The following is a 144,179-nucleotide window of genomic DNA, read 5'->3' on the forward strand; positions in this document are numbered from 1 at the left end:
TTTGTTTCTTGGCTCTTTTACTATTGTTACTAAGAGATTTCCTAAAATGATTGAGATTGCAAATTTGTACATGTTAAAAGATTTCTGTTTTATTTTTAAACTTTAATATTAATGTTAGGTCCAATTGGCTTAGAATTATTGTGAAATTGGATATTTTCGATGCTCTTAGAGACAGATTTATGGTTTTAACTGCTTCACTGCAATTTTCCCGAAAATTTTCCATGAACATTTTTTTTTATTTCGCCGGTATTTCTTTTTTTTTTGTAGTGGTATGACCGATACTGGATAATAACAGGACTCAATTGCTTTCTATGAAAATATATGTGAACAATATAGCGTTTTCAGTAATTATTTAATCATATTAATCACTTTGAAATCATGTTTTCAAAAATAGAAACGTAATTTTGAACTTCGCACTTTTTTGCATTTTTGTCTACCTGTTACCCAGTCGCATTGAGGACAGGTCAAAAATCTTTTCTAATGAAGTATAGCTTATTTTGTTTCGTTTAGATTTTATCTGATGCGAGTTCTTATTTTTCTAATCACATTAACGATCCTCCTTGTTGTTTCTAAAACAAAATTGAGCATAAAGGTTAAAACTTTGATAGATGCATTGTAATGTTTTGGAAAAGACTAGATGCTTTCCAGTGAATGATGTGAGAGATATTTTCTCCATATTTGACAGCTATGATTACAAATGTTTATCGCTTAGCACCGTTTCCAACAATTGCTACAAAATAGGAAGAAATGCCTAGAATGCAATGAATATTTTGATTTATTTAATGAAAACTTTGTTAACCGCGAACTTGGTTTCTGCGAAGTTTGCAGTGATTTGCCAGAACGAGTTTCAAGTGTTGATCAGTAACTCTCCAGTGTAGTACACGTCTTGAATTGCCAAATCAGAACTGATACGTCTTAAGACTTGTGAAGACTTGCTCAAGACTGTTCATGTCTAAATCAAGTCTTGGCCAAGACTTGACAAGTCTTGATTACAGCACATTTTAAGACTTGATGTTCAGTCCGGGTTGCGGCAATCTATTCATTTTCACACCTAGTCACATACTGCAACCATCGCCCTACCTCTGATCACGCAACTGAAGCTAAGCTGTCTATGAAGGATGCTATAGGATTCAAAACAGGGTTAAGGCGGTGTCCAGTTGTTAGAGGGACTTTGAAGTGATTTGCAGTAAAAAAACGATTCTTACCATAATTCTGGGTTAAACTGTGTGCACCCATTAAAAAATTCGCAACCAAGATTGTCCTATTTGTCCAATCAATAATAAAAGCTGTTTAAAGATTTATCATTTATAGATGGAATTCGAGATCTGGAGCGGACTTCCTTTATGTAAACAACTTTTTTTTAATTAACTACACTATAATATTACAATAAAGTTATAATATAAAATACCATTAAGTTCATTTATAATCAATCAATCTAGAGTGACTTAAGGACTGAGCTGTGGTGGTGAAGAAAGTGTTGATGGCTGTGACTGTGACTGTGGGAGGGCAGTGCATTGTGGTGTGCCACCTGGTTCAAGTGGTGATTCAGATGTGACTCATAGAAATCTGCTGTCTGAAATAATACAAAACAATATAACCTTATCAAAAAGCAACTTTAGAGAACATTTGCCTCTCGAAAATGATAATCAAAACAACTAAATGTTTTACAGTTCTCAATGACGGTACATTTCAAACATTTCCTGGATGAGGTTTCAAAATTTTGAAAAAAAAATTATAAGTCCGTGTAGTATTGTGGAGGGGGCTTTAATAGAACATTTTTAAATGATGCAGCTGAAATCAAATTTTTTGGGAGAAAAACCCGCAGATGTGAAACTAAACACCCATTTATAAGCGTCCTACTGTGCATATTTTTGCGCTTCAATTAGAATTCAAAACTTTGCGCAATCCCAGTAATTATTTGATTTTGCTGACACTATTTAATTTTCCATTTGTCAGCATACTTCAGTTCCTCATTTCCAATTATTGTTTCAGCTGATTATAAGACAGTCCAGTTCAAAAATATCATGATTCATTGCGGATTTACTATGAAATTTCAACCCGGGCAATCAGCAAACACGATGACATAAGGTCATGGTAGAGATTATCACACATTTGAGGGTAGGTTATGGAGAAGGAAGGAATGACATGATTGCACAATGTTAGCAATGTATACATACTCAGTGTGCTGGGCGAGGGGGGCGGCTGAGCCAAGAGCACCTTGGGACCCAGTGCCACCCCCGAACATATCAAGGTTGTCACGAGAACTACTCTCGTCCATTGTGAAACCCTACACGCATATTTCAGTAAATTATATTGAAAGTATAAACCCTGATTCCGGGGTCGAGTCGATATGATTAAATATAGCTAATTGAGTTTCTTTTAAACTCTTAAAAAGCTATGCATCGCCTTAAATTCTTCAGCCAAAGACTTGCAAATTCTTAACGCTACCATTCAACCAATAAATTGTTACAAATTGAACATGCAACTTGAAAGTTCTTTGAAGTTAACCACCATTCTCGTCCCGAGGCGTGAAATAATTTTCCACTGCCTGACTCTATAAAAATTATAAAAATCACTTTACGAATGTGTTAAAAAATTGTGAACATTTCTGTTAGCAACGTTCAATTTCTGTTAGCATTAATAGTTGAATTAATGTAAGAATTGAGCTCTTATGTGCGCTTTCAAAAGTTAATAAACACTTAATCCCATTCGACAAATGTTTCACAACAGTTAGATGGTCATTTTACAAAAACTATGGTTTATGCATCCGACTTTTGACCGCAGAAGATGAATCATTGCTCAAATCAGATCTATTAACTAGTTACAATGTTAATTCAATAACAAAAAGTGACGCCAGGTTTCCGATTATACCAAAAGAGGAAAGTAGCAAAACTATAGGTCACTTTAAGATGAAACCCAAAAACATAAGAGTGTGCAGATATTTAAATACCTTACAAGAAAACCAATAAATGAGCAAAGTATTGTTCAAGTTTTAAGCGTACCTTCCATTTAACTCCTTCTAGAAGCGTGAAAGAAACACTGGAACCAAACTGGTTTCCAACCGGTTTCTGCTTTGGCATCTCAAACAAGATCTGGAACTCCTCCGCAGTTTCCTCACTCGAGTTGCCAGATTCCAAAATATCTATCCCGACATCTCCCATTTTATCAATCAAACCTCTGTCTTGAGTTTGACCGGCTCGTTTTTGACTTTTGACCTCTTGTCTTTTCTTCCAAAATGCACTCCAAAATTGCAACAACTGTTCTTTAATCACATCGGCCGCTTGGACGAATTCAGACACTTCGTCTAAACTGTGACCTTTTGGTTGGGTTTTACAGCTCGGAGGCGGGCCACGAATAAAACTATGCGATTGTCTGACAATTTTAGCAGCTTGTTCAGTCGAAGTTTCGATTTGAACTCTGGCGTCCGAAGTTTGAGAGTCGACGTAAATGTTGACGATGCCGTCAAGTTTTCGGCTAAGAAGGACATCGTCGTGTTGGTCTTGATGGATGAATTGTGTGAGTTTGTATACTTCTATGTAAAATTTGAGACTGTTTGCAATGTAGGGGAGCTCTTGATCTGCACCGTGCTGATTTAAGTATTCACTGAAAAAAAAAGAAGAAAACTAAGGTATAAAATCATTAAAAGCGTTCAGCCAGAATTACTTACATTTCTTACTTCTTGGTCATTTTTCCCCCGGAAAATTAGTTCTTTTGTTTCGACCCCCCCCCCCCCCCCCCGCCCCCTTATTTTTACACCGACTTACAATTAAGTTATTTGCTCTCATCGCAAGTTACTATGTTTCTTTCGTTCTACCCACATTGTGCGTTATGAGCCCAGCTGAACCACGATGCTTTAGATTTTCTCATGCACACTGTAAATTTAGTGATAGCTGTGCGTTGAACCAGACAGAGAAAAAAAATCAGTTTTTTGTTAATTACTAAAAATGTTTCTCGCGCCGTCAAGTATCAGGCGTTTAAAATACAAATTGCATTTGAAATTTAAATCGCAAATTATTAATATTGGCAAAAAAAATATCTGAACTCACTGAAACTGAGCAATAATATCTCTGCACTCTTTCAGAGTTGTCTCTTTGGAAAGCACCCTTGAAAATGTCTCTCTGTCTTTTTCCGTAGGAATTGACCGGATACCCGCTTGGGCTGCAGACTTCGAAGGCAACCCATTCTCCACTCTTCTCCGAACCCACATTGGAGGAATCCCAACGTCTGCAGTTTGGACTCCTGACGTCAACTTTCCAGGAATCAATGACGTCTTCTTTGCCTTTGTCTGGCTTTCGGTCCACTTTTGACCTTCGTTAAAAATCTTGACAGCTGTTCGGAGAGTTTTCTCGATGTAGTCTTCAAGTGACTTCATTCGCTCGGCTGTAAGTTTCTCTTTGACGAGATACTTTTTGGGTAAGTTAACCCTCAAAGGGGCGTAGGCATCAAGGTAAGTTGTATAAATTAGCTGTGATTGGACATCTTTAACTTTAGCTGATTGGTGAATTAGCTTATTGTATTTTTGAATCTCAAGAAATAATCTGAATAGTAGAAGAGTGTTGAATTCTTCGTAAGATTCGCAATATTTCACAAAATTCCGGCTCAAGCCCTGCCATTCAGGATTGAGGAAATCTTTCACACTAGAAAGAACTTTGACCTCGGCGGGTTTGTCAGATTTTCGTTTCTTTTCCTTTGTTTCCTCATTTTTCGCTTTCTCATTTGCTAATGTGTCTGTGTGTATGCTTTTTTCGACCACGACAGTCTTTTTCTGCTGTTTGTTTTGCTTCTTCCGGCGATGAGCTTGATTGCGATAGTTCTTCTGTTTCTTTCTGCCAAGATTAAAAAGAATGTTGATCTTTCAAAAAACTACAGCTTTTAGTTTTTTCTAAAGCTAAACAACACAGATTTACGGAAGAAATTTTTGTCTCAGCTGCATTCCTAACTGAACAGATTCTACTCAAAAGCAACTTGGTATTCAATCAAGTCGTTGCCCCTAAATAAACTACTTTTTTACTTTTTGCTTTCGGAAAGTGATCACTAAGACCAAATTTTTCAAGTTTCATAATTTGTTCAAGTTGTTCACTATAATTTGTTCACTATAATTTTTCCTTGAAGTTTCCTTGCATATGTATAGCTTACTTATTTTTTGAGTTTAAATTTGCAACAAAATACTCGAAAACAGCCTTTGGTTATCAGAGGGAGGAAAAAACTGCAATAATTTTAAAAGAAAGCGTCGATATCGTCTATTTTTAAAGACAGAAGTGATGGTACTGAAACTTAGACAGAGAAACCCGACAAAATTAATGTCAAAAACGAAATTATTTTTGCTTAGAAAAACCAACAGCACCGATAAAAAAAGAATTTATTTATCTGGTGTGAGCTTATGTTAAACAATAATATTGAATTAAGTAAAAATAAACTCAGCACCAGAAGGGACAGGCAACGAGGCCGTCAGGCCAGCAAAAAAACCTGCCCTAAGAGAATTTTGAATAATATTGATCATTTAAAGACATTTAAATTAAATACAACAAATTACTGCAGATGAAAAAAAAATCCTAACGTTGCATATAAACAAATTAAGTTTATGACAATTTAATCTTGCATCAAAAAAATAATAATATCTTACGGCAAAAAGACACTTGGCAAACATACTCTAAGACTTGTTTCAAGTACATTTAAACATAAAAAAAATCAGTCAAAAAAAATTAAAATATATCTGCAAATGCGACATCAACTAAGAGGAAAAAAATACAAGTATTCATACACACTTTTATTTTCACTAAAATAAGACCCGGTAACCACGACTTTCTCATCGCATATCTGGACCATAAACGGCATTTAAAATTCTTCTAAATAACCAGAAACAGAAAAATTTGAATAATTCCATTTTTGCTGAAAAATTTTCTAAGTATTTATCCAAAAAATCGACAAAAAAAATGCCATGTTCTCGGATTCCAGAGGTCGTACGAGGCTCATATCTGGGCATAAAAAAGCGATGTTAAAAAAAATTGGTGCCAGCCCCACCCCCTCAGGGGCAGGAAGCTGGCACCAAAAATTGTTTTCCAAGAAAAACCCAAAAATCACAAAGTTGCACCCCAGCATCGTACACTTTTTGAAAATATAACTGATTTTATAATTTCCAAAGCAAGCTAAGTGTCAAACCAGCAACACAGAGCTAGAGAAAAGGTATTATTATTATTTCAAGAATGCTGAAAACAACAAAGAAGCAACAAAATTAGAAACTAAAAACATGTCTAACAAGTTCTGGGTTTTGCAGAATATAGCACGTTTTTATACTATGGTAAAACTTTGTTACTTTGGAAAAAGTCCACTCCATCATATCATCTGGAAGAATTTGATTAATTCGCAGAAGATTATACAATTTAGTGGCACGATACTTAATTGAGTATCTTTCAATTTGAAGCTTACATAAAGGTTCATGCAGAAGTTGTATTTTTGAAGATCTTGTGACTTTTTGTGATGAAAAAACAAAAAATTTATTGAGCGAATCAATTGAGTGAATTTTGAAGATGGATCTTAACACAAACTTCAAGAGCTCATATATATGAAGTTCATAAACTGTTAAACACTCATTTTTCAAGAAGATGTCATCGCAACTATCACTTTTCTTTCTGAAGTATATCTATTTTAAAATTTTCTTCTGCATTAAAAATATGGGTTCCTGGGCTTTATAACTGCAACAACCGAAAACAAGAATTCCATATTGAATTATCGGAACTACATTGGTCTTATAGTAATTCATTAGTTCAAATTGAGGCACGAAGCCTGAGCTTAGATATTATACCTGATTGTTTACCGAGTCTCGTTTTAACATATTCTATATGCGAGCGAAAAGAAAGCTTATTATCAACATACACACCAAGGTACTTACAAACAGGCTTGACTAAAATAGGGCACGAGTTAAATAGGAAGAAATCATTGGAAGCACTAGGTTTCAAATTCATTTGAATTGTTTTGGATAAATTTAACGCGAGTTTGTTTGCATTCAGACATTTACCAAGCATTAAGAGGTTACTATCGAAGTGATCTATTTGTTCATCTACAGCCATTAAGCTAGTGTCATCGGCGAAGAGCAAAACCTTTATATCTGGGCATGCAGCTGGCAGATCATTAATATAGATCAGAAACAGAAGAGGGCCTAGTATTGAACCCTGCGGGACTCTGTGCTCAATTTTTCGCCACTGAGATGAAACTCCATTGACTTCAACTCGCTGATATCTATCACTTATGTGGGAAATTAGCCACGCTAAGCAGTTACCTCTGAAGCCTAATCTTTCTAGTTTAGATAGTAGAATGGAGTGATCAACAGTATCAAAGGCTTTCTTTAGATCTAAGAAGAAGCCGATTACTTTTTTACATGAACGGGAACTGATATTTTCAGTTAAATCAACTAGGGCATCAATTGTGCTATGTTTTGCTTCATAGTCAAATTGTTTGTTATATAAAAGAGAAAAACGTTCCATAAAATGATACATTCGATTATATATTACTCTCTCAAATATTTTACTCCAAATTGTTAGCAGACTAATTGGCCGATAATTATTTACATCAGTTTTAGATCTTTCTATGAACAGGGGTATTACCTTCGCTTTTTTCAACTTATCGGGAAAAACACCTTGATTCATGGACTTGTTTATTATGTAAGTTAAATATGGTGCAATAATTGTACTCGCTGTTTTAATTATTAGATTGCTTATATAATCATCATCCGAAGAGGATTTGTTTTCTAGATTTTGTATGAATTCTAGGATCTCTTGTTCAGTTGCAGGAACGAGATACATTGATTTCTCTACTCTTGAAATTTTAATTTCTTCCGATGGTGGCAGATTTCGGATAATATCTTTTGCTGTACTAGTGAAATGATCGTTGAAGGCCTCAGCTATATCAATTTGGGATGGCTCATTATCATCTGCTTGTAGCACATCTAAATAGGGAACAATGTTTGCATTTTTTTGTTCACCTTTGATCTCATTTAATAACTTATATGTCTGTCTTCAGTCTCCAACACACGATTTAAATTTATTGAGGTAAAATTGTTTCTTAGTAGTCTCCTCTGCTTTTTGAAAAGTGTTGCGCTTGTCCTTAAAAACTTTAAGATAGTCGCTATTATGGGGATTCATTTTCCAGTTTTTGTGTGCCTTATTTCGTTTATTGCGGAGGGATTTCAACTTATTATTATACCATGTCGGGGTTTCCTTGTTCTTATTTGTGCATGTTTTCAATGGCGCAAAAATATATAGAACCTCCTCAAAGATATCTGTAAAAGAGATAAAGCAAGAGTTGACTGAATTACTTGATCTAATCTGCTCAACGCTGTTTTCTAATTTTTCATGCATTGTTTCTTGAAAATTCTGGACTTGCGAAGGATTCTTAAGGAATGATGTATTACGATAGGCAACTTTTTTTGATTTTAAAGCTGTTCGAATTGACCAATGTAACATAGTTGGATAGTGGTTGGCAATTTCCTCGTTTTTTAGAACACATATTTCACTTTTGGATACATTTTGAAATATAAAATGATCAAGGCATGTTGATGAGTTCATTGTTACACGTGTTGGTTCCATTGGTCCAATTTCAAAGCCATTTGAATCAACAACACTTGAGTAATTTTTTTCTAGCAGGTTTTCTTCCAAAATATTTATATTGAAGTCGCCACAAATTATGAGAGGAGTTTTGTTTGAGCTTTTAAAGCTTAGAAAATTATCAAGAGCATCAACAAACTCAAGCTTCTTCGCTTTTGGTTTATTATATACAGCGGCAATAAAAAACTTGTAATTATTGCACGCAATTTCGCCCATTACGGCTTCATCAAAATCAACTTGATGCTTATTCAATAGGTTACATGAATTTTTCACTTGAATCATAACACCGCCGCCTAATGTTGTCCTATTTTTTGCAATATATTGGGTGTATCCATCTACAAGAAATATTTTCGGATCATCGTTATCAGTCAACCAAGTTTCAGTTAGACACAAAATATCTGGTGGAGACTCAAGACTTAAAACTAGTGCTTCCAATTTTTCAAGGTGCGATTTCAAAGAGCGAACGTTAACATTAAGCACAGATAAAGATTTTAGTTTAAGTTCCACTTTCAGATGTTCCCCATGTAAAATATCCGGACTTAGGGAAGCATTGTAGTACATCATTTATGTTATATCCCAAGTCTAGACCAGAATGATAGAGATCATTAACTTTATACAACTTCTGGTTATCTCTGCGAATACCGTGAATTGTCCCTTCTCTGGTCCATACTCTTTCAAAGCGGGCGTCTTTCTGCATGATCTTAACAAAATTCAGTCTAGGCTTCGTAAGGTCTTCATACACTTTGACATCTTTGAACACTTGAGAATTAACCGTCGCCTTCTTGTTTGGCATTATTGATACTTTGGCAACTCTTCTGGCAAAGCGTGCAATAATTGGCTTAGGTCCTCTATTTGACGGCAAGCGGTGAGCGATGGAAATATCTGACTCATTAATTGGAGCTCCAATGGTATTCGCTAGTGACACTACATGTTTCATCGTCACTTCCAATTTTTCAGATAATGGTTTACCTTGCGCATTTCTTTCGATGACCTCTTCGATGCCTACAATTCGAACGTTCTCGCGTCTATTGTACATCTCGAGGGCTTCGGCCTCCGACAGGGACCTTAACAGAGATCTCTGTTCAGCATTGCCAACTTCATGGTAGACTTCTTCCATAATACTCGTCTTCAGATCTTCCATCTCTGTCTTTAGCAGTGTCTTCATAGAGCTCATTACTTCCGTCTTGACTTGATCAACGATAGTTGGAATCATTTCCGCAATTGCTTCTTTGACTGTTGCTTTTATAAGGTTAACCAGTTCTCCTTGCTCTTCTGTAGGACTTAGCTCACAGTGCTTTCTTTTCGGATCTTGTTTCCCGATAGGCGTTTGATCCATGTAACGTAAGGCTGGTGGTTGCAGATTTGTATCAATGTTCAAAGAATCACTCGTAACTGTCGCAGATTCACTCATTTGCCCTCTCTGAAACTATTTAATAAGTTTATCACAACAATTAGGCTAATACAAGTATTCATACACACCTTATTTAGAACTAAACTTTATTTAGAACTAAACTTATCACAACTGGTTAGGATATTGAGTTGAGTCTTTACCTGGCTGTCCAGCTTTGTTTGCATAAATAATTTAGGGATTAATATTCAAAAGTTGAAATTCGCGTCTTTGGGAAAGATTTTCTGGTGAAAAGTTTGAGGTGGAACATATAGGTGTCAAAAGATATGAAGTTAAATTATGGGGGTGGGGGGGGGGGGGGTAAATGATTCAGGGTGAAAAAAAGTCGAGCCCTATACCTGTAGTGTTCAATGTCTTGGGCAATTTGAAATGCTTTCTGCAATCTCAGTTGTTTCTCATGCAATGACGCTTCTTCACCTACGATTCCTGCCGCGCCTTTGTTAAGTGAGGTCATTGATGACTTTTGGTTCGATATTGACACGCCACGTGATCGGAACCTAAACATATAAGAACAGCTACTCCAAGAAAATGTAACCCCTAGTCCGAACCCAACCCCCTTTGTTTTCCCAACGAAAATAACCATTATCATTTTTTTTGTGTAAACAAACAAACAGTCGCACGCTTTTCCACAGATGATAATGGGTATTCCTCACATTTTGATATGCATCATAATGCAAATTGGTTATGAGTTGTAAAAATTAAAGAGAGGTGATCAAACTTAGCCATTATAACTTACTTTTATAATGGTGTTAAAATATTAATAATAATAACTGGTCTTCAATGAAACAGTTCCAACAATCCTATATCTGAGCTAACCAAGGTTACAAAACCATATAGTCGGAAAACATACTGTACCTCTCATCCCTTTGACTGTCCATATCTGACATAGCAGTCTTGGATGCGCCCTTTCCTGCAACGCCACCTGTATCTTCTGAGTTGGAGAGAAACAGTTCAAAGTCGAGAGAGGACTCGAGTGTCTCAGAGTCCTTCACTGCGTAGTTGATCCATTCTAAATCAACAGTGCGATCAACTTAATATTAAATAGCATAACTGTGCATACCTAAGTTTGTAACGACAGAGGTTGACAAAGCTAACATAACTTAAGAATAAAGACGAATAGATCGCGCAAAGTGCAATGTCAAAGACGGGGCACTCACCGAAGGGAACAGTGAACAATTTTTGAAAGTTAAACATTCAAAGTTTCAGAGGATTTTTAATAAAAATTCAAAAAAATGGCATTTTTTACCTCTGGAGTAATCATAATCATTGATATATAATTGAGCAAAATTTTACATAATCAAAACTTGTTTGGATTGAAAAGAGTAACGAGAATAATACTTTAATCTTTTAACTCTGAAAAAGCAGAAAAACAATGGTTGACCCGGAGCGCATCGTCAGATAGATTCAGTACTGGACCAGAAAACAAATCATAATGATTTTTAGGCGGGCCATTACTATGTTCAGGTCCGAGATTTCACTGTTTAGTATGATTTTAGTAAGACAAGATGAGTCATCAACTGACTTTTGTCTGAACATGAATTTTGTTAATTCGGTTTGCGGTATGGGCATAAACAAATTCTGTCTGCCCTGGTTATGGGCATATTAAAATGCCGCCTGGTTTTGATATGCGCATAGCGTACATAATTACCCGCGCTTTCGCGCTTCTATTTGCTCAAGAGCCAATTATCCCGCGTCTCCTCTCTCTCTCTCTCTCTCTCTCTCTCTCTCTCTCTCTCTCTCTCTCGCTATCTGTTTTGATCGTAATTAAAAATACATGCGTTTTCAATATACATGAATTTATGTCAAGTTGCAGAAATTGTTCTGCGTAACAATTCAATTTATAGGCTCTGAAACTATGATTATAACTATATGATTATAACTATGATTTTGAGTTATAGTTTTTGAGTTTGTCGCATGCATCTAATTTGAGTTGCGGCCATTTGAATTGAGCAGACTGGGATGTTTCTTAATCGACTCTGGGCAGACTGGCAAACGTATTTATACTCTTATTTGTCTGGTACAGTACTGGTTACAATTGAAAGTCGATGGTACAGCGCTGAAACTCACTGTGAGCAAGGTCCGGGGACCAGTGTGCATACTAGCTTCACTATCACAGACAAAAATAGAAAATATAGCTTATCTTCAGGTTGCTAACCTGTAATGAGAACTCTAGTTAATCTTTGGGTAAAAAATTTCAATTTTCATTATTATCCTCCGAGCCAAGTACACTACCATCAAATTCAATTTTAAAAAAGTGTTCTAGAGTAGGGGCCAGAAAATTTTCGTATAGAGACAGTCAACGAGATAAAAGAAAAATACAAAAAACATCATATACAGGCATTAATCACAAAGCTGAAAAAATTAGCGAGAAAAGAGTCGGAGCCATCAAAACCGTCAGCAAATCAATGAAAATGTTTTATATGTTCAACAGGATCTCTTTTCAACAGCAACGAAACCTACAGTTCATCTGACATTGTGACAAAAGACTAAAACACACAGCACAGTAAAATGGGGTGTGGTTGAAAAAATTCACTAATAAGGCTTCAAATGACGTCCTTAGAGGTTACTACACACATTATAACCACTAACAAAAATTCAAAAGAAAAAGTTACACCGATATTGGCCGGCTTGAGTTATGCCAGCACCTAAGCTCAACTGTTGACACTTGCGAATGAGAGAAATTTAGATAACGCAAAACAAAATGAAGGGCGTAAAAGACAAAAGTGCAGTTCATCAGACCTGACATAATTGGGATGAAAAACACAAAAAATGAAGGGGTACAGCGTCCCAATACGATCAGAATCATTTTTCAATGACACAATCCACAAGGAAGCCAAACTGGCCTCGCTATCTTTACGCAGCTGTTAAAAAACTTAATTGTTCCAAATATTTGCGTATTAGATAATTTGTCAATAAAACCTTAATGAAAAATAAATGCTGCATTTTCGATAATCATTGATTTAAATTAGCAAAAGGCCGGCAAATGATGTTAATAAGAAGTTATTTAATATGAATGGATGGTATTGCTTAAACTAAAACAAGCAAAGCGGCTCGGTAATGTGCAATACCACATAAGGTTCCGACCCCGCTTATTCACAATTTTGGCATAATTGTCTACCAAATGAGGAACAGTTAGAAAAACCCCAAAATATTTTTCAAAAAGCACAAGCATTTTTCAAAAAACTGCGTATGAACGATAAGATAACCACCAAAGCAAATAACTTAGTGGAGTAAAAATTGAAGCATTAGATTGCTGTGATATGTCAATTTTAAGAAAGCGAGTCAAGACAAACAGCAAAAACAAAACAACAGCAAAAACAAACATTAATTCCATCACAAAGTTTATGTCCGTTTTAAAAGAACAAATTTTAATAACAAATTCAGCATACCTGAAAAGAAACAAACTAACTTATAAATCACCAGAAAAGATATGGACCAGTCCATAAGAAGGCTTGATAACAATAAGACAAAAAAGAACAAAAACAGTAAAGTTAAAAAATTCGCTTATTTTTCAAAACAATTAACTTCAAAGTAAGGAAAACAATTAGAAATCAAGTAAAATATCCCAAAGGTTTACGACTGCCATTTCTTCTATAGAAGGGCATCAGAACTTTTCCTTATTCATTTTTTTAAGCGGCTAAAAAGAACAACAAGAAAACAACAAACGAAAAAACAATTGAAATTTGCCAGAAAACGCTGTCCAAACCGTCAAGCCTTTTTTGGCCCTCGAAATATATTCGATTGCGCCCTCCTCAAACACCGATAACGTAGAATGAGGCCATTTATTAGTGAGACTAGGTAACAAGTAGACAAAAAAGAGAAAAAGGCAAAATTATGTAATAATTTTGATTTTTATTTTCGAAACAAAATTATATCCCAAGTCATGGAAGACATTATTTACGAATTCAAATATTTGACCTGTAATTAACGAGATTAGGTAACAAGAAGAAAAATAAAAAGAAACTTGTGAAGTTAAAAAGCTTTTATTTTTAGTTTTGGAAAACGATTGTTTTCAAAGTCATGAAAGCCATCAGCTATTTACTAATATCAGAATATCAGCTGATCTATTCGTCCATGAAAATCCTGTGAAGCCTATCACTATACAGCAAATTTCATACGAACGAAATGACAAAGTAAAAATGACAGTTAAAGACGAAATTAAAAAGTTCAATTAATTTCTTCAAGAAAGAAGTTTCGAGGCCGTTAAAACTATAATCTATGTCTTTCAGGATTTTAATATGTCCAATTGTGTTTTATTTTGAACGCTAATAACGTGATATGAGAACTGTGAATAATGTGATAATGCGACTAGAAAACGTGAAAAAATGGCAAATATCTGAAAACAAAAAAGTCTGAAATCTAGTAGTATCTAAGCCGGAAAACAAAAACTTCGGGCTTAAAATCGCAATCGAGACTAAATTTTAAATCAGTAGAATGAAGAAGCATTCTTTCTTTGCTTACCCTAAGCTACAAGTTGACCAAATTAAGAAAAAAAATAGAGGAAAAGTTCATTAAGCCACTATTTATTTAAAAATCAATCATTTTTAAAGTCGAAACGATCATAAACTTTAAAGTAAAGAACTAAATGCATTAGCTTGGAGCCGTTTAAGAAGCCAATTGGACCTATCACTCCTGAGTTTTGATTTGATATGTTCTGCTCCTTTTTATTAAAAAAAGGTCTTTTTTCAAATAAAAACCGACTGATTACAATCCGAATACTTTTTGGATCGTAACAGTCCAAGATTGGCCCAAAACTAGACCTGCTAAAGCCTATTGTCCGTTAGGAACAATTGATTTTTCAAATGTTGTAGATATAGATAGTTTGTTAGTTGAAAACTCAAAATTAAATTCTTCATTTTTGATAATCAACGAGTAAAGTTAGAAAAAAACGGCAAAGTGTTAATAACAGAGCACTCTCAGCGGAAGTGGAAGTAGGAATAACCACATTCTGAATCTATCAAGATTGTATTAGTGTTGTTTTGGGGTGCACTGCCGGCAGAGTTAATCAAAGTGGACTAAAGTAGCTTATTTTGTGCTGTTTTTGATGAAAAAGTCTCAATTTTGAAATATTTAATCCAGAGTTTTTGACCAAAAAAATTAAATCAGAATAGTCAACATTGCTTGTTTGTCTTTGGGAAAAAATTCGGAAAATGTGAACAAAAACAACGTGAATTCACTCTACTTTTCTCAGAAGTTTAAACCTTGATAACTCCCTGTAGAAAACGAAAATTAAAAAAATCTTTTTAATTCCATTTTCTACGCTGGACGAGCTTTCTAATGATACCAGTCTCAACTCTCTACGATGAATATATCCATCGGCGAAAATTGACTGAACAAAAAAAACCCATTTGAGCATATAGTTCCTCCCCCCTCAAGAGGGGTCGGAACAAATATTTGACCCAGAAAACGATTGGTAAAAGTGATTAGAATAATTCAACATATATTAAGTATACATTTAAGTTAAGCTTACATATAAAATAAACGGACTAACCGGAACAGTTCATGAAAATACGAATTCATCCCCTGCAACAAATAAATATTTGCAGAAAAGTTTATGAAGTTTACGTGACGTTTTGACTTTAAAAAAGTAAATGTATAAAAATTGTTCCGACATTGCAAACAGCCACGACTATCATATTGATCAATTCATAGTAGTGTTTAAACTGAAGCACTCGCACAATAGAAAATCACATAGGTCCAAAAAGCAAATTGATTGAGCATGGCTTAGAAATTGAAAACAAAACATTCATGAAAAGAATGCGCAAATATTCTGTCTTCTGTAATTATTTACAGAAATCATTAGCATGTAAAATGTTTGCAAGTTACCTGGAGGCTTAACACCGAAGTACTGCAAGTCAAAGTATTGGTCATTAATGTAAATTCCACCCATTAAATATTAATTAACTCTAATCACGTTTAACTTTAATTAGAAAGCAACTAACTAGCCGCACATTTTCTGAAAGTCTTGAAAAGGTCATTTGAATGTGAGTGTTTTCGCACTTCGCGCTGAAGATATTGTATATTTTATTTGCAATCAACGATCAAGAAAACAAAAAGAATGGCCAAAGCTGATCGTTCAAAATTTCAAATCTGGCCCAAATGTGAGCACAGATTCAGCTGAGATTATTATCTTTCAAAGTGGTGAAAGCTTTTGACAAGCTGACAAACGAAACAAAGCGAAAGCTGTTGCCAAATTACTCGTTTTTTGATACCGTTAGTGTGGTAATTTTAATAACTGTTATTCAGAAAACCTATAGCTAAACCTATGTATTGCAAAAGATTATCTCCATTGATGTCACTATAATCAAACCCCGAGTGGGTTGTTATTACAAAAAGAGAGTAACAACAAGAGATGTGGGTCTAAATAGCTGTTTGAATTATTCTAACTTAATCGTAAAACTATCATAATTTTGAAATTCAGCTCTGCTGAAAAAGTATTCAGAATGTACGCTTCGGTTTGCAATAAAAAATTGATCAATATTTATTTTTGCAAACCAGGGCGTAAACTCTGAATTGAAGTTTATGATAATTTTACGATAAAGTTAGAATAATTCAAACAGCTATTTAGACTCACATCTTTTGTTGTTACTCTTTAGGTCAAAAACCGGAAAATGGAACTGTTAAGTTTTAATGACAGCCCATTTGGCTATGGACTAACGTGACTTGAGCTGGGTGAGTATGTGTTGGGTGATAGTTTTGAAGACATGTGAACACTTTCCATTCACATCTCTGCTGTTGGCACACTGCTCTAAGCTCCCTCTCAGCTGCTCTATCTGGCCAATGTCCCTCAAACAATCCCAATAATTTCAAAATTTTATTTGTTTCGACCCCTCTTGAGGGGGAGGGGGAACTATATACTCAAATGGGGTTTTTTGTTCACTTATGTGCGTTCATATTCAGACTTTTGTGCGTTCATGTTAAGACTTTCGTGAGCTTTTCGATGATTCCAGACTATCTAATTATTAACGCACGACACCCTCAGACGCATGTGTCATATTTTTGCAATGCTTTCGTATGTAATGGCTCGCACTCTAAAGCTGGCAGGTGCATAACGTACTGGGTGGGAGGTGGGACAATGTGGCTCAAACGAGAATAGCAACAGATTGTACCCCCAAAGGGACCATCTGCCATATGCTGTACCAATGTTTGTTTGATTATGCCTATTATTTGATATTGCAGTTTTTAGCATTTGATATGACATAACCAAACATAGCCAGCAGACTGCCGGAAAACAGCCGCGATAGATGCTTGTGGCCTTCCATGAATTGAAACAACTAACGAAATGAGATAAACAGATCGACCACCAGTCCTTTAATAGACCACTAGACTTATTGGGTTAGATTCGGACCGTCAATTTTATGACACATACGGTCCATAAGGACAAAAACCTAAGAGATCGTTTTCAAAATTGATATATGAAATCAAAAAACACAAGACTAATACTCAAGAATTAGGGCATATACGTTTAAGTAAAGCTCCATAAGTGAATTCAGAAGCCATTTTTTGAGTGAGGCATTTCACGCAAAGGACCTAAAAGCAAAAATGATGTCACGCACATAAACTTTTACTGCACAGCAGTAGAAGTCACTGAAGTCATTGAAAAGTCAATTCCAAGAAATCAAGTCGTAAGAATTATCGATGGAGACGACGGAACAAAAAAAAAACACGATGTCCACAATAATAGCCGCTATCGCTTCGCGGCGACCAAATTTTTTTCTTGAATTTTGTTTTCTAGAGCGAGTTATCGTGGTTTAAAGTTTTGTGAATACTAGACCGATTTGCGTTAATTTTATTCATATTTTCAAACTTTTGCCAAAAAATTTGACAATTTTGCTAAAATAAGTAAAGTTATCATCAACAGTACTATTGATTTTTTTTTGAAGACAACAACATTTTTTGGTTATTTTGATTCAATTTTTTGGCTAAAACTTTGGCTAAATATTCAAAATTCGGCTTTTTTCATTAAAAATTGACCAAAATAAGCTGCTTTAGTCCACTTTGATTAATATTGACGGAAACACATATCCAAAAAAATCGCACAACCTTTGTAAACTACAAAGGGATCCATTCCTACTTCCATTACCATTAAGATTAGTTTGGAAATAAAATTTTGCCATTTTTCGCTAACTTTACTCTATGATTATCAAAAAAGAGGAGATTTTTTTTATCTTTTAACTTTCAAAACAAGATCTATAACATTTGAATCAACTGTGTGTTCTCCATGGACAAACAGCATTAGCAAGGTGGATATTGGTCCAATCTTGGACTGTTACCATCCAAAATTATTTCCGATCGTAATCAGTCGGTATATTTTCATAAAAAAATATTTCTTATGTTTATTAAAGAACAGAACTATTAAAATCAAAGCTCACTGTTGATAGTTCCAATTGGTTTCCCAAGCCGTTCCAAAATAATGTATCTAGTTTCTTTTCTCGAAAGATTATGATAGTTTTGACTTTTAAAAATGTTTGATTTTTAATTAAATAATGGTTTTTTTGAAATTTGCCACTTTTCTCTTAGAAAGAAAGAAAGAATATTTTCTCTTGTTCATCTTTCTATTGAATAATAATTTAATCTGTTGTGCAGTTTTACTCGTTAAGTTATTGTTTTCTGGCTTTGATATTACTTGATAATTTTTTGATTTTAGACATGGGCCCATTCCTCACGCTTTTTCTCGTTTTTTCACTTTCACATTCCTGACAGTTCACATATTACTTTATTGGCCTATAAAATAAAGCATAATCGAACACATTAAGGTCTTCTTCAAAGGCTTAGTATATGGTATTTACGGCATCGACACCTCTTTCTCGAATAATTTATTTTTAAACTTTTTACATTTGTCTTCAACTGTCGTTTATACTTTGTCTTTTTAGTTGTTTGAAAATTCCCGGACATTAACAGGTTTCATTGGTTTTCTTTTGAGGAAGAAATGAGCCTATATTCTGATTTGAGTAGATAGGTCATGGCTTTCATGTCTTTGAAAACAATTGTTTTCAAAAATAAAATAAAATATTTTAACTTCGCATTTTTGTTCTTTTTTGTCTATTTGTTACGTTGTCTCGTTAATTACAAGTCACATATAGCAATTTTGTTGTCATGGTACGGTGCAATTGTACAAAACCTTATAATTTTCAAGAATTCGTTATGAATTTTTCTGGCTTCGACACAGGTTTTTCGCAAAAAGTATACTAAATTTTGATTTTGTCTATATTTGAAGTTTTGTAGAAGTAAGACATTTTCCTAATGAGAAAAATTTTCTTGAAACTAAATACCTTCGAATTTTTACAGTAAATTATACCATAGTATGGGCCCATAACTGGTTGTCTGCAGTGGTGTTCTGAATGAAAGAAAATTTCTGAAAAATCCGAACAATATAAATATTGGTGTCTGTCATTAGAAAATCTATAATGATTGACCAATTAAGTAAAATTTCTTGGTAGATACAGTAGATTTGGTATTAGCAAGGGATACAGATATTCTGGTAGCAACACATAAAAGTTTGACAGAGTAGAAGCGTCGGACTAATTTCTATCAATCGACTGACAAGGAGTTGGCTTTGATAGTACCCAGCTCAAGTTTAAGGAGAGTAACCTCCCTTGGTGCAATTAAGAGCGGAGGGAGTGGGCGTAAAAGTTTTGTGAGTAAGAGTAAGAGCAAAAAATTTTTTCGTACTCAGTTGTTTTGGCAACTCATTCACTTTAACACTAGTGCAGAATTTCAGATTATAAAAATGTGCATGGCTCATGAACGGACCTTGTAACAAGTATTTTTGTCTTGCTAGCCTATTTTTTAGTTTTATTCAAGATACCTCTGAAAGAACTCTGCAGGGACCTTGTATCCTTAAATTTAGCCAGTTTACCCAATTTTTATTTATGAAAACTCTAATCAAGAGGCTTAAACTGATCAAACAAAAACTATTATAAAAAGGCAAACAGAGCTCGATTAGTTGTTAAAAAAACAATTTGCGACCTATCAGAACAGTTGTTGGTCCCATTCAAAAACATTTTTTGCGTCGAATGCAAACGTTCTAATGAAAAACATGAAAAAAGATCAAATGTAAATTTCAGCTCCTTCGTACATAACTACTACCACAAATACTTCTTTTATAGCTGAAAACCGAAATTTACTTGAAAGAAAAAAACTAAAAATTCTTAAAGATTGACATCGCACAACCCAGCAGTTAACTCCGTTTCCTAGTCATTCAACGTTGAGTTAGATTCCGATTTCACTGCGTAGGTGTTTTTTTGAAGAGAAAATTACATCTCATTTGAGCATGCAAAGGCCTTCAAAAGTTTGCATTCTAAATTAAGAGCTATTTAGATCACGCAAACAACCTAAAAACTGATGAGTGGAAAAAAGCAACTGGCAAATCAGACTAGTAAAAGACTAGTGAGACCAAAATAATTAAGACCCGTTTAAGAGCTATCATTGCCAGCGGTACCGAAAAAAATCTATTTCCAGAGAAAGTGGATGGCGCTTTCAAGTGCCGAATTTCGTTCAATGCCGAAAGCGCTTAAATTTTGCGAAAGTTGTTTCCACAAAACAAATAAGAGCATTAAAATGAAAAATTGGATTAAAAAATGTGAAAAAACCTACTTTCGTCTGTAACGGCATTTCACAAAATATTAATCTCTTCAATCCTTTTGACGCTCCATTTTACGAATTAATGTTTTAAGATTAATAAAATGAGGTACTATACTGCAATTAATCTACCGCACAATTCTTTGCGGAACGTGATTCCGTCAAACATATTTTGCGGAGGAAAGCAGTTTTCAACACTTTTTTGTCCGCGAAGTTCGAAAGTATGTTTCGAAAGTATGTAAAAAAATGCGTAAATTTTCTCAATAATTTGGTACCAGTACACGCCTGTAATGATGAAAAAACTTTTATGTGAAATTGTTAGCTACTGAATTTTTAAAAATCAAAATTAAAAAATAAGAACACCAGACTTCCAATAAACAGAAGATAACAACGATTTGAACTTGGATTGTTCTTATTATTATTCAAAATTTTTGTTACTCATCGTGAGATTCCAGGTTCAGAATATCAGATTGTGAGTCATCTAAAATTTGTAAATCGCTGCAATTCAACTAAAAATTTATACTAGTTATAAAAACTTTATTTATATTTGACAACAATGGCAGCTAATTTTAAAACGACTACTTTTATATGTAGAACTGATTGCGCTTTTTATAAAACATTATTTTGCCCAAAATTGAGCAACGACATCAGTTTCCTGGAACAGTTTTTCCCGTATGGCAGAGTTTTTTCGTCAGGTATATGGTTATATGGTTGCCAAGTTAGCATGAACTCCTTTTATGGCTTCGATATGGTTGCCATGAAAGGTTTATGGCGGTCAACCATATTTATGGTGTTAAAATATGGCTTAATAAAAGAATCGAGGTGAAAAAAAAGATAAAACTGGGCCAAAAAACAAACGAAAAGGTGCACCTAATTTAAGCCCTTGTGTTTCTAAGGGGTCTGCTGCCTATCCTAATTGTTCCGACCCCACTTGTGGGGGAGAACTATATACTCAAATGGGTTTTGTTTTTGTTCAGTCAATTTTGGCCGATCGAAATATTAATCGCACAGAAATGTGAGTGGTATCATTAAAAAGCTGGTCCAGCGTAGAATTCAAAATTAAAAAGATTTTTTTGGTTTTCGTTTTTTTCGAGGAGTTATCTAAGATTGAATTTTTGTGTGAACACGGGATATCTGTTCACTTTTAGTCTGATTTTTCTTCAAATTAAGACATTTTCTATAAAAATAGTATTTTAAACTTGAATTTCTGGCCAAAAAATGAATCAATTTGTGTTCCTAATAGACTAAAAGCTATAAAAAAGACTAGTTCTGGTCTCATAAGGAGCTTCAATATAAAAAAAAATCGAAATGTATTTGAGAGCTCTTTTTTTATAAAACTTTTCTATTTTTTTTTGGTTTTTTCAATCACCTAGAGACAAGTCACTGTTCATATCGAGGTTCTATTAATTACAAATCTGCTTTGCAGTCAAATGAAGCCCAATGAACGAAAAATCGTTTTCAGGGAATTGCTCATGTTTTTTTTTAAATTCGACTCTGAGTTTTCGTCATTTTAAATGAAATTTTGAATTTTTTTTGAGATTTTACTAATTTTTTGGAGTCTTATGGCATGGATTCATTGACTAACAGTGCAATATAATCCGTAAAGAGATTTAAGTGAGCATATCTAGTGCTTTGAGAGGAGAGCTAATGGCTGTTGAAACTTTCAAAAAATAATTTTTCGAAAATTTTTTTGAACATTAACCAATCATAAACCTTTTATCGTGAACTGTAAGTCAGTTTCTGTGATGACAGCACCCTCTTCCGTCCTACTCTAACCAAAATTGATCTAGCTGGTGGTTTTATCTTCTAACTTTCAGTAATGACTTCAAAGACACAAGATTTCAAAAGGTTTTAAAAATTTTTTTTGGATATTTGCGCATTATTGGTTGCTTTTGAAATTTTATCACATTATCCTTAAATAGACAGCTCCTACTGGCTTAAAAAAGACGTTCAGTGCAACACAGATAAATTTTTCAGAGAAAAGCTTATTGTTCCAAATGGCTTCGACCTTTTCTTCTTGCACTTTTCTACTGATTTTTTGTTTTCGCCTGTTTTTGTTGTTGTTTTCATAGTCATAAGACTTGTTGTGAAGTCTTATTGATCAACTACGCATGACAAACATCCCTATTCTCCTTTTGAAGCATTTTGAGCGTACTTATTAACTTCCGTTGAAATTTACTGAAGTTAATGGCTGTTAAGAATGTAAAAGTAATTTTTCGAATATTTTTCTGAACATTAACCAATCGTAAACTTTTCGTGAACTGTTAGTCAGTCTCAGTATTGATATAACCAACTTGCTTTCTACTGAAACTAATATAAAAATCATTGGCGGTTTTATCTTCTAACTAATGATTATATGACTTCAATGACACAAGAATTCAAAATTAAAAAAAAATGGATATTTGCTTGTCATTGGTTACTTATGAACTCTTATCACATTATCCAAATACTATACAAATTATCCAAACTTTATTCTAATCCCGTATGCTTGGAAAAGACATTCAGTGGATCACAGGTAAAGTTTTCAGAAAAAAGCTAATGTTTTAAATGGCTTCGAAATTTTGTTCTCGAACTTTTCTACTGATTTTTGGTTTCCGCCTGTTTTTATTGTTGTTTTCATTGTCTTAAGACTTATTTTGATCTCTTATTGATTGTCTATGCATGACAAATATCTTTCGCCTGCCATTGTGATTTTAGCGTAGTTTTTGACCTCCGTTAAAAGCTTTTAAGTTTAATGGCTCTTAAGACTTCAAAAGTTTTTCGAAATTTTTTTTGAACATTAACCGGTCCTAAAATTTTTTTCGTGGACTGTTAGTCATTCTTAAAACTTACAGGATCCCTTTTCATTTCTAGTGCAGCCAAGAATAATCTGGTTAGCGGTTTTATCTTCTACTTTTTAGTTTTAAAACTTCAATGCCACTAACTTTCATAATTTTCATAAAATTTTCGGGTACTTTTTCTTATTTTTGGATTTTTTGTAATCTTATCAGATTATCCTAATACCGAAAAATCCCATTTGTTAAAAGAAGACGTTCAACGGATCATATGTAAAGTTTTCAGAGAAGAACATATGATTTAAATTGCTTCGACACTTTCTTCTGGCACTTTTCTACTGAATTTTTGGTTGTTACCCGTCTTTGTTGTTGTTTTCGTAGTCTTAAGACTTATTGTGATCTCTTATTGATTATCTATGCATGAAAAATAAATTTTTTTCTTGCCATCGTGTTTTTAGCGTAGTTTTTGACCTCCGTTAAAAGCTTTTAAGTTTTATGGCTCTTAAGACTTTAAAAGTTTTTCGAAAGTTTTTTTGAACATTAACCAGTCCTAAACTTTTTTTCGTGGACTGTTAGTCATTTTTAGTACTTACAGGATCCCTTTTTATTTCTAGTGCAGCCAAGAATAAACTGGTTAGCGGTTTCATCTTCTACTTATTAGTTTAAAACTTCAATGCCACTAACTTTCATATTTTTTATAAAATTTCCGGGTACTTTTTCTTATTTTTGGATCCTTTTGAAATCATATCACATTATCCTAATACTGATAGTTCCCATTAGTTCCCATTCGTTAAAGCAACGCGTTCAACGGATCAAATGTAAAGTTTTCGGAGAGGAACTTATGACTTAAATTGCTTCGACACTTTCTTCTGGCACTTTTCTTCTGAATTTTTGGTTGTTACCTGTCTTTGTTGTTGTTTTCGTAGTCTTAAGACTTATTGTGATCTCTTATTGATTATCTATGCATGAAAAATATATTTTTTTCTTGCCATCGTGTTTTTTAGCGTAGTTTTTGACCTCCGTTAAAAGCTTTTAAGTTTTATGGCTCTTAAGACTTTAAAAGTTTTTCGAAAGTTTTTTTGAACATTAACCAGTCCTAAACTTTTTTTCGTGGACTGTTAGTCATTTTTAGTACTTACAGGATCCCTTTTTATTTCTAGTGCAGCCAAGAATAAACTGGTTAGCGGTTTCATCTTCTACTTATTAGTTTAAAACTTCAATGCCACTAACTTTCATATTTTTTATAAAATTTCCGGGTACTTTTTCTTATTTTTGGATCCTTTTGAAATCATATCACATTATCCTAATACTGATAGTTCCCATTAGTTCCCATTCGTTAAAGGAACGCGTTCAATGGATCAAATGTAAAGTTTTCGGAGAGGAACTTATGACTTAAATTGCTTCGACACTTTCTTCTGGCACTTTTCTTCTGAATTTTTGGTCGTTGCCTGTCGTTGTTGTGGTTTTCATAGTCTTAAGACTTATTGTGATCTCTTATTGATTATCTATGCTTGACAAATATCTGTTTATTGCCATCATATTTTTTAGCGTAGTTTTTAACCTCCGTTAAAAGCTTTTAAGTTAAATGGCTCTTAGTCTTTAAGTTTTTCGAAATTTTTTTTGAACATTAACCGATCCTAAACATTTTTCGTGGATTGTTAGTCAGTCTTAGTCGTCAATATCTTGTTGTATGGCCTTATTGACAAAATACGAATGGCAAACAAACTTGTTTTCCCATGGAGGCTTCGTTTAGCGTGTTTAGTGGATTGCGTTGAAAGCTAATGAAATTAATGGCATTTATACTACGAGTTTTCTCAAAAATTTCGTGGTTCTAATGTATTTGTTCAGATTTGTTTTCTTGAAATTATATTGATAAAAAAGAAAAATCCTATTGTTGTTAAAAATTAATTGAACATAGGAAAGTTTTTAGTGAAAAATTCATTTTTTAATGCCTTCGACACTTTTCTCACACAATTTTTTTCATGAAATTGCTGTTTTTGCCTGTTTTTGTTCTTTAGGTAGCTTTAAATTGCTGACAAGTCTCCTAAAAATGACACTGAGGATTGAGTTATTGACGTTACCGAAACAGGCGGTAACTTTATAGCCCTTAGTCTTAAATTTTATGATATATATTTTCAAACATTTTACAAACTTTTCAGTTTTTGTTGTTCTTTTCGTTAAATTGTAACTTATTATCATCAATGAGAGGGCACATCCAGTTTCTCGTATCTCAAAAAAAATAACATATCTACTGATAATATTTGTCACCGATGCTTCGTTTGTTGGACAATATGCGTTTTAATAAACGTTTTTTCAGTAGTCATTTTTTGCGTTTCTAATCTTCTTTCAGAACAATCGCGTAGTAACAGCTCCAAATGGTTTACAATTCTGGCCCAAATAAACTTATTTAATATTTCAGTATAATTCCTGCAGCTGAATTAGTAGAAATAAGAATTAAATTGAAAATACGTAATATTCAGATAATAGCTAATGATTTTAATGGTAGCAATATTTTATTTTCGCAAATCGTTTCTAATTTTTTTCTAAGTTTTTCTTTAGTTCGTTTCTAAGACTTAGTCTACCCAAAGACAAGGCCTTTTGGTTTTGCAACAACTTTTTAGTTTTTTATCAAAGGTTATTTAGTTAATAGCTAATGATTTTTAAGACTTTTAAAGTTTCTTGGTTTAAAAAATGTTTATCAATTTTTGAATTTCGCCTCATTGATAGTTCTCTTTGTTGACTTGTAACATAGTCTCATTAAGAAAACTTTCCATCCACTGTATAGTTAAAAAAAATTAAATTTGAGTAGTTAAAGTTTTATCGGACTGCATTTTGACGTTGTTACTATGTGCTTTTAAATTTAGATATTAAGTTTTTGCCGTGAAATTTTTGTTTTTGTTAATTTTTGTTGTTGTTTTTTTTGTCTCGTAGTCTCTTTATGGTCAGATCTCATTGGCGCTGTAATAAGGCATGGCATTATGTTATTCAATTCGTAGATAGGTTGTGAAACGATTGTTTTAAACTCAATCATTTATTTTTGTTATTTCTTCATTTGGTTGAAAATTAAGTCAAAAATGTAGAAGAGCTCGGGTCGGAACATCATGTGCAAACGCATATTAACGAGCTGCCTTGTTGTATCTAATTGTTTATTGAGTCTTGACAGAATGTAAGACAAACAATTTCTTCAGATATGCGCAGGAGTTAAGCTAAATTAAGTATGATAGATATTATAGTACCTTGTGACAGCCCATAGACTGGCAGTGTTGAAGTACTTGTTGAATATGCCCCATGCATTAGTCAGTCTGATCAATCTGTCTCCTACCCTCTGCTCAGCCTCCATCAACTCCAACATGTCTTGCCAGTACAAATATTGGGCTAAAAAAACAAAACCTACAGACATTGGAAACATCTGAATGTTACATTACTAACGCATGTCAACTTAATGCTCGTGACTGGTCTAAATTCCTGTAAAAATGTTTCACGTGAGCTATAAAACTTGAAACATTTATTCTTTGAGGGATGTAATAGCAAAAAGGCAATCTTTATTGGGTAAAACATCTAATATTAAAACTAGAGAAGGCTCACAAGAACCATTAACTCTATAGAAAGTATTCAAAGACATTTTCAATTCCAATATATTAAGATCGAATAAGTCATTTGATTTCGTCATCTACATATTCTTGTCATATGGCTAACAAGCCAATCATAGCTAAATTTCGATACGAAATAATAGCACATACCCAATGACGTCAAAGTTTGTTCCACGTACTCCGAACTTAAACACATCTGCTGCAGATACCTCTGAAAGGGACCACCGGAATCCTTGTCCTTTACAATACACATTGTAACTTCATCCAACTTGATCAAATCTTCTCCCATTACCAGAGAAACTTCAGAATCCTTGTCAACAAAACTAACTCTGTCAATATCCGATACAAAATTATGCGCCGACGGCGAAGTCTTAAGTTTGGAGTCGCGCTTTGCACTTTTAATTCTGGCGTCTGGACCCTTCCCGGATTCCATGACTTTTATCCAGGGTATCATAGGGTTGCTTACGTCACTCCAAGACACATCCGGCTGGACACTCAAAGTTCTGGCTACGTTTAAACTCGGCAAGAAGTCAAAAGTGACCAAGGTTTCAAAGCCAGTAGGGCTTAGTTTCTTCTCCGGTTTTTCAATCGAAGTAATTTCAAGTCCCGACCTTTCTAAAGTTTGATTGGCATAAGAGCCCTCTTTAGTTTGGCAATAAATTACAAATCTAGGTACCCAATATGATCTCAGCCTTTTCAAAGCGTCATACTGAACTTTCGAAAATATCGATGAACTGAAGGAATCTGATCTTTCGTTGATGAGCTGCGCTTTCGTCTCGTTTGTCAATTTTAAACCGTACTTATCCAGAAGCTCCCGAAACGCGTGCAAATAAATTTTGGACTGAATTTCATGCGTTTCAAGTTCTTCAAACTGGGTCATATCATCTCGAAATTGCTCGCAATCTATCCAAAAATTCATCAAAGTTTCGCCTTGTGTACCTTTGAGAAACTTCGTGAACAATTTCATCATTTCGCGATTTTTGAATAGAATTTCTTTTGACTCTTGCAAACTGTTTATAGTTTCTTGGAAACCGCCGTTGCTGTTTTTGTTGTTGCTCCCGTCATTTGATTCAGCTTGATCTTTCACCAACTCATGATTTTCATGAGCGTTAACCTCCTCAAACTGAATACATGATAACCTTTCATCATTTTCTTCAAATTCTAATTCATTTTCATCTCCATTTAAATTATCTTCACCTTCAAAATGCTGGTCTTCTTCAATATTTTCACAATTTTCTTTTTCTAAATCAGTGTTCTCTTTGTTTAATATTGCTGCGTTTTTCTTGGCCAAAGTATCCGAACTATCCGAGGTCCCATTTAAAGACGGATGAATGTGATTGGTTGATTTTTGTTTATCAGATGACAAGTAATTACTGGAAACCTGTTTACCATTACTCTCATTGCTGCTTCCATTGTTTTCGGACACTCCTAGAAACTGGGTTTTTTCCTTTTCAATTGCGTGAACAACTATGTTTCCCGCGGGTTTTGGGAGGGCGATAGATGCGGTGGCTAGAGAGTGTCTGAGATGGGTGAGGTAAACTGGGAGGCTGAAGGCCCTGGATCCGGGTCGGAGGTAGCGGAAGCCAGCTTGCAGCTGTGCGTAGACATTGTCATACTCATAAGAGTTGTTGCTGTTGTACGATTTGTTCCCAGCTAGTAAATACAGAACATAGAGCTTAATTTACCTTTTTTATATCAGCCACTACTGCGCTGTAAGTTCAATCTGAGCATTATTCGTCCGATGCAATAAGAATCCGATGCGAATAAATAAAATTTCTTCCACCGGAAAAATCATGTGATTTTTTTGCGGAAAATTGAGCAAATATTAGATATTAAATATTAGAGCAAATCTTAGACGGTGACTTATTGCAACTTTTAATGGAAGAAGGAGTGAATGCTGATTGTACATTGTTAACATTGCAACAATATTGAAAAAAAAAAAATCGTTCATGTCGATTGCGCATACCCCAGTCGAGACCAGATGGTTATCTTTTTTTTCAAACATGTAAATTAATAGTATAACCGAAAGGTTAAAGTTTACATGCCTTCAGAATAATCAGGAATATTTATTGAAATAATCAAAATTATACATTAATCGTCTGGTTATTAATTGATGTTACCCATTAAGCTGTTCGTTCCACTATATATAAAAATACGACACGAATGATCCTAACTGTCTATCTATTGGAAAATCTTGCAAGGTTATCTTGTTTATATATTGAATGTGTGGTACAATAGCAGAGCTATATACTACACCAATCTGTCATTGACCTCAATGATCATGTAGAGGAACCAAATGGGTTTTTCATGCCTATAGCAAAATTATTTCATCGTTACAGACGTTCGTTTATAAAAACTCCAACAAGGCAGCTCGTTAATGTGCGTTCGCACATGATGTTCCGACCCGAGCTCATCTACATTTTTGACTTACTTGTCAACCAAATGAAGAGATAACAAAAATAGATGTTTGATTTTAAAAAATGCTACATTTTAAGTTAATTAAACACACTAAATTCTGCCTCGATGAAATAGCAATCATAGGTTTCATTCATGTGACATCAATAACTCATCACAATAAGTCGTATGGCAAAGAAAAATACATCAAAACCACGAAATTTTTGAGAAAACCCATAGTATCAAAGTCAAAAAATTCTACAGCTTTCAACGGAAGGCATTTAATACGCTAAATTATGCCTAGATGATGTGACGACTAGGATGTTTGTCATTCAAAATTTATCAATAAGACATTACAACAAGTCATTGACTATGAAAACAACAACAAAAACAGGCAAACTCCAAAAGTTCGGTAGAAAATTGAGAGAAGAAAGTGACGAAGCTATTTAAACCATAAGTTTTTTTCTCTGAAAACTTTTTCAACGATCCATTGAACGTCTTCACTAAGCCATGGGGAGCTATCAATATTAGGATAATGTAATACGATTTCAAAAGGAACCAAAATTACAAAAAAATCCAAAAACTTTAAAAATTATGAAAACTCGTGCACCGAAGTCAAAAAAACCAATAGTTAGAAGACAAAACCGCTAACTAGATAAATTGTTGCTGATGTAGAAAAAAAGCTGTTCTAACATTACCGAGGCTGACTTACAATCCACGAAAATAAGCTTAAGATTGATTTATGTTCAAAAAAAAATTAAAAAAATATTTTTAAAGTCTTAACAGCCATTAAACTCAAAAGCTTTCATAGGAATTCAATGAATACGCTCAGCTATGCCACGATGTGAATAAAAGGATGTTTTTGATGCCTAGGTAATCAATAAGACATCACAATATGTCTTATGAAAATGAAAAAAACAACAAATACAGGCAAAAACCAAATCTTCTTTAGAAAAATGGGAGAAGAAAATGTTGAAGCCATTTAAACCATATTTTTTTCTAGGAAAGTTTTATCTATGATCCTTTGGACTTCTTCACTAAAGGAAGATGTACCCGTCAATTTTAGGATGATGTGATAAGATTTCAAAATGAATCAATAAAACGAAATGTCCAAAAAAATTTTTAAAAAATTTGAAATCTTGTGGCATTGAAGACGTATAATCAATAGTTATTTGATAAAGCCGCCAATGAGATTAATGTAAAGTTGCAGTGGTATGAAGGAGTTCAATCCTGTTTTTACTGATACGAACTTACAGTTCACAAAAATAAGTTTATAATTTACTAATTTTAAAAAACTTTCGAAAATTTATTTTCAAAGTCTTAACTGCCATTAGCTGTCCACTCACAGCACTAGATAGGTTCCCTTAATGCTCATTAGCAAATCTATTGCACCTTTAGTCAACAAGTTTATGCCATAGGATCATAAAACTTTAGTAAAACCTCAAAAAATAAATCAAAATTTCATTTGAAATTACGAAATTTGAGATACGAGTCCAAAAAAAAACATGAGCGATCCCTTCGAAACAAATTTTTTGTTCATTGGGCTTCATTTGATCGTAAAAAAGGTTTGTCATCAACGGAACTTCGATATTAAAAGTGTCTAGTAGTCTCTAGGTGACTTGAAAAAACAAAAAAATGCAAAATTTTCTAAAAAAAAGAGCTCCCAAACCTAATTCGAATTTTTTTTATATATTAAATTTCCCTCTAAGACTAGAACTAGTCTTTATTATCTCCTTTCGTCTATTAAAACCTAAAATTGATTTACTTTTTGGCGTGAAATCTAGTTTTGAATTAAATTTTTCGTAGAAAAAACGTTAATTCGAACGAAAATTACGGTAAAAGTGAACAAAAGTGAACCAAATATCCAGTGTTCACAAGAAACTTTAAACCTCGATAACTCCTCGAAAAAATCGAAATTCAAAAAAAATCTTTTTAATTTCGAATTCTACGCTGGACGAGCTTTTTAATGATACCACGCACATTTCTCTACGATGAATATATCGGTCGGCCAAAATTCACGGAACAAAAAAAACCCATTTGAGTATATAGTTCCTCCCCCCCACAAGTGGGGTCGGAACAATAAATATCAGTGAAAAAGCATTAACAATATTCTTAGCAATTCAGATTATGCTTACCGAGACTGTCGGCTGAACTAACGTCATCTGTTCTTGACACTCCTCCCAGACGAGCACTGAAGCGTGGGTTAGATTTGCTGCCACTCCTTGAATCACTTCGCTTAGCCGATGAAATCATCGGTCGAAGTGGTCTGACAAGATATCTACACAATTTGTACTCCAGATACAGCCTAAAAAATCTACAGTTGACAAAGAACAAGATAACCGAATAGTCAGTTTCCTGCTGTTATCCTTAAATTTTAGCTTGAGTTTTAGGTACTTTGGTGCTAACTTATACCAGTACTTCATTCGGCGGTATTTGATATTTAGGGGGGACATCTAAATTGTCCAAAAAGTCTCTCAATACCGTGTTTGTAGAAAGAACACCAGTCGCTCATTCTTCACCCATTTGAGAATAGCTTCCCTCTGCTCTTCGTTCACGCCGTACTGCGGATGAACCGGGGGTGCTCGGGTTGCAACTGATTTAGTATCGCCCAATTCAATACCTGCTTCTTGGGTTGATGACAAGTACTCATCTTGTCTGATTCGCACAAGAGTTCCCGTTAAGCGATCAAACCTATATGAGAATATAAATGCTGCATTTTTGGGTTTCAGTTGGTTATGATCCATTAAGAACTTAACCAAAAAGGATTTTTGATCATACAATTTTGCATGCAATGTTCAAACGGGTCAAATGCCTGAAAATTTTCCAAATTTACCGAATATGGTAACAACTTAAAAACGTATAAATTGTTCAATCCAAGATGCTTATCGCCAGATAAACGTAGTCTTACTCCTACAACAAAATCAGGTTAGCCAGTAACTACATATCAGAATCTTAATTTGATTTTTTCAATTAAATATTAGTCTGCTCGCAGTGAGACGGAGCGTTTCATCTTCTTTCAAAGAATCAAGAGACAAGAGTTTTGAAGAAAATTTACACCTTTTTGCATTTTGCAATTGCATTGACCTTTTTATGTTGCTTTATTCTAGCCGAAACAGCTCATTCCAAACAACTGGAAATTCTTGCGAAACTGTTTGCTAAAATAGCTGGCGCAATTTACAACTGCGCAAACCATACCATAGCCATGCCATCAAAGACATCTCTGTTGACTTCTCGGTGAACCGCAGGCTGATAATCAGAGATCTTGGTATGGCTACTGAAAGCAGAAGTTGACCGATAATTAGATCCTTTTGGACAGGTTTTTCTGCATCGGATACATTTAATACAAGTATGAGGGGACAACTTCCAGCAAAAAAATAAATTAGAGCTTTGCAGCCTATACCACTTCTGGCTCAACAACTACTAACCGCAGGCAGCTACGTAGGAAGAGTCTCTTTGAGAACATCTAGGTTTACCGGTTCTCATCCTAGAGTTTGATTCCGAAAACTGGATTCCAATTGCAATCAGTATATTGCAATGTGAATTGCGAAGATTGTGAACTAAAAAAATTCATTTTTGACGTTTCCAGAAGTGGGAACAAGAAGTTATTGGAAAAGCCTTATCAGTGATTTCCCTTAATGATCAGAAACCTCCATGTGCCAATTACGGATTCTGTTTGAACCTCGGTGACAATGTTCTTATAGGGTGTGATACGAGCGAGGCCTAATCCAGTGAGAAATGCTCTTTATGGTCAAATGAACTAGTTGATACAATGTACAGCCATTCAAACGCTTCAATAGCCACGCTCTCGAACAATGTCTTTGCAGCCTCTGTCAACCAGACTCCACTGACACTACGCAAGAGTCATCACTATAAAAAACGGCTGTCATCACTATAAAAAACCTTTGAAAATGTTGTTGATATCATGCTTAATTTGCCGAGAGTGCCAAAACGTGCTAAACTTGGCTGAGAGAAGCTGAAGAAAATCCAGTCAAAACCTCAGGCAAAATCTCCAGCAAGTCAATCAAATTAAAATGAGTTTACGCCCGGCAAACTTTTGGAAAATCTTTGAATTCGCTTAACCGCTAAATTAGACAACATTTCAATAGCTGTCTAATTTAGCAGTTAAGCAAAAATCTTTGAATTCGTTTAACCTCTATATTAGACAACTTTTTGCTCCATGACTTCTATAGTAATGCAAAATTTTGTTGAAACAGACTTTCTTGCTCCTACAGCGACAAACCAAAGAGCAGTCAAAAGAGACGCAATCAACAACTGCGGTAAAACGTCATTTTCCGTCTCCAAAGTTTTTTTGCGTAGTTCATTTCTTTTTACACTCCAAAATGCATCTGTATAAAGAAACATTCATGGCTTAGATTTGTTTAACAAGTTCCAAACCACAGTAAATTGTAATCATCTGACTATTGTGATTATCTGCAAATAGCAAGGCAGCTGAAAGCTAATAGCAGCCATCTCTAGTAATGTAGATTTGTTCTGATCAGCTTTGGGGGGGGGGGAATTATTTGCTCAACTGCTTTCTCTGGTTCAATCAATTTTCTCCGATTGATGTATTTATTGTACAGTTGTAAGACAGATTAGAAAGCTTACAAAGCGCAGAATTTAAAGTTTGACAGCTTTTTAGGTTCACCTTTTCGGAGAGAAGGGGATTTTTAAATTTTTGTGAATGCTAGCCTCACTTCCTTTGTCTTTTTTTCATCTATGGAAATTTTTGCCGAATATTTGATCAATTTCGCTAAAATTAAGGTAAAAATTTATACAAAACGGATTTTGGTTTTACGTTTAAAGATAAAAGAGATTTGTTGATTAGTCTGAATTGACTCTTTTCGACTAAAGCTTTGGCTGAATAATAGAAAGTTCATTCTTTCATGAAAAATGGAAACAATTATGCTTCTTTAGCCCATTTGTCCAAATTGACGGGTAATGCAGATAACGAATCTGCTGCAATATTTTGTTCACTCAGGTCAGAGCTATTCATAACTCCGCTTCGCAAATAAATTAATCTAGAACTAATAATTCGGTGGCCTTTTGCTAATTTGATTTAATGTTTATAAAAAATGCTCATAATTTTGAAATACGAGAATTTTCTTCTGCTAAATTTATTACACTTATTATTTTCATCTATTATTTTAACAGCCTCGCAACGATACCAAGGCGAGTTTTGTTCTCAACGTTGTTTTTTGGCAATTAAAAAAATTCTAATTAGGTTTTGGCTGTCCTTTTACAAATCGTTGCGTTTTTGCAAATACCTAGAACACACAAACCTCTTTCATTTCAAGGTTCGATAACTGAGAGATCGAACCTCGAACACCCAAACAAGCCTATTTTATTTTCGGTTAAATTAGGCCCAAAAATTAAACGTTATGCTTTCTCTGTAAAAGTCAAGGTTCTAATAACTTTGACAAAAGTTTTTCTGTTGTACATTTCGAGTAAGTTCTTCGGTTTTGACACAATTTTTTTGTAGTCTCATTTCTGAGTAGAAATAATCAATGATTTAATTCTTTAATTCTATATTTAAGGATCAATTAGTGAAACTATATGAAGTTTTAAAAAAATACTTAAAGGTTTTTGGCTGATATTTCTCGATGATTATCAAAAATAGTTCATCTATTTTTGATATATTGAAAATTTCTTCCAAATAAGATATTGCGCTATTATTGGAAAAATTATGAGATCTTTCTCATCATAGCCACCCATGAAATCATAGCCCTCGATTATGGTATAAATACAATTGATTGCGGGGGTATAAGTTGTCTGAACAGTAAGCTGTGCACTATAATGTGCTAATGAACGAACAGCATTAGCATTGCTAATTTTGGTTTAATCGTGGGTTTTTACAATCCAGAAAATATAAGCATTGTAATGGGGCGTTGTCCTTTTTTAAATGTAGTTTTGCCCTTTTTCCAATTTGTTTCAAATGCATTAGCGTGTAGGCGTCATGGCGGTTTAATATTTTAAATAATTGTTTATAATCTTTGAAACAAAAAAACATCAGAGTTTTTTGTTTGAATTTGGGACATTTTTGCATTTTCTAGGTTTTCTTTTTATTGTCGTGTCTCATTATCGCGTTAATAAAAAGTAAAATATCAAACAAAAGCTGTTGAAAAAAAGATACCATTGATAAAATATCAAGTTTTTTCTGAAAAAATTAAGATTTTAACGGCTTCGACAGCGTTTCCTCGCAAAATTTGAGTTACTTCTTGATATCTGGGTCTGGTGTTCTTTTTTCATCTCATTACTCACTTTGTTTAATTACAGTACTCATTCGTTTTGCTGGAGTTTTGTAGGTGTAGGTATTAAAAGCTTGTATTTAGCTTGTATAAAAGCTTGTATTAAAAGCTTGTATAAAAGCTTGTTAAAAGCTATTAAAAGCTTGTATTTGGTAGCTAATAATTTTCAAGACTTTGAAATTATTGTTTTCAAAAAGTATATTCGTATGTTTAAACTTTGCCCTTTTTGTTTTTTTTACTGTGTACCAGCTAACTATCGTCAATAAAAGCAAGTCTTATATCTTTTCTGATAGAACAGAACAACATCTTTTCAGAATAGGTTTGGTTTGATGCTTTTTTGACTTGTAACTGTTTCTTTTTTCTTTTTTAAAAAAGATATTTGTTTTTTGGTCGTAATTCATTGTTGTTTTTTGTTATTTTTGTTGTTTGTCTTGTCTCTTAGGCCTCTAATGAGGTTATTTAATGAGTGTTATTGAATTTGTTTAACGGTTTAAGTTTAAGCGATTTTATTAAAGGGATACGCCAATTATTTTCTAACAGTATTTTGAAAGTTTTCGAGCTCCTTCTATTTACGTAGAGAAATAAAAAATATAAAGAGCTAAGTAAAAACACAAAACTTGGTAAAGCAAACGCAAAGTACCGAGTTACCTTGTTTTTGTTAAGCACCACTTAATTAAACCTCAATAAAAATTACATGGTCGACATCAGAGCAATTATGTTCCTTTTTAGATTTTTTCTAACAATTCATGTGCTGTAAGTTGCTCTTCTACAATCCTGTGAGAATAATCTTCTGATAGTCCGTGCATTGACGTGGAAATAAAGAAAACTCAAAGTTGTTGGGTAGAGCCAAAATAAAAAAATGTTGGTATGCGAATCTCAACTAAAAGGCTCGTTAATCCACGAAATTCTAATCATAAAGCTATACCATATCCTCACTATTATTTAATTTAACTGAAAGGCTGAACAAGTTTGTCATGTGTCTCAAAGAAAGAAAAGGTCAAATCAAACAGAGGAAAGAACATTATAACAAAAAAGAAAAGACATCCGGCCGATTGCTGCCAAAAATAGCCACCGTTGATCTCCACAACCCTCCTTGGAATTGAAAGAACCAAATAAAAAAATGATTTTAGAGAAAACTTTTAAAAAAGCGAGCTACAGTGATTGGAATTGGTTGTTAGAGTTAGTCTTCTGTCTTAATGAGAGCTAGATTTGTAACCATACCAATAACCATTAAAACTGGTAAATACAACATATTAGTACAAAGTTCAAAAGCGTGGCTTTATGGGTTTAACCCAATTCTGTTTTTGATTTCTTTTCTCCTGCCTTTCAGATGGCTCCGTGGAGAAAATGCTGTCTAAAAGCTCTTTTAGCAGAATGAAGGAAGAGTGAAACTAAATTCGAGAGGTGAAAGAATTCACACAAAATGCCAGAAAGGCGGTGAAATGCGGTAAATCGAAATAACTTTTGTCTACTGAAGTAAAAAAAAGTTCTGAATTACAATCCAAATAACCGAGTGAACTAAAGATCTAAACATTAACATTTTCCAGCAAAATCATATTTTAATAGTCAAAAAATCTAAAGCAATTTAAAAACCTTTAAGTTTCGACAAAAAGTGTCGTAAAAAAGTCAGCATTAACAACGCTTTATATGAGTAAGGTGTTCATAGAATGATATTCACCCTACGCATTCTCAGAATGAGTACGCCATACATATACCTTGCCGAAATGAGAGACGAAATGCAAAAAGAACAAACAAATTTAGAAAAAAATCAGAAGCTTTCAAAAAAATATTGGCCTCAAAGTAGTAAAACATAGACAAATAACAAAATGAGCAACAAAAAGCATGGCTTACAATTTAAGAAAAAATTATCTTTAATGCTGTTGCCATTTAAAAATTCAAAAACAATAGGTCATCCAAAAATAGCTAACAACAGAAGTCGATAATTTAATAAATACACGACAGTAACAAGGCAACAAAAACTGTAATTAATGCATTTAAGCGATAATGCCACAAGAAAAGCAACAAAAAAAGAGCAAATCTCAAAATTGGCCCGTTTCCTTTTTTAAAATAATTAGTCTCAATATCAAGAAAACGACTGACATGAATTCAAGAAACCATCTAGACCCATAAATGACTCAATAATAGCCGATGAGATGTTCCATTAGTGGATTTAATTGATAATAACAAGATGCACATCAAACACAACCAAAACTCTAAAGTTCAATAGTGTTATTGAAAACAAGGTCTCAAAGTTATAAAAACCATCAGCTAACACTTCAGCTATCATCCAGTATTTATGCTTATTTAAGCCTGCCTAGAAAGGATCATTCCTGCCTTACCGAGACAACAGAAACAATAAAATAGGGGCAAAATTAAAAAAAAACACTAAAATTTTATGACAAAAATTGGTTTCAAAGTCATAAGAAGATTTAGACGACGGTTCGGGAAACCAAGCAATTGGAAATAATCCACATGAGAGTTAATGTGTATTATCTCTGAAGTCCAGTTGGAAAAAAGAACATAGAAGTCCAATTGCCGTAGGTGAAACAAAATATTTACTCTCAAAACGAAAAAGTTTGTTCGAGCACCAAACTCTCACTCCAATACAAATTAATTTTAAAAATCAACCCACAAATCATGATGGTTACTTCGTTCCTTTCACTACCCCAGCATGGCCGTTTTAACTTCTCATTGACCTTGAAACGCTGACAAAAAAGTGTTTAAACAGATTCTAAAAAAGACAGCGCACCAGCCTGAACCCTTGAATTGTTAAACATAAAGGCCAAATTCTGAATTATAGTACAAAAATTTAATAACTAACAACCCAAGCATCAAAAGTTAAGGAAGAATATCGTAAAATTAAGCACATGGCCCCGTATACAAAGTAGACGAAGGAATTGGAAATTCTTCAAAATGATTAAAACGTAATTACGAGTCGCAGCGGTGTTAACAATGAGGCAGGAAGACATTGAAACGAAGAATCCTAAGCAAGCACGCAAAAAAAGAGAAAACATCTGGTTTTAGGGACAAGGAAAACAAATCAGGAACAACGTTAAAAAAACAGATACAAATCAAATTTTGGAACTCTGGCAAAACGTTAATTTTTTTAAAAAAGTTAAATCTGAATAAAACATATGCAAGCATTGAAATCCGAGGCAACATCACTCTTACGTTGAGAAACCATACAACATCTGTTTACTTTTCCACCATTAGAAAAAGAGTCGAAATAAATAACTCTTAGATTGTTCAAAGGAAAATCATTAGCTACAAAATAAACCGAATCAATGTAAAATAGTTCGACGAAAAAAGACCGATGAGACCCTTCCAATACATTGAAAAGTGCGGCCAAACACAAACATTCACTAAATTTTTTGTGAAAACAATTTTTCAAGTAATAAAAACCATTAACTATAAACGAGAAAGTTTCCAAAAAAACTAGTATGTCAGGTCAGAAAACCAATGGCACCTATCTCCATTGAAACTAAGTAATAAGATAACAAAAATAACAGAAGCAACCTCCAAAACTCGAAAATTTACTCATGTTTTTGAAAATAGTGTTATAAAATTATCACTAACAAAAATTGCTGCATCAAACTGAATTGTTTTCTGCATGCCACATGTAGGAGCAAACCTCAAAAACTCATTTGTGAAAACAGTGAAACTTAAAGTCATAAAAAATATTAGATATCAACTGAAAACATTGAATTATGTCATTTGCCACTGATTAGAAAGCCTAAAACACTTGTCACTAGTGGAATTAAGTCACAAAAAAAAACAAAAAGAACAAATACGGGCAAACTCAGATATTTTTTTGAAACCGAAATGTGTTAAAGTAAAAACCGCAAGCCGACTAACGTCGGATAAATTGCGCTCGAACGACAACCATTCGGACTAGGAAGGGATTCGAACAACGATCTCCCGAGTTCTTTATAGAATCATTAAATTTAATTAGAAGCTGTATAATATCCTGCTGAGATGAGGGCGGTTATTAATCAAACAAAAAACGTCCAAGTTGCCTCCAGTAAATACATTTTCACACACTGAAGTTAAATTGAGTAAACCGCCTTTGCAGTTCAGAGCAATTTATTGGTAATTTATCAGCAGTTAAACTTTACTATATAAAGAACACGCATGTTTGAGTTGTATACGGCTCCAAGCAAAACTTGACATTTCACCCGATTTCATCAACGGTTAAGGCACAAATCAAAGGCCTCTTCGTTTCCCTTTATTACTGTTCATCTAGCGAAGTTCGTCTTTAAATCCAAATATTAACTAACCGTATAATCCACAACTCGGGATTTCTTACTAACCTCAATGGGATAGAAAAGGCAGACGCAGCTAGGAATACATTGAAGTAATCCAGGAAGATGTCATCACATGCCAACAAATCTTCAAGGTTATCTTCTGTAACTTCCACCAGTTTTCTCTGTCTCATAATTTAATGTCAATTTAAACTTAGTGATGACACTGAATTGAAAATTTGTCAAATATAGTTTCCGAAACAGCTCTAAATCACTTCACATGTCAGCTTAGACTTCATGACAAATTTCGAATTTTCTGTAAGCAATTGTTCGCTGTTTTTTTTCCAAATCCAGACATCAGAAATTACCATAAAACGAAAACAATCAGTGGAACGTAAACGTCAACGGAGTACGTTTCAATCCCACTCGGTTTGATTTAGCGTGTGCATTATACAGTCTCCTCCTTCTACTATGTTGAGTAACTCCACTATTTCTCATCTGGTATTTGATGTACCTTCAGTACATAGATACAGGTGAAATATACATCGCTCGTTGTATTCCCATGGAGTCTAGCAGTATTCAGTGCACCTGCGTATATAAGGCTTTGCCGTTGGTGTATTTTGGTAACACCACTCTTTCATGCATCACACGTTATACTCGCAATTGTCCTTAATCCAATTTTTCCTTGGTAAAATTAATGACTCATGATAAAAAAGGAATTTATAAATGGGATGTTAAGTATGTAAAAAAGCTTCGAGTATGCCTTGTGATAATCATCTTAATGGTGATCCATCTATCTTTCCACCGTGTATAAGCCTACATGTAAATTCAAGTTCAGGAAAGAAGGCTTTGCTGGAAATTAAAAAGTTAATTAACCAACAGAAATTTCCAAAAAAGATTAGTCACGTACAGGTCAAGATGCGATGATGGGTTACTCTGTTAGGCATGTGATAGAAATTTCATTTAAATTTATGAAACTTTCATATATTTATAACAATGCACAATTGTATGATATAATGTGAGGCAATAATTGTATAAAACTGCCTAAGTGTGAAGTTGATAAACAATCGAGAACAAACTGCGCTTTTCCACTCTTTCAATTCATTCACTCTTTCGAGGGACAGAAAAGGTCCCAAAATCTGAAGATGGTCCACTGTGTACCGATGCACCAGATTTTTCTGACCACATTTCTCATTTTTTCTCATGTTTTATTTCCTCCGGTGACCAAAACTTTGTTTTCATTAGCATGTACGTACAAATTAATGCCTGTTTTTGCATAAGTCGACAAAGTTCAATATGAGGTGAATCTAGTCATAAAACTAAAATTTGCCAACTATCCTAATATTAATTACAGGTGGCAACACTTCATCTCCTGGGGGATGGAAAAGTTTCCAAATTCTCGTTGCTTAAAATGCCGCGATAATTCAGAGAAGATTTATAGGCATTAATCAGATTACTAAAAATCATAACTCGTAGATAACCCTGTATGATTATGTACTAAAGTAATGTTTATGTTGAATACTTAGCTTAGCTAAGCTAAGTATTCAGATTACATCATTCTAAAAATAGAATGATGCAATTTAGCTGAACCATTCAAATTGCGTAAAATGTCCGTCCGTCCGGCCAAACGGACATTTTACCGTCCAGCCAGCAGGACGGGAATTATCCCGTTCTGAGAACTATATATAGCAAAGAAAGAATCACAACTTTGAGAAATTAAGAATTAATAACTCAGAGAAACTGAGAATTTAATATCTCCAAATTGAGAAAGAAATCTCAAAGTAAAAAGTAATTCGAAGTGAAATTGCTAACACAATCTTCTCAACTATATCGAATCACGAATAGTTAGAGATAATCTTCACGTCAGGACTTTATCCAAAAGGGAATAATAAGTTACTGATAACAACTAAAAGTTAGTAAAGTTTCTACTAACTTTCCCGACCCTCTCCTCTTTTAGTTAACTCTTATAACTTTATATTTTAACTTTCATAACCTCATAACTTAGTTGTAAAATTATCTATGTTCAATTTCTATAAAGATTATATAAAACTTATAACTAGATCAATTAGTCAAATTTACTTACTTAGATCATTAAATACTTTTATGAGACTTATCAGGCTTAGAAAGATAGCATATACTAGGAGTACGACCATCGAGTCAGAAGTTTGAACCTTCGCACCCCCTACCCTCTAGTATAAACTGGTGCGACCAGTGAGGCTCGTATAAATATTCTATCTTCTAAGTACTTTTAAAAATTAACCAAGTTAATGGCCTCAGGCGGAGGAACTGGGAGTGGCACCGGTACTGGTGGCACTGGTACTGGAACAACCGGTACCGCTACAGTAGTAAGAACACTTACTGATACACCTCTCTCCCATCCGAATATGTCACTTGTTACATTCTCGGGAAATGACCCCAGACAAAACGCAAATGAATTTTGGAGTTCTGTAGAACAAAAAATAAACTTCTCTTTGGGCACAACGTTACCTACAGATGCTGCCGCTTTAGCAAATCACCAAAATAGACGCAAAGCGCTATTTGGATCCTTACTGACAGAAACCGCATTAGAGTGGTTCAATACTATTGACCCCACAAGAACTCTGGATCAAATAAAAGGAGATTTCATAAACCGGTTCACAGATAGTCGTGACCAATTCAAATATCGACTTGAAGTTGAGGGAGCAACCAGACAGGAAGGGGAATTAATTAAAAATTATTTCCACCGAATTAAGCATGCTGTTGATAGAGGATGGCCTGAAAAAATACCCGCAAGATTAACTGATCCTGGCCAAATCGCTACTGAACGAACAATACAGCAGCGACAAAGAGAGCAAAAGTATATTGACTTTGCTATTAGAGGCCTGCAACCCCCATCCTTAAAGCGCAAAGCTCATGAATACAGAATAGAAAATCCGGATAAAACATGGGACGAAATACAAAATCACTTAATAACAAAGGACCTAACATTTACTGTTAGCACTGACGGCACAGTAAAACAAACAAATGATAAAATCAGTAGCCTTGAAGCACAAATTAAAGAGCTTACTAGCCTAATAAGAAATAACGAAGTCAGCGCTATTAACTCAGGTTCCTTTAAAGACCCTAATGTAAAAGGACGACCAAATAATACACGCTTTTGTAACTATTGCCGTAATCATGGACATTCCATTTCTAACTGCTCTAAGCACAGGATTGATGAAGGATTTAAAAAGATGAAAAGAGAACTCACTGAGGAAAAGGAGAAAAAGACATCCTTCAGTACTGACTACAAAAAGCAGACTAACAATAAGCCGTATTTTAATAACCAGAATCGCCCAAATAATACTAACAGCGGATATGACAACCGCAGATACGGAAATAAACACTATAATAATAATAACAAATCCTATGAACAAAAATTTCCCCAACACAACCAATTTAGTCCCCATGAAACTGAAGCTAGGCAATATTACGAACGTGAGAATCAAAATTTTCAACGTTCTTATCCCCCCCCACGTGCATAATCATCAATTTCAAGCATCAAGCAGTAGATATTATGATCAACAACCCCGCTCGTCCCACTCTGTTCACTGGGTAGAGGATCAAAACCAACAAACAGAATATTACGATCAGAATAATTACACCGATGCTATCACAGATTTCTTCCCTTTAAACTTCTAAAGTCTCCGAAAGTTAATACAAATAGTAATCCAAAATCCAGGATTTACCTAAACATGTATTATTTCACCACCGGAGACATAAATAAAAATAGTGGACTTGAGATTGAGTATCTGATTGACCCAGGCTCGACATGTACGATAATAAATTACCCCACATTTCTAGAAATGCAAAAGTTGAACCCTAGCATGAGAATCTTCTCAGCTATCAATATCACAAAATCCTATAATGGATCACAAATTCGTATGTTAGGCCATACTACAGTAACATCATACTTTGACACTGACGGAAAGTATGAAGCAAACTATAAAGTATGGGTTACACAAGAAGGAACGTCTAACCTGATTGGTGTTGATTTCTGCCATATTTTCTTTAAAGCTCTGTATTTCGATATTCCTGCTGTAGAGTTAAAAGAACACACAGGAGTAATCAGTTATGGAACACTGAATAACGAAAAACAGTATCCACAAGTATCAGAGATAGAAGCAATAATCTTGTCTCAGCCACTTTATATACAGGCAAGATCAACCTATCTGTACAAACACCAAAACACTGATTTATGTTACCCCAAAGGCACTTCATTTCTGCCGCACAAAAATACAGTAAAGACAGAACTAGTGTTTATTAACACAGTCTGTACACAAAAGGAGAAAACACTACCTATACTAATAGAAAATCACAAAAATCACCCTATTACACTTAATAAAGGCATTATTGGGTACGCTGTATGTGATCTAGTATTGAGTCGTGATACGCGCAAATTCAACATGCGCGATTGTAGTGAGTTCGCATACTCAATACTAAATAAGTATGAAGAATTGGATAATTGTTTCATGCTTAGTACAGTTGTTAACTCAGTACAAGAGGCTGAGTCGAACGAATCCGATAGTTGCATAAACTATATTAACCACGAAGAACAGTCAATATTCAATAGTAGTATGGCTATTGTGCACACAATTTCTAAGGACTGCGCTATGAGCAAAGGCTTTGCACTCATGCTGTGTAAAAGGTTCCCCGACTTGAGAGAACATTGTAAGTGGCAAGTAGAAGTGAACGATCGTGACGGAAATACAATAAACCAAAATGTATTACAATACATTGCTCCTAGTCTCGGACACCAAATCTTTAGTCTAATAACTAAAGAAAAATAAAATAGTAAACCGACTATTGAAAGTATTACAACTGCACTATTCGAACTTCGCAATATACTTCTAATGCAAAACATTAGATGCATAGCTATGCCAAAAATTGCATGCGGTTTAGACAAAATGAACTGGTCTGAGATATCTGCATTGCTATACAATGTATTCAATTCTTCAGGAATTAAAATATATGTTTATGTGAGTAAAGCCGAAATTAATCAAATGCCGTCCTCTACGCAATACACAGATGAAAGCATCGAAGAGATATTTGGAATTGTAGGCGATGAAATTGTAAACAAATGCAAAAATGATGCTGAAATAGCAACTGATTTCTCAAGTGATGCAAAAACCTTATGCAAGCCCAATAATACTGAACAATTCCCCAAGTTCAGAACAACTGAACAAAACCACTTCATTATTCATGAAGTTGTACAAGAAGGACTCGATACACGACCAAAAGATGCAAGTAAAAACTATGCACACTATATCGAGTACCTAAAAAAGTTTGACTTCACGCAGAGTGACTTAACGGACGATGAATACAGAGCACTTCTAGAAGTTCTTCTAGATGATGAGGACGTATACTCCCATCACAAGTATGATATCGGCCGCACGAAACAGAAATTTCACATACCCCTAAAAAAGGACTGCGAATTTAAAAAGCAACGTCCCAGTAAAGTTCCCCTACATTTGCGTGACAAGTTAGAGGCATTAAAGGACGAATTAATACAAGCCGGAATAATACGCGAGCTAAATGAGCACGACGATTTAAATAGCTGGTTTGTAAATCCAATTATTATACTGCCTAAGAACGACTATGTAAAGCTTGTAATTGACGCTCGCTACCTAAACTCAATTACAGATACAAGTAACTCAAGCTGGCCACTCGAGCCACTACAAGTTCTAATGACACGAGTAAATGGAGCATATTTTACAAGTAGTGATTTGTCGTGCGCTTATCATCAAGTGCCCCTTACAGAAGAAACTCAGAAATTAACTAGTTTTATTGTAGGTGGACGTCAATATACCTATCAAGTCGGATTTTATGGCTTAAAGCCCCTTCCGAACTTCTTTAGTAAACTTATGCGTTATGCATTTGGACCGCTAATAAAGAAAAAGCAAGCCATCACTTATATTGACGATACACTGCTACAAGCACAAGATAAACAGGAAATGTTCACAGTAATACGTGAATATCATGCACTACTGCGTAAAGCTAACTTAAAAGCTGCGCCGGATAAAACAAAATTCTTCTTACGAAAAGTGAAATTCCTCGGGCATGTAATATCGAAAGGGACACTTAGCCCAATCACTTCGCGCATTGCAGATATACAAAACTTAAAAACGCCAGAATCAAAAACCGATGTCCTCAGCGTATTAGGGGCGATGGGATTTTATGCAAATTATGTTATAAACTATCATATAGACGCAAAACCGCTATATGATTTAGTTAAGAATGAAACGAATTTCGAATGGCTGGATAGCCACCAGCAGGTATTCGATAAATTGAAAGCAAAATTTGCACACGATATTTCCGTCGCTATCCCCAACCCAAAATACCCCTTTCATATACATGCTGACTCTTCCAACTTAGGAACTGGTAGTATACTAATTCAACAGTTCCCCGAAGGGAAAAGAATTGTTTCTGCAAACTCCCGTGTATTCGATAAAGCAGAACAGAAAATGTCCCCACAGCATAGAGAACTGTGCGGAATAATATCAGCATTACAAACGTACGAGTTCTACATTATAGGCTCCCCCTATCCAATATATCTATTCTGCGATCACAGACCTATACTATTCCTCTGGTCTCGCCGCGGACAATTATCACATAGATTCTTTAAGTATCAAGTCGTGCTTACTAAATTTCAGAATCTAAAGATAATATACACTGAAGGTAAAAACCTTGCTTTCCCCGACTTACTTAGTAGACAAGTCCCGCAAGAAGAAGCGAAAAAGTTCCAAATTGAACACAAAACAGTCCCAAAGGACATTCGCTTCTACACATCGGATTATAAACCAATAAACTATTCAATACTACACTGTGACGAAAAGAAAGCACCCCCAAATACTAGCTATCCGGTAATTGCACATATACCCGGACAGAAAAAGAAAATACTAAATATAACTGACGAAGATTTTAGTATTAGCGACGCAAGCGACGATATAGAGCAAACATGTAGTGCAATATACAATATTGCCGACTCGTTCAGATATGGACGACAGATAAATCAAATCAGAAAAATGTCTTCGGAGAATGTATCTACAGAGAGCCTTAACGATCATACATATGAAGAAATACCCGAAGAGGTACATGCAGTTGACGACGGTCTTGACGACGAAGACTGGTTAGAATTACAAAAAGGAAATGTAGATATATCCCTGATACAAGAACTAGAACAAGCGAAAGAGGAATACAAACAACGTACGCACAAGTGTGACATTGTAGAACCGACGACTCTACATACAGAAGTAGTAAAAGTATCTTGTAAGGACTTACTACTAAAATTAACAGAGTTCACCAAACAAGCTCAACTAGACACAGATACAATTCTGCGCGAACAAATAAAAGATCCGGTTTTACAAACCGTTCGCCAGTGGCTAAAGGCAGGCAAAGAACCGCCGAGCACAAGTACAATTAAGCATTGTAAAGGATTACGTGCATACAAAAATATATTTAACCTTCTACTACTCGAGGAACAATATGACTTACTATGCTACAATAAACCAGACGAGAACGGTTTATACGATACCAAAATATGTGTTCCACTATCGCTATTTATGAAGTGTTTTGAGTTAGCACATAATAATCCACTAAGTGGACATCGCGGAGACACATGCACATTTAACAACATTAGTAGATTCTTTTATTGGCCCGGAATGTACAAATGGGTTACAATGCTAGTACATGACTGCTTAGATTGCCAAAAGAATAAACCACAAAGACATGATCTAAACGAAGCCCCCTTAGAACAGTGGGGAGAGTTAGAAACAACCCCGTTTCATACTATACACATAGACCACAAAGGTCCATTTAGGCCTTGTAGTAATCAGAAGAAATTTTGTCTAGTTATAGTAGACAGTTTCTCTCGCTTTATACAAGTGTATCCATCAAAAACCGCTGATGCACCAGAAACCGTTAAGCTAATTGAAAAATATATTACCCGATTCGGAATTCCCCAACAAATAGTACATGACAACGGTACTGCATTTTTGAGTAATGATTTTGTGCACTGGACGCATGAATTCGGAATTACTTTAAAGCCACGGACCTCATACTCACCTTGGACAAATGGCAAGGTTGAAGTACAAAATAAAAACTTAGCAAATTATTTGCGCAGTTTTATTAACGACACCGGTTCAAACTGGGCTAGTCTTACTAATAAATTTGCCTTCGCGCATAATACTGCAATAAATTACAGTACAGGATATACTCCGTACGAGATAGTATTCGGTATTAAACCGCAAATCCCAATTTCCCTTAAGCTTGGCTTGCTGCGGGATAATAGACGGAATTGTATTTCAGAGTATTGTAAAGACCTTCCCTTACATACTCACTGTGAAAATTCTTGTAAAAACGAGAAAGTAGACAAACTACTACAAAATAGATTGTCCAGTACTATACTACAACGTGAAAATGAATTTAAAAGTATATATAGTAAAACATATACTCGCTGTCGGCAAATTACAAACAAAGCACACGAGTATAGGAATAGATTTAAATTGGGTAGACCAATCAAAATCGGTCGTAAAGTTCTACTAGAGAATCACGCTAAAGGATTATTGAAATCCAAGAAACTACTAGAGTTACGCTCTGGACCATATACTGTTACTAAACAAATTACTAACACTACGTATGAAATTGTTCACGACACAACTGAACAAAAGAAAGTAGTGCATAGAAATCACTTAGTAGAATACTTTCCTAAAGAACAGGAAATAGACAAGTTAGTACAGGACTATAGTACTAACTATGATGATTCACAGGCCTACTATGATAGGTTCAACCAGTACTCAATAAATAGATTCAATCACCAAACAATTGATAACCCGGAATATATGCCGTGGCCTATTATTAACAACGCAAATAATCAGGCTGAGCAAATAACATCACCGCAACCAGTTGAATACTCAACTACTGTTAACACGTGCCGGAGTGCGCCTAACAGCCCATACAAAACAAATAGAAATGATAGTGAAAGTACACTACATATCAGGAATTTGTTTACCCCCCAAAGTAGTTCACAAAGTACTACGTCCAATTCCCATACATTTAGCCCTACCATTAGTTCAACCCCCCACCCAGTAAAAATAAAAACTAATCCTAATCCAATTTATTCTGATGTCAGACCTCAGCGAACACGGACTGAACCTAAACGCTATGGGAATACAATCCCATCAGATTTAATTCCAAAAGTCCAAAAGAAATAATTCTTTTATACAAATCTGTTATAAAACATACGAAATTACAAAAATAAAATATACATACTATAAAAATATCTAAACCAAAATTAACAAAAATTAAAATAAACGAGCCTTAGCGACTTTAATGAGTTTAATGTATTCGCGGGTAATAGTACAGTCTCGGAAGAGCAGCCCGCACCCCAGAACAACAGCCAACCCATATAGTTGCTGGGCAGCTCTTGCTGTCTCAGGGGTCCACCACACTCGCCACAGATCGAACACATAGTTCAACATTTGTTCGTGGCATTCAGGGTTTGGTGATGTTAGCTTACGCTCGAACTAAAATTCAAAAAATTTTTTTTTTCTTTCTCTACCCCATTATATTCCCAAAAATAAGTGTAACTCAGAAAATTTACCTCTTTCCCCAACCAACATTTGAGGTACTGCACTGTAGCAGGACATATTTTCGTATATTTTAGTAAATTTCTGTCTTTCTTATTTATGCAATATTCCTGCGCAATCCGCAGAGAATAAAATTCCTCTTCAGAAAGGACAATTTGAGTTGTTATATAATGCTCAGAGAGGAAAAATTTCATCTCTCTGGCATCCAACTCCAAATCCAATTGCTCAAAGGCAGAATAATTCGCCTCTTTAAACAATTTTAAAATTGTTCTGTTCATTATTATTAGAGTTAGACTAGTATTACACTCAGAAAATTTCTCTATTTATACAGGAATAGAAATATACCCCAACCAGTTAAACTTTGTATTCACTCCGTCTTCACGGACAGCCCTCAATCAACCAATCAGAATTGAGTATTCTGCCAGTTGCGCGGATAGAAATCCGCTCTCAATAATTTATGCAAATATACAAACTGATAAAATGCAGTTGGAGCCGTTCACCAATCAGGGCTCAGTATTTTGCCATCCGCACGGACGGCCAAATTGTCAATTGAAAAGAACCGTTAGCCAATCAGGGCTCAGTAATTTGCCATCCGCACGGACGGCCGAATTGCCATTAAGAAATCTATAAATTCTCACCCCAACTAAATCGATTCATTCTTTTGAATCTCTCGCGCACAGTCTACACCCTTCAACTTTGTCCACAAACCACTCAAATATTCATTTTTAAAAATGAATACTGCAATCGAATCTCTGTTCCCCGAGGAGGGAGAGGTTATTGAAACCGAAAACCCCAGAAGGAATTTCGCTGAGGTAAATCTTTTACTTATTCTTTTTCTCTTTCGTCTATTTCTGTTTTGCAAAAACAAACAAATAGAAAATATCACAAAATTAGTTGTGACTACAACTTTAATTTTATCTAATTTCACAAATTGTGAAAACCCAGACTCTGAAATTTTCACAGATTTAAAAACTGCTCACCATCACTTATACGCAAAAACTGCAACATCACTAAAAGTCGCTCACTACGATTGTTCACTTATGGACTCTAATAAAATGTACTCACTAAACAAAGTCGCTCCTTGTAAAATTGAACCACAAAATGTTGAAATTTCAAAAGTCAAAGGACAAATTTTCAACCGTTTCTTTAGAGGAAAATTAGAAGCTACTATGTGTAGAGCAAGCCACCAAAGCATTAGGTGGTATTGCGGCCTTTTCGATGCTAGTGGAATTGATGCAAAACGTAGCACAATTACCACAGACGTAGATTTAACTCCAGAACAGTGTAGGCAGGCTAGATTAACTAATAAGTTAAGTATTAACGGAAAAGAAATTCCGATTAAATTAAATGTAAGAACAACTTATATAAAAAATTCCGGTCCAAATATTGGAGAAAATCCAAACGAATGTGACGATTCTGGCTGGATAATTCACGATACATTTGAAACTTATATGCAGGATACAACTTTAAATGTTAACCTGCGGGGAGGATCAGTAAATAACTGGCAAAATATTCCCCTGCCTTGCACATTATCAGAAGGCGGTTGTCAAAGTACGTCAACCGACCCCCATGCTTATAGCTGGGAAAAACAAGATAATTGCTTGTTCGCTTTAAGAGAACAATTTGAAGGCAAAATGATAAAAATAGGAGATAATTACTATATCTCTAAAGAATCAGAGAAAGAACAAAGCTTTCTATTTCAAGTGTACAATAAGCCTCAATCGCTATGCAATAGCAATAATATAGTTTATCCGTCACCATACGACACAATATATGTTGAATTTACAGGCGGATTTAATATGAATACAGGAGAGGCACTCGAACCTCTACCTAATATAAATAGAATTACTAGACTTCCGAACAATTCACTAAGTTCGCTTAATATCTCCCGAACAGAGATAGATTACGAGGCACATTTGAATACTAAATTCGACTACTATCAGTACACTAATTTCCGAAGGCTACAACTCTCTGAAATAAATACTATACAACAAATTTGTGAACTAGAACGTTCACTTAAAAATACACAACTTGCATATTCGCGTCTCAGCCCTAAGCTGGCTGGTTTTCTGTTAACTAATAACAGATCTATGTTTTTAGAGACAAACGGCAATATAGCCTGGCTCTATCACTGTCCAAAATTTTATTCGCCTTTACAAGTAATGGATACTTGTTACGATCGAATACCGGTGTTATATAAAAATAAAGTTCGCTTTATCGATCCAGTTAGCAGACAAACTTTCACTACTGCTAAACAACAACCATGTAACAACAAACAAAAGAATCTTTTTCAACTAGATATTGAAAATGATAACTCTTGGATCGAGCTAACTCCAAGTATAACACAAGTCACTGGGCCAGCATTATTTGCCCCCAACAATCAGAAACACAAAATGGTTTCGATGAAATTCAAAAACGGACAGGAAGTTTCTTTTCATGTCAAAGAAGACATGATTGCATTTTGGAATGATGTAACTTTAAATTCTGAAATGAAAGACGCAGCGCAAGAGTTTTCTCGTGAATTAGTTGAGATTCAACATAATAAAAGCCAGCCTGGTGGTTATAGCAACTACTACACTACAAAAACAATATATTTAGATTCTCTAATATCGTCACAATTTCTACACAACCGGTATATAAAAGCCTTCGGCCGAGTACACTATTATTTAGAACAGTGCGGAATTACTTTCGCTGTATTTCTTTTTGTCAAGTTTATAATTGACATTGTAGTTTGCATTATTCGAGCACTACAAATACACAAAATTACAGGAGCCTCAGTGAGTTTCGGAAAAGTAATACTATCAGCCACTTTCAATATACTTTTTCAGTCCATAATAACATCAGTATTTCGTCCTACTGAAGAAAGAGACGACTCGGAACACTTAGTACAAGCACCCACTTATAAAGAGCCGACTATAAACATATACCCCCCTATACAAAGTGATCTACAAGCGATTAGACAAGAAAGGGAAAATCATTCTAGCAATGATGATTTCCCAACCTCTCCAGTGTAATTAAATCAATTAATTACAACTATAATTAACATTTTATAAAAAAATTTTTCAGAGCACAACCCTTGACGACGATGACTTTCTGCTACCTGCGTTCGAAGACTTACTCGATGCCCAACCCCCCTTGGAACTCCCTCTACTCGATGACCAGCCCCCTTTAGAGCAATATCTCCTGCCAGCAGTGGACCCGCAACCTCATGGCCAACAACCATCAGAACAACCAGGACCATCACAACTTCAACCACCAGTGGCAGCGGTCTCGCCAAAAACCCTCACAATACAAGATAAAATCCACCGGCAGATGAAAACGGAACAGATCGTGTGCAACCCAAGCTTCAAGGGGCACCCGAAATACGACATGAGTTTGAACTATAAACTACAGAACCACGCCAATTTGTACAAACTCATGTCATACAACCCCAAAACCAAAACATATCGAGCAAAGAACTTGGGGATTGACAAGCAAATTTTGTCAGTCCCTTTCTATCTTTTAACTGCTAATTTAGAAAGCTCTGAGGACAGTTACATCCGTAACCTCGAGCAGAGTTTTCTAAAGGAGAGGTACAAGAACTTCCAACTCCAGCAGCGCAATGACAGCCTGCTGCGAGAATTACGCGACTACCGAAACGGCGACTTCCGTGAACAAGAAAATTTTTCAAATCTGTAAGCCCGGAGGAGAGTTGCAAAAACATTCTTTTATATCTTAAACAGTGCGTATATTTAACCTTTATTATTTTTTTTTCTTCTTTTGTAAAGTATTATGCAGTTGTTTCATCACACATATTTTGTAAAATCTTTATGCAGATTGTTTTATTTTACCCCCACTAAGGACCGGGTCGGGATGTACTAAAGTAATGTTTATGTTGAATACTTAGCTTAGCTAAGCTAAGTATTCAGATTACATCATTCTAAAAATAGAATGATGCAATTTAGCTGAACCATTCAAATTGCGTAAAATGTCCGTCCGTCCGGCCAAACGGACATTTTACCGTCCAGCCAGCAGGACGGGAATTATCCCGTTCTGAGAACTATATATAGCAAAGAAAGAATCACAACTTTGAGAAATTAAGAATTAATAACTCAGAGAAACTGAGAATTTAATATCTCCAAATTGAGAAAGAAATCTCAAAGTAAAAAGTAATTCGAAGTGAAATTGCTAACACAATCTTCTCAACTATATCGAATCACGAATAGTTAGAGATAATCTTCACGTCAGGACTTTATCCAAAAGGGAATAATAAGTTACTGATAACAACTAAAAGTTAGTAAAGTTTCTACTAACTTTCCCGACCCTCTCCTCTTTTAGTTAACTCTTATAACTTTATATTTTAACTTTCATAACCTCATAACTTAGTTGTAAAATTATCTATGTTCAATTTCTATAAAGATTATATAAAACTTATAACTAGATCAATTAGTCAAATTTACTTACTTAGATCATTAAATACTTTTATGAGACTTATCAGGCTTAGAAAGATAGCATATACTAGGAGTACGACCATCGAGTCAGAAGTTTGAACCTTCGCACCCCCTACCCTCTAGTATAATTACCAGGAAAGTGGCATGCTGCTCAACCCCGGCTGCATTAAATTCCAGCTCTCGGGCATCTTCACTGTGATATTTTTACACATGTACACGTGTGTGGATCTAGCTCCTCCACAATGTGAAAGTGTAAATGCAGATTTAGCTGTCAGAAAATATTAGGTACTTAGTTACACACTGAACCTCATCAACTGATCATCAACCCATACCTTCACTGAACTGTACATTTATAATGCACAAAAAGCTGTAGTCCCGACAAATGGATATCTCTGTAATACATCAGCAAAAAATATACTGCACTAGGCGCAAGTAGCGTAGCTTGAAATCTTGCAGTTAAAACATGATTTAAGCATTCATAATTAGCCAAAATGTCATTCAAAATAAAAATTAAATATGTACAACTTTACCATCGAAAAGTTTTTGAAAAGCGAGTATAATCGAACCTCCGTAGACCAGACTTAAATTATCTATTTCCTCAAACTCCTTACCCCGTGTACTAGTTCCGTGAAACATTGTGGCATGCAACTATCAATTAGGGATGTAGAGCTCAACTAGATCAAATACCACTGTCGAAGGAAACATCACCTCAATTTAGAATCGTTGCGTGGGGTTGAGGAAAGAGATCAAAATAAATTTTATAGTTCAGTTTTGAGCCCTCTCAATGGGCTCTGATCTGGTGGTGGTGTTCTCGGCAGTATGGCTTGCCTGCTTTGGAGAAGAATGTCTCTCCCTCCAATCTCTTCAGACACGTGGCGCACTTGAAACACTCAGCGTGCCAGTTCACATTCAGTGCCTCCAGCCACCGATGACCCGCTTGGATGGGTTTCATACACGCTTCGCATTTACTGGTAAACAACTCGTTCCAATCTGAAAAGACAGCTTTGCATTGAGAAACGATTCACTTTATATCAACATTGTCGGCTGCTGGCCGACAAAATGCATTCCAGCTTTCGTAGGTGGGCTTGGCCCCAAAAATCTTTAAATCTGGCACCAAGAGATTTCAACCTGGCTAGGCCTAGAGGGATTTAATGGAGATCAAGGTAATCCAACCTAAATCCAATGAAATTTGGAGTTGACTTTATCTTTCGTGATCTGCTGCCGCATATGAAACGCAACCGTAGGTGCTTCAATACGCTGATATTGAGAACAACTTAAAGCATAAACCGACTAACGTAAGAAAAATTGCTCTCGAATGAGTCGGGGTGTAAATTTTTCTTTACGACACACCAAGGTAGGGTTCGAACACCGACCTCCTGAGTTCACTTACATAACCTCGACAGAGGCAGTAAACACTCGGCTATCAGGGCCATGTCATCGTACCTCTAACAATCGGATTTGTTTGAACAGCAAACTTTATTTTGGAGTGAGAGCAATTTGATTTGATCACTCAAAAATCACGAAGTGCGTGAAAAAGTCACTTGAGAAGTCAAAGATTAATCTATAAGAAAAACGCAAAAACAGTCAAGCAAACAATCTGCATAAAAAGACACGCGCATTTTCAATAATTGTCTCAGATTTGAGAGCAATTAAAGATATAACCGACTAAAGCTGGGCGAATTGCTCCCAAACTATTGACGAGCGGTTGATTCGTCAATAGCTAGCCGCGGCTTAGGGAGATTAGCTAAAGGTTCATTGAGAGAAGTGGGTTTAAGCCTGCGGGCTAAGGCGTGTAATCAGGTAGATGCGGGTGGAAGAGGGGGCGAAGTGGGAGTGCTGGACCAAACTACTAAGAACCACCCTTCACACCATTATTTTATATCAACATTTTCTGTGCATCATACTTTGAAACTGGAAAGGTGTAAGGCTTTAAGAAAACTGCTCAGCCACTGCATGAATTCCGATCTTTACCAGTTTATCACCTTTGTGAGGACTAAAATTCGAATGGTCAGACGAAAAAAAATTGAAAGACGAAAAATTGATAGTACGAAAAATCGCATACAAAAAGACCAGAACTTTTTAAAAAAGCTAAAAAAACTTCGTTTGAGAGCATTTTGAAACCAACTAAAGTCGGTCGAAATAATCCGCTGGCATTAAAAAAAGAACAACAGGATTAATATAATTGCTACAAACTTTAATTGAGAGCAATTAATTAGATGTAACAAACCGAACACCAATAAATGCTCTAACACACATTCTACATACGCGGCGGCACTGAGGTTTAGAAAAGGTACACCTACCCAAAAAATACTCTCAGAGCTTATAGCACAGCGGCGTCAATCCAGGAACATTTTCAGCAGAATGACGAAAAAGAGCTATTGGTCCCTAAAGTTCATTGGGATTGGAACAGAAAAAAGGTCCAAATTGGCAGCAATTTTAGTTAATAACAATTATACATTTCACACTTCACCTTCTAAACTAAAGGTGACCATGGTTCAAACTAATCGGGTTATCATTTTTCTTGATTTTGCTCCTTGATTTGTCAACTTATAATGGAATTCTAAACTCAGGTGAACCAATGCGTTAGAAGCCAATGAAAAAGTCGTTTCGTTTGAAACAAAAAAAAAACGTGTAAAGGGTAAAGCGAAATTAAAAAAAAAACCACAAGACTGTTTACTCGATTCGAATCAAAATGAGTTATGCCTGAACAAAATGGCTGAATATGAAATCCAATAAAATTTGATAAATCTCCACAAGAAGAGACTCCAAATGTATTACTCATCAATTGATTATGCGTCAATTACTTTGTGTATGATTTCATTTATCCAATGAATTAATACATAAAAAATTAAAATAGCACATACTGAAAGAAACCGCGAGAAAACAATCAAAATTTCGCCATTTCTTTTTACAAAATTCTTTTTACAAAATTTGCGATGTCCCAAATTGATCTAAAAAACATGAGACAAATTCTGAGCTCAATTAGTGACTATCAACACCACTAAAAACGCCGTTTACCAAAATCTCAAGAATCATGCGAACAGTAGTCAATAATTTCATTAAGAACTGACCCATCGAGTACTCAAGCGTCTCCTCGTTGAAGCGAAATCCACAAAATATTACAAGATTTGCATAATAGGCAAAAGCACAAAACTTAAAATTCACAAAAAGCTCAAAATTTGAGTTAACTTTATAACAAAAACATACCCGGCAGATTGCCGGAAAATAGCCGCCGTTGATTCCAATAAGCATGATTCGGATTGACAGAATAGAAGATTTTGAAAAAAAAAAGATTTTTGTACAAAAACATTTTTTAAGTCCGATTTAATTTGATGGCATTTCGTAGTTGAACATAACGTACTTCTGTTTCTTAGAGAGAGGCTACAGGGGCTACTATCAATACCAATAAGCATTAGAGATGGTAACTAAGACTTATAGGAACGATGTTCAAATAGCGGGCATCTAAAATTGGTCTTTATGGGTTTATCCCGTTTCTATTTCTGACTTCAATTTTTTATACTGACTTTGTTCATTTTGAATTGCTTTGCTGAGCAACTGATGCTCAAAATCACTTTTAGCAGAATGAGAGAAGAGAGAAACTAGCCTAGAGAAGTCAAAAAGATTTCACGCAAAATGTTGAAAAAGCGGCAAAATGAGGTAAAGCGAAACATTTTTTTATTCGACGAAGTAAAAAAAAAAATAGGAGCGCTATAATAGCCGGCTGAGAAGATGAGGCGGCTATTAAAAATGTATAACTGACACCATTGAAACCAGGTCAGCAAAACAAACTGAAACACTAAATGCAATCAAAACTCCCTGCAAGCTGTCGGAACCATGGAAAATGATTTAAGATAAAACTATGTAAGCAAATGAAATTACCAGAAACATAATTGAGGAAAAACCACTTTGGCCGAGTTAAACCTGCGTTGGAAAAAGCACACGCAATCAGAAAATTTCACTCGCTCTGCAAAAAAAATTGCTACCCTACTTTTCTCACTCCGTCGAAACAATGTATGCACAGAAACCGAACTAAAGATTTGAACCAAACATATGTTTTCACCTACGTCAATTGAATCAGCTACACGGGTTATGTACGTTTACCTCTCAATCGATTTCTTACAGACTTAATTTCCGTATGGTCGCAATTGATACAACGTGATACAACTCGTGAAAAAAAATCAGGCGTGAAAAATCACTCGACAATTGAAATAGAAATGTTCTAGAAAACGGTCAAGCAAAGTTTTTGCACGAAAAAGACACATACGTTTACAAAAATTGCTTCAAACTTCGTTCAAGAGCAATTAATCACAAACAAGGGAAGACTGCATTCAAGTCCTCAACATAGCAAGCAATCGGCCAAAAAAACCACTGTGGACGCGAGGCAAAAACTAAAGAACCTGACAAAAATCAGATGAAAGTCATGGCATCAGGTAAGAGTAGTAAGAAACCAGTACACCTGATATCACTTTTTGCCTGATTTTCAGGCAACAATCCTAACATATAAGGAATAATTGCCAAGAACTTTTGATTAAATGATAAAAACAACAAAGATACCAACCATTTTTCGCAAAAACTTATAAACTAGCAAATTCTCATTTCAGATCTGTCATTAATGTGATTAAGTGATAAGACAGCGATAACTATACTACAACAAATACCAGAACATAACAGACTTACGTCGGGCGAATTGCCCTCAAACGACCAGCGAGCGGTCGGTCCGGTAGTGCCAGCTCTGGATTAGGGATGATAGCATTAGAAGGGGGAGTGTTGGGTGAGATGGTAGTATGCGTGCGAAGAGGTGACTGACAGGGGTCAAACTCTTTTAAGACTAAGAACCGCCCTTCACAGCCTGAAATTGTCTACTCAAAAAAAGTGTTGGTGAATCGCATTCCAATAGACTAGTAAGTCGTAAAGCACTAACAGAACTTAGTGCCGTCCGGGCGTCATGTATTTATCCCGTTTTCCAGGACGAAAGTAAAAAAGTCAGACAAAAATTAGCCAAGTGAAAAATTGCATAAACCAGACCACAGGACAAATATAATTGCTACACTTCATTTGAAGCCTTTAAAAAACTCAAATTTAAATAATTTTTTGAAAACGAACAGCGTATAAGTTATGGAATGCATTAGATATGGATTAAAACCATTGATTCGACTAAATTGAATCCTTAGCAACGGACGGGACCTGTCATTAATGAGACTAAGAGATAAGTCCACAAAGTGATAAAAAAAACTCGCAAAACTCAAAACTTCAATTATATTTCTTGAAAACAATTCCAGTCAAAATCAAGAAAAGCATTATATTTAAACTCGGACAAAAAAAATGGATTAAATTACACCTTATTAGCTTCCTATGAGAACTTTTCCTGATGAGATTAAATGATGAGGCAACAAAAAGTACGAACACTAGCAAAACTCGAAAATTCATTTAAAATTTTTCAAACGAATAGTGAGAACAATAACAAGCCATTAAAGCCACTAGCCATGAACTGGAGCAACTATTTAGGCTCATTGATGCCTCATAAGCAACCAATGATGCCTGTCACTAATGATAAAAAAAGATAATAATGAAAAAGGGGCAAAAATCAAATACTCATTAATAATTTATAACAAATAGAGCCAAATATTGCACATATGTTTCAATTTACTAGCACTCAAAAGAAGAAACACTGAAAACAAGTCAAATTGTATATGAAAAAAAGCTTTCACAAAACAAAAATTTGTTCAAATGTCAATTTATCGCTCCATTTTAGAGGTAATTTTAAATAATCACGCTTCAAACCTTCTCGCTTTTTGCTGCCTTTACTACTGTGTTATCAAAATCACCACTATAATTTGATTTCTCATTCAAGAGAAAAAAGTGAATAGATCTTGAAAAAGAACGAACAGCGCAACAATACAATCCAAATACTTTCGATTGTAAAAATGAGAACGCCTAAGTAATAGCGTTGAAAGGCTGACGGCTGCTATTATTAAAATGCAAATATTGGATGCAAAAAATAGATGGCTTAGCTGGACGGGCAGAGAAGAGATCACTGAAAAAATTTAATTAAAATCTTGACAACTGCTAACTTGCTATCCAAAAATCTTTGGTAGAATGTATTAAAAGAAAAAAGGAAAGGAAGAGAAAAACGCAAAATTTTTTCAAAATTGATTAGTCGACAAGGAAGAAATCTAAATTAAATTTTCATTAAATTGCCAACCTAAAGCATTAGGCAATTATACAATTCTTAGAGGGAACAGCCAATTATTTTTCCAAAGTGAAAAAAATGAAATTTTCAACGATGCTTAAAATTTGCAGTTATTGCAATTTTTTAACTCAAAAATTGTGATATTTAATAATTAAATATTGGGAATGACAGTTTCAATAGTCACGTAAAGAATTTTTATTTGATTTGGAAAATATTAGCAAAATAGGAACTTAGTGTAAATTGTAGTATTGCTTTTTTAACCTCGGAAACTGTGAAATCTTCTAATACGTTGCACGATGTTATGCACAAACAAAAGGAAAATTGCTGACTTCAAATCTTAGATTGATTTTTAACGCTCTTCTCTTTCAAAATATTTAGCTTAATAATAATCGTGTTCGTGTGACCTCGGTCCAATTTCAAAAAGAGTTTACTTTTTCAATTTAGAGTCAATAAGAGGGAACCAAAATCCAGTTTTTTGAAAGCGCAGGTCATGTTTGAGTAAAACTAGGAAAATTCTTTAAATATAGCAGGCAGATTGCCAGAATAGCTGCGAAAGAAACTTGCGTGCCATATGAGATAGATATCAACAGATACATATAAGTTGAGAAAGTTTTTAGCGTCTCTCAAAAAGCTGTGTAAAAACATTGTTAAAATTTGTTAGAAAATTGTTAAAATCCAATAAGGGACCATTATTACACATATTAGTTCCTTTGACCTTAAACCAATTCAAATCAAATTTAAGTTTAAAAGTGCAAAAGTCATTTTATTGAGTGAAGTAAGTCACGTATGATCAAAATCTAATCATTCAAAAGACGAATAAATTTGACTGAAGAGAGAGAAATGCCGTCAATCGCGCAAATGCCGTTAGTGAGTGAAGAACTCATTCAGAAAATTTGACTTATTCAGCTTTGCTGTGTGAAAAAATGTGGAACGAAGCGTCAGACGACTGAACAAAAAACATAGCAGGACCCGACACAATTCAAAGTTCTCATTGAATAGAAAGACTAGACCTAGAATGGACTATGAATGAATTGGGAAAAACCATTTAGAAAAAAAATCAGAAAAAAATCGAAACACCAATGAAAATCAACGTCAAAATGCCGAATTTGAACACAAAAATCACCAGAGCAAGACAGCGAAGTTTTGTCCGAACACTCTTTTCTCAATCTAGTCTAAAATCAGAGCAACAAATTGACGCCGCAAAATCACTTTTCGCTCCACTTACTATTTAGGCGTGACTAAATTCATTACTTCAATTTGACTTCAAAAATCAAGAAAATGTTTTAACTCATCTTTAAAAAAAGCCGGAAGAAGTCCGGAAACGATTCGAAGAAAACTGACCAACGTAACTGAAATAATTAAAACTATATTTATTATTATTCATTCTTTAACAGTAACAGGAAAAAGAAACAGAAAAATATCTCACCAGAGAAACTAATACAGCATCTGAAAAATTGTTTTGAGTTGCGGCTCCAAAACAACTTTCTGAAAAAAACAATACGCAGCACGGTTACAGATTGGCTGAAAAACTAACAAAAATAATTCAAGTAGAACACGGAGGTTAGGGACACTCTTCTCGTCAAGCAAATATCCAACACCTGGCGGAGTTGAATTCAGCAAAAAATGCCAAGAACGAGAAACAAAAGCAAAGAAATCTAAAACTTGCCTAAAATTTCTCAATTTATCATTAAAAAAAACAACTCAAAATAGAATCAAGTGAATCTCAAGTCAGCCAAAGCAACTAAATGGAACAATAGACATTTCCAAACTTTTTTTTAAAAAATGAAAGCGAAGACCAAACGCAAATAAAAAAAATTGAACTAAAACTAAAAAACTTTGAAATACTGCAAGAGCACCTAAGCCAAAAAAGGCCTTTGAGCAAAAACAGCATCGAAATTTTCTAAAAACAATAGGCAATTCATTGAGGAATAAAAACTTGACCAAGACAAGAGGAAAACGAAAGATTGTCTTAATTGGGATTTCAGGAGACGATTATTACTATTATCAATTGACTGCAGTTCGTTGGTATTAACTTTTGTTGTTGAAAAACTGAAAAACGAGAAATTTTAAATCATTATAAAACAAATTATAGCAACCAAACTGCAATCAATTGGTAAAAGTAATAATTGTCTCCTGAAATCCCATATAAGGCAGCAATAGGCGAAAAGTCGCTGAAATTCGTCAAAACTTCAGCAAAATAGATGAAAAACTAATCTTAATTACCAGAAACAGTCAAACACTAGCAAAACAAGTCAAAAATTAATAAAATACAAGGTCGTGTAGGCTGCATGTTTAAAGATCGCTAAAACACGTGAAGATAGGAGCGTTGTTAACCATTGCGTTCAAGTGCGACTTACATTTAATATATTAGATTAGATATAGAGGAATCAATAAGAAGGGAAATAAAGGAGGGAGCAAGAAGGAAACACAGTAGTGGTTGAAAAACAAGATTCACCATTTATGACACAAAAAACAGAGGACATTTCTGGCACCGACTCAGGCTCGAACCCATACCCCTCGCTTCACAGCCACAGGTCTAATCCCTTGCGCTACCGACGCCTGTTACTGCTGTTTCTTGAATTGGCTACATACGAAAAACATTGGTCGATAGCTTTCAGACTCGCTTGTTTTTTCTAAGCTGTGTGCTTAATGAGCAAAAAAGCATTTGCAGATCAGTCACTTAAGCATGGCCGTGTAGGCTGCATGTTAAAGGATCGTTAAAACATGTGAAGAGAGGAGCGTTGTTAACCATTGCGTTCAAGTGGGACTTACATTTAATATATTAAATATAGAAGAATAAATAAGAAGGGAAATAAAGAAGGGAGCAAGAAGGAAACACAGTAGTGGATGAAAAACAAGATTCACCATTTTTGAGACAAAAAACAAGGGCCATTTCTGGCACCCATTCGGGCTCGAACCCATGCCCCTCACTTCACAGCCGCAGGTCTAATCCCTTGCACTACCGACGCCTGTTTCTGTTGTCTATCCGTTGTGGCTACATACCAATATTGGTCGATGGCTTTTTGTCTCGCTTGTTTTTGCTAAGCCGTATGCTTAATGAGCAAAAAAAACATTTGCAGATCAGGCACTTAAACATGGTCGTGTAGGCTGCATGTTTAAAGATCGCTAAAACACGTGAAGATAGGAGCGTTGTTAACCATTGCGTTCAAGTGCGACTTACATTTAATATATTAGATAATAAAACCTTCTATCCTAAAAATGCAAAAATTTGATTTTGAAAGCCGCAGGTGAAAAATTTCACTCGCTTACTGAAATTTGTTCACACATCAATTTGTCACTCTCTCGTTAACAGCGGTATGAACAAAAATCCACTCTCGTTTCGCTCCACTCTTCACTTTTTTTCGAGACCCAAACCACTCCAAATTGATTCCCGCGATTCATTTCTGCATCAAAATTTACTTCAATAAAATCAATAAAAAAAACATAGCCGGACGCATTCCGGAAACGGCTCGCAAGAGAAAATTGGCCAACCTTACTAACGTAATGAACATCTTAAATAATAACACTAATCACTTTAAAACAATACCATACAAATGAGTAATGAAAAATTATCTCACCAGAGAAAATGATAAAACTTCTGACAAAAATTTCTTCAGAAGTTTTATCATTTTCTCACATTTTATCATTTTCAAAACAACTTCTGGAAAAAGACCATGCGACAAGTTTAGTCTTCTTTCATTAATCGACTCGAAATGAAGGAACAACCAACAAAAAAGTTCATGAAGAAAAACCGAGGTAAGGGAAAGGGAACAAAGGACCAAATCTGAAAACAATACTCTCAGCAAAATTTCGAAAAAACTTAGAAACAAATTATGCAGATATTACCAATATGCTAGTTCAAAACCTTCATTTTAAAAACTATTAAAACTTCTGGTTGAGCATTCAGCCACCCAACACCTACAGGGAATTATACAATTGAAAACGCAAAAACCGAAAAAAAACAAGAAATATAAAAATGTACGTTCAAAAGTGAACTGGCTAGCTTCCAGCAACACCTCTAGATTAGCTCGGAATATAAGATTGAACCAGAAAAAAATCGAGAAGCACAAAGTCAGAAGAAATTAGCAAAAAAAAGGACAAAAATTGGTAAACATTTGTTTAAAATTACCCAATTCTCTTTACCAAAAACAATTAAAATTAATTCAATCAAAAGGCAGCCAAAACAAATAGAACAAATAGAACTAATTTGAACCAAAGACCTCGACAAAAGCTATATAACTCCGAAGAATACAAAAAGCATTTAAAAACGTGAAACTCCTTTAGTAAACATAACCGACTAACGTCGGGCGAATTGCTCTCAAACGACCGGTGAGCGGTCGTTTGAGAGTCTCCAAAAAGTTTGAGCTGTGAAACAGAGCTGAAAGGCTCTAAGAGCACTTAATGCCCGCTGGGCGCTACCTGTTTATCCTGTTTTTGAGGACGAAAAGTCAAAAGCGTCAGATGAAAAATCGGTCAAGCGAACAATCGCATAAAAAAAGACCAACAGGACTAATATAATTGCTACAAACTTCGTTTGAGAGCAATTAATAATGGTCTATTCAAATCCCATTTAGAGCAGCAAAAGAAAAACAAAGCCGAAAGTCGATGAAATTGACCAAAAAATCGACAAAACAGATTAAAAATCTACAAATTACCAAAAAGCTCATACTAACTTGCAGGCCCGCAAAAGCATCGCAAAATCATTTATGGGAAAAGAAGGTTTAAAGGAAATTAAGAACTCTAACTAACACGGCACATACTCGATTCGCACTAACACGGTCACGAACCCATGCCACTCGACTAACATTCACAGGTCTTACAGCTTACGCTACCGGTGCGTTTTTTTCGTCTAGTACCCTATGTACGAGCACACTTTTTGATCAACTCCTTTTTTGGATTTGCTATGCTGCATGTTCAAAGAGCGCTAAGACTTGTGCACATAAGCGGTTCTACACATGGTGGTACAGCGCGTTTCAAAATGCATGTACTACGTTAGGCCGCATGTTTAAGGTTAGGAGCTTGAAACATGTTGACATTGCAATCGAGATATAATTAAAATACAGTAGAAGATATAGAGATAAAGAAAGAAAACAAGACAACAACAGAAGATTGAAAAAGAATTAAAGAGGGAAAGAAAAAGAGAGAAAGAAAGAAAGACATACAGGAGTTGATTAAAAACAACAATTACCCATTTTTGGGCCAAGACTATTGCAGCAATTTTTGGCACATACTCGAGCGCAAAGCCATGCCCCTCGCTTATCAGCCATAGGTACTATCCCATACGCTACCGATGCGTATTGTTTTTTCCAATGCATTTTCTACATCAGCAAACAACTTTTGGCCAATGGCTCATTGGCTCGCTTGTTCTTGCTATGTCCATGCTTAATGAGAGTAAAACAAGTGCAGATTAGGAGCTTCAATATGGCGGTAAAGCGCTTTTGAAAACGCATGAATTACGCTAGGCTCCGTGTTTAAGGACCATTAAATATGTGAAGATAGGAGCACTATTAATCATTGCCCTCAAATGCGCGAAAAGAGATTTGAAAAAAGAGATAGTGAGGTTGCGAAAAAAAATTGGAAAAATTTTTTTACAGAAAAATACAAAAATACGAAAATATCAGAGACGAGAGAGAGCTTTAAAGGTGGAGTTCAGAACGCGCAAAAAGTTAAAAGGACGAGAAACAGGAAATTGATAGATATCAGAAAGAAAACCGGTCAGAGAAAGCAAAAAAAGAAAAAGAGAAGACAGAAAGAAAGAAATAAACAAAGAAAGAAAGAAAGAAAGAAAGAAAGAAAGAAAGAAAGAAAGAAAGAACGAAAGAAAGAAAGAAAGAAAGAAAGAAAGAAAGAAAAAGAAAGAAAGAAAGAAAGAAAGAAAGAAAGAAAAAAAAGAGAAAGAAAGAAAGAAAGAAAGAAAGAAAGAAAGAAAGAAAGAAAGAAAGAAAGACGAAGAAAGAAAGAAAGAAAGAAAGACAAAGAAAGAAAGAAAGAAAGAAAGAAAGAAAGAAAGAAAGAAAGAAAGAAAGAAAGAAAGAAAGAAAGAAAGAAAGGAGCAAAAAATAGAAAATCGAGAGGTTGCCAAAAAGAAACAAACCGAGAGTCATCGGAAAAAGGCTCTCCAACATGTGGGGCAATTTAATTCCGAGCAGGTGGTAGCAAAGAAAAACATTCTGTGCAAAAAAAATCAATGACTAGGGGATCCAAACCCTTACTCTGCTGCGTCCTAGACACACACACTTACAACTCGTCTATCAGGCCCTTATGATCTCTAACTTACAATCGCTTTTATTTTTGCAAAGCAGATAAGTTTCTCAATAAGATCAATTCATGTCAACTAAACACCCACGACCTGAAATCAAAAGAATTTTAAAATAGGTCAAGCAAAAAAATGTTGCTTAAAGCACTCACGTTTACAATAAATGTTTCCAACTGTTTTCAAACTGTTAGCAACCCATAAGACAGAAAAAATACGAACGGGAGATCAAGTAAAAGAAGAAAGCCGGAAAACAACAAAAATAAAAGAGAAAGAAGAAAAAACAATACTAAAGGCAATGTAACAAAAAGGGAAAAGAGAGTTAGCGAGATTGCAAAACGAGAAGGAAGGTAGAGTGGAGACAAAAATTTTGAAATACAAGCACGCACACATGATTGCTTCGATTGAGAGCAATGAATTAGTAACAGACAAAATACATTCATATCGGATTCAATGTGTATAAAAATGTCGTATGAAAAACTGTTTAAAGACCGAACAATAGAACATTATAAAGTTGTTTTATTTTAATCTCCCCTCCCTCCCCCCCCCCCACACACACACACATTTACACAGGCACACGTACTTACACAAACACACATAGCAGACAATGCCCAGGACCCTGAATCACTACTCTGGGCGAGCATAAATGCAAGCACAGAGCACCATCTACTTTTTTTGCTTTTGAGCATTTCAATTCATTGACATCTCATGTGTCTACTTAACCATGCTGCTTAATGCAGCTCTTAAACATGCGCTTCAAGAGGCCCCTTAAACATGCAAAACTTTGTCCCTTTTAGTGCTCACGCGTTTGACATGTAAGAAGATTGACATAAACCGTCAAATCACTATCAAAATGAACCTAAAATTAATTTAATATCATAATCAAACCTCCTAACCAGAAAAATTTACAAAACTGCTTTCAAAAGCCGAACGTGAACAACAAATTTCTCTCCACTCTTCAGTTTTTTTTCAGCACCTAAATCAGTACACTTTTTTTCACCCATTTCACTTTCTGCTTCAAAATTCACTCCAATAAAATTTATTTAAAAAGAGACTTCTCCAATACTCCTCTTCGAATCGTAAAAAAGACAGCGCCCTAATACAATTCAAATTCTTTGAATTGTAGAAAAAAAACCAGGAACATCGCAATATAGCTCCACTTAGCTTACAGCTCCGAAGCTATAAAAACGATAAAGAGAACGTCAAATACGCTCAAAACTCAAAAATGCACAGATGAAAGTAACTAACGTTCCTCGCAGTAAGGCATTCCCTCTTCAAGATGAAAGCCAGCACTTCCAAATGGTCGCCTGCAGTGGGTGCACACAAAGCACTCTGAGTGCCACGTTTTCTCAATTGCATGCAACACATCCTAAACACAGACAGACAATGTTTCTATATGCTTAGTTACATAGAACAAATTTGATTTCAATTGCGTCCAAATGATCGTAATTACTCAAGAATGTATCTTTTTAAAAAATTCAAGGAATATCTTGGTGGCACTTCGTTATAATTTTTTTTATTCGCATCGATTGCATGTTTTCCCATTATAAGTCCGATTCTTAGAGAAACAGTTAGAATTGCAATTGGGGGCTTCAATCACACTAGGTTTGAGGGCACCAAAAGCTGAAATTTTGAACTGTTTCATTCTCAATAAAATTCGAAGCTCTATGGTGACGGAATTGAAGTGACGTAATAACGGAGCGTAGTGTGTAGATGAGTTCTTGCAAAACCAATGTGCATTTGCTGAAGAGCAGTTACAGCAGGATGGCGCAGCGGAAGCGTGCTGGGCCCATAACCCAGAGGTCGGTAGATCGAAACTACCTCCTGCTAAAATACTTTTGTACAGCTTTATCCACGTGCGTATAATTTTCTGATGCATCACGAGGGTATATTGCGTCAGACAGCCTCAAAGCGCATAAATAAACCGAATGACCCTAGCAAATGCATTTTCACAACATACAATGGGCTCAAAACTTGAAATAAAATTCTATCACAACAATTTTATAGCTCCATTGAGTACTTCCATCAGCAGGATGGCGCAGCGGAAGCGTGCTGGGCCCATAACCCAGAGGTCGGTAGATCGAAACTACCTCCTGCTACCTTTTTGTTCATTTTCAAAGCAGAACATCGCATTTCTCTGCGGTAAAAGACTTATCTGGCTTGAGTTCTTTGCTGAGAAAGAGCCTAATAGCTGTCAGGTATTTTCCACAAAAAAAGGGATCTGCGCACTTTTAGCCCACCAACTCAGTAGGCATTTAACATTTACCACCCTCCCCCGGCATACGTGATATTTTTAGTATTTGACAACACAAACCGGATGCAGACAAAATAAATCCAAACAAATTATGTACAGCAGCACCTGACGAAATATATCCGAGGAACGTTTTCTTCAGTCCAATTTTCACTTTTGTTTACGCATTGTATAGAAGAACCAAAATAACATTTTGTAACTCTTAGAGTCTTGTTTTGATTCATAAGAAAAACAACTAGTTTTTCTGTCATTTGAGAAAGGAGGAACACGAAAGTTCGAAAGAAAAATTAAAAGAAAGATAAAGATTTATATTAAAAGCATGTGTTTTATTACAACTTTATTAAATCCACTTTATATTGCAAACTATACTTCAATTTCGCTATTTGTTTACCTCAAACACACTAACTGACAAAAAATGATCAATTGTTTCATATTTTTCTTTAAGAAAAAAACTGATACCACATGTTTTTTCTATTGCTGGAATATCGTGTATCTATAACTCACTATCAAAATAACGTTCTATAGCTCACGGCAATTGACTCAGATAAAACAACACAAACATGAAAAGTTTGCATTCCAAAAAGAGATGCTTTTTGATAGTTTAAAAGAATTACAACTCAGTATATTTTTTTGTATCTCTGTAGCTTACAATTAACCTCGACACATTTGAATGCAGGATAAATTGATAAAAATAAAAAAAACATGCTCAGAAAAATTTTGGCCAACTGACCTCGACCCTATTTTATTAAATTCAGCCAACAACTAATTCTTCTCAATCGGTAAACAAAATTATCACTAGAAAACTGAAAAAATGTGACTATAAATGGTGTTCATCAAATGCAAACAATATCAGAACAAAGATAAAGGAAAAGATTTTCAACACATTTTAATTGTCCCTTTTGTCGAATCAGCCTCGATCAAGTTTTTCAAAATATTATCTGAGGAGAATTAATTCAGTTAAACGGAGAATCAATGACTGAAAATAAAGGACTATTTTTTTAAATCTGTTTTCTCGCTTATTTTAAGTGAATGCATTTTATTGAAAATTATGAACTTTTTAAATAGATGATTCTTATAGAAACCTCATTGGTATTTTAAAAAAAAAATATTAACATAACCAACTAACGCCTGAAGGATTGCTCTCAAACGACTAACGAAAGTTTTGCATGTGGTAATTTCCAGCTTATGCTGAGAAAGCTTCTCTTCATTAACAAAAAATTCCCAAAAAATAAGATCAAAACAATTTAAAAAATTTTATAATGCCGCATGTGAACAAAAAACCACTAGCGAGATATCGAAATTTGGTTCAAACAAAAAAAATGGCCTAGAATGAACTATGAATGGATTGAAAAAACCATTTAGAAGAAAAACCTAACCAAAAAATCGAAAACACTAAAGATCAAAGTGAAATTGCCGCATGTCAACAAAAAAGCACTAGCGAGAAAGCGAATTTTTGTTCAAACACCGTTTTCGCACTCTACTTTAAAATTAGAGCGAAATTTCACGCCGCAAAACCACTCGCTTTTTTGCTCCATTTCCTGTTTCCACGTGACCAAAATCACTCCAATGATTTCAAAAATCATGAAAATGTGTGAACAGATCATTAAAAAAAGGCAGCGCCCCAATACAATTAAAAATCTTTGAATTGTAAAAAAAGGAGAGCACCTAAACAATAGCCGTTTGAGAGGCTGACGGCGGCTATTAATAAGTTTATCCTTATAGTGATATGGGACGGAGACAAAATTTAAACATAAACCGACAAATGTCGGAAGAAGTGCTCTTGAACGACCGGCGAGGCAATTTAATTCAGGGGCGGTAGCAGAGATCAATTTTTCTTTTTGGGTGCAAAAAACCTTTTCCCGCAGGGATTCGAACCACTGACCTTCCGATACACAGCCACCCACACAAACCACTGCGCTACGAATCACTTACCTCTGCTATGCTGCAACCGATTTTATATTAGCAACAAGCTTGGGATGAGATCACTCAAAAATGAAGAACCAAAGCGTGAAAACGTCACTTGAGAAGTCAAAGAATGTTCTAGAAGAAAAACGCAAAAATGTCAAGCGAAAAATTTGAATAAAAAAGACACGTTTACAATAATTGCTATGAACTTCATTCAAGAGCAATTAATCATACTTACTTTTATTCAATCAGTTTTGGTTATCGTTGAGAAGTTGAAAGTAAACTAGCAGACCCGCAAACGCATCACAAGTATATGAGAGGGAGAGCAAGAAATGGAGAAAGAAATATAAGATGACGGATTAGAGAAAAAAACAAAGATATAGGTAACCAACAAAAGCAAAGAAATGAAGAAGGGAAAAACAAAATCCACATTAATTATCCCAGTACACTATGCATCCTTTTCCTCCCGTACTAGGCATCGAATCCATGCCCCTCGTTTCACAGCCCCAGTTCTTATCCCTTAGGCTACCGACGCCTGTTGATGTTTATCGGAAGTGGCGACATATGCAAAATTTTGTTTAATGGCTTTTTGTCTCACTTGTTTTTGCTAAGCTGTATGCTTAATGAGCAAAAAAAACAGTTGCAGATCAGTTACTTAAGCATGGCTGTGTAGTCTGCATGTTTAAGGATTTTAAAACACGAACGAAGCAGCGCTGCTAAACATTGCGTTCAGGGGCGACTTACATTTAATATCTTAGATGAGAGGGAGAGAAACAAATGGAGCAAGAAAGAAAAGATGACGCAATAAAGAAAGAACGAAAGGAAAACTTAAGTAACAAATAAAAGCAAAGAAATGAAAAAGACAACCAACTACCAAATTTTTTTATCCCAGTACACGATGCATCCCTTTCTTCCCCTACTCAGTAATGAACCCATGCCCCTCTCTTCACAGCCACAGGTCTAATTCCTTGCACTACCGACGCCTGTTTCTCTTGTCTATTGAGCTGCCTACAAAAATATTGATGAAAGGTTATTTGTCTCGCTTGTTTTTGCTAAGCTGATGCTTAATGAGAAAAAAAACTTTTGCAGATCAGGCACTTAAGCATAGTTGTGTAGTCTGCATGTTTAAGGATCTTTAAAACATGTGAACAAAAGAGCGCTGCTAAACATTGCATTCAAGTGCAACTTACATTTAATATATCAGCAGATTGACATTAGAGATTTGAAAATTCAAATGTGTTTTCATAATTGGTGAGTAGATGAAAGGAAATCTTGGTTCACTAGGAATTTTCAACGCGATAAAAATACCAATACAATTCGTAAGGAAGATGAGTTACCGCGCTTTTGATCACGCTCGTTTTGCCACTGAATCCAAACTCAACGTCAAAAGGACATCTACATATTAAAGTTCTGCCACATCTTTTTCATGCACGTAGTCATTTTTTAAAGTAATGATCTTTAATTAACCAAAATAATTAACTCTACGTTTTATTGAGCCTATCAATGAGTGACACACTCTTATTCTGCGTGCATTAATTGTTTTTTGAACTAAATTCATGTACAAACATAAGCTAACCAATTACAGGCAATTTAATTTAGAGCATAGATATTCTGTAGCATAGATAATTTGTATGAGTGCAAAAATTTCCGCCTGAGGAGGGGTTCGAACCTCCGACCTCCGCCGTAATAGACTGCTGCATTAACCACTCCACTACCGGATTGGTTAATGCCGGAAGGGACGGTGATAGGTGTGGGGTAAGTTGGGCGGGGGGGGGGGATACGTCGGGGTGAGGAAGGGATGGATAGGTTTTTTTTTTTTTTTTTGGGGGGGGGGGGGGGTGGGGGTAAGGTAAGCGGGATTTCTGTAATTTGCAAAAAAGGAGGGACTGTTATGGGATCAGAACTTTGCAAAACCACCTATTAACCTTGAAATTTAACGGCAGTTGCTGATAACTGTACATTAGAAACCGAGCTACTGCTAAAGACCAATGATCGAAAACAGAAGTCATGTTCGAAAAAGTCGAAGTTCAAGTCACGAACCCACTTAATTCAGCTAAAAAGAAAACCTGTAGATTACCAATACACCTCTTCGAGTCGTAAACATAAACCGACTAACGTGAGACGAATTTCTCTTGAACGACTGGCGAGGCAAACAATCTATAAGGGGACATAGGCTAGAGAACACTTATGGTGCAAGAACTTCTGGCTAGGGAGGGGTTCCAACCCGCCACCTTTAGAATAAGAGTCGGGCGACATTGACCACTACACTACACGCGCTAGTTAAGAACACCACTCACGATCGGCTTTATCTCATCAAAAAATAAAAAAAGTCAATCGTGAAAAGTCCCACCAGAAGTGAGATCAAAAGAATAAAGAATGTTCTATAAGAAAACGGTTAATCAAAAATTTGGCATAAAAAGACACGTTTGCACTTATTGCTTCAAAATTCGTTCAAGAGCAATTAAAATGAAAGCAGATGCCTGATTGTTGAGCTCCGCAGTTAAAAAAGCAAAAAGTTTCTATTGTCCATTCAATTTTGAGCGTTTGGTCTGAGGTTAAACTATTCATCAAAAGAGTGAAATATTTAGCCAATTTGGTCTATTGATAAACTTAAGTTGATAAGAGATAAATTTAAAAACAACTAAACAAAAATGGTGTTCAAGCTAAGAAATGCTTGCAGTTACTCAACTATAATATGAGATGCACCTGAAGAATTTTCAAATGCAACGGTCTTCCTTTCCTCCTAAAACGCATTATTGTGCACTTCTCCAAAATTAATGAACTTTATCAATTTAAACTTGTTAAAGTTTGCTGTTTGTTTTTGAGAGCCAGTTGACCAAATTCATCTGATTTCTACCAATTCTAATGGTTGGTTTTTCTTGTTGAACTGAAGAACTGTTTGAATTTCTGAAAAGCAATTGGAAAAAATCGACCCGAGAGTGATTCGAACCCGCAATCTACCTGATGGCAGTCTGGTACCTTATCCACTAAGCCATTTTGGGTTCACTAGTTCCTCTCTTCCAATCGCCTTTATGTTAGAAACAGATTTAATTTCGGAATGAAAGCAATTTAGAGCACGCAATAATTAAGAATTCACGCGTGAAAAAGTCACATGAGAGAGAATACTATAGAAGAGAAGTGTAAAAAAGGTCAAGCAAAAATTCTGCTTAAGGAAGACACGTTTGCAATAACTGTTGCAAACTTCGTTCGCGTAAAAAGCAAGTCAAAGTCCACAGTTATGAAATTTTTCTTGTGTATCGAAAGTGCGCAAGCCTCAAAGTTGCTCTGAAAGAAAAAGCTTCTAATTTCTCAGCAACGGTAATTATTCTCGGTGCGTGAAAAATATATTCGATCTATTCACTCGAAAAATATATATGATCTATTGCTATTATTATTATGTAAAAAATAGCACCCCAAATAATCTTTAAATAGGTTAAGGCATCCAGTTTAACCCAACTATTGAAATTAAACTGTTTGAAGCCGTTTTAAGGGAAAAGAAATTTGATTTGAAGAAGTCACGTCAAGTGTTACCAAAAATTATTAAAGGGAGATGATGGGGGGTCACACTCGAAGAACCGCCCATAACTATGAATTAATGTCTCTTAAACTGCTTCGTTGAATCACAGGATACTTAGTGACTAGTGAGCCGTAAGGCTCTGAGAGAACTGCTCAACCACTTAATGCCCTGTGGGTTTTAGCTGCTATCCGTTCTGATGACGATAAGTTAAAACAGTCAGACTAAAAATTAGTCAAGCGAAAAAAACTAAAAAAGATAGCAGGACTAACATAATTGCTACACACTTCGGTTCAGAGCTATTAATCAGAAACCGTCTATGCGAAAGAGATCTCGCTAAATAAACATAGCCGACAAATTGCCGGAAAATAGCCGCCGCTGACCCACTCGACGCACCATGATATTGAAACAGAAAATTTAAAATTAAGAGAAATTGACAGAATTTTTCAGTGTCAAAGTGATCTTAATTGGTGTGTAAATTCTGCATTTTCGTTTAAATTCTAAAATTAGGCATAAGGCATAATAATAATGCCAGCTAGCAATAGCTTTAATGATCTTTGATAACTCTTGATGGATTATGACTTAATGACCGCGCTTTATATATTTATCCCCTTTCTTTTGATTTTACTCTTTTGACTTTAAACGTATTCACTATATTACGTAATTCAGTACCTGAAAGAAATTGAAATCAATTCAGTTGAAGCAGTGAGTGCACGAAGTCAGAGCTCAAGCGTGGAAATCGTGACTTATGTAGAACGAAAAACGTGACCAAGAGGTAAAGCGAATTAAAAAAAGGATTGCGCCTAAATAATAGCCACTAAGAGGCTGACGGCGGCTATTAAAAACAAAAATCAAAAGGAAAACAATATAAAATGTTTAAGTTATTTAAGTAGGAAATGACCAATCAAACTTTCAGATGTCTTCTTAGCAACCCATCCAAACATATGAACCTAGAAAACTAAATTGACACGCAGCCTATGTTGAAACGCACATTAAAAAAAAGTATTTAGAATAAAGAGAAATATTGATTCACAAATTGCTTCCGAAAAACAAACAAATATTTAAAACTGCTTTAAGGACTCAAATTTACAATAATTTGGTACCATACGTAAAAAAAAGCCACCACAAAGTTAGGATTTTAAATGAAGCGCACAAACGTCGCACGAATTGTGGCGAGATCTAGGTGCTGGCTTTCTAGTAGCCAACTAAAACTTAAACATAGCTGGCACACTGCCAGCAAGCAGCTGCAATAGCTTAGTAGATCTGCAGTCTACAAAAAATGATAAAAGAAAAAGACCAAGAAAGAAACTTCTTTTTATTTAATGCAGAGATGCTATATTTTGATTAAGAAACTGTTTAACTCATTGCTGCTTTCAAACAACATTCAAACATACCCGACAGATTGATTCCAATTCAAACATACCCGGCAGATCGCCGTTGATTCCAATAAGCATGATTGGGATTGAAAGAATAGAAGATATCGAAAGATTTTTGTACAAAAAACATTTTCTAAGTCCGATTTATTTTGATGGCATTTCGTAGTTGAACATACTTCTGTTTCTTAGAGAGACGCTATAGCGGCTACTATCAATACCAATAAGCATAAGAGATGGTAACTAAGACTTATAGGAACGACGTTCAAATAGCGGGCATTAAAATTGGGCTTTATGGGTTTATCCCGTTTCTATTTCTGACATCAATTTTTTATTCTGACTCTGTTCAATTTGAATTGCTTTGCTGAGCAACTGACGTTCAAATTTACTTTTAGCAGAATGAGAGAAGAGAGAAACTAGCCTAGAGAAGTCAAAAAGATTTCACGCAAAATGCTGAAAAGGCGGCAAAATGGTAAAGCGAAAAAAATTTCGACGAAGTAAAAAAAAATTAGGAGCGCTATAATAGCCGGCTGAGAAGATGAGGGCGGCTATTAATTAGAGTTACATGCACTCGCTTGACCTTATCTCTTTAACATAAAGTTACAAAAAGTCAATTTCAGAGTGAGAAGTCATTTTTGAGAGTGATTTTTAAGTGGGAAAAACTAATTCACGCGAATGAAAAAAAATCGCTCCACTAAGATTGAAAAATGACGCCATGGACGCAATTCAGTTGAAAATGCACGAAAGAATGATACACCGCAAAACCACTCAATTACACCGCAAAACCACTCGCTTCTTCGCTCCACTTCCTGTTTCGGCATGACCAAAATCATCACTCCAATTTGACTTCAAAAATCACGAAAATGTGTGAACAGATCTTTAAAGACAGCGCCCCAATACAATTCAAATTCTCTGAATTCTAAAAACCAAGAGAAGGCCAAATCGCTTCGCGGCTATTTATCAGGCTGTTCAGCAAAGATCTTTTAGAACTGAACTGCCCCCGATTGAGTTCAACTGATCCAAATTGTCAATGAGAGCATATTAGATCACGTAGAACTCAAAAAGTCACAGGCGAAAAGTTCCATCGAAAAGTCAAATCAATCAAGCAAAAATGATGGACACGACGCGCTCGGCCACAATAACAACTTCGAACTTCATTGGACAGACGCCTACAACAGACGCTTAGTGAAGTATCCGATTTCTTCTGATACGCGGATTCACTGTGTGTGAAGAGGCCACTTGGTTAGTTGAATCTTCAAAGCAGAGAGGAAAGCTTTAGTTGAGCCTGTGTCTATTGGAATGCACTATGACTGGCCATAAAATCTTTTATAAAGACAATAATTTTTATCGTTACCTTTATATCGAATAGTGATTCTTTTTCGTCCAGAAGAAGACGAATTCATTAAATACAAGAATTGACCGAGAGCGTTAACACCTCCCGAACATCGATAGAGCAAACCAAAAAATGTAATTCCCAGCTTCTGGGACACTTCTCAATGATACCTCTCAAATCCTTTACTCAAAAGCTACTATTTTCTGCAAAATTTGTTCCGGACATTCGACGTCTTATAGAAAGGATCTGTAGGCGAGGGCATTTATATTAAATGCTTGACAGAAATCATTCATGATAATCGGCGTCTTTCAGTAACCAGAACTTTTAATGAAAATCTCCATTAACAATCTGACTGCCGAGGTTATGAATAAGGAAACATACTCCGACGATGCGCTGGTTGCACTTGTAGCAAGGTGGAGCAAACATGCTATTGTAATGTTTCTCGCACAGTAGCTGACCAGTTGAGTCATCCTGCACAAATCCCTCATCTTGCAGGTTAACTCCACAGATTGCACACTTGAAACACTCTGGGTGCCAATTCTTACCCACTGCTGTCACAAATGGACCTCTAACAAGAAAGGGGTACACTTTCAATTAGATAGAAGAACAATATATGATCCAATACTCCAAAATGAACTTCAATTAAAAGCTAATATCACGTACAAAAAAAGAAAGCCAGAAGATAGCCATACGATCGCAAGTAACTTTGCAAAAAATGGTTTCGCTTCAGGCTCTCAACGAAAATCCTGACATATTCTTTCTGAAGAAACTTCGTAAACAGATCAGATGGTAAACAACGTCATTCAACGGAAATCCTGTTATGAGCTAACATTAGCTCAAACTGATGTCCTCAAGAATAGACGCATTCCATGCTCTTTAGTTACTCTTTCACGTGTACTGTGCATTAATCGCATAAATAGTTTTGATTTGTAATGCTGTATTTTTCAAGCTTGTTTTTCATTATTTCTTGCGCTATTCCGAATTTCTTCTCTCCAAAATCATTCGTTCATTATTAGACCATTTCATTAACTTAACCAGACAATGTAGTTATATTCGAATTTCAACATCTGACAGGATAAAAATGCGGTGTCGCGGATAATTACAAGGAAATATGAGTACTTTATTTTAAAAATTGCAAAAAATACACACTTTTTAGTAGTATAGACCAAAGCACTAACTTACTGCCTCGGAGATTATATCTAAAATCAACTTAAATTACGTTTGCCACGCAGGTCCCGCTAATTCAGACCTAATCTATGATCGTTAAATTTTACGACCTGAACTCAATGACACTGCGGACACTCAGCACGGAGATAACTCGGCACAATCACTAAAATCGTCAGTAGAAATTTGATATTTGCCACAAATTTGCAATTGATTGTATTCTATATTTGGCACTAGATTTCTATGAAGGGCACAAGTTTAAGCATGCATGTAAAATTCAAAACAGAATGCGCTGAAAGCAAGCCCACATTCAGTTTACACCAAATTCAACAGTCCGAATCCAAATGTTCCCTCAAATTTACATGACAAGATAGATCAATCTTAGGGACGCTAATTCTACATTTGTGTCATTTTCTTGCATAAACAAAGGGCTTAAATGGGTTCCTACACACTCCCTATATTTAGTCGGGGAGAACTTTAAGCTAAATAAGCGTCCGAAAACATTTACCATGTCTTCGCTTTCAGAGACATGCTAAATCCCACAGCAAGATATGGATTCAACGACGCTTAGCTAAATGCTAATAAGACTGTTTCAGCTTGCAAGAATTCCGCTCTACCGCACAGCAGTACTTATTTTCACAGGTGGCTTCTACTCTCATAAACAAGTTAGCAAAAATACTCCAAACAAACGCATGCATACGGTTCACAGACGATCTCTGTCAGCACCTGAGTAGGAAAATTATGAACAATTGTAGAAGTTCAACTAAATATTGACCTGATTCCAAACTTCTATTTTACGACCATATTCTGACAACTGAAGCTCTATGAACGAAATCCTCAAAGCCAAATTAGATTTCAAATACGGGGAATAACATTATTGATTTACTTGTCTTATGAAGTACGATAAAACACTCAACTCCTTATTGCTACAGTAGAGCATAAGTTTACACTATCATCGGACACATAAATAACGACAGTAAATCACTGGACAAGGGCAGATATTAAAATGAGCTTTATTAGACGATTCAATACATCATCTAAGTCTATCTTCTTTCATAATCCTCGGAATGGTCCGAAGTTGACGCAAAAGAACTTGCCTCCAGGATAATTTCCGTTTTTTAGATGCCTCACCTAATGACCTCCTTGCACGCTTCGCATGTTGGATTTCTGTCTTGGCCACCTGAGCTTGTGTCCAGAGGGGGACCAGAAGGCACTGAGGCATCACTCGAAGGCGGAGATGGCTTCCACTCGTTGGCATTGTTTGCGGGGGTCGGTTCAGGAGCCACAGGGAGGGAGCTGGCCATTGAGAAGTTGGGTTTCGGAGCTGCTGGCGGCTGTTGTTGCTTAGGAAGCACCGGAATCGCTCCTAAACGTGAATTTTCGGATACTTATAAATTGGTGAACTGGGTTTTATATAACCGTTAATTCATATTTAACGAACTCCCAAAATTGTTAACCAAGAACGAAGGCTCAAATTTTAAAATTGAATTAGATTGACTCTGGTCCTGTCTGACAAAAGATCATAGTAGTAGAATTTAGTTAGCCTTTAAAATACTAATTGCACTATCTCCAGCTTAAATTTACCCTGTAAATTCTGACGGGCTGCATTGAGATTTGGTGTTCCTCTTGTAGGCGGTGCAGCAGAACCCGATTTCGGCAAAAACTAAAACAAGACAAAGAGATATGCCATCAATATAAATGCTAGCAGTCATCACAACGTAATGTTCCACATCTCCAACTTCAGAATGTCTATTCAAACAGCCATAATTAGAGTTCTGTAAAACAGTGTTCGACTATTGTTTTGTATCTTTTGTGCAATTGAGCGTCGCAGGATACCTAATTTTCCGTCATTTCTTTCCCATCTATAGATATCTGATTATCAAATACAAACAAACATCACCCTAAACGCTGGTTAATATTCCCTTAAGACATGGCCACCGAAAATGAGGACTAATTGAAGACATTCCTAATTAGAACTTTATCATCCTCCAATTTCAGACTTCAATCAACATAAACTATTCAACTTGCATCGTAAGACAACAAATGAGCAATACGAAGGTCCTTCTAATTCCGCGTAAAAAAGGCTGGACGCCCATCGTCGTTAGATAGCGACTGACCTTTTTTTACCTTTCGGAAGTAGAAACCAAGATGGTAAAAAGATCTGATTTTTCAACAAATTATAGTTAACATTTTCGGATCTTTTCGAGCCCCCCAGCTCAGTCAGTGCATCCTAAGCTGAGGTGCCAGACGGAAACCGGTATGTCCAGATCAACCCCAGAGGGAAAGTGTATGTTCAGACCGTCCAAGACGGAAAGCTCTTATGTTCAGGTTTCCGAGCGTTTTTTTAAGGCAAAGAATATGCGTGGATGGTGATATATTGCATTGGAATTAATTACTTAGTTACAGTCATCACTATCTAACATAGCCCATAATTGTATAAATTACTAATGTGAGGAAATAAGCTAAGCATTAGCTCTTACTGCTCCAAGCTATATCGCTAAGCATTAAGTCACCGCGCTCAGCTGAGCTTGTTGTTGGCGGCGGCTATTCCTCTGCTGCTGGGCTTGATCACCCGCCAGTGGATTGTGTCATTGCAGAGTTGGAAAAAGTGCTTCTAGTACAAATTCACTGCTTTTTATAGTGCCGATTTATACTGCTTGCAGGTGGCACAGCATGATTGGTGGATTCACTATGCCGACCTATACCAAGCCAACAGCAAAGTATGATTACATAATATAGCACTAAAAAATGTTGAGTTTTCTATCGTATGTGGCACTGCTACATCTCACCCCAAATTTGAGAAAATTTGAAATTTGTTCAGTTTGCGAATACGACTTCTTCTCTGGTTGATACAGATCTCCTTCTCTTCTTGTATCGGTTTGCTGCATCCAGTTATTGTGTTTTAATGGCACATCTGCTGCGGCAATAAATCAATAATCTTCAGGTACCAATGTGGGCAAAATCTGCCTCAACAAAAAACCATTTTAGGCAAACAAATAACAGCAACGCTCTTTTGGCGTTTTCATTAAAACCGAATAAATCTGACTGATAACTTGAACATCGCAGTCCGAAATAATAATGATCGACTACAAAACAGTGTTCGACTATTGTTTTAAATCTTTTGTGCAATTGAGCGTCGCAGGATACCTAATTTTCCGTCATTTCTTTCCCATCTATAGATATCTGATTATCAAATACAAACAAACATCACCCTAAACGCTGGTTAATATTACCTTAAGACATGGCCACCGAAAATGAGGACTAATTTAAGACATTCCTAATTAGAACTTTATCATCCTCCAATTTCAGACTTCAATCAACATAAACTATTCAACTTGCATCGTAAGACAACAAATGAGCAATACGAAGGTCCTTCTAATTCCGCGTAAAAAAGGCTGGACGCCCATCGTCGTTAGATAGCGACTGACCTTTTTTTACCATTCGGAAGCAGAAGTCAAGATGGTAAAAAGATCTGATTTCTCAACAAATTATAGTTAACGTTTTCGGATCTTTTCGAGCCCCCCAGCTCAGTCAAGGCATCCCAAGCTGAGGTGCCAGACGGAAACCGGTATGTCCAGATCAACCCCAGAGGGAAAGTGTATGTTCAGACCGTCCAAGACGGAAAGCTCTTATGTTCAGGTTTCCGAGCGTTTTTTTAAGGCAAAGAATATGCGTGGATGGTGATATATTGATTTGGAATTAATTACTTAGTTACAGTCATCACTATCTAACATAGCCCATAATTGTATGTATTACTAATGTGAGGAAATAAGCTAAGCATTAGCTCTTACTGCTCCAAGCTATATCGCTAAGCATTAAGTCGCCGCGCTCAGCTGAGCTTGTTGTTGGCGGCGGCTATTCCTCTGCTGCTGGGCTTGATCACCCGCCAGTGGATTGTGTCATTGCAGAATTGGAAAAAGTGCTTCTAGTACAAATTCACTGCTTTTTATAGTGCCGATTTATACTGCTTGCAGGTGGCACAGCATGATTGGTGGATTCACTATGCCGACCTATACCAAGCCAACAGCAAAGTATGATTACATAATATAGCACTAAAAATGTTGAGTTTTCTATCGTATGTGGCACTGCTACATCTCACCCCAAATTTGAGAAAATTTGAAATTTGTTCAGTTTGCGAATACGACTTCTTCTCTGGTTGATACAGATCTCCTTCTCTTCTTGTATCGGTTTGCTGCATCCAGTTATTGTGTTTTAATGGCACATCTGCTGCGGCAATAAATCAATAATCTTCAGGTACCAATGTGGGCAAAATCTGCCTCAACAAAAAACCATTTTAGGCAAACAAATAACATCAACGCTCTTTTGGCGTTTTCATTAAAACCGAATAAATCTGACTGATAACTTGAACATCGCAGTCCGAAATAATAATGATAACTTTTGATAACAATAAAAAAGAATGCAAAAAATCCATAGTTTCAATATTTGCTCACAATATATTGTCTAATTGTCAAGCCAATGTGAGATGGTTAACCAATAAAATGATTAAGAACAAAGATTAATTCAGAAACAGATTGAAACGATAGAGCACAATTTGGGGTAATTACTACTAGGAAAATATGGGTTATGTGAGGTATATAATCTTAATCAGGTAATCAGATCTATCTCACTGCTGGATATCCCAGTCACTTCACACTAGGTCTAAAGTGTTCACAAAGTCGACGGGTTAAAAATTATAATGATTCTGTAGTATCGATAATTGCGCGCGGTGGCAAATATCCAATTAGCAATACAACAGTTCACCTGTATTATGTGTTGTGCGTTCATGTTCAGACTTTCACGCGTTCACTACACTTTCGTGCGGCCTCCAGACTTCTGTGCGTTCATGTTTAGACTTTGATGCCTTCACCAGACTTTCGAGCTTTCATGTTTAGACTTTCATGCGTCCAGACTCTTGCGCTTACCAGACTTTTTATTCACCGGATTTCATGCGTTAATGTCCCGACTTTCGTGCATTCACGGCCACGCACATTCATGCATTCAAAGTCAAACAAACTGCAATGACTACACATAGCTTTCATACTTTAACTTGGCATAAATCAACTGGCTCCTAGAATTTCAAAACTTTAAAAACTAACTTTTTTTGGCTAAATATGATGTTCTCTGGCCTGTAAGGCATGGATTTGATTTTTTAAAATATTTTCTTTAACACGAGAAGTAAACGTCTTAAATGCAGCGCAAAATACTTAGAACGACTCTTTTCGCATTCGACAATTTGGTATTTATTTCTAACTCAAGTGAGTTTTGACTTTCTGCCTTGACGGCTGCTGCCACCTGATTGGGTACTCTGATGAGAGAGTGTAAGTCACCTGATAGGTATTATTTCTTTAACAAGGTTGAAAAAATTAGTGCGTTCATGTCTACACTTATGTGCGTTCATATTCAGGCTTTCATGCGTTCATGTTAAGACTTTTGTGAGCTTTTCGATGTTTCCAGACTATCTAATTTTTAACGCACGACGCCCCCAGACGCACGTGCCATATTTTTACAATGCTTTAGTATGTAATGGCTCGCGCTCTAAAGCTGGCAGGTGCATAACGTACTGGGTGGGGGGATCATGGGACACATACGACAACAGCAACATATTGTGCCCCCAAATTGACTATCTGCCATATGCTGTACCAATGTTCTTTTAATTATGCCTAATATTTGATATTGCAGTTTTTAGCATTTGATATGACATAACCAAACCTAGCCAGCAGACTGCCGGAAAACGATAGATGCTTGTCGCCTCCCATGAATTGAAACAACTAACGAAATAAGATAAACAGATCGACCACCAGTCCTTTAATGGAACGCTAGACTTTTTGGGTTAGATTCGGACTGACAATTTTAGGACACGTACAGTCTATAAGGAGAAAGCCCTAAAAAAAGCTTTTTCAAAATTGATTTTTGAAATCAGAAACTCAAGACCAATACTCAAGAATTAGGGCATAAATGTTTGGCGTTACTTAGATGCACACTTTTGATCTTTAACTAGTAAATGTTTACAAAATTTAAAGTTCCATGAGTTCAAAAGTCATTTTTTTGAGTGAGGTAAGTCACGCAATTGACCTAAAAGCAGAAATGACGTCACGCACACAAATTGTAACTGCAAAGCAGTAGAAGTCACTAAGTCAATGAAAAAGTAAATTCCAAGAAGTCAGGTCGTAAGAATCATCGCTGGAGACGACGAATTAAAAAAACATAGCAGGACCAGTCCTGAAATACAATCCAAAGAACTAAATAAAAACTTAGAAGTACTCTACCTGACCAGATCAATTCAACAATGCCAGCCAAAACGCAATCCAAATCATCTCAAATGTTGAGAAACTAAACCAATCAAACAAACTAAACAAAAATATACTCATTGCTAAAACTCTAGAAGCTTTTACGCCGAAGGCAAAATTTAATCCGTTTAAAAATATCTTTCAAAAACATTGTCAAAACCAATTTTTGTCTCTGAAATCGATCCAGTATTATGACTGCAAGACCTGAAAAATATTCATTGGCCCTTGAATATCGATTAACTCATAAAATGAGAAAATCAAAAACTATCAAACCCTGGAGGAGTTTTTCTGGCTACTGAGGCAAGAAAAATTGAATAAAAACAAATCTTTTCAAAAAATTTGAAATAAAAATGGGAAAAGCATCAAAAAATTTCTAAATTTGAAATGTTAAATTGTTGGAAACAAGTCGATTGACAATAACAACTTTGCAATAACTTTTTCTCAGACCGTGGAATAGGTTTCCTGGCCTTTGAGACTGTTGAAATTCAAGACATTAAAATGTTGAAAAACATTCGATAGTTGCTATAAACTATGCAGTGCCATATTATCAAAGGAGATTGATTCACTTTGTCAAAAATTGTCAAAAAAAAACTTGAAAAAAATTGTAAAAATTAGTATCGTTTTGCGTGTTTGTGTTTGTCGTACCAAAACATACAGCTCATAAAATGGTCATAACAATTAATTTTTTCTCGCAAAAGACCTGCATTAACTTTTAAAAAGTTCAACCTAAGATTAATCAAACGAAAAACAAAGCACTTGAAAGACTACTGAAGCCCACTTTGCGCCTGCAATGAAACTTAATGCTCGCTGGGCTCTACCAGTTTATCCCGTTTTGAAAGAACAAAAAGTCATTGAAAAATCTGTAAACATCTTTAAAAAACACAGCGCCCCAATAAATTTCAAATTCTTTGAATTGTAAAAACCAAGGACACCGCAAGATAGCTCTGCTCAGCTAACAGTTTCGCAGCTAAAAACACTAGCAAGGCAGAATTATTTACTTTTTTAATAATTTCAAAAAATTCAGGTTGAACATACTCTTGAAACCGCTTGAACAAAAAGCAGACTTGAAGTGATTCTGACGTCATACGATCGTAACAAAAATCTTGACGACGGTATAATAAAAATAGCAGAACAAGTCCTGACGTACAATTCAAAGAATTTTCATTGACTAAGCAAAAAACTAGACCAAGAACGGGCTATACGTGAATTAGGAAAACCATTTCTAGAAAAAGATTAAATTAAAAAACAAAAAATCAATGTCAAAATCAATCCGCATTTGAACAAAAAACCACTAGCGAGAAATAGAATTTGGTTCAAACAAAAAAATAGACCCAGAATGAACAATGGATGGATTGAGAAAACCATTAAGAAAAAAACCGATCAAAATTTTTTATAAAAAAAACCGTAAAAATCAAAGTGAAATAGCCGCATGTCAACAAAAAATCACTAGCGAGAAAGCGAATTTTTGTTCAAAGACCGTTTTCTAACTCTACTTTAAAATTAGAGGGAAAAATTTCACGCCGCAAAACCACTCGCTTTTTCGCTCCACTTCATGTTTCTACTCCAATTTGACTACCAAAATCATCAAAATGGGTGAACAGATCTTTGTATAAAAAAGACAGCGCCCCAATACAATTTAAATTCTTTGAGCTGAATTGTAACAAACCACAATGGCCCCAATAATAGCCGCTACCGCTTCGCGGCTAATATACATAACCGAATAACGTCGGACAAAGTGCTCTGAAACAACAGGCGAGCGGTTAACTTCGTCAGTAGCTAGCCACGGTTTAGTGAGGCTAGCTTTAGATTAATTGAAGGTGAGCGCAGCGGGGGTGCTCCACAGCTGGGGTGCAAAATTGAATTGGGGTGGACTGATATCGGGGCGGTGGGTGGGTGTGTGGGATCAATTTCTAAGAACCGCCTTTCGCACCAGTAAAATTTGCACCAGTATAATTCTCCAAAACAGTTTCTGTTAATCGCATACTTGAAGACCTGTGGGCTGAACGGCTATAAGAGAACTTTATGCAAACTGTGTGCTACCTCTTTATCCCGTTTCTGAAGACGAAAGTCAAATGGGTCAGACAAACAATCGACCAAGCGAAAAATTGCATAAAAGAGACAAACAGGATTAATATATTTGCTACAAAGCGCTTTTGAGAGCAATTAACAAGGATTTCCTAAAAAGTGCCTGTTAAGTCATTTATGAAAAACATTTCTACTTTAACTCATTGTTAATGAGGATCAGAGATGACATTACGTCACATAAAAGCAGCTGAAGTGCGGCATCAACAGAGAGAGAGAGAGAGATAAAAAGTGAACGATAAAGAGAAGGAAAGAAACCCTAGCCGACAGAGAGAGAAAGAGATAGGATTATCTTCCTTGATGGGAGTCGACTTCTAGTTTTCTAGCCTGGTTTGTAATTAAATCAAAGAAAAAATCTGATAAGTGCAAAATTTAAAGTAAAAGTTTCCAGATTGCGCATCTATAAATGATGCAGCAACATAGAAATTAAACCCTAGAGGAAGTTCCGTGGCTCTTGAGGCTAGAGAAACCTAAAAAATGACAAAAAATTTCCAAAAACTTAGGAATTTGTGATATTAAAAAGTTGAAAAAAAATCTATGACTAATAAAAAGTTTCCAGTAGCATATTATCAAACCCTAACGGAGGTTTTGTGACCCTTGAGGCTCAAAAAAACTTGAATAATGACTAAATGTAGAAAAATTGAAAAAAAATGCAGAAAATTGTCAAAACAATGCTAAAATTCGTGATGTTAAAATCTTGCAAGACATTCCATTACATCTAGAAATTATACAGCAACATATTTTCAAACCCTAGAGGAGGTTCCTTGACTCCTGAGGCCAAAAAATCATAAAAAACGACAAAAACTCCCAAAAAACTTTTATTATCTTTAAAATTGCTAAAATTTGTGACATTAAAAACTTGAAACTATTCAATGGCCAAAAAAAATTCTCAGTAACTTATTATCAAACCCCTTATGAATTTTCTGGCCCTTGGGTCTGGAATGACCGGAATAAGGAAAAATAAATGCCAAAAAATTTGAAAACAATTGCTCGTTTTTTCAAAAAAGGCTAAAATTCGTGATGTTAAAAAGTTGAAACAATTCCATTACCACTAGAAAGTATGCAGCAACCTATTATAAAAACCTAGAGGAAGATCCTTGACACCTAGGGCTAGAAAAATCAAAAAATGTCAAAAATTTTCTAAAAGCTTGAAAAAAAGTGAGCAAAATAGTATTAATGTGCGTATTTTTTATAGCGAACGGTTGTTCGTCAGTAGCTAGAAGCGGAGCAATAGTGGGGCGGGGCGGGGCGGGGGGGGGGGGGTCAAAAGTGGAGGGGTCTTCAACCTCTAAGAACCGCCATTCACACCATAGTATAAGTCTCCAAAACAGTTTGAGCTGAAACAGAGCCGAAAGGCTCTAAGAGCACTTAGTGCCCACTGGGCGCTACCGGTTTATCCCGTTTTTGAGGACGAAAAGTTAAAAGCGTCCGACGAAAAATCGGTCAAGAGAAAAATCGCATAGAAAAAGACTGACAGGACTAATATAATTGCTACAATCTTCGTTTGAGAGCAATTAAAAATAGAAATTTGTTTGTGCTTGATATCACTGTCTTAAATTTCTTGAGATTGACATTGGATGTCATTCGGTGAAGACACATGCGCTCATTTGGCATCCTTTCTTGCATTGCTGCTCTTAATGCAACAAAATTTTGTGCAAATTAATTTGAAAGCATTATATGAGCAGTAATATACATAAAATATTTAGAATTTATATACCATAAATTGAAGCAGCAGTGAGCCAGAGATCGAGCGTATATACTGCAAATACCACACAGCGACCATTTGTGTAAACACTAACCGAATTAGGCTGCGGCGGTTTCGACATCGGTTGCCACTTGCTCCCACCTCCACTCATTTGGGGACTGGGGTAACCCTGGTTGCCTCCACTGGGAGTCATCGAGAACTTAGCTGAGAAATTCGGCTGCTGCTGTTGCTGCGAAGGTGGATTGAAATAATTGCTTCCATCTGGTCGATTGTAGGTCTTAACTCCTGGCATCGGCGCAGATTGTTGGGAGGTGTAAGACGGACGATTTGATCCCGGTCGCTCCATTTGGTTAGCAGGCGGCATGTTTTTGTCAATGTAGCTCGACGGAGCTGAAATACAAAATATTTTGTAAGACAACTAAACTGTGGGTTGAAAGTACGGTTTAATTACTAGGAAAACAAATTAGTGTTCACAGGACTACACAAATCAGTCGTTAAATTTCTTCACCGAATTCTTACATAACCTTGAAGACAAGTAGTTCATGAAATTAAATGGGAATGGTGAACCAAAAGATCGCATCGTATTGGACATGTCAGAAGTTTACTAAAAAATCATGCAAAATATTTAACATTTTCTGGTACATTGAGCCAAGATTATACTTGAAAATTGTCAGCACACAGGAAAATAGCTACAGTAAACAAAAAGTCAACTTCATATAATCGCTCTTAATTGAAAGAAACTGCGCGTGACAGAAATTTCCAACATACTCGGCGAGTAAAATTGTTAACAGACTTTTGCATGGTAGAGATACAAGACAGATTCAACCGTTAATTTACACTTGCCAAGATCAATTTCAGGAATCTATTTTACTAATTTGCTCAATACTTCTCTGCTATCTCACATAAATCTTCAGGAGCACGAATCTTTGCATGATTTCACATTGCCTAGTTTCTGGACTAAAAAATAATAAAAAAAATTTGGGGAAAAGACGACACCGAATTATTGAAAACCTTAACTAAAGTTAGCAAAATGTAATTAAACATCACCGACTAACATCGGGCGAATTGTTCTCAAACTACTGGCGAGCAGGAGCGGTTGGACTCGTCAGTACCTAGCTACGGATTGAGGCTAGCTTTAGCTTAAATGCAGGGGAGTCGGGTGGAAGGGAGGACGGGGACACAGGGTGGAGGGAGCGCACGGATGGATGTCGAGCGGACTTTTATTTTACGTGTGGAACCATGTGCAGGCGTGGGATTGAAGGTGGGGGGATGGGTAAAGTGTGGAGGGCGGTCATGACCGTATGTCTCCAAAATAGTTTCCATGATTATTCGCATACTTAGAGCCTAGGAAGTATAAGCTCTAAGAACTTAACCCGGCGTTACCTGTTTATCCCGATTTTGGACAAAAGTCAAATAGGTCAGACAAATATAATTGAAAGGAAAAATTGCTAAAAAACCACAGGACAATTACACTTGCTACAGTTACACTTGCTCTCAAAACTTCGTTAAAAATAACTTTTTTAATAATAACAAAATGTTTTCTGAAGCTATTTTAAAAAACTAATATACAATAAATGAATATAACTTGTAAAGAGAAGAAACAAGCGAGATCGCTATTAGGCATTACCCGTTTTAAACGTCTTGTTTGCCGAAGAAAAAAAATTATAAGTGATACCTTTACAGTAAAAATTCATTTGTTTTCATTTCAACTGAGAAAAAAGTGATATTGGCGAGAAAATTATACAATAGAAAAACAAATAGACAATAGTATAAAGGAACCTGTACATTGTTTACGCTACCTCGAACTTAAATTACGCCGCATATAAGCCGAGTGAGATTTTTAACTTTAGTAACAAAATTTCTGTCAAGCTTCACAAAAATATTAAATAATTTTCGAACGTTGCAAATTAAACCATTAAACTGTTATCGGGAACAAACTGATTGATGAGAATGGCTTTTACTTTTTTCAGTAATGCTTCGAGAAGAAAGCTGAGTTTGGGTTAACTATTTGTATTCAAATTAAGTTTTCATCTCTTATTCATTTTGTCAGCACGCCGAAGTACTTGTATAGACAAGCACGCGTAAAGACAAAGTTTCTCAGCAGAAAAAAACTTTCGGATGAAAGAAATGCATTGTTTCTTGTTCGAAAAAATGCTGATAATCTTATTGCTTATCTAATCTATGTTCCGCATCGTAGCCCTAGCAGCTGCGATGTAGATTATTATTCCGCGTTGTATCACCTCTTCAACCAACGTGTTAAACACTTATCACTTGTTTGCAAGCATGCATTTTTAGCAGCTAGAATTCTTGTCACAGCTTTTTTTCTTTTTCACTGTTACAAAACAATTACAAGAGTTGATGTTCCAAAACAATTTGAAAACCAAACACTAAACGCTGAAGCGTAGAAAAAAGGACCAGAAACTGACGGAGAATATCCACGACTAAAACCGAAAGACTGAAAACTTGACCAAAGCCAGAGAAACTTCAATCGATAAAAAAATTCATATTAAACATCGTCCTACAAAAACTCAAAGAGAAAAGCATTGTAACTTGGACTCCCTAGAACTTTTTGCGTAAATGGAGATACAGAACAAAAATCGAGGAAAATCGAGAAAGGTCAATTCTATACTTCGATTCTATCCTACGTATCGTTCATTAAATCTTAAAAAAATCTCAATACTTTTTGAATGGTCGATAAAGGATTTTCAATAACTTCAATTGCATCTAACGTTTTTAAGAAGAATGTTTTGAGCTGTATTTTTAATCGGAATTATTTATGCAAATAGTTCTGCAGATTCTCAGTCTATGTGCATCAATTTAGGGCATTTATTCCCGTATACAGAAATATTGCTTCTAACTATTATCTAATTCAGCGTCATTTGAAAAATACTTCACTACAAACTCGTTCGAAAATTGCTCTCAAACTTCGTATATATTAACAATTTTGTTAATAATAACAAATTTTTTTCTGGAGTTAATTTAAGAACTGATATAAAATAATTTCAAACAACTTGTAAAGAGAAGAAACGAGCGAGATCACTATTAGGCATTACCCGTTCTAAAACGTCTCGTTAGCCGAACAAAAAAGAATTATCAGTGATACCATTGCAGTAAAAATTCTATTGTTTCCGTTTCAACGGAGAAAAAAGTGATATTGTCGAGAAAATTATACAATAGAAAAACAAATAGACAATAGTATGAAGGAACCTGTACATCATTTACGCTTCCTCAAATTTAAGTTAAGCCGCATATAAGCCGAGTGAGATTTTTAACTTTCGTAACAAAATTTCTGTCAAGCTTCAAAAAAACTGATTGATGAAAATGGCTTTTACTCTTTTTCAGTAATGCTTCGAGAACAAAGCTCAGTTTGCGTTAACTATTTGAATTCAATTTACTTTGTCATCTCTTATTCATTTTTCAGCACGCCGAAGCACTTGTGTAGACCAGCACGCGTAAGAACAAAGTTTCCGAGCATAAAAAACTTTCGGATGAAGTAAACGCATTGTTTCTTGTTAGAAAAATCTTATCTATTTTCCTCATCGTAGCCCTAGCAGCTGCGATGTAGGTTAGTATTCCGCGTTGTATCATCTCTTCAACCAACGTGTTAAACACTTAACAGTTGTTCGCATGCATGCATCTTTCGCAGCTGGAATTTTTTCACAACTCCGTTTCTTCACTGTTACAGAACAATTACAGGAGTTGTATTTAATGTTACAACTCAATTTGAAAACCAAACATTAAACATGATGAGTAACAAAAAGAACTATGAACTGACGGAGAAGACCCACGACTAAAACCGAAAGACAGAAAACTTGACCAAAGCGAGAAAAACTCTCTAATCGATAGAAAATTTTCATACTAACCATTTTCCTAAACAAAATAAAGAAAAAGCATTTTAACTTGGAATCTGTAGAACTTTTTGCGTAAATGGAGAAATAGTAACAAAAATCGAGGAAAATTGAGAAAACTCAATCCTATACTTTGATTCTATACTACGTATCGTTCATTAAATTTTATTAAAAAATCTCAATACTTTTTGAATTGTCGATTTAAAGGATCTTCAATAACTTCAATAACATCTAACATTTTTAGAAAGAATGTTTTGAGCTGTAATTTAATCGGAATCATTTATGCAAATAGTTCTGCAGATTCTCAGTCTATGTGCATCAATTTAGGGCATTTATTCCCGTATACAGAAATATTGCTTCTAACTATTATCTAATTCAGCTTTATTTGAAAAATACTTCACTACAAACTCGTTTAAAAATTATCATTTTTTTCAATTTATTTCTTTTCTATCGCTAAGGGCGTGGTATCTGAATCGATTCATCGCACTCACTCGTGTACATTTTTTTCAGACAATGCCCCAAAAAGTGTTTCAAGTATAAATTCAGAATCAATAGTCAAATTTAGAATATTATGTACTGTGGTTTTTGGTATCTTTCTCATCTCACACTAGCAATCGCCGTCTAATGCATTCTCTTCTATAAAAGCAAAAGGTAATGTCAATATCCTTTGAACGCATTCCTCAAAATCTGCTAATGTTCATTTTTCAATTTCTTTAATGCGTTGATTTAATTTAGAATTCGTTGCTGTCTACAGATTGTATTAAATCAATAATACACCTAAAAATTTCACAGGGGGTGGTGAGTTGGGGATCAAACTCAAAGCACAGCCTTCACACTACGAATTATTGTCTTAACAGTATCGGTAAAGCGCATACTTAGAGACTAGTAAGGCGTTAGTCACTAAGAGAACTGATCACCGGCTCCATACCATCCGGGCGTTACCCGTTTTTTTCCAGATTTTGTGGTCAAAAAGTCATATTTTGAGACAAAAAACTGTCAGACGAAAAGTCGGTAGTACAGTAGTATAAAAATACTAGCCAGACTAATATAATTGCCCCCAACTTCATTTGAGGGCAATTAAAAAGTTCAACAAGTTGACAAAAACTTGATTGAACTTCACTAATTGTTCCAAAACATTCTCTGCGTTTTAATCTTGAAAAACTTTTCAGCAAGGCTTTGAAGATTCCTATGCCACGATTCTTTGAAGCTTTTTTGCCTCGCGGCTTTGAAAGTTTCATCTTTATATATTTTTTAAGCATAGAAAAAACAAACCCACTAACGTCGTACGAATTTCTCTCAAACAGTCGGTGCAGTTTAATTCCTAGGGGTGGGGCAGCATAGAGAACTTTTTATGGATACAAAACTACCAAAAACTGAAGGAGTCCAACCAACAATCACTGAATGCCCTCTGAGCTTTTAACCATTGCGACACACTTTTACAATAATTGCTTCGAAATTTTCTCAAGAGCAATTACTCAAATTGTCAATTCCACTGACTATAGTCAGCAGAATGGCCCAATAGCTGCCCCAATAGTCATTTATATGCCCCAATAGTCATTTATAATCTAACAACTTATAACACAGTTCAGCTTAAGAATCAACTCCAATTAGTTTCAAACAACGTCACACTCATGAAAGCAGTAAAAAGCCGTAAAACAACGGCGCATTTACGTGTAAACAACCACTAATTTGAGGTTTACGATGTGAAATTTTTGCGTCAGGCGAATTGTTCTCAACGAACGACGAGCTGTTGGCTTCTGTAGCAACCAGCCGAGGCTTAGGGATGCTAAAATTAGGGCGTGCATTAGAGGGCGTGAAGTGAGCGGAGTAGACGTCCCAGTTTGGGCTGTCAATCGTTGGAGCGGGGGTTAGCTTCGGAGGGCTAGACAAGGAGGGTCTAACTCGGTAGGAGGGTGGACGGAGGAAGTGGTGGGGGTGACTGAGGGGGCCAAACTGTTAAGATAAAGAAGATTTCCGCCCTTCACACTATTAAATCATGTCTCAACAGTATCGGGGAATCACACACAGAGACTATTAAGGGTCTAAGAGACCTGCCCAGCCAATAATTCTCACCTGACTTTATCTGTTTATCTTGTCTATGAGAAAAAGTTAAGCGTCAGACGACAAAACAGTCAAGCAAAAAATTGTACAAAAAAGACAGCAGAACTAATATAATTGCTACACACTTCGTTTCAGAGCAATTAAACAAAAAGGGCAAACAACGAAACAAAAAGATAAACCACGATAGCCACGCTCAGCTAACAGCTTCGCAGTTATGATAAATGCTAGTGAAAAAATAACATTTATTTTTCATTTATTCCCTGTTTAATAAATTTCAGATGAGTTGGAACGACCCCACGTTTGAGATACTCTGTTGTGGGACAAAAAAACATGGCTGGCAGATTGCCAGAAAATAGCCGCAATAGCGTCGTAGATCTGCAGTCTCAAAAAGATTGTATAAGAAACAGACCAAAAAAATTCTTTTTTATTAAATACTCACATGTTACATTTTGATTAAGAATCTGTCAAACTTAATGCTGTTCTCAAATAACATTCAATTAGAGCGCCACACACACACTAACTTGACCTTATCTCTTCGAATTAAAGTAAATAAAGGCTATTTTCAAAGTGAGGATTTTTTGGAGTGAGGTAAGTCACGTGTAAACAAAAACCTAAAAAAATCGCTCCGCTAAAAGTGAGAAACTCGCTACGCACGCACTTCAGTTGAAATTGAATGAACGAATGAACAAACAGCAGATTTGAAGTGGTTGTGACGTCATATGATCGTAACAAAAATCTTGACAAAATATTAAAAAAAACATAACAGGACAAGTTCTCAATTACAATCCAAAGAATTGACTTAGCTTTGGCCTGACAAAAATAAGCCATGTTAGATATCCAATCAGAAAAATTGGTTTGACACCATTAAGATGAAAACAAATTTACCACGAACAAAAAACAAGCAAGAATAAAAAAATCGGATCTATTTTTTAAAGACATGGTAAAAAAAACGACTTCTAAGCACTCGTGCAACTAAATATATTTCCTTGTTTGTCATTATCAACCGATGAAACCTGTAATTAATGAAGTTAAGTGATAAGTCCAATAAATACTTGCAAAAAATTTTCTAATAGTTTTTGAAAAAGGGCTGCATTTAAGTCGAAGAAAGCAATAGCTATGAATTGAAAAGATTTTAAATAAAAGAAGCTGAAGCTTTTATAGAAACCAACGAAAACGGTCAATAATGAGATAAAGATATAAGATAACAAACTTAACAACAAAAACTCGCAAAACTCAAAAATTCTAAAATATTTGAAAACAATTGATGTCAAAGTCATAGAGGGCATCAGTTTTGAACAGAAACAATTTCATCAAATAAATTACGAAATTAGCAACCTATGAGGCCTGTTATCAATGACAATAAAAGATAAGACAACAAAATTTACAAAAGTACAACAAAAACTCAAAAATTGACTCAATTTATGAGAAAAGTAGTGTCAAAGTCATGAAAACTAATAAGCCATTAACTCGGACCATTAATTAGGTTCTTTGGCGCCTCATTATCAACCAATGAGACCTGTCGTTGATGATACTAAATGATAAGACAACAGAAAAAATTTTTGAAAGTGGGCAAAATCAAATATTCTTCAACGTTTTCAATGTTTTTTGACAAAAAAGTGTTCAGGTCATAAAAAGTTTCCGCTGCCCCTTGATGAATTCTAGAATTCTAGCAATTTCAACTAGACCCAATTAGAACACATATGTGTCATACTGAAAGCACTCAAGGAAAAGAAACTCGGAAAACAGAAGTCAAACTGACGCACATGGAAAAAAAGTCCCTCTCAAAAACCGAAAATTTGCTCAACCAATTTCTGACTCCACTTTAAAGGTAGTTTGAAAAAATCATGCCTTAAATATACTCTATTTTTCGCTCCCTTCAGTAATTCAGCGTGACTAAAATCCCCACTCGAATTTGACTTCTCACTAACGTGAAAAAGCCGAAAAAAAAGCGTGAACAGATCTTAAAAAAGAGACAGCACACCAATACAATACAAATCCTTTGGATTGTAAAAAAGAAGAGAAGTCCAATAATAGCCCCAGCTATCGCTATGCGGCTATTAACAAGATTCCCCAGGAAAAACCGGGATCTATTCTGTCCCCCACCCTTTTGTGCACAACATTTACGCGCCTGCCCCCCCCCCCCCCAGGCATACGTGCTTATTTTTCACTTAGTAACGTGCAATATAGCAGTGAGGACGAAACAATAGACCCAAAAACTTACAAAAACTTAGGCAAATGTCAGATGTACCTTATTTCTCATCAACTTAGGGTTGAAAATCGAGGCGAAAAGTCTATCAAAGATATAATCAAATTACACCCACAAACGATTCAAAGAAACCTATCTCTGCAAACGGAAATCAATCAAGAAAGAGCAAAAGCAGAAAATATACAAAACATGAGAGAACGAATTAAAAACCGAACTTTTCCCAAAAGAAGCAACTTGGGAATCTTTTCGGTTGGCCCCCTCCAGTACGTTACGCACCCCCAGTTACAGAGCACGTGCCATTACATTATAGTAAAATCATTATGTAAAAAAAACGGCACGTTCGTCTGGGGGGGGGGGGGGGGGGACCGAACACAAACGGAAAAGATCCCAACTTGGATTATAAAACACAAGAAACCATGCTCGAAAGTCCAACAGGACCATTGTAATTGCTAAACATTGTTTAACATGAATAAGAACTGCCTTTAAAGATATGTTGCAGCTTGATTTGAAAGCTCGCGGCACTGAGCTTGAGGTTCTCAACTGATAGCTTTGATGTGATCCAGTCTCGTCAATTAGGCACTCTCTTGTTTTCTTATCTCTGCACTTAACCCCCAGGAGAGACTAGAATATTGGTAACTGAAGAAGTACCGGATACATCTATCAGAATTTCATTAAGAAACTTAACACGTGCATAATTGGTAATAATTAATTTCGCTAGCATTTCTAACATAAGCAACTCAGAAGCCAGTAACCACGATTTTTGTCACCAATAACCATTTATCTTCCGTAAAACCTGTGGTAGAATCTACAAAACTTAGAACCAAACCTTCCTGAACCTTACATAAATTCAAGCACCGACATTTGTACAACTTTTATTGATAACGAGAGAAAATTGTGTGGACTAAGTAAAAGGGCTTTTCGAACTTGTGATCCAAGCTATACAAGATGTTGACGGAGGATGACAAAGAGACTTTTGGCACGCGACCAATGGGAGAGGTGCAAGCCAGTAAACCCATTAACTGCATGGTCAACTGGGACAAGGTTGATTCTAACGTCACTTTGCTTCTCGGACAGAGAGCATAGCCCCCAATTACCGTAAATTTACAAACATAACCCAATAACGTCGGGCGCATTGCTCTCAAACGAGGTGGTAGTGGGGAGGAAAATAGAAGTGGGCACAGAATATAGTTTTATATATTCTGAGGAAAGGAATATTGTGGCGAGAAAGGAATAGATCCAAAAATCAACCTGATTTTCATTAAATGAACACATTTAAAATAATTACATTTGGACCCACTTGGAATCATCTAATACAGTAGTTGCTATGATGTTTAATTAATTCTGTTTAAGATGAAAGAGCGTCTGTTTGTCCCCGGAGTGTTTAAGCCATCCTACTTGATGAACTGTGAGTTATCATCTCGGATGAACTTCAAGTTCTCAGCCGACAGTTGCTCTATGTGGGTTAAACTAAGCGACGAAAACAGAACTGCTACTCATGTAGTTCCACCAAATGCCATTCAGAAGGGCCAGCATCCAAAAGAGGGCAGGTAAGTTGAGCGACATAATTATCTGAGCAAATTATCTCTATATCGCCGTTTAACTCTCGGCCATCATTTTTCGTTACAGTCCTCACAACGTTATGGAGGAGGCGTATACGTTTTTATAACCACTAATGGGTATTTTTACATTTTTGTGCGCTGAGCCTATCATAACTAACAAAATTACTATTCAAAATTTGAATCTTTCACATAATCCCCCCCCCCCACACCCTGCGTAAATATATGTGCTCTTAGAGAGGAGGGCTATGATTAGAAAGACCCCAGAATTTGAATGCGTAGACATCAATTTTCAGATCTTTTCCGTTTGTGCCCCCCCCCCCCCCCAGCTTAGTGGGTGCATATTATTTGCAACTCCCAGACCCACGTGCCATATTTTTACATAATGATTTATTATGTAATGGCACGTGCTCATTAACTGGGGGAGCATAACATACTGGGGGTGGGGCACAAACGGAAAAGATACCAATTTTCGCTGCACATTTTCTACGGTGACAAGAATCAGTTCCTATCTTTTGATAATTCTTATCAATTCTGATTGTTATTTTCCATGACTTAATATTGTCGTGTTGTGATGGTGCTTGCAGTCTTCGTGCCCTGGAGTGTATATTGGGTGACAAGGTCATCTCAGATGGGAGGTACTACTGGGAGGTGGTAGTTGATGACCAGGCACAATGGGCAGTAGGGGCTGCCTACACTAGTGTGGAGAGAAACCAACTCTTCGGTTAGTCGTTTCCAATCATACGTGGAACATTAACCTCAATCCAATTCTATTTTAGAGGTTACAATGATGGACTCGAAATACTGCTATCAAACCTGCTCAAAAATTACCCAACTAGGACACCTCTACGTAAATAACAGAACACTTAATTTTAGGTGAGACTGGGAAATCGTGGGTTGTTCGGAAAATGCCCAATGGTGTGCTACAGGCAAGGTATATGGGCAGAGTGGAGGCAGAGATAAAATGGAATCCACATGTGGTCGGAGTATCATTCAACTACAAAAAGGTGCCAGACACATTTCGCTCTTTGCACAATATTAATAATAAAAAATTGCCATACGAAAATGAAATGAGGTTGCGCGCCAGTAATTTCTGATAGCCCGAGAATGTCTTCCCACGTTAAATGGCGGCTAAAACTTTCTATCGCCATATTTATAATCCAGTGAAATTTTATTATTCAGGCAATATTGTAGAAATTATCTGATATTTCAAAATTGCTTAAAATCACACAGTTGTTCCTATCAAGCTCACAATCGCAATCAATTCATCAATTATGTATCATATTTTACTTCCTAATAGGGTATCCTTGGGCTATACGACGCAGAGTCACACAGACAACTGTTCTACTTCATGAGTTCATTCTGTGAGCCGTGTGTTCCTGCTTTCATGCTTGGACCCAAGTGTACTCTATCTCTAGTGTGTCCACATGAGGAGATTGCGAGACAGTTTGACTATGATAGCAAGACAATACACAGCTACAACATTGATAAAGACTACCAAAAACAGGTCAGATATTAATCACACACCCACACTTCGTTACAAGTTATATTCTACAATTTGAACAGTAAAAATCAAACAAAAGGCACCAAATGACATCTTAAATGATAAAAAAACTATACAATCAATTTCGCAGTAGCTAGGAGGCTTTATCATTAAAAATAAGATATTAGTCTGGTTCAATTTTGTTCAAACGGCATTTTTATTGGTTCAATCTTGATACCTCCCCAAAAAAAAACAGATAAAAAACTCGGTGCAGGAGCAAGTTTTAAGCTTCCATTCTGTTCAGTCAATTAGCTTGCTACAGCTGCAAGGTTAGGGTCCCTTATTGTGTTTAGACAATCTACTGGACCCCTGATAAAACAGAAGAGTTTACGTACGAACCAGACAGGTGGCAGTTACCACTACAAGGTCGCAATCAGGACGGCGTGTTTGCCATTCAGAGATACGATTCAATGAAGTATTAGTCATGCAAACAAAGCTCAAGCAGCAAATACAAAGTGAACAAAAACCAAGGCAGTAACCCATTCTCTCGCTTCAACAGACTTGCACAAAATCTAATCTCCAATCACCAATTTCAAGTACAATAGTGTGCAGTTTTAATGGATTTTGCGTCTCGGCTAACACTTTCAGGATTCAACAAACATTGGCCGCGATAAGTTAGATCCTTCACTTGGTTTAATTTTCCTTCTAAGAATTGCCAAAAAATAGTTGCAATTTTCAACTACAATCGGGCGATGAGATCAAATTAAACAACAGTTGAGAATAATCGCAGCACATCTGTTGGAGGTAGAGAAGGTTCAAGAACAGAATTTGGGTTAATTAAATTTGATTGAACATACATTGTGCTTTAGTGGTTTGTTTAAACAAAGGGGTGGTGAAGAGAGAGTGCTTACCCAAATAGTGTTCTCTCAAGTGGCTACTACTGTCACTCCTGTAAGGGTGAGTAGTTAGTGGTAGGCTGATGCCTGAGCCAAAAGAGGAGTAAGCGTTATTGCGGTGCAAGGGCTTCAGTGGTTGCAGAGCTGATGCAGCTGGTGAAAAGAGTGCCTCTAAAAAGCATCGTTGCTGACATTCCAATAACATTGAAAAATAAGGCGCTTCATAGTACCTTCAATCAAATTGCATTTTTATTGACTCAACTGCTCTTTTTTGTCCACCTTAATCCCCCAAAAACTGAAAAAAGGTTGGGTGTAGGGTTTGAGGATCAATTTTATTCAACTAGATTTCCGCAGCCGCAAGATTTTTATCAGATAGTTAATAATCCGGTGACCGGAGGGACAGATGGTGCTCTTTATGTGCTAAGATCAGCAACTGGGTCCATTTAGACCCGTGGTACTGGGACATTTCATTCTATCTCCTGGATCTCATTAGGTGATAACTTCTATTTGAACGCAAAATATTTGGAACAAATGTCTATATTATAGCTTACCTTATTGGCATCTCTGGAAATTACTCTTCCACAAGGCATGCGATGAGTATTTGGTTAGTATCTGTTGAAGTTAGCACACCATGATAACCTATATTAAACATAGAATTGGTTAACAAGTGTTATGGAGGCTAAGGAGTGTAGACATAAATCACTACTTCAATGAATTCTAGCTGTAAATTACTCTAAACGACACCATTTGTCCTCTTAAAAGTCAAGCGACAGATTGTCGCAATTGATCTTCTTGAGTACCAAAATGAAAACATAAACTGACTAACGTCGGAAAGATTGCTCCCGAAAGATAGGCGGGCAAATTAATTATGGGGCTATAGCCTAGATAAATTTTTCTTTATGGGTGCGAAAACATCAGCCGAAAGTAGAGTTCGAATATCGAGTCTGATTCCGTCAACTCGACTGAGGGGGTATTAAACACTCGGCTATCAGGGCCTTGTCATCGTCTCTCTAATAATCGGTTTTGTTTGAACAACGAACTTCATATTTCGGAGTGAGATCAATTGAAATAACTCAAAAACCAAAAAAGCGTGAAAAAGTCACTCGAGAAGTCAAAGATTATTAGAAGTACTCTACCTGACCAGCAGATCATTTAAACAATGCCAGACAAAACACAAACAAAATCATTTCAAAAAGTTGAGAAACAAACAAAGAAAACAAAAAAATACCCGTTGTTAAAACTCTTGAACATTTCCCCGAAGGCAAAATTCGATCTCTTTAAATATACCTTTTTCAAAAATATGTTAAAAACCAATTTTTAGCTCTGAAATCGGTCCAGGGTTATATCTGCAAGACCTGAAAAAATTCATTGGCCCTTGAAGATCGATTAACTCAGAAAATGACAAAAAATATTAAAAAGAGATCAATCGCAAATTTTAATGAAACTTTGCTGAAAATCGTGATACTAATATCTTCAGAATCATTTCTGTCTCTAGCGGCTATCCAGTAAACCAATTCCAAGACTTAAAAGTTCATTGGCTCAAAAAGATCGATAGGCAATGATTTTTAGAAAAAATTTCAAATTTCAAAAACAAATTCGTTCAATTATAATGTTGGAAAATATTCTATTGCCCCCTAGAAACTATGTAATAACACACTATCAAACCCTGGAGGAGGTTACTAACGCAAAAAAAACTGAATGAAAGACAACTGTTTTCAAAAACTGAAAAAAATTGCAAATTTTATCAAAAACTTTTTCATATTCGAAATTTTTAATTATTAAAACAATGCCATTGACAATAACAAACATAAAGTAACTTTTTATCAAACCGTTTTTCTGGCGCATGAAAATGGACAAACATCGAAAATTGAAAAAATTTAGGAAAATTTAAAGATTTTATCAAAAAAAATGCTGAAATTCGAGACAGTAAAATGTTGTTGAAAACCATTCCATTGTCACTAGAAACAATACACTGCCCTATTATCAAACCTTAAGTTAGATTTCCTGGCCCCTGAGGCTAGAAAAACTCAAAAAATGACAAAAAAATTTTAAAAAACTTAAAAATTGCAAAAATTAGTATTATTTTGCGTGTTTGTGTTTGTAGTACCAAAACTTATAGCTCATAAAATGGACATAGTCAGTCAAAAGGGTCAGACGAAAAATGGCATAAAAAGACCATAGAACTAATATAATTGCTACAAACTTCGTTTGAGAGCAATTAAAGAACAACAGGACCAAGAAACTCAAGTAAATTGAAATTATGATTAGAGTAGTTCATACCGTTCGATTCTGTTTCCTTCTGCAATCTTCGGACGGACCTTGACTGTACATGACTGTCGTTGGTCGCTGCTTCCCTTGGGTTCGAGTAAGTTCTCACTAGGTTCGAGTGGCTGCTTGTGTTTGATCCGCCATAGTGTTTGTCCCGTTCATCTTGTTGAAGCAATCTGTAAGTCTCAGACTGCGTAGGATCGTACTCATTACCTTGTTGACCCAGGGCAGAGGCAAGTTGTCGCCTATAGCAAAATAGACTTATAAGTCAAACACGTCCAGTAGAGTCACTCTATATTGCCCTTAATTACCTTTAAAATGAATATATATTTATTTAGCAAAAAGCAGCCCATTAGATATAATTGGGTTAAAATTCGATCGCAAAAAACGAATTCAATTAATGTACATTAGAGGATTCACATTTAGTGATCACTGTTCAAACTATAACCGAGTCAGCATAAAAAAATCCAGTACGTGAAATTAAAGGCTAAACAATTTGTTTGCGAGCATTCTCCTAGGGCTCAAGAAAACTGCAGAGCAAATTTACAGAGAAGATTACCATAATATAGGACTGAATTTCTTTGATTTTTATCAATAATCGGCAACAAATCTAGCTCAAGTAGAAAATTTACCCCATAACAACTTGTGCATCGTTCCCAACATAGCCTTCTGTTTGATCCTTGAGAGCAGCATACACATTGTTAGCCGAGTAGAGCCCAATTGGAGAATTGTACTGCAAGTGCTGCACTTGAGGCGGACCACCCATAGAGGTTCTCGGCTGATCTTGATTGTAACTCGGACCCTACAGAAAATAGATTTCAAGAACAGGATTTCAAAATCACATTTAAAAAAATATCAAGGGATGCTTGACCAGCGCCAAGTGGCAAAAACACTTCAAAACTAAGCTCAGCCAATTTTTCATGTTGCATTTTTAAAGCTGCGAATTTGCTATGTCAAACACGACTCACTGCATTAAATAGCAACTAAAGATTGAAGGAACTAATATTACAAACCTCCTTGTCATCAATAAATAAACTCCGTATAATCTTACCCGCTGAAGAGGACGATGCTGATTGTGGGGTGAGGGTCTCGACAGAGTCAGTCTCAATTGTCCAGACGCTCCCACCTGTTTGACCAAATTTTGTACATCTAAATGGGTCAAACTGGCAGCATTGTGTCCGTCAACGTACAACAGCGCATCACCGTCTCGCATGCCGTGTTGGAAGGCCAGGCTTCCTAAAATCATGACGCATTAGTATAGTTAAATATAGCATGAAGGCAACTATAAAATTGCCGTCCTTAAAACCATTTCGAACTGCTTGAGTAAAACATACCCGACAGATTGCCGGAAAATAGCAGCCGTTGATTCCTATAACCACGATTGGGATTGAAAGAAGAGAAAGAATAAGTAAAAAAAATGATTTTCGTAGAAAAACAATTTTAAAGTGCAAACTATTTTGATGTCATTTTGTAGTTTAACATACTCCTATTTACTAGTGAGACGATAAAGGAGCTAAAATCAATACCAACAAGAATTAGAGATGATGACTAAGACTTTAAGAACAAAGTTCGAGTAACGGGCATCTAAAACGGCTTTATGGGGTTTATCCCGTTTCTATTTCTGATTTCGTTTTTACTGACTCTGTTCATTTTGAAATGCATTTTGAAATGCTGAGCAAATGCAGTCTGAGAGCACTTTGAGCAAAATGAGCGAAGCGTGAAACTAGCCCAGAGAAGTAAAAAACATTTCACGCAAAATGTTGAACAAGCTGTGAACTAAGGTAAAGCGGAAAATTTTAGTTCGACTTAGTAAAAAACATAGCGGGACAAGTCATGAAAAACAATACAAAGAAATAAATGGAGAACTTAGCAGTCAACCATTTGACCAGCAAACCAAATGACTTTTTCGAATCAAAAGGAAAAATATTTTCACAAATTCAGAGAAACAATAACGTCATTCGAATGTTAAACACTTCCAAGATAAGCATGGTAAATACCTTTCTTTAGCAGATGTGCTACAGACTCGCTCCATCGTTCTGATGTCAACTTCTTCAATGCCAAAATGGTTATTCTTTTATTCTGCGCATGCCATCATTATTGACGACTTGAGTTCAGGAAAATTTTAATTGACAAAATTTCAAAATAATTCAAAAAAACTACAATGATTGCAAATTTGTTTTTTTACCAACAAAAAATTCACATGCTTGTCATCAAAACCAATTCATCCTTGCAAAGATATAGAGAATAAATAAATTACAGGCCAGCAGAAATCGGCTTGAGAGGAAAAACAACAAAAAAGCTTTAAAAGTTGGATAAACAAAGCCAAGATTTTTCAGCCAATGTCCTAAAAAAACAAGCTTAAGCCACCAAAATCTATCTACTTTCAATGGCGCCTTAAAATTGACAAAGTCGAAAAAGGACAAGAATTTTTAAAAACATGAAAAAAGAATTGTTAAAATTCCTTATAATACCTTCTGAACTCTTTATTGTCACAAAATTCAGCAACCCACCTCCAAGCGATAAACTGGCCCCCAAAGATAGAAAAATTCAACAAATGACAAACATTATCAAAAGAACATGAAATGGCAAACTTCTCAGATTGAAATCTTCTAAACCTATTTAGTTGTTACAAAAACCAACCAGTAGATACATTAAAACCCATGAAAAACTTTATTGGCCCCTAGAGAACGACACTCAAAAAATGACAAATAATTTCAAAAAGCATGAAATTGGCAAATTTTAATAAAAGTATGCAAAAATTCCTCAGACTAATATCTTCAAAACTATTGGGTAGTCTAACTACCCAAAAAAACTACCCAGGAACCATATTCAAAACCAGGAAATGCTTCATTGGCCCTAATAGACCAAAATACTCAGAAAAATTACAAATATTAAAACATAAAATTGGAAAATTTTAAAAACCTGCCAATAATCCTCAGATTCATATCTTCAAAACTAAATAGTTGCCACAACAATTTATCCAGTGTCCCTCGTCGAGTCCATGAAAAGCTTCATTGGCCTCTAAAAAACTCCAAAATTGACAAAAAATTTCAAAGCACATGAAAAAATTTCAATTTTTAATCAAAACTTGCCAAAATTTCTGATGTTGAAATCAGCAAATTTAAAATTTAATTTGTTGTAACCTAAGACAACTCATTAACCCATCTTCAAGCTCCAAAAAAGATTCTTTGGCCCCTAAAGATCAAAAACAAGAAAAATGCCATAAAAATTCAAAAAAACTTGAAAATTACAAAATCATAAAATTAAGTTTGTATTACAAAAACAGATACATCGAAAAAGATTGGTGACAAGCATTTCTAGCTGGTAGACGACTACTAGGAGCTTTAGCCAATGACAATTTAACACTCGTTAAGGAAAAAAAATGAAAAAAAAAGCATGAAAAACAGAATAATTTTATGGTCAAAAACTTGAAAAAGGGACTTTTCACCTTGAACTTAGGCGCTGCAAGCAACTTCAGTACATCCAACAATAGAAAGACTACATATGTCCGCTGAGGGCCTCTATTGCAACTTAATGTCCACCTAGCTTTACCAGTTAATCCTGTTTCGAAACCTAAAAAGTCGGGTTTTTCCCACTATAGCCCCCAGCTTAGTGGTCAGATAACCTATAGTCCCCCAATCATGGTAATTATACCATAATGGGGTCTATAATTTTGTGGGCGAGCTATAATGGGAAACCCCAAAAAGTCATGAGAAAAAGTGTAAAACATCTTAAAAAAACAGCGCACCAATACAATCCAAATTCTTTGGATTGAATAAATAGGAGTAGCCTGCTGAGAAGCTGAGGCGGCTATTAAACATATACCGTCTAGCGTCGGAACCATTGCTCTCGAACGACTAGCGACGAGGGAAACAATTTAGAAGGGGGCATAGACTAGCTATATTTTTATAGTGCAAAAATTTCTGACCGGGGATGGGATCAAACCAGCTGGTGGTGAGTTAGTGGGGGGGGGGGGGGGGGTTTAGAATTTAGGAGTCGGGAATGTATGTTTTTGGGAGGAGTAGGTAACTGAACGGGAGGGGATCAGCGGAGGGGGGGGGGGGTAGGTAGCTGAGCGGAGACGTGTTACTTAGCTTGGGGATGATAGGGGTACAGGGATTATTAACAATTGGGTACAGGGGGTACAGGGATTATTAACGATTTTTTACACAATTGGTCCCCTACACTAGTCCTCTACCCATGAAATTCAGATAAGGCGTAACGTTCACTTACTAGAAATCCCAATCTAAAGTCGATGACCTCCATCCAAGTTTAACAGTAAAAAGAAAGTTGTTACAAAATCACAAATTATTCATCTCTCTCTTTCTTTCTCTCTAATGATTAACACAAGTGAAAACTTAGCCATAGTTTAAAAATTATGAAAACATCACACCTTGTCTAAACTTTCTTTTTACTGTAAAACTTGGAGGGAGATCTTCAACTTTACATTGGGATTTCTGGTAAGTGAACATAACATTTTATCTGAACGTGTTGGGGATCAATGGTGCAGAAATTGTTTTCAAAATGGGATTTTAAGTTAAGTAATATTGCAACAAAAAAGAATTTTCATTTCGTGAGAATAGGGGGTGCTAACTTACTTTCTCCGTTCAGTATAGAAGTTAAGGCACAGTTAAAGTCCAATGTTTGAAAACAAATTCAACGTCCTAAAATAGTAGTCAAGGTTCGAAAACAAAAACATTATGAACAAAATTGTTTCAGCTTAAAAAACGTTTAGAATACCAATACTCCTCTTCGAGTCGTAAAAAGAAACACACGTTGACAATAATTGATTCAAACTCGTTCGAGAGCAATTAAAAAAAAAACAAATTTGTCAGAAATGACCAAAACACTACTGTCTACAAGCTGTAGAATTATTAGCCGCAATATCAGTCGATCGACTTTTGGTAAAGACAACTGGGGAGAAAGCCCCGATTAAAGCTTTCAGGGTAAAACCTTGAATAGAAACTGTAACTGCACTTAATTTGTCGAAGCATAAAAGCAAACTCTAATTTTGCTGTCCAATTTTGATATAATAGGTTACTATGTCAACATTTGCTGACTAATCGAAACTTGGGATGCTCATAGCCAATGCAAACCACTTCTTTGTTCTTATGAACTTCGCTAAACGCGTCAATAGGTGCGAAAATGATAGCTCTTTATCAGTGTATCAGGCGCCTTTTGAGTTTCCACATCAAATCGTGAGTCTTTGCTACCAATTTCACAAGCATAATTCTGAACTCCACGAAGTGTTAGGAAACAGGGAGGCCAAAAAGAGGCATCAAACGGAACGTAGAAATGGAGGTCACAGTACAGGCCTCAAATTTCAATTGAGAGATTAGCCTAACTTCACAATAGAGGCAGAACACACCAAAATAAGATGGACCACAGGGGAGGGATTACACATGCCAAGAAGGGCATTATTTGACGTTGAAAGATGATCATAAGCCGACAAACATTGGACAAAATGTTCTCGGTAGAAGCATTTCACACTGGGCTATCCGAGCCTTCCAATGTCTTATCTTACATTCACTTTTGTTTTTAGCAACATTTCGCAATTTCGCAAAAATCACGATTTCAAGCGTGAAAAAGTCAAGAAAAGAAATTGAAAGAATGTTCTCGAACAAAAGCGCAAAAACGGTCAAGCAAAAATTTTACATTAAAACGACACCGACGTTTACAATAATTGCTCCTTTCACACTTCGTTCGAGAGCAATTGAAAATATCATCTTACTATTCAACAAAAACGCTAAACGTGACGAGATTGGAAGAATTAGGAAACTGTCAAAGCCATTTGAATTTCATTCAAATTTTGACAGTTTTCTGATACTAATATCGCGGAACGAAAACAGAATTTACGTAAATTTCCTTCCGGCAGAAAATTATCAGAAAGACATAGCTTTGCCATTTCCTCTTACTTGGGCACGAAACTAGGAATAATTTCCAAATATCAAAACGCGTAAAAAACAGGAAAAGCTTAAATATTATAAAATTCCGACTGGTCCAAATGCTAACAAACCAGCATGAGATCATATAATACAGCATAGTGGAAGTTTCAACAGAAGAAGAAAAAAGATTTCTATGCGAAGTCTAGCACCAAGCAAATATTAAGATAAACTAGAGAAAAAACCATCAAAAAACTACAAAAACAAACTTTGTCTCAATACTGAAACCAAACTCTTCTAAGATTAACCGCCAAAAATTGCCTCCCCGACTCACTCATGTAAAAATAAAATTGGATCCATATTGATTGAAGAAAACAAAGAAAAATCCCTCGAAAAATATTTCAAAAAATAATTACTTTACGAATGACTTTTACAGAAATGATACTTCAAAATATGTCCTATCTCGATGCTAGTAACAATCTGTCGCCTACTTTCTTTTCACGGTCCAGACAAAGCTCTGAATCGGAAGCTGAACAACTCATAACAGAAAAAAAACCTACATTTTTACTAACTGTTTCAGAATATGATGTAATTCAAGAAATTTTACAATACGCTAAGTAAGGAAATATGTGGAAAACAAATAATTTAGTGAATTTTTTTGTTCCAAGACAGATAAGACATGATGCTTGCGACCTAATCCATTTGGACTCAGAAGAGAGAAAATTTAACCTAAATTTGATTTCGTCAAAGAAAAAGCTCCAATACTAATTATTATATTGGCTAATTCCAACTTCTTTGAGGGCGATGAATGAGCAAACATAGCATTAACGTCAAATGAATTGCTCACAAACCTAATGGCGAGGAGTGCGCTTTTAGGGGAGGCAGGCGTGGATTCGGGGAATTCTTCTCACAGTTGGCAGTTTCGCATACTTAAAACATAAACGGACTATCGTCGGAGAAATTGCCCCCGAACGACAGGCGCGGAAATTCAATTCATAGGGCGCTGTAGCCTAGATAAGTTTTACGTTATGGGTGCAAAATAAACTACTATGGAGGGATTCCAAACCGCGAACTCCAGCGCGCTAGACTAAACCATTAACCACTCGGCTATCAGGCCCTTACAATATCATATTACGATCGCTTTTGTTTTAACACTTTATTCCTTAATTAGAGCAATTTAGATCAGGCAAAAATTAAGTCAAGCGTGAAAGTCACTCCAGAAAAGTTATCGAAATAAAGTTCTACAAGAAAGCGGTCAAGCAAAAATATTGTATAAAAAGACAACTTCGAGAGCAATTAAAAAGTAAAGACTCTTCGAGACACCTTCGAGAGCAATTAAAAAGTAAAGACTCTTCGAGACCTGCTCAACTTGATTCCCTTGGTCTTTACCAGTTCTTTCTGTTTTCCAATACACAAAAAAGACAGTAAAACTTGGTTCGACAAAAAATTGGTATGAAAAATTGAATAAAAGAAGAACAGAGACTAAAAATAACTGCTAAAAACTTAAATGTTTGTAACGAATTGCTCCCGAATTACTGATGGGCACTTGATTCTAATGCGGCCCGCATCCGCCACGGTAGTGGCGCATTCAGTTTAGTAGGGGGCTTCAGTTGATGTTTACTAGTGCACACACAAGCCCCTAGTACAATTCAAAGGGCGCGCTTTTCATTCGAATTTTAGTAAATTACTCCAATTCAGCTGCTCAATGAGTACGGTTTAGATCTCCCAAAAATTTACAAGTCAAGCGTGATAAGTCACTGAAAAATCAAAACTGCCATGCAAAATTTTTGAATAAAAAAGACATTAATACAATAGTTTCTTCAACCTGTTCGAGAGCAACTATTAACGCATATCAATATCTTGGAAATTGTATAAAAGAATTCACAATCATGGCAGCACAACTGCGTCTCATAAGCTTAAAAAACATTAGAAAAAAGGTAAACCCGGTAACTCCTCTCTATGGAGAAGGTAAATAGTTCAAGTAAACTGCCTACAGGTACTTCAACTGAAGATACAGAAAATACATTCCATTAATTTTACTTTCGGCAAAGTTTTGTAAAGTAGAAACAGTGTCAAAAAATATAGATGAATCGATCGTTTTATATAAAATTTGTTAACAGTATCAACAGCTTTGTGGAATTCATTATTTTTGATGAGCTGTATTACAATGAGGAATTCAACGGAACGTTTAAAAACATTTAAAAGGTAATGAAATTTCAAATTTAGGTTGCGTGAGTTTAAACTCAAATTACAAATCGATTATGTTTAAAAGGGGTAAATGTTGTCGGTACACTATCGGTATTCTAGTAAAATGTCTGCAAAGCACCAATGTGATGTCTTTGAAACAGCATCCTCCAACTCTTCTAACCATTGCCTTAACTTACAACTTTCCTCTTCTATTTCTCTGTTTGCTCAAGATTGCCCTGGAACGGAATAGAACTTGTCTAAAAAAACAACAAGCAACAACTCACATATTGCCCGATTTTGACTAAATGTTGGAAACATAGCTGTCAGCTTGCCAGAAAATAGCCGCGATAGCTTCCTAGATCTGCAGTCTCAAAAAGATAGTTAAAGAAACAGACGAGAACAAACTTTTAAAGTAAAAGCTGATGTTACATTTTGATTAGGAATCTGTCAAATTTCTTGCTGCTACTAAAAGCTGCTCTCAAATAACCTTCAATTAGAGTTGCACACATTCACTTGTCAATATCTCTTTGTATTAAAAAAAGAGAGAACTCAATCTTAGAGTGAGTAAGTCATTTTTGAGAGCGAGCTAAGTCACGAGTGAGCAAAAACTTATTCAATCAAATGAACAAAATAAATCGCTCCACTATGAGTGAAAAATGACTTCACACACTCTATTCAGATGAAATTGCATGAAAGATGAACAGCAACCAGATTTGAATTGGTTGTGACATATGGTCGTAACAAAAATCTTGACGACGAAATGAAAACACAGCCAGCAGAATTCCGGAAGCGACTCGCATCGTCGGAATTTTACAAAGAGAACTATAAACGCAACTGACACCATTACCTTTTATCAAAAAACATCACTAACTAATTACATCACCATCATTGAATTTAAAATGATAAAATTTACGCGCTAACATCACCAGAAAAATTTGATCATTGACATCATAGAGCAAATTAAAACCTATAAAAATTAACACATCATTCATTAAAAGTACAAAGACCGATCAGATATATACCGTAAGATAATTTTACAGGAAAATCACTGAAATCTTGATACCGCAAAATTTAACTAACAAGAACATTTGGTTACGTTGATAAATGGCCTAAATTTTATAGGATGGTCAGATACTGATGGGCTTAAAAAACCGACAGGGCAAAAAACTGTCATAAAAAACTCTTGATACTCATCTAACTCGCCCAAAAACAAATCAAGAAAACATAAGGTAGATGACAATATTAGAAACTAAACTGAATTTCTGAACCGAGGACCTATAATTGTCCGCACAAAACAATAATTAGTCAAAATTCTTAAACCGAACTTCAGCACATTCTCAGCGCAAAATTTTTTTAAATCAATTGCAAACAAAAATTAAAAAATGCTAAATGATTGTTTGCAATCAGTTAACTTCTTAACAGATGATAAAAGCAGATTGCACAAAATAAAACTAGAGGTTTTAGGCGAAATATAAAATGATAATTGCTACAAGTGGAGAAAATGGATACATTGTCAAAACAGCAAAAAAGACTACTTCCAGTTAAAAGACAAACTGAGAAAAAAAATGAAGTAGAAAAACAATTGCATTCAATTATTTAGCATTCGAGGCTTAGAAATATCAAATAGCCATCCTCCTGTAGAGATATAAAACGTAAAAAGAGTTCACAGATTCCAAATTTAAAAAATAATTTGCAAATTAAGTGTCAAAAAATTAAAACTGCAATTACGAAAAACACCTTGACTGAGTTTTAAAGACCTGACGGCAAAAAAACTATTCAAAAAAATTCGAAAGAAAAATTAAAATCCCCGAAGGTTCATAAAATTTTTCTTACTGATAAAAAATGAAAACAGAATTCAAGATTCAAAGTATTAAAATAATTTTTCACAATCATGGCAGCACAACTGCGTCTCATAAGCTTAAAAAACATTAGAAAAAAGGTAAACCCGGTAACTCCTCTCTATGGAGAAGGTAAATAGTACAAGTAAACTGCCTACAGGTACTTCAACTGAAGATACAGAAAATATATTCCATTAATTTTACTTTCGGCAAAGTTTTGTAAAGTAGAAACAGTGTCAAAAAATTTAGATGAATCGATCGTTTTATTTAAGATTTGTTAACAGTAACAACAGCTTTGTGGAATTCATTATTTTTGATGAGCTGTATTACAATGAGTAATTCAACGGAACGTTTAAAAACATTTAAAATGTAATGAAATTTCAAATTTAGGTTGCGTGAGTTTAAACTCAAATTACAAATCAATTGTTTAAAAGGGGTAAATGTTGTCGGTACACTATCGGTATTCTAGTAAAATGTCTGCAAAGCACCAATGTGATGTCTTTGAAACAGCATCCTCCAACTCTTCTAACCATTGCCTTATCTTACAACTTTCCTCTTCTATTTCTCTGTTTGCTCAAGATTGCCCTGGAACGGAATAGAACTTCCACAACTCACATAAAACAACAACCCACATATTGCCCGATTTTGACTAAATGTTGGAAACATAGCTGTCAGCTTGCCGGAAAATAGCCGCGATAGCTTCCTAGATCTGCAGTCTCAAAAAGATAGTTAAAGACAGACGAGAACAAACTTTGAAAGTAAAAGCTGATGTTAAATTTTGATTAGGAATCTGTCAAATTTCTTGCTGCTACTAAAAGCTGCTCTCAAATAACCTTCAATTAGAGTTGCACACATTCACTTGTCAATATCTCTTTGTATTAAAAAAAGAGAGAACTCAATCTTAGAGTGAGTAAGTCATTTTTGAGAGCGAGCTAAGTCACGAGTGAGCAAAAACTTATTCAATCAAATGAACAAAATAAATCGCTCCACTATGAGTGAAAAATGACTTCACACACTCTATTCAGATGAAATTGCATGAAAGATGAACAGCAACCAGATTTGAATTGGTTGTGACATATGGTCGTAACAAAAATCTTGACGACGAAATGAAAACACAGCCAGCAGAATTCCGGAAGCGACTCGCATCGTCGGAATTTTACAAAGAGAACTATAAACGCAACTGACACCATTACCTTTTATCAAAAAACATCACTAACTAATTACATCACCATCATTGAATTTAAAATGATAAAATTTACGCGCTAACATCACCAGAAAAATTTGATCATTGACATCATAGAGCAAATTAAAACCTATAAAAATTAACACATCATTCATTAAAAGTACAAAGACCGATCAGATATATACCGTAAGACAATTTTACAGGAAAATCACTGAAATCTTGATACCGCAAAATTTAACTAACAAGAACATTTGGTTACGTTGATAAATGGCCTAAATTTTATAGGATGGTCAGATACTGATGGGCTTAAAAAACCGACAGAGCAAAAAACTGTCATAAAAAACTCTTGATACTCATCTAACTCGCCCAAAAACAAATCAAGAAAACATAAGGTAGATGACAATATTAGAAACTAAACTGAATTTCTGAACCGAGGACCTATAATTGTCCGCACAAAACAATAATTAGTCAAAATTCTTAAACCGAACTTCAGCACATTCTCAGCGCAAAATTTTTTTAAATCAATTGCAAACAAAAATTAAAAAATGCTAAATGATTGTTTGCAATCAGTTAACTTCTTAACAGATGATAAAAGCAGATTGCACAAAATAAAACTAGAGGTTTTAGGCGAAATATAAAATGATAATTGCTACAAGTGGAGAAAATGGATAATTTTTTCACTTATTTTCAAAGACTCAACGCAAAAACTGGGCCAATAGGATGAAAAACGCCTAAAAATGGTTATGTATAGGCGCCATTTCGTCCAGAACACTTTTCAAATTCGAAAAGTCATTCATTGATTGCAGCGCATGATCAAAAACTTCTTTCGCTCAGAAAAAATTAGTTCACAAGCCGATTTTACTCACTTCCGCTTTAAGGTCAAAACACTGTTCGAACAAATAGTACGTCCGGTTAAAAAAACTCAAGAAAACCAATATTCCTCTTCGAGTCGTAAAAACCAAGAGAAGGCCAATAACAGCCCCAGCTTTCGCTGTGCGGCTACTAAATATAACCTACTAAAGTTGGGCGAATTGCTCTCAAACGCTCGGTTGGCTTCAGTAGTACTCAGCTTGGTAGAGATGCTAGGGCATGGGGGTTCGGGATGGGTAGGGTTGGGAAAGCTGGACGAGAGGGGTTCCAAACCTCCAGGTGGAGAAGGGTGGACTGGGGGCGTGTTAGGGGCAGGGATTTGGAAAAACTAATTGGAATTGCAATAATTGGCAATTAATTGATTGCAATAATTGATTGGTGACTCCAATTTAATTGCATTAATTGATTGGAACGACACTTAGACTAGTTTCCACGTCGGAAACATGGTACTAAACGAAAAGTTCCCAGATTACATATTTCTGTAGCAAATCGTAAATTGACAGACTTTTTGGGGTGAAATAACTTTCGTCTTTGATGAAAATGCTGAATGTTAAAGAGAGTATACCCATATGCGTACATTTTTGCGTAAATTCGAGGCAATTTTTTTAAAAACTACGAAATTGATTATTGATAGAAAGTAAAACCTAATTGATCATAATTGCAATTATTGCAATAATTGATTGTTTTATTCTGCCAATTAAATTAATTGATTGTTACAATTTTTTCTCAAGACAACTAATTGCAATTAATTTTTCCAAAACCCTGGTTAGGGGAGGGGTGTGAGGAGATTACATATTTCTGTAGCAAATCGTAAATTGACAGATTTTTTGGGGTGAAATAACTTTCGTCTTTGATGAAAATGCTGAATGTTAAAGAGGGTATACCCATATGCGTACATTTTTGCGTAAATTCGAGGCAAATTTTTTTAAAAAACTACGAAATTGATTATTGATAGAAAGTAAAACTTAATTGATCATAATTGCAATTATTGCAATAATTGATTGTTTTATTCTGCCAATTAAATTAATCGATTGTTACAATTTTTTCTCAAGACAATTAATTGCAATTAATATTTCCAAATCCCTGGTTAGGGGAGGGGTGTGAGCAGATTACATATTTCTGTAGCAAATCGTAAATTGACAGATTTTTTGGGGTGAAATAACTTTCGTCTTTGCGAAATATAAAATGATAATTGCTACAAGTGGAGAAAATGGATACATTGTCAAAACAGAAAAAAAGACTAATTCCAGTTAAAAGACAAACTGAGAAAAAAATGAAGTAGAAAAACAATTGCATTCCATTATTTAGCATTCGAGGCTTAGAAATATCAAAAAGCCATCCTCCTGTAGAGATATAAAACCTAAAAAGAGTTAACAGATTCCAAATTTTAAAAATAATTTGCAAAATAAGTGTCAAAAAATTAAAACTGCAATTACGAAAAACACCTTGACTGAGTTTTAAAGACCTGACGCCAAAAAAACTATTCAAAAAAATTCGAAAGAAATTAAAATCCCCGAAGGTTCATAAAATTTTTCTTACTGATAAAAAATGAAAACAGAACAAGATTCAAAATATTAAAATAATTTTTTAGAAAAGTCGAAATATTTTAAAAAATGGACTTACCAAAAATTTTTTCTACTTATTTTCACTTATTTCACATACCAAAAAATTTTTTCACTTATTTTCAAAGACTCAACGCAAAAACTGGGCCAATAGGATGAAAAACGCCTTAAAATGGTTATGTATAGGCGCCAGTTTGTCCAGAACACTTTTCAAATTCGAAAAGTCATTCATTGATTGCAGCGCATGATCAAAAACTTCTTTCGCTCAGAAAAAATTAGTTCACAAGCCGATTTTACTCACTTCCGCTTTAAGGTCAAAACACTGTTCGAACAAATAGTACGTCCGGTTAAAAAAAACTCAAGAAAACCAATATTCCTCTTCGAGTCGTAAAAACCAAGAGAAGGCCAATAACAGCCCTAGCTTTCGCTGTGCGGCTACTAAATATAACCTACTAAAGTTGGGCGAATTGCTCTCAAACGCTCGGTTGGCTTCAGTAGTACTCAGCTTGGTAGAGATGCTAGGGCATGGGGGTTCGGGATGGGTAGGGTTGGGAAAGCTGGACGAGAGGGGTTCCAAACCTCCAGGTGGAGAAGGGTGGACTGGGGGCGTGTTAGGGGCAGGGATTTGGAAAAACTAATTGGAATTGCAATAATTGGCAATTAATTGATTGCAATAATTGATTGGTGACTCCAATTTAATTGCAATTTTTTTAAAAAACTACGAAATTGATTATTGATAGAAAGTAAAACCTAATTGATCATAATTGCAATTATTGCAATAATTGATTGTTTTATTCTGCCAATTAAATTAATTGATTGTTACAATTTTTTCTCAAGACAATTAATTGCAATTAATTTTTCCAAATCCCTGGTTAGGGGAGGGGTGTGAGCGGGGGCGGGGTGACTGAGGGGGTCAAAGTTTTAAGATTTGAGAAAAATTGACAATAACGGAACAGTAGCTCTTTGGTGGCATTGAAGAGGAAATTTACTGTTTATATCAACGTAAACGAGGAAAAATGATCAGGAACAAACCGGGAGTAACGCGACTGATTGTTATGGGTTGGTGAAAGTCAGCGCCTCCTGCAAGCCGAAATCCCCAAGGCGGGCTTCCCGTCATGCAGATGTCAAATTTACCTTCCATTGTGCAACCCTTAAAAACGCCTAGAGTCGTTTAAACACGTCATTTACAATAAAAAGAAGCATATTATGTAACGTATTGTGAGATGCCTGACCAAGAACTTGGTTGCCTCTCCATAGATTACAAAAGAACCAAACAATCTGATCGTTCCTGTTTGTGTCCGCCCAGTCTGTTATGAAACCCCTAGTTACGAGTCATTACATATCATTATTCTACTTCCACAAAAGTGAGGGACTGCTCCCGCAAGCTAAATAATATTGATTAATCATACTACTAATTGCTGTGATATTGTTGTTGAGCCTAATTGTTGTGATAAACTTATTAAATAGTGTGATTTCAGTTATCGATGATCTGCGAGGCAGCAGTTGTGGCCTCTGAATTATTTGACGAAAATATTATTGCGGTCCCGGGCCTCAAACTACATCCAGGAAGCCAAGCGAAACTCAAAGTGGTACAGAATCGTCTCGATGAAATCCCGGTTGGTGAAACAATTATTTTATGGCACGACGTTATTAACAACTCGATCACAAAGCACCCATCAGATCCGAGACAACCGCTAACCGCTGACGAACTTATTACTGTGTTACAAAAAATCCGAGATCTCATCGGTGGTATAGTCTACTGCCAAATAAAAGGAGCCGCAAACGTCTTAGAAAAACTTTGTTCTACGGGAATTCCCACTACCCAAATTATCAAGGACCTGCTGTCAAAGAAAAAGCAGAAAGATACCAAAATTACCTCTCAATATTCAGAGCTTCACCAATATTGGAGAAATGAAATCAAAACTTTGACGATCGTTAGGAAATCTGAAGCAAATCAAGCAGAAGCAGCGTCCATCAAAAATAAAGAGAAAAAGGATTAAAGTGACTTTGTTAGTAGTTTCCCCTCCGTACTAAGGTCAACGGTACCAATAAGTAAAATCAGCTTTTCCTGCAACAAACTGGTGTCCTTGATAAAGTTCTTGGGCTAAGGTTAGCAAGAAAAGCTTTAACCCTTCCTGGCATTACCGCGTGAACAAAAATGGATGGAAAACTAGTTGATCTCAATTTGGAAGTGGAAACACTGAATAAGCAAATCGAAAAATCAACCGAATTCATTAACTTAATCAAAACAGAACTCTCAGAGTTAAAAAAAAATCTTATGATGCTTTTCTGGGGACAATTTCGAAGGGGAAAGCGTTCTACCCCAGCGCAAATGACAATAGAATGGGCATTCGTGTAAGAGGAATCCCAGAAAATGAATCAAAGTCACCAGACGAAAGACTTCATGCCGATATGCTTGCTATTGAAGAGATATTGTGTTACCTAAAAGTAGAAGACAAGCGACTCAGCAAGGTCACGCGTATTAGAAAATATAACTCAGAAAAGGGTCTGAGAACCATCCTCATAAATCTAGAAAGCCCAATCAGCAAAGAGCTAGTGCTGACATCAGCTTTCAGGCTTAAAAACTTTAGTCGACGAGTCTTCATAAGCCGGGAGCTTACTTCAGAGCAGTTAAAAATTGAAAATGAGTGTCTGAGAAAAAATGACTGCTGATTGACAACCACATGTTCCCAAACACAGATTCTAGAGTCCAAAACCTTGTCGTCGAGACCAAACAAGGTGACAAATGGATGGAATACAAAGACAATCTGATTGAAAACGATTTTGCCGGCGCATCCTCAGCCAACGATAACTGACTACGAAAAATAACAATCTTATCTTATGACGTCCGTAGTATTCTAAAACCCGAGCCTTGAATGAAATTAGCGAACTACCTGACAACTTTTGACTTTGATATCATCTGTCTCACGGAAACCTGGCTGACAGCTGTAATTTCACATAGTGCGCTTTTATACCAAACTATGTAATCAACAGAGGGGACAGACAGTCAAATGAAAGCAAATCAAAACACGGCGGTGTTTAATAGCTGTCAAAAAAGGCGTTCCATTTGAAACAATTATCCTAAAACTAACTCATGACGACTTTTTGGCTCTGAAAATAACAATCAGTGAGACCTCAATGCTATTGGTCTGCATGTATAGTCCCCCACACGGAAGTCGCTATCAACGGACTACTGAAAGCTTTTTAAAAGTACTGACTGAATTATGCAACTTAAAAAGTCAGGAAATGATTCAATGCACTCTGATTGTAGGCGAAATCAACCTCTCGGGGACAAATTGGGAAACAGTGGACTCTAATGATAACTATGAATCAGAGACCCTGGATAAACTGATAGAATCAAGCTTCACGAACTTATCCAATCAAACGCTAGATGTTGTCCTCACAAATAATCCACATCCAGTGCGAGAATTTTATGAACATCAAGAATTTTACAGGAGCTTTTAGGTAAACAAGGAGCAGTGTTCAGATCACCTACCAATTCTGTTGTGTTCCTCGGTACAGTTATCAAAAACTCAAACGCGTGCCGTAAATTTGCTTTCAAAAGAGCTGACTGGAAAAAACTGAATCAAGCCATTGAGAAAAAGGCCTTCAGACCCTTCTGTTTTATCACTGCTGACGCATTACTGAACCAATGGTACACATGGATTAGACACCAAAACAACAATCACATATCTAAACTAACGAAACATCGAACAGCACTGCCTCTTTGGGCCAGTAAGGAAAATTCTCTAATGATGAAGCAGTTGAACACCAAAAAAAGACGTGGATAATTTTAAATCTTAGTAGCCTCCTCAAACTAAAGAAGCTGGAGAAACAGATTTTGAAACAACTGGACATCAATCTAAACATTTTTGCAGACAAAATTTCCACAAGCAGGCGTTTTAGCAGTATAAAAAAATACCTGAAATGTATCTGAAAGCCCTCTGTTTTGCCAGCAACAATCAAGTTTGGTAATGAAAAAGCTAGTTGTGACAGCGAAAAAGCCACCATCTTCAATTTGTTCATCAAAATTGTATATAACAGTAAAGAACCTACTCTACTGATTTACACAAAAAGCAAAGTTAACTTTATAAAAACTTTGCGCCTGGAAAATGAAGAGTTCTCACAAAACTTGGACCTGAACAAATCAACAGGCCTCGATAACCTAGGAAATAATATCCTCAGAAATTGTGCTAAAACTTTGAGTAAATATCTCCTATTGCTGTTCCAAACAATCCTGAATAAAGGAATTTTCCCGCAACTCCGAAAAGTAAGTCAAATCACGCCAGTGTATAAAGAGGGAAGTAAAGCCGATGTCAACTGCTACAGACCCATAAGTCTTTTATGTTGCGTCTCAAAGCTGATGGAAAGAATCATTTTCAACCGAATATACTCACATTGCAAAAACAATCTCTTTGAAAACCAATTCGGATTTAGACAGAGGAGGTCTGCAACAACTCAACTACTACTATTTCTAAACTCTTTATACGCCAAACTTGACGATGTGAAAACGAAAGAGTTGTCAGTCCTCTACTTAGACTTTGCAAAGGCGTTCGACAAATTCTCTCACAACAAACTAATTGAAAAATTGCATTTTTTCAAAATTGGACGAAATCTTTTAAAACTGATTGAAAGCTACTTTAATAGAAGGAAACAGTGCGTCAAGATTGATAATGCACTATCCGAAAGAATAGAAATCACTGCCGGTGTTCCAAAAGGGTCAATCTTAGGTCCTCTGCTCTTCCTCATTTTCATAAATGCCATTCCACCAGAAACTCCTCTCATTGAAAATTTCGGTTTCGCAGACGACTTCAAACTGATTAGCGTATATCAAAAAGAATTAAAAAAGAACGTGACAGGAATAGAAAACTGGTGCGATCGAAATCACATGACATTAAATGCATCAAACTGTAAACTTCTCCTCTCAAAAGCGAACAAAAAGCTTCTCTAAAAAATCAGGAGCTAGGAGATTTTGATAGTCAACGGGACCTTGGTTTGAGTGTCTCAAAAAATCCTAATTGGAACAGCAATTGTAATCATCGGCTTTTGAAAGCAACAAAAGCTTTCTACCAATTAAAACGAAGCATGACCGACAGCGCCTCATTCAAAAATAAATTCAATGCCTACACTGGCAATGTCGTGCCAATACTATCATACTGTTCTCAAGCTTAGCTCCCAAACCGACAGCAGATGAAGAAAAATAAAAATCTACAAACAAGAGCCACTTCATGGATATTAGTGGAAGGAACTGCAACTACAAAGAAAAGCTAACAGTACTTAAACTGTTGGCCCTAAGCCTGTATGTCGAAATGCACGATTTACTAGTTTTACTATCGTTACTTGACAATAAATTCGACATCAAAGTAAACTTCGAATATCAAAACTTTGGAATGATTAGACAAAATGCAATAGGGGAATTAAAAATAGCAAAAAATCGTCTCAGGAGGAATGATGAAAACTTTTTTCACAGAGCCAAACTACTTTACAACATCTTTTCTAAAGTTCCTTCTCATTCGACACAACTATCGAGCAAAAAAACCGTGAGTGACATCTACTGGAATTTTTTTGAATAAAATACGACTGTAACAACAAATGCACGTAGAGAACCTTATGCAAATGTGCGATGTGCAACCCACGATCGAAAATCGAATAGAAATTGGACACGAAAACAAGGGTGCCTTGGAGCACCCCTGGGAAGACCCTAAAGCCGGAACTACTACTACTAAAATTTTGAATTTTTTAACGTTATTTCATTAAAAGACCGACATTTTCAAACGGTTGTAACAATTTCACATTTGAATCAATGATTTTTGCTCTGCACGTAGCTCGATAACAAATTGGGGTCTTTCCCATTACACCCACCCACACAGCTTAGTGGTAAGATAACCTACACCCCCAATCATGGTAATTTTACCATAATGAAGGCTATAATTTCATGGGGGGCTATAACGAGAGAGATCCGAAAATCGACCATTGAAACTCCTTTTTGGTCAAAGGCAACAGAAAGCGATACTTTGACCGTCTTTGCACAAAATTAAAAAAGTTGTTCAAAAATAACGTAAATTGTACAATTCATTGTACAAAAGTTTTTGCTATATCGAGCAGCATCAGGTAAAATGCAATTTGAAGTTATTCACTTTACAATTAAAATGATTCCAATTCAGATATTAAACAAAACAGTAATTTAGGAAGTTCTCGGAATATTGTTTACCGATAAAACAAAAATTTGTGAAAATTCGTTTTCCCATTCTTTTTAGTTTTCTGAGCAAGATTGTTGAATTTAGGTTTTGGCGTAAAAGAAACCATTTTGTAATTAAAATTAATTCTGACATTTAAAACAAACGTTTTCGAACTTTACGTCCATTGCGAGGTTAAAACTTTTTCACAAATTGTTAAATGATAAAATGAATATGTATTTACATTTGTCCAAGACAACAATTTATCCAATTTCAGGAACTATATTTTTTAAAAAAAATCCAAAAATTTTCATTTATACAATTTTTAGCCTATTTACATCTCAAATTTACAGCTGATATCAATTTCGTTAAAAACATTCATAATCCGGATTTTTCTGTTTTGGCCACGTTTTTTTATTTATAGGGTAATTCCAAATTTGATTTAACCCTAAGTAACCCTTTTGTAGAGGTTTTGCAAATAGCGATTATCATGCACAAAATGTTTTTTGACCTACTTATGTTTTCAAGTCAAAAAAATGAATTGAACAAATGTTTCTGCGTGAGTTTCCGCCCCCTGTTTTTATCGCGTGTGTTTAGTCCCATCTTCAAATTGCTGATGCATATAGCTTCCATAGTCAAGAGTTTCTCAACTGTGCGACATGATCCAGAATTTTTCATTCAATGTCATTCGTGGAGCCACTATATTGAACAAGAAATTGAACAACCTTTGAATCCTTCTTTCGATGTTCCCATATCCTAGTGGTAACATGCCGGCTTGTCTGCCCACTAAACTTTTCACTGCAGATTTTGGGATCTCTGGCGATAGGTTGCTTGGATAGAATTCTATTGGAGCAGTTTCTATAACCTCTCCAACCGTCACGTTGTTGTACAAACTTATTACGTCATGAGAAACTATCTGCTCTTTATCTTCAAGAGAGAGTGACTGCAAGATTTTTCAAGCATCTTGCCCTTTGGTTTCAATGTATGCGCCCAGTAGTTTCTAGAAGAACTGTGCCGGAAATCTTTTCCAGTTTCTGTAACTGCTGCCAGGTATCCAAAGAACGGGTCTCAACTTCACAAAGCTGCTCACACTCCGTTTAATTCTCACGTAATTCACGTAAAAATTTGTCAACGTCTGCGAAGAAGTGCAGCTCAATAATTTTGTCTCTCTCAGCGTGTTTAGGTCCAACGATAGGATGTCAAGAACAACTTTGAAAAGTCACCACCATTTATAATCACAACCTTGCTATGGTAGTTCTTAAAGACTTTCTACCATTTCGCAACATTTTGAAACATTTTAATGTTTTGATTCAATAAAATGTATTTTCGTAATGAGAAACATCACAACTGTTCAATAGTATGTAAATGTCAACTCCTGGCAACAGTACTCATTGCACAAGTTCAGCGATGGCTTCCTTCGTGCTATTGTTTTTATGGCGAAGTGCAATGATCTATTATACGCCAATCAAACGAGCGTGATGTGCAGCCGAAATCGTTTACATACTGACCGGTGAGTCTTTTTTTGATGCTTTGTTTTCCGAGTGCTTATCTGTCTGCATGTCTGACCGATATCGGTTGAATTGCTTCCACTACATGTTATTTCAAATACTATGTGCGACATTAGATTCATGTCAAAAGTAGATTTGCCTAATGGTTAAAACAGGTGTCTAGTTTCCGTGTTGTGTAGATCACTGTTATATGCGTTATCTTTTGCGGCTTTTCCTTCAGTCCAATGGTTAATTTGCCTCTATACTGTCAGAAAACTGTGGGTATGTTCTTTTGCTTAAGCGTATTGTTTGAATTCCAATAGGCTGTTGTTTTTTGGTCTTTTTAGAGTCAACTAAAATTTTTCCAAAATTCACAATGCTTGTCGACCAATTTTCCGGATATTGAGTTTTTGCAATATATTTTCATTGATTTTTAGGGCTTCGTCAAAGTAATACCAGTTGCTTGTAGATAAAAAACTTACGGATAGTACCCTCTACAATATATCTTTTATGCTGGAGGGAGAGCGCGGCTACGGAAATTTAGAATTGTTTCACTGTCTGTTGTCTTCTGATACCATTTTCAACAGACATTTCTTCGTTACGTAGACTGCCATATCTAAGAAGATTAGATCATGGTTTTCTTCTATTTTTGTTTGTAATTTCCAAAATTTTTTTGCTAATTGTTTCCTAGTTGAAGTAAATTGTTGGCGTGGTATTTATTGCGCAATTTATGTCATCTATATATCTTTCAAATAGTTTTCGTTTTCTAGTCTGGTTATCAGTTAGTGAGTTTTCACATACAAAGTTTTTCCAAACGACATCCCCCATTTTTTTGTACTACTCCTTACATACATTTTGATTTTTTTTATGATACCGGTTCGCATATTTTCTGCATGCGACGGCCTTGCTTTTCCAAACCAATTTTTTATGAAAAATGGGACATTTTTGTTGTTTCTTCAAAGCTCATCTCTTCCTCAGTACAAAACTTTTCTAGAGAGCTCTTCATCCCTTTATTGGCCAAAACAACTGGCAGGGAACCCCCTATTGCCAAACCGTTTCTTTTTACATTATCAGTTACAATTAATTTCCAAAAAACATTTATGACTGCTAATTTGAGTAGGAGCGTAAGTATCGGTCTTTTAATTTTGGGAGGGGGTCACTGGAGTAAAGACATCGTAGAGCAACATTGATGTCACATTGGTGTATAAACTCTTCAACATCTAGTGGTATTTGATCATATGCCTCAGGCTCCAGAGTTTCAGAATTTTGTCTAGCTATAAGGCTCAAAGCTTCAATGTGAGCACCCGGCAGCTTTTCAAAAAATAGAGTCTAAAAAGTTTTTCAACTGTGGTAAAAGTTTCAAAGAAGCTAATTTCTCAAAGAGTATTTTCGTCGTGAAATTTTGCCAACCGATACAAACGCGCTGGTTGTTTGCCGGTCTTTCGTAGTTATTGATAAATTTTTTCCTTAATGAGATCTTGTTTTTCATTTCAAACAAAATTCTGTTATTTTCGTTTTCTATTTTGAGGATTATCGTGCCATTTGTTGTTTCTGTCCTCAAAAGTTTGGGGCGTAGAATTTTTGTTCATATTAGACTGATATGTTGTTTTCCTCAAGACACAAAGTCCAATACCCTTATCAAAAAGTACAGCTAAATGTTCATTCTATTTAAAACACTTGACCACCCTTGCTACTCCTCTATCGGCTGGTTACTCGCTTAATTTTTAGCCCACCATTTGGTGGATGTCTTTGCTTCAAAGAGCTTTTTACCGCAAACACCCTTTTTGTCGCATAACACTCACTAAATTGTCAAGGTCTGCCAAAAACAATTTTCATTAAATTTGTCTTTAATTGTTTGCTTTGGCCCGTAGGGTAAAAATTCCCTGACGAACATTTGTATTTCTGTTCCATCTAGGGTTCTGACTGCCTTTTCGTTTTCTCTTAGCGGTCTTTTTATTCTTTTTGAATTGTTTTCTATAAAAGAGCAAATCAAGTTTTTTGTACTGGAATTCAGCGCCATGATCAGGAAATTCATTCGAATTACAGACAACTACGTCCGTAAGTAACAAATTTCCATCTCTCACAAGACGCTTCTGTGTTGTTTTACCTTGGTTCTTACCCAATATTGAGCTAACTTATGTTGAACGCATAACAATTACTTTAAAAGGTCTGATAGCAAGAAAATATCTGCTAGCGAAATGTAGTAGTTGAGAGGTAAGATGTTCAAGGATCTTATTCGTTCGCAAAAATTAGGTTTCGGTGGGATCCTTTTCTGAAGTTTTTTTTCACAGTCGGATTTCAGACGGAAAAGATATGTACTACACCAACTGAAAACAAAATTAAAAAACAATTTTTTTGAAATATATGTAGACGACATTACTTGCACAGTCAAAGACAACCCTAAGAAATTGCTTCTTATAGGAAACAATATACATAAATTTTTGGCGTTCACAATGGGAAAAAAGACGGAAATATTTCCCTCAAATGACCGTTCACGTGGAAGAACACAGAAAAATCTCTAGTAATTGTTATCAAGAAGCGAACAAAAACCAGAACAATACTGAACTTCCGTAGCTACAAACCAATCAAACCAACCATCAGAAGATTTGATGTAGTTCTTATAATTCGTTCTCAAAGGACTAAGGCCTCTATAAAATTAGATTTTCAAACTTTTTTACTCTATCTCGCATAATCAAGTTAATTGCAATCTGGTGTCAATTTTTTTACAATTAAAATCACTTCGATTCAAATTTGAAAGAAAACAGTATTTTAAGAGAATAAGAAATTGTTTTCTAGTGTACGGAAAAATTGCGAAATTTCGTATTCATGTAGACCTTAATTTTTGATTCGTGATCTTGTGCTTTATCACTTAAAAATTTTCTACGATGTCATTATCGTTTGTGTAAGGGTTTGGAACATTTCAATGTTTTTATTAGCTAAAATGGAATATTCAATCAAATCCGGATATTGAGTTTTTGCAATATATTTTCATTGATTTTTAGGGCTTCGTCAAAGTAATACCAGTTGCTTGTAGATAAAAAACCTACGGATAGTACCCTCTACAATATATCTTTTATGCTGGAGGGAGAGCGCGGCTACGGAAATTTAGAATTGTTTCACTGTCTGTTGTCTTCTGATACCATTTTCAACAGACATTTCTTCGTTACGTAGACTGCCATATCTAAGAAGATTAGATCATGGTTTTCTTCTATTTTTGTTTGTAATTTCCAAAATTTTTTTGCTAATTGTTTCCTAGTTGAAGTAAATTGTTGGCGTGGTATTTATTGCGCAATTTATGTCATCTATATATCTTTCAAATAGTTTTCGTTTTCTAGTCTGGTTATCAGTTAGTGAGTTTTCACATACAAAGTTTTTCCAAACGACATCCCCCATTTTTTTGTACTACTCCTTACATACATTTTGATTTTTTTTATGATACCGGTTCGCATATTTTCTGCATGCGACGGATTTGCTTTTCCAAACCAATTTTTTATGAAAAATGGGACATTTTTGTTGTTTCTTCAAAGCTCATCTCTTCCTCAGTACAAAACTTTTCTAGAGAGCTCTTCATCCCTTTATTGGCCAAAACAACTGGCAGGGAACCCCCTATTGCCAAACCGTTTCTTTTTACATTATCAGTTACAATTAATTTCCAAAAAACATTTATGACTGCTAATTTGAGTAGGAGCGTAAGTATCGATCTTTTAATTTTGGGAGGGGGTCACTGGAGTAAAGACATCGTAGAGCAACATTGATGTCACATTGGTGTATAAACTCTTCAACATCTAGTGGAATTTGATCATATGCCTCAGGCTCCAGAGTTTCAGAATTTTGTCTAGCTATAAGGCTCAAAGCTTCAATGTGAGCACCCGGCAGCTTTTCAAAAAATAGAGTCTAAAAAGTTTTTCAACTGTGGTAAAAGTTTCAAAGAAGCTAATTTCTCAAAGAGTATTTTCGTCGTGAAATTTTGCCAACCGATACAAACGCGCTGGTTGTTTGCCGGTCTTTCGTAGTTATTGATAAATTTTTTCCTTAATGAGATCTTGTTTTTCATTTCAAACAAAATTCTGTTATTTTCGTTTTCTATTTTGAGGATTATCGTGCCATTTGTTGTTTCTGTCCTCAAAAGTTTGGGGCGTAGAATTTTTGTTCATATTAGACTGATATGTTGTTTTCCTCAAGACACAAAGTCCAATACCCTTATCAAAAAGTACAGCTAAATGTTCATTCTATTTAAAACACTTGACCACCCTTGCTACTCCTCTATCGGCTGGTTACTCGCTTAATTTTTAGCCCACCATTTGGTGGATGTCTTTGCTTCAAAGAGCTTTTTACCGCAAACACCCTTTTTGTCGCATAACACTCACTAAATTGTCAAGGTCTGCCAAAAACAATTTTCATTAAATTTGTCTTTAATTGTTTGCTTTGGCCCGTAGGGTAAAAATTCCCTGACGAACATTTGTATTTCTGTTCCATCTAGGGTTCTGACTGCCTTTTCGTTTTCTCTTAGCGGTCTTTTTATTCTTTTTGAATTGTTTTCTATAAAAGAGCAAATCAAGTTTTTTGTACTGGAATTCAGCGCCATGATCAGGAAATTCATTCGAATTACAGACAACTACGTCCGTAAGTAACAAATTTCTATCTCTCACAAGACGCTTCTGTGTTGTTTTACCTTGGTTCTTACCCAATATTGAGCTAACTTATGATGAACGCATAACAATTACTTTAAAAGGTCTGATAGCAAGAAAATATCTGCTAGCGAAATGTAGTAGTTGAGAGGTAAGATGTTCAAGGATCTTATTCGTTCGCAAAAATTAGGTTTCGGTGGGATCCTTTTCTGAAGTTTTTTTTCACAGTCGGATTTCAGACGGAAAAGATATGTACTACACCAACTGAAAACAAAATTAAAAAACAATTTTTTTGAAATATATGTAGACGACATTACTTGCACAGTCAAAGACAACCCTAAGAAATTGCTTCTTATAGGAAACAATATACGTAAATTTTTGGCGTTCACAATGGGAAAAAAGACGGAAATATTTCCCTCAAATGACCGTTCACGTGGAAGAACACAGAAAAATCTCTAGTAATTGTTATCAAGAAGCGAACAAAAACCAGAACAATACTGAACTTCCGTAGCTACAAACCAATCAAACCAACCATCAGAAGATTTGATGTAGTTCTTATAATTCGTTCTCAAAGGACTAAGGCCTCTATAAAATTAGATTTTCAAACTTTTTTACTCTATCTCGCATAATCAAGTTAATTGCAATCTGGTGTCAATTTTTTTACAATTAAAATCACTTCGATTCAAATTTGAAAGAAAACAGTATTTTAAGAGAATAAGAAATTGTTTTCTAGTGTACGGAAAAATTGCGAAATTTCGTATTCATGTAGACCTTAATTTTTGATTCGTGATCTTGTGCTTTATCACTTAAAAATTTTCTACGATGTCATTATCGTTTGTGTAAGGGTTTGGAACATTTCAATGTTTTTATTAGCTAAAATGGAATATTCAATCAAATCCGGATATTGAGTTTTTGCAATAAATTTTCATTGATTTTTAGGGCTTCGTCAAAGTAATACCAGTTGCTTGTAGATAAAAAACCTACGGATAGTACCCTCTACAATATATCTTTTATGCTGGAGGGAGAGCGCGGCTACGGAAATTTAGAATTGTTTCACTGTCTGTTGTCTTCTGATACCATTTTCAACAGACATTTCTTCGTTACGTAGACTGCCATATCTAAGAAGATTAGATCATGGTTTTCTTCTATTTTTGTTTGTAATTTCCAAAATTTTTTTGCTAATTGTTTCCTAGTTGAAGTAAATTGTTGGCGTGGTATTTATTGCGCAATTTATGTCATCTATATATCTTTCAAATAGTTTTCGTTTTCTAGTCTGGTTATCAGTTAGTGAGTTTTCACATACAAAGTTTTTCCAAACGACATCCCCCATTTTTTTGTACTACTCCTTACATACATTTTGATTTTTTTTATGATACCGGTTCGCATATTTTCTGCATGCGACGGCCTTGCTTTTCCAAACCAATTTTTTATGAAAAATGGGACATTTTTGTTGTTTCTTCAAAGCTCATCTCTTCCTCAGTACAAAACTTTTCTAGAGAGCTCTTCATCCCTTTATTGGCCAAAACAACTGGCAAGGAACTTTACATTATCAGTTACAATTAATTTCCAAAAAACATTTATGACTGCTAATTTGAGTAGGAGCGTAAGTATCGATCTTTTAATTTTGGGAGGGGGTCACTGGAGTAAAGACATCGTAGAGCAACATTGATGTCACATTGGTGTATAAACTCTTCAACATCTAGTGGTATTTGATCATATGCCTCAGGCTCCAGAGTTTCAGAATTTTGTCTAGCTATAAGGCTCAAAGCTTCAATGTGAGCACCCGGCAGCTTTTCAAAAAATAGAGTCTAAAAAGTTTTTCAACTGTGGTAAAAGTTTCAAAGAAGCTAATTTCTCAAAGAGTATTTTCGTCGTGAAATTTTGCCAACCGATACAAACGCGCTGGTTGTTTGCCGGTCTTTCGTAGTTATTGATAAATTTTTTCCTTAATGAGATCTTGTTTTTCATTTCAAACAAAATTCTGTTATTTTCGTTTTCTATTTTGAGGATTATCGTGCCATTTGTTGTTTCTGTCCTCAAAAGTTTGGGGCGTAGAATTTTTGTTCATATTAGACTGATATGTTGTTTTCCTCAAGACACAAAGTCCAATACCCTTATCAAAAAGTACAGCTAAATGTTCATTCTATTTAAAACACTTGACCACCCTTGCTACTCCTCTATCGGCTGGTTACTCGCTTAATTTTTAGCCCACCATTTGGTGGATGTCTTTGCTTCAAAGAGCTTTTTACCGCAAACACCCTTTTTGTCGCATAACACTCACTAAATTGTCAAGGTCTGCCAAAAACAAGTTTCATTAAATTTGTCTTTAATTGTTTGTTTTGGCCCGTAACGTAAAAATTCCCTGACGAACATTTGTATTTCTGTTCCATCTAGGGTTCTGACTGCCTTTCTTTTCGTTTTCTCTTAGCGGTCTTTTTATTCTTTTTGAATTGTTTTCTATAAAAGAGCAAATCAAGTTTTTTGTACAGAAATTCAGCGCCATGATCAGGAAATTCATTCGAATTACAGACAACTACGTCCGTAAGTAACAAATTTCCATCTCTCACAAGACGCTTCTGTCTTGTTTTACCTTGGTTCTTACCCAATATTGAGCTAACTTATATTGAACGCATAACAATTACTTTAAAAAGTCTGATAGCAAGAAAATATCTGCTAGCGAAATGTAGTAGTTGAGAGGTAAGACGTTCAAGGATCTTATTCGTTCGCAAAAATTAGGTTTCGGTGGGATCCTTTTCTGAAGTTTTTTTTCACAGTCGGATTTCAGACTGAAAAGATGTGTACTACACCAACTGAAAACAAAATTAAAAAACTTTAAAAATTTAAAACAAAATTAAAAAACTTTAAAAATTAAAAATTTTTTTGAAATATATGTAGACGACATTATTTGCACAGTCAAAGACAACCCTAAGAAATTGCTTCTTATAGGAAACAATATACATAAATTCTTGGAGTTCACAATGGGAAAGAAGACGGAAATATTCCCTCAAATGACCGTTCAGGTGGAAGAACACAGAAAAATCTCTAGTAATTGTTATCAAGAAGCGAACAAAAACCAGAACAATACTGAACTTCCGTAGCTAAAAACCAATCAAACCAACCATCAGAAGATTTGATGTAATTTTTATAATTCGTTCTCAAAGGACTAAGGCCTCTATAAAATTAGACTTTCAAACTTTTTTACTCTATCTCGCATTATCAAGTTACTTGCAATCTGGTGTCAATTTTTTTACAATTAAAATCACTTCGATTCAAAATTGAGAGAAAACAGTATTTTGAGAGAATAAGAAATTGTTTTCTAGTGTACGGAAGAATTCCGAAATTTCGTATTCATGTAGACCTTAATTTTTGTTTCGTGATCTTGTGCTTTATCACTTAAAAATTTTCTACGATGTCATTATCGTTTCTGTAAGGGTTTGGAACATTTCAATGTTTTTATTAGCTAAAATGGAATATTCAATCAAATCAACATGGCTTCTAATAACTAATTTTCTATTGCAAGCTCCTCGTTTTGGTACTCATCGTGCGCATTCCCCACTGCTTTTTGTTCTGATATATACACTGCTTCGATAGTCACGATTTGGAGAAACATTACACAGAAAAATTAAACGCCAATCAGATGCACGTGAGGCGTCACAACATTTGTTTCCATGCTGATCTACAGCGAGTTTTAATTTTCTGCCATAGGCGTTGTTCTGTGTCGCCAAATTTGCCGGAAAGAGGTGGAATTTCACCCACTTTAAATTAATTCTAAAACCTAGTCTGATTTGAGATTCTGATAAAAAAAACCTGTGTTTCGATCATGATAAGCAGGTTTTGAGTTTCCTTATTGTGTAGATCTTTCTAATGTTTGTTCCGTCCTGCTACTTTCCTTTTAGCCTAATATGTAATTGGCCGCTACGTTGTAGAAAACGTGTTTGCGTCTCCTTCCGGTTCAGCCTAATTTTCAACTTGTTTAGGTTTCGGTGGGATCCTTTTCTGAAGTTTTTTTTAACAGTCGGATTTCAGACGGAAAAGATATGTACTACACCAACTGAAAACAAAATTAAAAAACAATTTTTTTGAAACATATGTAGACGACATTACTTGCACAGTCAAAGACAACCCTAAGAAATTGCTTCTTATAGGAAACAATATACATAAATTTTTGGCGTTCACAATGGGGAAAAAAGACGGAAATACTTCCCTCAAATGACCGTTCACGTGGAAGAACACAGATAAATCTCTAGTAATTGTTATCAAGAAGCGAACAAAAACCAGAACAATACTGAACTTCCGTAGCTACAAAACAATCAAACTAACCATCAGAAGATTTGATGTAATTCTTTTAATTCGTTCTCAAAGGACTAAGGCCTCTATAAAATTAGATTTTCAAACTTTTTTACTCTATCTCGCATAATCAAGTTAATTGCAATCTGGTGTCAATTTTTATACAATTAAAATCACTTCGATTCAAAATTGAGAGAAAACAGTATTTTGAGAGAATAAGAAATTGTTTTCTAGTGTACGGAAGAATTCCGAAATTTCGTATTCATGTAGACCTTAATTTTTGATTCGTGATCTTGTGTTTTATAACTTAAAAGTTTTCTACGATGTCATTATCGTTTCTGTAAGGGTTTGGAACATTTCAATGTTTTTATTAGCTAAAATGGAATATTCAAACAAATCAATATGGCTTCTAATAACTAATTTTCTATTGCAAGCTCCTCGTTTTGGTACTCATCGTGCGCATTCCCCACTGCTTTTTGTTCTGATATATACACTGCTTCGATAGTCACGTCTTGAGAAACATTGCACAGAAAAATTAAACGCCAATCAGATGCGCGTGAGGCGTCACAACATTTGTTTCCATGCTGATCTACAGCTAGTTTTAATTTTCTGCCATAGGCGTTGTTCTGTGTCGCCAAGTTTGCCGGAAAGAGGTGGAATTTCACCCACTTTAAAATATTTCTAAAACCTAGTCTGATTTCAGATTCTGATAAAAAAACTGTGTTTCGATCATGATAAGCAGGTTTTGAGTTTCCTTATTCTGTAGATCTTTCTAATGTTTGTTCCGTCCTGCTACTTTTCTTTTAGCCTAATATGTAATTGGCCGCTACCTTCTAGAAAACTTGTTTGCGTCTCCTTCCGGTTTAGCTTATTTTTCAACTTGTTATCCGCAGTCTTTTTTGCAGTCATTTTATAGCCATTTTAAATTTTTCCATGACAGATTTACAATTCTGGACCACGTTTCTGCATATTGATTTTTCCTCAATATGTTATCGTTGATTTCAAAGGACTCAACAAAGTTTTGCTTGTTGCTTGTAGATCAAACCAACCTATGAAAAACTCGCTCTATGTTATTTTACAAAAATCGTTTGGTTTCAAGCTATCGAAGTTCAGTATTGTTCTTGTTTCTGTTCGCATTTTGGAAACATTCAAAAGAAGTTTTTCTGTGTTTTTCCACGTTGTCTGTCATATGAGGAAAATTAGTTCAAGTTATCTGTCTTTTTCCCATTGTGAACGCCAAAATACTATTTATATTGTTTCTTATTTGAAGCAATTTTTAAGGGTTGTCTTTGACTTTGCAAAATTGTCGTCTTTATATATTTCAAATAACTTTTGCTTTCTAGTTTTGTTCTTAGTTGATGTAGTTTCACAACTTAACTACTCCCCACAACATCCACCATTTTTCATATGGCTCATTTTATCTCGAAACTGTTTATGATAGCAAGTTTTACTTTTTTCGCATGCAACGGTTTTGCTGTTCCCACGCACGTTTTATAGTCAGAGCGTCTTTGTTTTGCAGTTTTTGTTTCGCCAGAGCTCATCTCATACTCAGCGCATTTTTTTATTTCAATTGCTTTTTATCTTCATTCAGATAGTAGCAAAGATAACTGCCCCTGAAGCCCCCAATGCCGCACCTTCATTTTGACCGTACCAGCTAACATAACTTTCGAAATACTCATTTGTGACCGCCAGTTTGAGTAGGAGCTTAACGGTTAAGTTTTCAATATTGCGAGGAGTGTGACTGAAATAACGACACCACAGGGCAAATTCGATTACATCCGAGACAGGAACATTAGTATTCAAATTTTACCATCTAGTGATACAATTTGCTCAATCGCCTTAAGATCAACAGTTTCATTTTTTTGTCCTGCTCTCAGACTCAAAGTTTGGCAATTACTTCCAAGTACCTTTAAAAAATTGAATAAAATGTTTTTATAGTTGTGACGGGGGCTTAATAGTATAGATTAACGGGGACGCAATTGTGGGTTTTTTGTGAACCTTTTATTTTGGCGGAAGAAATTGTTAGTTTTAACAGTCCGCAACTCTACAATTTCCTGCCATTTCAAGTTTTCATTCATGGTTATTCTACAGTTTTTTTATTGTGATTTTTCGAGCTTCCATTCACCCCAGATTGGACTGTCTCAACTGTATGTTCAAAATTATGTACTTGCATTTCGATAAATCAAAGCTATTATTTTACTCGCAAATCCAACGCAATATTCAATCTACAGTCTTTTGATTCCGTGTAGGTTCCCAAATTTTTTTATACAGCAAACTGAGATTGTCAGAAAAAACAATTGAGTTGAAAATGGTTTCAGGTAGGTCCTTAATGAGTATAGGAAGAAGTAGGACCCGACTTTTCAGCCTCGATATTCACTCAATGTGACTGTTGCACTCATCTGTTTAAGATTTTCAATTTTCACGTATTTCAGCTTGTCACATAGGTGACAGTTCAAAACTTTGAAAAACATTGCTCCCATCCCAGTGCGGTTGACTTCAAATAAGAGTATTCCAGTATCAGTTTGTTTGAAAGCATCTGATAAGTCAAGGAGGCATGAGAAAATTCAATTCTTTCAGAGGATTTTGAAAAACTGAACCTTGAGTCGTACAAAAACTTTTCTTGAAATTTAGAAACAATGCGAAACAGTGTTCATTGACAATAAGTTATGGCATCTTATTTCGAAACTTTATCCCTAAAAAGTGGCTAACTACTCTTATTTTTCTTGATTTCGGAGAATTTCCGTGGCGCCTAAAGTTTGTTAATAAATAGCAGAAAAATTTTGCCAGTTCATATGTAGAATTACTGAGGACAATTGCAGGCAATTTATCTGTACCACACCACTCCGAAGTGTGTAATGACCCCAGTATTTCAACAACTGATTCTTTTGTGACAGTAAGATTGTTCGATTGTTTTACCTTGTTCAAATTGTAATTGATGACCAATGACACCATCAGGACTGAACAAAAAAATTCACTGAAAAAGGAAGCTATTTTTAAGAGTTTGCTAATTCTTTCCCATCATTTAAATCGAGAAGGAATTGACGGTCTTTTCTTTAAACTTTCAAAAAACTTATGTAAAGCTGGTGATTTTTGTGATCTGCCCGGTTTTGATTCCAAAATGCTCTTGTAAAGATCAATCGTTTCTGCTGGGTTGTTTCCGGGCTGTCTGATTGAATCATTGTTAATTAGTACGTTCTGTTTTCTCTCAAGTGTGTTTTTCATTAGATGTGATGCGGCAGGCGTCATCCACGGAGAAAAATTATATCTATGCTTACCAGGTGTTAGTGAGAATTTTGTGACAACCTCTAATAACCAATGGTATTAGCCGCTGAGCATTTGATCATCGTGGCTTCAGGAGTTGGGAGTAAAAGGGGATTAGTCTCTGGTTTTCCATCAGCGCAACGTATTGTCACAGAAGCTATATATTTTCCTCGTTTTAGCAGGCTTCAGTTTAAGCTCTAATAATGTAGGTATTTGATGGGTTAGGCTAAACAACATCATGAGGAAGGTGTCGTCGCATTTGACGTTGATATTTTTTCTGTAATCTAAAAAAATTTGATATAGAGTGTTTACAACACAAGTAGGAAAGAAAACAAAGTGAAACAAATTTTGACAATTAATAAGATTTTGCCGAGTTTTTCTCATATATGCCCATTCTAATAATGTTCGATTTACAGAACTGGGATTGAAATCTGCTTTGACTATAACTTTTGTCTCTCGCCACTCATAGTTAATCAGAAAGCAGAAGAAAAGTTAATGTCATCAATTGTGATTTGGTGTTTGCTGTTACTAGGGGAATTTTATAATAATAAAACAAGCACCTTCTCATCATTGACAGTTTGGGGGGGGGTCCTGCAAATGCAGACCTGTGTTATTCGGAAGTTTAGAATCAGTTGGGATGGAAGTAATGTTATTCCGCACACCAATCATTACACCTCCATGTTTGTTCTTTAGTATTATTTCATTTGCTTTTATAAAGATGATAATATTGCAGTAGAGTTTTATTACTGCTAAATTTGAAGACAAATTTTTTAGACAAACAATTAATATCTGATTGTGCGCTGGGATAAGAAATGCCAAAACAACTGTAAAATAAAAAACATAATAAAATTGCTATTAATTGCTAGTCCTGCGATTAATTATTTTGCGACGTTTAAGTGCTTTTTTTTACTGGAGGTTAAAATAATAACCATCATAAACATAAACAAAAATTTTCTAACTTTTTTGGATCATTTAAGATTGTGCCCCAGGTTATAGAAAACGGGCCACTACATAGCAAATCACTATGTAAGATAACGGCATGTGCGCCTGAGCGTTACAATTAAATTTAAGGTTCCACAAACGCAAAAAGATTAGAAATTCATTATGTAATTATGTGGCACATGCAGTTAGTGCGGGCAACTAAATAAACCCGCTCTTCTGGAGCGGGGGCACAAACGGAAGAAACCCAACTGCTGAAAAACGTCCTCAGGTTTAAAATTGGCATATGTTTCTGCTTTCTTTTGTTTTCTTTGCGAGTGTGTTGTTTTAAGGGTTTTCGAAGTCACAGGGACGTGACCCCTTCACACTCGTTAACAAATCGTCCAAACATTACTGCATTTTTGGCAGTCGCAGCAGATTTGACAATTTCAGGGGTTTACTTTACAGAATTTATTAACATATTTATAGATCAGTTTCGGAATTTAATTTTTCAGGCTAAAGGGTTTAATGAAATTAACTTTACGGTCTATACAGGTTCAATATTTTACAATTTTTAAAGAAGTTTTTTGGAGTCTTCATGACTGACTTTTTCCGATTGAAGAGGTCCGATTTCCTTCCGAATCAATCGTTAAAATCTGGCTGTGTGTGATTTCATTTTTGTCATGACTTAGTTTAGAGAAGCACCACAGATTCTTCAGTTGCAGGTACAATGGGATGGGTAAGATGTTCAGTAGTCTCGTGTTCTATACCTGCTACTCTTTTGTCTATTTCACAGCATTCCGCTGCCACTTTTAAAGGTTCATGAGATCAGATTCTGGTGGATTGAGGCAATTCAGTCCGCATAAAAGAACTCGTTATACAAAGTGCCGTTTGCCTAATATTAAAATAAAACAGCGCCATTAATGAACCTTGTTAAAGTCCGATTGTAACTTCAAGCACACAAGAGCTAGAAATTTGTGCCCAACAAACTATTTTATCTTGGAGATAATTGCATGAAAATTTCAGCAGACATCCACCGACTGCTAATTGGCCCCTTTTGCCGCAGTTCTTTGCTTACAGTTTTCATAAAGGACTTTGAGAAATCAGGGCAAAAGATTGCGACTCTACATCTAGGGCTTTGGTTGCTTGCATCATAGATCTTTGTGATATAGTATACATTGGGCCATTGTTATTGCAATGCAAAATCCCTTAATTTTACTTAATCTTTGATTTAGTTCATTTTCATCATTTTAGTTCTCTTAATTTTACTGAATCTTTGATTTAGTTCATTTTCATTATTTTAGTTTTAATTTGTTCAAATTCTGTTTGAAGATCAAATCTTCCTCATTCATGCTTGTTAAATTTGTTTATCTAATTTTGTGAAATAATTGTCTGTTCATGCTGTCTTTTCATTCTGTTTGCCGCAACTTTCCAATTTTAGTTATGATCAAATTGCTGATCACAATTTGGTAGTTTTATTTAATTCATTCTACTCGATTCTGAATTCAAATTTAGTTGTCTCTTTTCAATCCGAATTTCGTTTCGCGAATCACTCACAATTTCACAATACCAGAATAAGCCTACTTTCGCTAAGCGAAATACTAGTTTAGAAGTTAACGCTGAATTGGCGACGCTAATATCACTCTAAAGTGAAACTTAGAAATACGGATATTCAAAGCACAAATTTAACAGTAAAATCGCTCCGCGAAATCACTAATACTCTTGTAATAACAAGTATCTTAATTTCGCTCCGCAAATCAATTCGACTACAGTAAACGATTTCTGTACGACAATCTTTCTGAGCAAAACAAGCTTGTTTTTTATAGAAAATTTATTGCGTACAAAGCCAAGTTTTTAAATTGTAAGGTACTTGTGAATTTGAGCGCGCAAGGCTATCACTCTTCTGTCGCAAAACAGGCCGATTACTTTCGATCAACCGTTTGTCACCTTTCTTCAATGTCGGCCTAACTGGTGCAGTCTTACATTAATAGGAATTTTTCTAGGCGCTTGATGTCTTTCATTATCTTGTACAGAATTGTACACATTGTTTTTGCAGTCCTCTCAACGAAACATGGGGTAGGCAATTTGGTCTCTTAATTTGGATTCATTTCGTTCGTTCATTTTGTTGTAGTATTGTTGCGACGTTCACATTTGTCAACGTTATATTCTATGACTTTTATTTCTGCTTCTGCAAATCTTTTTTGATTGACTACTCAGATTGGAAAAAATCTAAAGATTGGCCTAAAAGGTTTACTTTTTCAATTGTATTAGGGGTTGATTTTCTGTTGTATTGCAGTTCTTTAGACAGAAAAAATTTTCGGAGTAGGATCGAAATGTTTTCCTACTTTTCTTCAGGAGCTGTTCCCAGAACTCACTTGAGCCCGTTGGTGAGACCAGAACTCACGCTGACCTTCATTCACATCAATATCTCCTCCCAAAAAACAATCATTTAGCTCTGCTTACGTATTTTGATTTCGCAGTTAGATTACACTTCTTTTCGTTGTATCCAATAATGTTCTATGTTCTTCGAGCTCTGTCCCAGTGAAACTTTCACCGATTGAAGTGTTACAGGAGCACTGCCGTTATTTGTGACCGCTTTTGTGTAATAATACGATCTCCGAGTAAATCTATGAGTGTAAATATAGCCAATATATTGATTGCCGTTGCATCGTAACCCCTGTCTCTTACCTTCTTGAGACTGGATTACTTTGTTCTCTAGAATGAATTCCGATTGTGGATTATCCAACACTTGAACTGCTGCGTAATCCAGTGGAGAACAATTTGCAATTTTCTTCAAGGCAAAATCTGCGTTGAAACTGTTGAGTTTTTCCTTAGAACGGATAAGTTGGATTGCTTCTGTACCGTCGTCGCGGAAGCGTCAACAAAGTGAATGAATCGCATGTTCGAAACCACTCGCTTGTTCTATATACCAATCTTGAAGTATTGATGAACACTGACCCAAAAGTTCAGAAGTTACTGCTTCCTTACAAACATTTCAATGATTGTTACATCTTTGTTACTCTCCTTAACACCTGGCATTTATCGATAAGTTTAACCCTAGAGAATTTGTCTGCTAGTATGTGACAACAGGCATTTTGTGAAACCAAAATTTCTTAATCGCAAAGCTGAGAGCGGTTTTTCCCAGTTTTTTCTAAAAATTGCTTGAATAAGTCTTTCTGTGATGCCAAAATAATCATTAAAATTCGGTTAAGTCAGCAACGGGGGGAGTGCGACAACAAATTGCCTTCATTGCTGCTAATCCAATTACCTCTTTCAACACTAATAGAGAGAGGTGTAAATCACGTTCTTTCAAGTCCTATGATATTTACTCACGATTTGCTTTCAGTCTAATAGGATTTTACTCTCATACAATCTCACGCTTTCTGATTTACCCTTGAATCTCTGTTTATCTAACGTCCTTAAAAGACACTTTTTGGACAAGCAGACAAGTGTCCTATAGCGTTTGGTATCAAACAAAGGGATCTTTTCAACAATTGCCCCCCTTTTGCAAAAGGGGGGGCTATTCTTGAATAGAATTTAAGCGAGCTATTTATTAACCAATCAGAGACGACTAATATCTTTCCACGCATGCACATACTATTAAATTGAATAGAATAAAATACACCGTGGTATAGCAATTAGCCGAACCAGAATACAAAGCGAAGAGATTTTCCGACTGGCGGGTCGGTGGGCGCGCTTCGCGCGCGTCGCGATAACCGACCCGCGATTTCCGGATTACATCCCACAGCGCATGAGAGGCATGGCCATGAACAGCGGTCCGCAATTGCGCTTAAACTAATATTCGGCTATCTAAAGTAAAGGCCAAGTAATATTGTGGTAAACTATAGCACAAAAGGGGAGGCGATTCTCTACTAGGTACCAAAGGGGGGGGGGGGGGGGGTAATTGTTGAAAAGATCCAAACAAAGTTCCATTTTCTTATAGAAGGCCTTGCATTCAATCACTTCTCGTTTTCTTTTGGTATAAGTGTTTTTGAAGTGAATTGGCTTTGTCTAACAGGTAATAAAATTGAATTTGATCCCTTGGTCAAATCTTTTTGATAATGCTTTTGATATGGATCTCATTTTACCACAATACGACATTACCTTTGCAGATATTATTGTTTTTTTTTGCTTTCCGGATTAGCTTCAAGGGTCTTCGTGAGGATTATGTTCAGGTTGTCCACAATCGTGAATCCAGTTTTTTTCTGCCAATAGTAAAAAGACGGGGTCCATTGAACATTCATTTTTTTCAATAAATTTTCTGGAACATTTCTTTTGAGAATCTTCAAAACTACTCCTCAAGTGGCTAGGTTGTTGGAATGAGACAATGTCAATTCAACTCCAGCTAATCCCATCCGTTGCATGGGTTGGTATTGTGTTGCAACGGTTGGGTAATGATTTTCTTTGATCGCTAAACCACGCAATCTTATACGCATGCATGCTACAGAAAAGTGGAAAAAATTAGCATATTTACTTGTTACACGTAGTTTCTTTATGACCATTTAAGTCTTTGTTGATGGAACAGCTGTTTTAATGTTTAGCAGTTTAGTATTGCATACAAAATTATCAAACCAAAAATATTGATTTCTTGACATTATGTCAAACATAATTTCATACGATAAATTTCTAAAGCCTCGCAATTTTTGTGCTAGAGAAGTTGGAGAAGCCACCGCTGGGAGAGAGCTTTGAAGTCCGCGAAATTTTTGAAAGAGAACATGTTAGCTCTTCCTCTGGATAAAGGCATATATATGGCAAAAATGAGAACTTAGAAACCTGCCGGTCTGAAATTTCACTTAAGACTATTAATTCTAATGATGAATTCCACTAAAAGTTTAAGATATAAGCAGTGCTTTAGCTGAAAACTAATGCTCTAAGATTTGACAGAAATTTTTTGGCACCAAAGCGTTACAGAAAATAGAAACGTCAAACAATGCAGATGATATGATCTAGCGTTTTAATTAACCGTTTTTGGCACAAATTCTGTATTTCTGTAATTTTCCCTATAGCACCCGTGTGATGACCTTGAAAAGGAAAGGAATTGCTGACTCAAAAATCTCACTGATCCAAAAAAACATCACTACAATTTCTCACCTACTCCAACCACCTACTCCAACATCTATTCCAACCATCGCCATAACTTCCCATTTTAATTTTTCAATTTTCTTTTCGCTCAATAATGACTAGTAATGGATTGAAATTGATCTGAAAAAAGGAACTATGAACAAAACATGTTAGAAGTTTTTGCTGTTCCTTTTGATAAAGAGCCATGTTACTGCAAGACGAAAAGTTAGGAGCTCAAAGAGAACTGAGAAAACCGCCGATCGTAAATTGGTCCTAATTTAGTAACCTTTTATGATAAGTTGATCTATGTTTGAAAGACGTAGACAGTGCTCTGCTTGATATGAAAAATAAGTCATAAATATGGGACAAGAAATATCAGAAAGTGCATGGTGTTGGGTTGCAATCAGCCAATATTTATAATTTAGCAAAATGCATAAAGGTTAAATTTTCCACTCTGCCCAGTGCGGTCAATACGGGATGTAGTTAGCCCAATCGTTTTTTAAAAAATTCTTTTTGGTCGTTAGCCAAACGATCGAGTCAACTTTAAAAAATCTCTATTCCATTGACAACAGGACAAATGTGATATCTCTTTTGAAGCTAGCAGTTACATGGCAAGCAGTTATGCCACAATATCAGCCTAGCTATAGTTTCTTCTTATGCAATGAACTAAGCCAGCATCTGGATGCATTCTTTTGAAGACCGTTTCACTTCACCCTGGGTCGAGGTTTGGCGGTGAATTTTCGCATAAGAAATGCGGTGACATGCGGTGAAAAAAATTTCATCGCGTATTTCTTACATCTTTTTGCGGTGAATGCGGTGAATCGCGGTGAATTTTTTTTTCACCGTGTTCTCCGTGGCGGTGAATTATTGTTCTTCACCGCTTGATGCGATGAATTATTTTTTTTCACCGCATTCACCGCAATCAACACATTTCTTACGAAAATTCACCGCATTCACCGCATTTCTTACGAAAATTCACCTTAAAACCTCGACCCGGGACTTAAAAAAGTAACAAACCCTACCCAAAAATGAACATGAAACGTTTTCTTCTGGCACTACAAAGGTTACCTAAGGATATAAAGATATCTCGCACAAAAAACTTAATTAAATGTGCAAAAAATAAATGCAAAACGCCAGGGCAAACAGTACGCATAAGAAAAAAATTATGTTTTGTTTTGCTCTAGTTGGAAAAAAAGGACAAACTCAAATAAAATGAAAATACATAAAAGACACGTTTCCGATGAAGTTTCCAATCTTACCCGAGAAGTAAAAAATTTGTTCGGAAAAATTAAAGTGCTCTATATGATTTTGTTCCTTCCCATTATAGCTTCCCCCAACAAGAAAACTATCCCCTTTTGCTACACTAGTTTGGGGGAATAGGGATATAACCACTAAGCTAGAAGCGTTAAGGGAGATACCCGAATAAAAAGGTCACAATGAGACAATATGATGCAGTTTGAAATCTATGTTTTATAAGAGATAAAGTAAGCAAAAGGCTAGCGGGTGCTACCAAAAACAACCTTAATTTTATTTAACTAAAAAATGTTAAAGGTGTGCAACAGAGGAAGAATCAGAGATGTTGCATGACGTCACATTTTTTGCAGAAAAAAAATTTTTAATGAAATTTTCAGAAAAATATAAAGTTTTGGTCCAAAGACTTTAATGTGGATGGCTAAACGTCAAATATGGTTAACTGAACGTACATTGAACAATTTTTACACACAGATAAATTCGAAGTCCATGTCGAAGAACAGTAAGAGCGATCATATGTAAGCAAGTTAAATGCAAACTAGAAAGATCTTGTACTTCTATTATTCTGATTTTTCCGATGGGATCTGGTCTTTCATCCGTTAAATCCCCCTTTTACAACACCTAAAAATCTTCACTGGTTTAATGGAATTATATTTAGTTCAATTTGTTCAAAAATACGGAAATCGTTAATAAAATCAACGAAATATCGTCTACTTTTCACAAAAGCTAAAACCTCGACAACTCCCTGTAAGAGGCAAACATAGAAAAAACTTTAAAATTCCATATTATACGCTGGACGGCCTTTCTAATGATACCACTCACAACTCTCTACGATGATTATATCGGTCGGCCAAAGTAATTTAACAAAATACCCGTTTGATTATATAGTTGCTCCCCCACTAAAGTGAGTAGGAACAAAAATCAGTGCCTATGGCCTCGTTATAACTGACTTTTGTACCACTGATTGCTCAGTTTTGACAACTCAGTCGCTTTTCTGGCCTTTCTCTTCGAGCCTCTTGCTAGATCGAAATTTAGTTTTTTTGTAGAAAGATTTGTAGCGCGATTTCGCAAGAGTGTAATATATATGAAGAAAGTATAAGTAGTAATAGGGTGAGCAAGTCAACCCGGGGGGGGGGGGGGGGGTGTAGACCCCATGTATTAAGATAGGGTATAGGAGTAATTTTTGAGAGAGGGTCTACACTAATGTATTAAGATAGGGTATAGGCGTACATGTATTAAGATTAGTAATAGCGGCCGCCACGTATTAGGATTAGTTATAGCGGCCGCCACGTATTAAGATTAGGAATAGCTGCCGCAACGTATTAAGATTAGGAATAGCCGCCGC

At 35.6% G+C, this 144,179-nt stretch overlaps 3 protein-coding genes across 6 annotated transcripts; 1 reads left to right on the forward strand and 2 right to left on the reverse strand.

The window, feature by feature from the left end:
* Positions 1 to 1,082: 1,082 nt before the first annotated feature.
* On the reverse strand, positions 1,083 to 40,225 carry LOC142342844 (uncharacterized). 3 transcript variants are annotated; one of them, XM_075394463.1, is made up of 12 exons: positions 39,903 to 40,223; positions 31,829 to 32,038; positions 31,483 to 31,652; positions 27,104 to 28,606; positions 26,600 to 26,738; positions 16,667 to 16,794; positions 10,864 to 11,017; positions 10,347 to 10,505; positions 4,047 to 4,826; positions 3,003 to 3,603; positions 2,178 to 2,287; positions 1,421 to 1,573 (listed from the first exon to the last, which is right to left on the reverse strand). In XM_075394463.1, exons 1-12 carry the CDS (start codon positions 40,025 to 40,027, stop codon positions 1,546 to 1,548), a joined length of 4,107 nt encoding a protein of 1,368 aa, XP_075250578.1. In that variant the 5' UTR covers positions 40,028 to 40,223; the 3' UTR covers positions 1,421 to 1,545. The 3 variants fall into 3 exon arrangements, with proteins under 3 accessions (XP_075250579.1, XP_075250578.1, XP_075250581.1); XM_075394464.1 differs by lacking the exon at positions 2,178 to 2,287 and having other exon boundaries at positions 1,083 to 1,573; XM_075394466.1 differs by lacking the exon at positions 4,047 to 4,826 and having other exon boundaries at positions 39,903 to 40,225.
* A 13,818-nt stretch (positions 40,226 to 54,043) lies between these two features.
* On the reverse strand, positions 54,044 to 116,940 carry LOC142342845 (PDZ and LIM domain protein 7-like). Of its 2 annotated transcripts, XM_075394467.1 has the most exons (11): positions 116,798 to 116,940; positions 103,295 to 103,479; positions 102,876 to 103,045; positions 102,256 to 102,488; positions 99,991 to 100,146; positions 88,020 to 88,315; positions 79,436 to 79,514; positions 78,983 to 79,217; positions 77,069 to 77,255; positions 67,560 to 67,680; positions 54,044 to 54,858 (listed from the first exon to the last, which is right to left on the reverse strand). In XM_075394467.1, exons 1-11 carry the CDS (start codon positions 116,904 to 116,906, stop codon positions 54,650 to 54,652), a joined length of 1,980 nt encoding a protein of 659 aa, XP_075250582.1. In that variant the 5' UTR covers positions 116,907 to 116,940; the 3' UTR covers positions 54,044 to 54,649. The 2 variants fall into 2 exon arrangements, with proteins under 2 accessions (XP_075250582.1, XP_075250583.1); XM_075394468.1 differs by lacking the exon at positions 99,991 to 100,146 and having other exon boundaries at positions 54,046 to 54,858; positions 116,798 to 116,939.
* LOC142342846 (E3 ubiquitin-protein ligase Midline-1-like) lies at positions 96,710 to 99,712 on the forward strand. Its single transcript, XM_075394469.1, has 6 exons — positions 96,710 to 97,081; positions 97,391 to 97,587; positions 98,184 to 98,320; positions 98,473 to 98,603; positions 98,897 to 99,103; positions 99,433 to 99,712. The coding sequence occupies exons 1-6, from the start codon at positions 96,986 to 96,988 to the stop codon at positions 99,559 to 99,561; spliced, it is 897 nt and encodes a 298-aa protein (XP_075250584.1). The 5' UTR covers positions 96,710 to 96,985; the 3' UTR covers positions 99,562 to 99,712.
* Positions 116,941 to 144,179: the final 27,239 nt, after the last annotated feature.

The sequence above is a fragment of the Convolutriloba macropyga genome, chromosome 7 (genome assembly GCF_964194025.1).
Source record: "Convolutriloba macropyga chromosome 7, txConMacr16.3, whole genome shotgun sequence".
In the NCBI taxonomy this organism is placed as follows: domain Eukaryota; kingdom Metazoa; phylum Xenacoelomorpha; order Acoela; family Convolutidae; genus Convolutriloba; species Convolutriloba macropyga.

Bases quoted from the DNA above. Each gene is read 5' to 3' on its own strand.
- LOC142342844 (XM_075394464.1), bottom strand. From the start codon at position 40,027: ATGAGACAGAGAAAACTGGTGGAAGTTACAGAAGATAACCTTGAAGAT. The intron at 26,739-27,103 runs GTATGTGCTATT...TTGTTTTTTTAG, and splicing joins ACAAACTTTGACGTCATTGG to CCCAATATTTGTACTGGCAA. The intron at 11,018-16,666 runs GTTAGTCCATAG...CTGTTGATTTAG, and splicing joins ACTCACCCAGCTCAAGTCAC to AATGGATCAACTACGCAGTG.
- LOC142342846 (XM_075394469.1), top strand. From the start codon at position 96,986: ATGTTGACGGAGGATGACAAAGAGACTTTTGGCACGCGACCAATGGGA. The intron at 98,321-98,472 runs GTTAGTCGTTTC...ACTTAATTTTAG, and splicing joins GGAGAGAAACCAACTCTTCG to GTGAGACTGGGAAATCGTGG. The intron at 98,604-98,896 runs GTGCCAGACACA...ACTTCCTAATAG, and splicing joins TATCATTCAACTACAAAAAG to GGTATCCTTGGGCTATACGA.
- LOC142342845 (XM_075394467.1), bottom strand. From the start codon at position 116,906: ATGGAAGGTAAATTTGACATCTGCATGACGGGAAGCCCGCCTTGGGGA. The intron at 103,480-116,797 runs GTTTGTTCCTGA...TCATGATTTTAG, and splicing joins AATCAGTCGCGTTACTCCCG to GAAGCCTGGCCTTCCAACAC. The intron at 100,147-102,255 runs GTATGAACTACT...GATGCTTTTTAG, and splicing joins GAAGGAAACAGAATCGAACG to AGGCACTCTTTTCACCAGCT.